The sequence below is a fragment of the Manacus vitellinus genome, unplaced genomic scaffold (assembly GCF_001715985.3).
Source record: "Manacus vitellinus isolate BGI_N305 unplaced genomic scaffold, ASM171598v3 scaffold_7_pilon, whole genome shotgun sequence".
NCBI classification, from domain to species: domain Eukaryota; kingdom Metazoa; phylum Chordata; class Aves; order Passeriformes; family Pipridae; genus Manacus; species Manacus vitellinus.
Window position 1 is genome coordinate 29977092 of NW_021940813.1, and position 138011 is coordinate 30115102.

The 138011-nt window shown below is 39.5% G+C and overlaps 4 protein-coding genes across 10 annotated transcripts; 3 read left to right on the top strand and 1 right to left on the bottom strand.

The window, feature by feature from the left end:
* The first annotated feature begins 33592 nt into the window (after window positions 1–33592).
* NIPA1 (NIPA magnesium transporter 1) lies at window positions 33593–45217 on the top strand. Its single transcript, XM_025896728.2, has 4 exons — window positions 33593–33661; window positions 37529–37619; window positions 38867–39027; window positions 40128–45217. Coding segments are annotated over exons 1-4 (765 nt in total). The 5' UTR covers window positions 33593–33660; the 3' UTR covers window positions 40640–45217.
* Window positions 45218–49022: 3805 nt separating this feature from the next.
* NIPA2 (NIPA magnesium transporter 2) lies at window positions 49023–61914 on the top strand. 5 transcript variants are annotated; one of them, XM_029964735.1, is made up of 8 exons: window positions 49373–49423; window positions 52418–52474; window positions 56208–56268; window positions 56630–56852; window positions 58507–58563; window positions 59329–59419; window positions 59955–60115; window positions 60961–61914. In XM_029964735.1, the coding sequence occupies exons 4-8, from the start codon at window positions 56714–56716 to the stop codon at window positions 61596–61598; spliced, it is 1086 nt and encodes a 361-aa protein (XP_029820595.1). In that variant the 5' UTR covers window positions 49373–49423; window positions 52418–52474; window positions 56208–56268; window positions 56630–56713; the 3' UTR covers window positions 61599–61914. The 5 variants fall into 5 exon arrangements, with proteins under 5 accessions (XP_017939722.1, XP_029820595.1, XP_017939720.1 ...); XM_018084231.2 differs by lacking the exon at window positions 49373–49423 and adding an exon at window positions 49696–49731; XM_018084230.2 differs by lacking the exon at window positions 49373–49423 and adding an exon at window positions 49772–49810.
* Window positions 61915–64696: 2782 nt separating this feature from the next.
* Window positions 64697–121656, bottom strand: CYFIP1 (cytoplasmic FMR1 interacting protein 1). 3 transcript variants are annotated; one of them, XM_018084188.2, is made up of 30 exons: window positions 121533–121656; window positions 120885–120974; window positions 119515–119592; window positions 118436–118537; window positions 116754–116935; window positions 115550–115646; window positions 115282–115410; window positions 113981–114085; window positions 113716–113807; window positions 112349–112466; window positions 111535–111657; window positions 108910–109035; window positions 108455–108621; window positions 107364–107511; window positions 105370–105523; window positions 103990–104146; window positions 103329–103425; window positions 102910–102986; window positions 102708–102816; window positions 102011–102130; window positions 99099–99298; window positions 92271–92358; window positions 80800–80943; window positions 79256–79346; window positions 71789–71919; window positions 69433–69505; window positions 68181–68275; window positions 66817–67055; window positions 65784–65931; window positions 64697–65313 (listed from the first exon to the last, which is right to left on the bottom strand). In XM_018084188.2, the coding sequence occupies exons 1-30, from the start codon at window positions 121647–121649 to the stop codon at window positions 65149–65151; spliced, it is 3762 nt and encodes a 1253-aa protein (XP_017939677.2). In that variant the 5' UTR covers window positions 121650–121656; the 3' UTR covers window positions 64697–65148. The 3 variants fall into 3 exon arrangements, with proteins under 3 accessions (XP_017939677.2, XP_017939678.2, XP_017939679.2); XM_018084189.2 differs by lacking the exon at window positions 105370–105523 and adding an exon at window positions 105825–105972 and having other exon boundaries at window positions 121533–121649; XM_018084190.2 differs by lacking the exons at window positions 107364–107511; window positions 108455–108621; window positions 108910–109035; ... (9 more) ...; window positions 120885–120974; window positions 121533–121656 and adding an exon at window positions 105825–105842.
* On the top strand, window positions 83005–86886 carry LOC103765007 (fibronectin type III domain-containing protein 9). Its single transcript, XM_008931962.3, has 2 exons — window positions 83005–83381; window positions 85662–86886. Exon 2 carries the CDS (start codon window positions 85791–85793, stop codon window positions 86460–86462), a length of 672 nt encoding a protein of 223 aa, XP_008930210.1. The 5' UTR covers window positions 83005–83381; window positions 85662–85790; the 3' UTR covers window positions 86463–86886.
* Window positions 121657–138011: the final 16355 nt, after the last annotated feature.

The window sequence follows — 138011 nt, forward strand, 5'->3', positions numbered from 1 at the left end:
TGTTAGACTTGAATCACTGGTCCAATTAGCAGGTACGCAGTCGCTCCAACAAAAATCATATTTGAGTGCTGTAACTATGGAAATTCAAAGTTAGAGATACTTGTGAAGAATTTATGGATTATTCTGTATTTCCAGATTTAGATTTCACTTCTGATGAATATTTTTTTTTTCCATTTGAAATGCACTGTAATAGCATGGTGCAATCTCAAATGGCATTCTCAATTATAAAAATATGTACCCAGCACATTTTCCCAAGAGAATGTATGTCTGGTCCAACAACATGAATAAGTACTTCGGTAACATTATTAAAAATAATTTTATTTTTACAAATAATCATAAAATTTGAAAGGTCAGGAACCTGAAGTTTGTCTTCATATACAGCATTTGCAGTATCCACCAATAGCTGTTATTCTGATGTTATTTAAATAACAATGGCATGTCACTTTAGACCAACCAAGGTAATAATGAAGGTGATGTATGGGTCTGACAGACTTCAGAAGGCAAGTTCAAGCCAAACAGTTGAAGAGTTACCACTGCAAGCCTTGTGCTCCACTCTTCTGATGATATTTCCATCTTAAAGCAGGGTTATATCATCCTGTGAATCACTTCTCCAACCTTTATCTTTTTTGCCCCAGCTTGCTCATGTAACCTACTTTACACCCAAGATAATCATTAAGTGGATCTGATGGATTTTCAAATGCACACCCTAATCAGATATTAGAAAGAAATTCTTTCCTGTGAGGGTGGTGAGGCACTGGAACAGGTTGCCCAGAGAAGCTGTGGCTGCCCCATCCCTGGAATTGTTCAAGGCCAGGTTGGACAGGGCCTGGAGCAACCTGTCTAGTAGAAGGTGTCTCTGCCCATGGCAGGGAGCTTGGAACAAGATGATCTTTAAGGTCCCTTCCAACCCAAATTATTCTATGATGGCCCTGTCTTAAAAACACCAACATCCTCAGGATCTGCAGGGCAGACTTCTAGTGACATGGAAGGAACTTCAGTTCTCTGCTTTCACTGCAAGTCTGCCAAAATCTGTGCACCTCTTTCTTACTTCCTCCAGAGAAATGGTTGGACATGAAAAATCTAGTTTCTGTGGTCAGACACAGTCACTCATTTACTTGTATACACTTCTAGGCGTGTTCTAGGTCTATTCACTCTATTAGATTAAATCAAAAAGTAAATACATCAGAATGAAAGGTACACTAAAACTAAGGGGTCACATTTTCTAGTTTACTTCTTAGAACACCTTCAAACAATACAGAGTACTTTAAAATGTCTGCTTCTGGGCAGGAGACCACTCTTTTGTTGTAAATGTGGCAGAGTCGTCACACTGGCTTCTACAAGAGGCAAGGCACTGTAAAGGTGCAGGATGCAGAGGAAAAGAAGGATGTCGATGCACATGGGAACTGTGTAAACCACAGAAGGCTGAAGAACATAGGGTTGGTGGCATGAATGGGACCTTCAACTCCATATAGTCAGTGCCAATTTATAGCACTGTCAGGCAGGCCTAAGGAGATGGGGAAGGACAGATACTAATTGAATAAAGTAAATCTTTTCACAGCAATCTAAAGCAGAACAGGCAGAAGAAAGAGAAGTATCTTTGGACAATCTGGGTAGTACCATATTTCTCTTTATTTCACTTGTGACAATGGGTTCATAAGTATTGCTAAGATCAGTCTCAAAAATTGAGGCAATTGCATTCTCAAGTAACTAAATGCAAAACCTTAAAAGTCAATGAACAAATGGTAAGAACAACTTTTTTTTTCATCAAAAAGAGCCAAAAATAAGCAAGTATATGTTTACATTAAAATAGTATGTAGTCCTACCTGCAGGTCTTCTCAGTGTCAGCATGAAATCTTTACTAATTAGTAATTATTTTAAATGTGTGTGCTCTAGGGAATCCATTCTAGTTATAACAGCAGTGGAATGTGGGGCATTTTTTTCTCTCATTAGTGAATATCAATAACTGTTATGCATGCAAATGGGAAACAAAACCATCTCTGTAAGAGCAGTGTGTAGCTGTTCCCTGCAAGACAATGCCTGTTTTGTTTGTAATTCTTTTTTCAAGAGCCATTTGTGTCCCATTGAGTTTGGAAGCCTTTGTGTATTATTATCCACAAAATGCAAAATCTAGTCCACTCTGGGCTTAAAACAAGTCTCAAAGAATTCCCTGGCTTAATCCTGAGGGATGAAGGCTGTCTCAATGAAAGTGAGAAATTTCTACAATTAGCCTTTATTAATTTAATACTCTCTGAACTGAACTGTTGGCCAAAATTTCAGTTTTATACAATTAAAAGCTCATGATAAGGCCCATTACTTCTTTATTGTATTATTTGCAAAGAATGCCATCAGTTCAAATTGGTTCAAATATGTATTATTATGCCACACCAGTGCTTTCTGCAGGGGGAAAACAGGACAGTAAGGATATAAAGGATTTTCCTCCTTTTCCATATACACTAGTATTTCTAAATAGTCACAATAGTACTTTCTACTAGCCATTTTCATTACTGAATAAATAATATTTACAGTAGGAGAAGAATAACCAAAACAAAGGAAGCAGCTTCCATGTTCAGAAACCCAAGCCTCTTGCAATCAGTATCCTAACTGTCTTTCCTCACACCTCTTCAGGACAATGAAAGATCCTCCATCTCTGTGCATGGCTTTCTGCTCCTTTCTTGTTTTCAGGGGTAACAGCCCTGCTCCTTCTCTTCTATTCCTCTGATAGATCTTCCTTGCAACCTATATCCTTCACATTCATCCACACTTCCAAGGTGATTTCACTCCTACCTTTACTGGGTAGTAATGCAAGTTCTACTGTGGAAACTGTATTGCTCCTCCATTAAACAGAATTAGGTTAACCCCTTTCCCTCTTTTTTCACTCTGATTTTAAATGATGAATATTGCTTACACCCCAAATTTCAACAAGTTCTCCTGTGACAATTTTTTTTGCAAAAACAGTCTTGTGTGAATCACAGTATATTGTACAGCTGATACAGCTCAATTGCAGAGGTGGTGTTGGAAAAGCAATTCAAAGTACAGAGGAGTGAAAAAAAAAAGAAAAACCCATCACAATAAAGCCACAGTTTCCACAGGTAGCTAATTAGAATTCATTGTTAATTACATTCTGCATAGTTAATTATTTTTAATATTACAGTGAATCCTGTCCTTGTTCAAGCAGTAACATTTTCATCAACTTCATTAACTTCAGAAATTCAGCCTCATATATCACTTATTTTACTCACCCAATGCCAACCATGCTAGCTTTTAGTCTTTCAGAAAAACACAAGCCCAGAAACTTGCTTTCCAGGTTATATCTTTCATTACAGAGAATAAAGGTTGTTTTGCTTCCCTTGGGCCAGGCCCAGTGTTTATATCTAGGGAGTCTCTTGCTTTACAGCCCAAACCCGTCTGATCTGATTTCATCTTACACCTCTGAACTCAGCAATAGTAATGAATTCTCTGTGCCTCTTCCTGTTATTTCTTTAAATTATCAATTCAAAATAATCACTTCATAAAATATTCAAGATGCATGTTGTTCTCTGACTGGCAAAGTAGCTTTGGAAATTCCAGCTTGAGTATGCCCACTAGACAGATCTTCATGAGCCTTTGTAAGTAAACACTACATATGTATTCAGATATCCATTACAGACCTGTTGAAATTAAAAGCATTTGGCATACAGTAATGGATATGTCAGCAATTTAGATGGAAAATATATGTAATTTCATATATTAAAAAATAGGAACCTCCACATACTAGGAAATAGCAACTTCCATAGGCTCTCTATCATTTTCTAATTGAATACAATTCTTAACTTAAAGCCAAGCAGAAAATGCTTGCATTTAAAAGGCCTTTTCAATTACAGGAACATTCTGTATAAGATTAGCTCATAATACCATCTAAAGATATATTACAGTACTAAACTATATTCATAAAACTGTTCACCTACAAATATTAGATTTGCAAAATGATTGAGATGTAATTTAAAAATCCACCAAAACATCAAGGCAATTCTAAGGGTGGTAAAAATTGACATGTATTACACTGAAAATTGAAATATACCATCACTGTTACATTAACCTATTTATTTGGGACAGAATGATTCTGTATTATTCTATTACCATGCAAATAGATTATCAGTATTTGAATAGCAGTATTTAAATTTACAAATTAACCCTTCAATGGACAGTGCAACCTGCTTCACAATCACTTAAAATGAGGGAGGGGTGTTCAGCAGGCACTTTCTGCAGCAAGAACATTTCAAATTTCGAGTTTAAGCACATAAACAAGAATGTTGCATTTTTTTTGATAAGTTAGTATGCAAAGCATAGGTCATTGCAGAAGACTTAAAAACAAAATGGAAGTGATTCACCAAAATGAGAAAAAACATTAAATTCATTAGATCTTAAAAATAAAAAATTCTCATGCCCTTTAGTTAGGGTAGGTGGATGCAGTAGGAGGAAACTTTACTAGATAGAGATGAGAACAGTATCCTTCAGCTAAGAATCAGAGCATAAGAAAAATCTCGTAATATATAAGAAGGAAGCATGATGCTAATTTTAATTCTTTCAATTTAAAACCTACTGAGTATTGAGTTTCTCCTAAAGCCTGAAAGGTGGCCAAAACCACTTTGGCTTTTATACATTGCTTACTATATAGGGAAACCCTTTATGAATGTTGGTAGGAGCTTTTATTCATTTAAGCAGGAAAGGAAGCAGTACTTCTATAAAGGATTTGTTAACCTAGAGCCATATGGTATCCTTTCATACAAAAATGCTTCATGGGGAAAAAAACCCAAACTTACTTTAAAACTAAAAAAAAATTAGAACACGTTGAGCTTATGCCATGGTTTGTCCTGGCTGCAGGGTGTTGGGAGGGGCATTAGCAGCGGAATAGAAAGGTCAAGGGCAGGTTGATGAAAGCACAAGCCCAGGAAAAATGGCCCGGGTGGGGGGAGGAGGAAAGGGAATCAAGACAAATTGGTAGGTCTGTCATTTAATATTTTAAATGAATACTAGCCCAAAATATTATCAGGCTACTTGTCTAAATGAATCAGGCAACTGTTCACAGCTCCCTTTCCACAGAGGTGCAAAAACTGTTGTGGAGAATCCCTGCTGGGTTTCTCCAACGTGCCCATTTATAAAGGGATTTTTTTGCAGCTCTTCTGTCTTGCCAACTCCCACCCTATTTAATACAATTTCAAGAACTGTTTTATCATCAAGGGAGAATCGTGTGGTATTTCAGACATGATGATGTGTATTGCGCTCTTAAAGTTTGGGGAGGGGACACCAACAACATTAGTGATCTAAAATTAATGAGTTCAAACAGGAAGGAAAACAATTTACTGGGACAATGTGTGCTTTGGCTTGCTCCAGCACTAGATCTTCTTTTGATTTCGTGTTGTGTTGGCTGCAAGCAAAATAAACTGTTGCAACCAACAGCATTCACACCTGTTATCTTTTCCGCTTTCAGTACAAGAGTACTAACACCACTAAACACTGCAGAGGACTTGGACCCATCTTCTAATGCTTTCTTCAGAGCCATAGTTTTGCATCACCTCTCAATCAGATCACAGATGTGTCTCTATCCACATAATTTCAACATGCCAGTTATCATCATTTTTGAAAAATCAGACCTTCGGTATCCTTTTCACCATATTCATATTCTTTTGAAGAAAATCGGAGCCTGGGAAATTGCTGCTATTAATCTTCTCTTCCGTATGAATTTCAAATTACTGCTTTATTTGCAGACAGTGTAGAAGATTTTAACAAACATTTATGAAACCTTTGCTATAAGATTGACTCAGTACTCCTCTGTGATAGAAAGCTGTAATGTCTGTGCTATGATGGTAGGACTCCAGCTTTGTCACTAAGTTCAGGGTCCTTCTTCTACAGGTTCCCTGCCTCTCACACAATGACCCGTAGTAATTGTGTGCACTTTTGGCTCTATATACACATGCATTTCAAAGCACCAAATACATATCTTCATTCCACCACCCGGAGAGTGATTTCTGCTTCTACTTCTTTTCCAGATGGACTCTAACTTTCAACATCATACATTTGAGACAATTATGATTTTTAGTTTTTAGTCTTTGTCACTCATATAATCAACCCTCTTAATTACTGATGGCATTTTAAGTTCTTTCCAGTTGCTTGATTTTTCTCTTTTCTCTTTGATACTATTATTTATTAACATAGCCTCAAGAGAACCTGAGAAAATCAAAACTGGCTTTGAAGGTCATATACTACATTTGAAAGCAGAGCCAAAAGGTAAATCTAGTTTTACAGCCTGTCACACTTATAATGAAATAGTTCTGAGTCTGCCATTAATGATGTTTTATTGTTATATTAATGAACAATACTTTATAGGTAAAAGGATCCCTTTACTGTTACGAGTTACTCAAATTGTAAACAGCTTCCTTCCTGTTTTGAGGACAAACAGCTGAAATCCCATTTGAAATGTGCAGTTGTATTTACTTCTTGTCTGAGAAATACAATTGCAGATACAAAGTTTGATGTAGAGTAAATCAGATATAACTGATTGACAGTGGTATAAACTAGATGTAACTGGAGGTGTGTCACCAGGATTATATATATAAAATACAAAAATATCAGATATAATCCTCTAGAAACATACTATTTTTATTATAATCAGTGATCTTCAATTCTTCTCCCACTTATACTGTAGTAAAATATGGGTAGGATTGATTTTAGCTAGTATTATTCACTCGAAGTTAGTTATTTGGATTACTTCTAGTGTCAGTGACAAGGGATAGACACAAATGCAACTAGTTCTACCCCAAAGCAGGATGGAGGAATTGCACTCAGAAGTACATTGACCTCTCTACTGATTATACAAAAAAGAAAGACAGTGAAGTGAATTCTAAAGCAAGATAATAAGGCTGAAAAAATGGACACACACAGATGGTGCTGAGAGTAAAATCTTGTCTTGGCTCCTTCAATGATCTTTAAAAAAAATATGCAATACCTTTTTTTTTAATTAGAAGGAAGATCACAGGACTCCCACCTCATTTCTAAATTCAATTCTGATAATAAGTTAACTGCAGTCACCCCACTTATGTCAGTCCTGTTACATTACATTAGAGCTGGTTAGCAATTTATGTGTTGATGGTAAAATTCTCTGTTCAGAAAATGCTAGTTCAAAATTGTCACTACAGCTTCCCTGAAGTATCAGAATACTTTTGCAGCAGAGAATTATGCTGCCCAAGTTTAAACAAATTTATTAACCTTAGTCACCTCAACAAAAATATCACTACAAATGCAATGCATCTTGTCACATTAACTTGTCATTGTTGAATAATAAATAACAAGCTAGGATAATGTATTTCATATGTACATAAAAAAATTAGGAGAAGAGTTTAATTCCAAAATATAAGATGACAGTATATTTAACAAAAGAGTTACTGAATCCACTTGGGAACTTGCTAGGCAAAAAGCACATCCCTTAAGCCTATAGAACCATAGAATATCAAGATATTCCATGTTATTTTAAAGTTGGAATGGACCCATAATCAAATCCAACTCCCTTCTCGCAGGACTACCTAAAACTAAGCCATATGACTAAGAGCATTGTCGAGATACTTCCTGAACTCTGACAGGCTTGGTGCCATGACCACTTCCCTGGGGAACCAGGAGTTCCAGTAGACAACCAGCCTCTCTGTTGTAAACCTCTCTGTGAAGAACATTTTCTTAATGTCTAATCTAAACTTCCCCTGACAGTGCTTCATTCCATTTCCTTCTGTGCTGTCACTGGTCACCAGAGAGAGATCATCACCTGCCCGTTGGCTGCCCCCCCATCATCTCTTTTCTCAGACCTTCAAGCCAACACGAGTTTCACTAGGATATACCTTTTACCTAAGACTGTTCTACAGTGGGATTTTTCTCCAACACTCCAGCCCTGAGGAGAAACTCCAGGAACCTCTGTTTTACAAATTATTTTAGAACATTCTGACCTTTAACCCTGGCATGAAACCATGCTGGATTGAGGCATTAGAGCAGATTGTTCTCTGGAGTCTTCCTGCTTGCTTACTTCATTCAGTCTTTGAATACAAAGGAGGCTGCATTGTCTGCTTTCATTATTAATTATCTGGTTAATTAATAGTAATTTGCTTCTATCTCTCCTTTTGAGTAGCAGATATGGGAGTTATCCAGATCACAGTTCAAAAAAGTTCAAGGAGTTCCTCCACCATTTAATGCAGTGATGTCACAAGAATAAACACAGATTAGATGAGAAAAACTTGACTATCATAGGGTGAAGGCAAACTGAATTGGAAACAAAAGAGAGGAGATAAAAGGGCTTGCCCATGCAAATCTTACTGCATATCAATCAACTTGTGCCCTAATTTTTCGCTTTTTACCTATTGTCCAGAGTATTAGAGACAATGCTGAGGTAACATCCTCACCACTATGTCAATCCCTTGCCTATAAGTACAGTAAGGTAGGCGATGGTGCATGTACATGGTTTTATGTATTCTGGAAGATTTTTCACATACTCAGAAATTAGTGTAAGCTATAATTGTCTTCAAAGTTTTGCATAAACATATGTTACATCTGATTTTAGCACCTTTTGCTGTTCTGTGGAAGAGTTCCACACTGTCTTAGCTGCAAGTTGGCTCCCCTAACAGAGGCCAACGGAGGCAAAATTAGCCAATGCATTAACTCTTTATAAAATGAGCAACAAATGGACTTCCAACTACTTTACATAACTGTCATAAGTGGCTTCACGTATGATACTTTGAGTGCTCAAAACTACTTACAGACAGAAGTTTTGCATTTATACAAACAGCTATCATTTCAGTAGCTAACACAGCACTAATTCCTCTGCATGTAACAAAAGCTTGCTGACTGCTGACTCTAGTCAAGTGACATTTCACTAGCAATGAGGGCATCAATATAACTTTAATATTTCACTGTCTAATTCAAAAACTAAATCATTTTAGTCCCAGTTCTTTTACAGCTGCTTGGTAAATTGGATGCTATTAAATCTACATGGCAGTCTTGTTAGATTAGTTTAGCTGGAAAGGGCTGCTACTGGACTAAATTAAGTTAGAATTTGAACCTTAAAGCATTAATGACCATCAAATGGACAATAAAAACTAATTCTAGTATGTCTAAAATATTACTACAACAAAGTAAAGAATGATAATAATGGGAAAAGTACAAAACAAGTAACTCTACCAATGAAAATTACTTTGCATGTATTAATTCAGCTTTGCTGTTTAGCTTTTCAGAGTTTTGTTTCAGAACTGTGCTGGTGATACAGAGTAAATATGATTTTTGCACTCTAAGACATTTTTGCCTTTTATACAAATATTACATTAAAATTTAACTCTCAGCAGCATCCCATGTATTTCCTTGACACATCCACCCTGGACATGAGAAGAAATAACCAATGGTGTACAGTTAGTCTTCCTTAACAACCCAATTGGTAAAAAAAGAAACAATCAATTTTTTCAGTGATCGGTGCCTTTTGTAATGAAAGTATCCTGCAGAGCCATCTTTAGTACTTAACAGAATTCATCATCTAAGTTAAAGATTACAACTCTTGGGTCCTGATTTTCCTCAAGACTATTAGAAATCCATACAGACCACACAGATTCTACTATTTTCATCACTTTAATGTATAGTAATTTGTTATGGACTTCAATAATAATATATCAACCAATTTTGCTTTATTTTTTTATTTCCCCTCTCTTCAAGTTGCAATTCTGAACTAATATTATATTCCCAGACTTCTCCAATGTGTTATGGACATTAATGTAAACATCTATTTTGAAACAGATTCAAAAGCCAATATATTACCAGAGAGCACCACAAGGCTAAGTAAAGTACAGAAAAGATTGTACAGAAGAGAAAGTGCTTAGATAAGATTTTATAGATTCTGCCTTCACAAGTCATATCATTCAAACTCTGCAAACATTTTCTGTCCTACTGTACTGCTATGTCATGGATAAGTCTGGAAAAATTTTATTTTTGCATCTTTTGATTAGAACCTCTCATAAATTACTTACTTTGCTAAAAATATTCACCAGGATTTACCGTATACTGCATCAGCAGATGAATGACCTCCAGAGTATTTTGTAAAAAAAAATTAAAATTTTCTGAGTTCCAGCAATCAAATGGCTGACATGGAGACCAATTCTGGACTACTAAAAGTTTTAAGCAAACCCTGTAATCTCAGTGTATAAAAATATTACAAGAAAAATCTCAGATTATCTCAATGAACTTGAAAATCTCCTCTCCAGTTTTATAATAGGTTCATAGTAGTACAGGAACAAAGCCTGGGAGAAAAGCCAGAGATTTATGCAACCGTTGCATTTGAAACTGTACAACAATTAGGGTTAACAGTTTTGCATCTTTTGGAACTCATCCATTTTACAATGGTGACATTGTGGAGATCAAGGACAGGAGAGGGTGATTTTTATCCACCCTTTCTTCTGTAATTGGACAGAAGAAAGATTTTAGGAGCTGTGGCACTGGCTGTGTGCCTTACTGATAATCAGATTTTTATTGTCAGTACTCTATCCTTATATTTAGAGGTGGCATTACACTGCATCAGTTTTTTTAAAAAAATGCACTAAATAAATATACATTGCAAAAGACCTGTTAATTTCTAGGATACTTAGAGATATCTCATCATGATGAAACCAGGATATTTCCTCTATAATTACCAAAACATTCCTTAGCTTCAAGAAGGTAAGAGGTATGGTGACTAGAACCCCATTTAAGTGGTTAATTAAATGTCTTTTTTGTACAAGAGGTCTTCTGCCTCTCCATGCAAAAAGAGCAGCTGAAGTGTTCATCTTATGTATTTTTATTAGAAAATAAGTTTCCTGGAATTCAAGTACGGCCACTTTTGCCTCTCTATCCAAGGCATGTTTATACAATTTAAGGGATGCTGGACTAGCCTAAGCCCTGGCTCAGAGGCTGTATCACGTAATGCACCTGAGTCTGTCACGAGCAAATTCCCACTGGCCTGGAGTACAGCCAGTGGGGTGAATAAATGTCACCTGAGAGCAGCCTGGAAGACACACACTCTGGGGGCCTGAGTGTTCATTCACACCCTAGGAGAGGTTTGAGGGCCAGTGAGCTTCTCTGCAGCAGAGGACGAAGGGAGACACTTGCCAGCATTTCAGGGAAGCTGTGAAGTGGCCACAATGCTGGGAGTTGAGATGGAGTGACGCAGGTGCTTTAATCCATGAGAACAAAGCTACTGAAAACAGTGGAGCAGGAAGGAATAACATAAACTAAGAAATGGCAATGAACTAGAGGCCTTAGAACCGGAAAAGTTCTAAGCAGAAAAGCCTAACATTGCTGGTTCTAAAAGGATATGAATAAAATACTTTAGTGCAATTACGGATTAAAAGGAAACTGGCTGTAATTACTGTACTACCCACTTGCATAGGTGAACAACAAAAAGCTAGCCAGATACAAGAGTTCTTCTTCACTAAATGTTTTCTGATCAGCTTCCAGAGTGTTACATTATTACTTTCCACATCTTAAACAAATATAACTTCTACAAGTTGATCATGTAGACCTTAGACCCTAATTTCCAAATTATTACATCATCCAGTCTATTTTTTCAGTATAGCATAAGCTGTAAAAATCTGTGCTTTGATATGGCAGAGCAAAAAAGACTTATGGAAATAGGCAATGTAACAAGAACAGGATTTCAGTATGAGGTACTCTTTACAGCATACTGAAACAGGAAGTGCAGCTCATGTTAAACTTTTAACATGTTTTAAAAGAATGTTAAAAAGCTAGTGATGTAGAAAAGAGCTTGTAAATTATTCGAGAGATAAAAGAATATGTCTGAGAGGTGAACAACTTTAAGATCGTGCTTTACATCTCAACAGGCAATCAAAAGGTGATTTGATCAAAAGATGTAATCCCTTCCTCATGGCAAGGGGGCATTGATGTTCTTCAGTTCAATGGGAAAAGCATCAAGAATAAGTAGGTACTAGTTAGAAAGGGATGTATTTCTTTGATTTTGTTTAGCAGTGGTGATGACCTGCTGGAGCATATTCCCAAGAGAAGTAATGAAAGATCTGGTCCAACCATGATCTGCCCAGCAAAGGGAGAGAGTTGTGCCAACAGGTCAGGTAGAGGCAGTGACCTCACTGACAAAGGGTGCATTCCCATAGTAGGGTGAGTGTAACCAGGTTCATTCAACAGTCCTCTCTGAGGACCAGCTGGAATACAAGGGGGTTTAAATTCTGCTAAATTCCTGTATCCTTAACACAACAGTGTGTCATCTACCAGGTTCATTATCTTCGTGTTTGGAATAGTGCAGAGCCCCACTGGATCATGTCTATTCAGTGACACAATGACATCTATATTATTGTATGTTCATGATCTTGGTATCAGTTACACCCCAACTATTTTGTCTGTTATGTACTTGTCTAATGCTGTACAAAACTAATTTGCGGTCAAAACAAAGTCTAATGTCTTAAGAAAATTATGTCTATTAAATAGATACAATTACTCTTATCAAATTTGTCATCTCAGCAAAGATGAAGAACCAATTCTAAAGGAAGCTTTCCAAATCTCCTCCCATCAACCTCTTCTCTTTTAACTCTTTTGTCTTGTAATGCTATACCAGTTTTTCCCCTATTATTTTGCCTAGGATCAATGTCAGTCCAACAAACCTTGTTATCCAAAAAGGGTAGATGAGATGTCCTAAGGCCAGACCAACATTAATGCCCCATCTTTCTTTACTTTCCAAAGTATTCCCAGATGTATTTGTATAATCAGTGCAGAGATCATCTCAAATAACTCTGTGAGAAGTTACTTAGACCTGCTGAATCTGAAGTGCCCATGAAAAGTTGATTGTGAAGGCAGCCTAATTTCACATTCTTTGACTCCTGAAAGAGAAGAACAGGGATTTTAATGATAACATGAGGTCAGAGGAGCACTGGAAAGGGCAACAGCACAATGGGACACACACTGCTATTGGATGGAACTGCTCACACAGGCTCAACATAGTTAACAGACTGGAATTTAAGTGTTCAGCCCCAAAGTGCTGACCTTTATGAAGCCTGTAAGGCAATTGCTTCACATAATCATTATGCTCCTCTGTCTGCACCACTAACAGGCTGACACCATGGGGCTTGGGCACAAAGTCTTCAAAAGCTATAGGCAGAAGACTGCCAGAAAATGTGCTCCGTTTCCTACATACATTTTGAACTTATTATACAAAGATAAATAGTTTGTGTAGTATATAAAGAGATCTCAGGGTAGCTCATAAGAGTTTCTTCTTCTTTGTGCCAGAGAAGATGGAAATGGTGCTGCTGCACTAGCTCCTCATCCATGGCATAGCAGGAAAATACTTTACTTACTGGATAGATAGCCCCTATAGGGCTAACAGAATTATCCACACCTGTTGCCCAATAGGACTTTGATTTCAGTCTCAATCATAATAAAAAATAGGTTTAAATTTTTCTTCATAATATCAGAAGCTCAGACTATTTCCCCCACCTTCTGGATCTTTCCAGAATCCCTTTAACTTTATCAAAACACCCACACATTTATGCTTCAGACTGGTTTATTCCTTAATTTTTCTTTCAGCCTCTTTAAGCTGCATTTCTGGATCAAAGCCAGTATTAGCTGTCTCTCTAAGGAAATTAATTTAAGTCGCATCATATCCTGTCCTGCTGCTTTTATTTCTCTATCATGCTTTTGAGAAATATATATTTGTTTATGACTCTTTTGGGAGCTCAGTGCTCTCTGATTTTAAATCTAGCTATTGTTTATCTTACCCTGATCTTGTAACTGTAGCTGTTCCTGCAACAGCCTTTAAGAGTTAATCAAAAAAGAACAGCCATTTATAATTGCAAAATTCATGTTGAACATTATCCTAATGTTTGTTAGCCTCAGCCTAAAATCATGTTTTATATAGTTGAAGTATTCTTAATTACTGCCAAAATTATCTTGAGTCCCTGAACAGGTGAAGGGCTGGATCCACTTTTGACATGAAAGGCAAAAAAATCAAAATCTTGCCTGCTGGTGCTCTGGTTATCTGGCTGTGTAAGATGACTCTAATAGTGGCAAACATTTGCCGCAAAACCACTCCGGAGCTGACTGGCCAACTTTATTCCCAGAAGAAGCCTGAGAGAGGGAAGGTACCCAGTCCTCTGACTTGAGGAAGCTATTGTGCTTTATCCTCACCTTTCATGAAGGGGCAGAGCAGAGAGCAGCACATGGCCAGTGTTAATCTCAGCCAAGCCGCTGCTCTGGGCACCTCTCCTGCACAGTTCATGCTCCTTCACTCAATAGTTGTTACTGTTCTGCAGTGCATTTTCAGCTGCATCAGATATTACTCCTGCTTCATCACAGTAGAGATTGAGCCAAGAAATGTAATTAATATATAAGATACCACCGTGAGCAAGAAAACAAATGATTCAGTGCCTCTGTCAGCATTAGTCTTACTAAAATTGTTGGATGAGTTCATTTTTTACCTCCAGACCTCTCAGAGACAACCGGCTCCTTTTTCTAGTACAAAAAAAAAAAAAAAAAAAAAAAAGAGATAATTATTCTAGTTGGAAAAAAAAATCAACTTCTGTTTGTACTTGAAATTTGAGATGGAAAAAGGGGGGAGGGGGGAAGGAATTATACAAACGGAAAGCATTTCTCCCTTTTTACCTACTGTTTTAGAGCCAACTAGGTCTCATTTCCATATCATCTACTCATACAATAATTTCACAGGAACTGTATTTTGGGGTGGAATAGGGAATAGGGAAAGGACTTTTGCCTGTGTTAATAGTAATTATCCTAAAGCTTTATTTTTCCAAGGGAGGAAGAGGCTATTAGAGACATGTGCTAACACCATCTACCAGTAAGAAGCTGCAAGTGCCGTAACTGGCTGCCCTTCTAGACACCATTGTTCTCCCACATTTTGCTCTCAGTGACTCACCTGCTTGTGCTGTTTTTAGCTTCTGCTATAGATAGCACTATCCACTCAAAGACACAACCGTTCTTCCCCAGCAGCATTCATTCACTTACTAAAAGCAAACCTCCTGCAAATCCTGCTCCTCAATAGGCAAGTAAGTGCTCCAGAAGAAAATTCAACCATGGACAGCAGAATCCTTGAGCAGCAAGGGGATGATTAACTGTCATCTAACCCTGCCTGCCTTAAGCCTCTAGTCTCCTTCCTGCTGCCTGTGCTTTGCCCTTCAGGGAAGGGCCTGAAGGGAACCTGGACAAATGGAAATTCCCATTTGACACTTCCTTTCCTTAAAACTTTTCCCCTTAGGCACATAGGTTAATACTACAAGGAATCATATATATTTGATTCTGTCTCAGTGTTTGATGCATTACTTTTTTAAGCCTTAGCTTCATAACCACACAGATCTTCTGTAAAGCTTTCTTTAAGGCAGAAATAGCATAACATGAATTATACAGTTAAATCCTCAGTACAGGAATCTGAATCAAAAAAATAAGCCCCTCTAACTTTAACTTAGTGTTCCTTGGGTTGAGACGTCATTCAAAGTCACAAGAAAGTGAAAACAACTGTATGAAAAATTGCATAGCTGATTAATTTTTTTTAAGCACAGACTAGACCAGAAACATCTTGCACACTAGTGAGCACTTACACTCAATATCAAAAAGTACCAGTTAAGAGAGACAGCCTACCCATCCTCTCCTTGAAACAGCAAAAGCCCCAAAGGCAGCAGGCACTGTAAAGCCCTGAAGGTCTTTCAGTAGAGGAACAAGTAAGTCCTTTGTTCTCCTCCAGATCTTTTTCTTCTCACAGATATAGCTAAAGGTTTATCCCACGTGAACTTCAACTATGTTTGCAATACTATAATTTCACCAGTGACAACTTACAGTGGAGCAATCCTGGAGTAAACGTACCAAACAGCTCCTGTGTGAATCTTGTGTGATCACCCAGCCTCAGATCTGCCAGGTGAACCACATTAAAAAGACTTGAAAACGTGTCCTTTGAACTGTGGGATCACCCCCACATCTCTGAAATCTAAAAGCACCTCACAGTCAAATTTTTTTCTAACCAAGTGCAGGGGGACCAGGGAAGAGTATATGGGAACTCACTTTCCCATGACCTCTGAAGCATGGTTATGGGACTACCTTTTGTGGAGACAGGCTCCCTGTTTCGACCAGAGTTTCTTGCCCCTCTCCATACTTCCTCCCCTCTTGTTGACTCCCTTTCTCCGCAGTTTGCCCATAAGTTCATTCTGCTGGTCCTTCCATAGGAACCATGGTCACTCCTGCCTCCCTGCCACAAGGACCAGCATGATTGAAACTCAGCAGCTGGGGAAGGGGTAAACAGGCAGCTTTTCTCCCTGCTGCCTACTGACATGACTTTCTCATAGGTATACAACATGCAATATCCCCACATTGAAGTACAGGCAAGTTAAAAATAATTCTGTCATGGGGATAGTACTTCACACTCATTGTGGCGTTCTCCATTTTTGTAGTCACATAGCACAAAGTTAAAATACATCAAGATTTGTACGACAGTCAAAAATGTTTCAGACATCTTTTCCCTCTTTCACCATAAAGGAGGAGAAGAAACCTACACACTGGTGTAATCAGTCTATACAGGTACAATAAACCATGTAGTGCAAATACAGCTGCTGGCCTAAGGAAGCTATTCTGAAGTGGCTTTAAATTCAGTTTGTCAGGGTTTGGGGTCAGCTGTTGCCTTTATATGAGTTTTAAGTGAATTATCTCTCTGAAAGGAACATAAAGTGTTTCTTTGAGATATGCATATTTTTTGCATATATTCACAAGAGCTATCTGTGTATTTGAATTTTCAAATATCTTGACCTTGAGTGAGCCACAATTTATAAAAATTCAGATCTGTGCTAAGCAAGAAAGGGAAGGGAACCCAGAGAACCAAGGGTTGCAACCCTGAGCGCTGGAAGTATTTGGGTGACAATTTGCAACACATCACTTATTTTAAACAATAGATTTCCTTCACTAAGTGTATAGAAATTAATTTAAGGCATTAGAACAAGATGTTAAATATAGCACTGATGCTCTCTTCTTTAATAACCCTCTTTCCCTCTAAAATGATGGCCTACCATTCAAGAATTTAGCATAGTGCTGCTCTTCAGTGGAAGTTTAGGATTTATCAACCCATCCTCCCATTTCCCTTGTGAGAGAGCTCCACAGTGTGGGAGGAACATGCACAGTGAGCAACAAAAATAAAGGATGCTGAAAAGAGAAAGCATTACACAGAATTTACTCTGCTATTTCACCAATCAGTTTTTCATGGTAGGATTGTCAGACAAAAACTCTAATCTCTCTTTTTTTCCAAAGCGTATAGAGTTATTATAACAACATTGCTTTACCATAGTCTTCCCAAGCATGTTAAATGCAGCAGAGAAGTGGAGAGAGTCATCCCAGTTCAACCAGGTATTTAAATACATACCCAGCTAAGATGATGGTTAGTTTAGAAGTCTCAGATTCATAGCCATAGAGCAGCATACAGAAACAATTTGAAGCTAGTAAATGTTTTCATCTTGCTGAAGCGATGATTTATTTAGAAAGTGCACTAGAATTTTCTATGCTGTCATTTCATACCTATTTAGTTTCTTAATCCGTTTTAGACTTTAAAATCTAAACTGCATGCTTACCCCTATTATTTTTAAGAAAAGATAAAAAAGGAAGCACTATTAGTTACCTAAAATGGAGGTTATGAGAATCAGAATGCCATGACCTTTAAAAATGAAGTTGCTCAGTACCATACAATTTTTTTTGTATGCCATAATTGGGTGACATTTTGTTGTGCAAATTTTGTACCTGCCAAAAACTTTAATTAAAAAAAAAATAAACTCTTCCACCCTGGTAGTGACAGTGATCAGCCTATTCCTTGTAATAATTTTTTTCTCTTGAGGCCAAATAATGCAACCCCTGGGTGGTATGCAATTTTTAATGTCAGAATCACCCCCTCCCAGTGCTGACCTACACATTTTCTTTCTGGTTTTGAGTCTTGCTTCTTTGCAGTTGCCAATCTAATGACCTTTTTCCTGCTCACAGTATTTTCCTTCCTCTACCACTGACAGCCAGCCATTATCTTTTTCACTACCTTTTAGTCTTTTATGTTTATTCTCCATTGAAATTGAGAGCAAGTGATAACCCTCTCCCTCCTTCCTACTCTGACACTGCAGCTTGGGCCCATCTCCTTGTCCCTTCATAGCATGTTTAGGTGCTGAAAAACAGAAACTGAGGCAGCATCTTACAAATAAGATGAAGCTTTAACTGCAGAAAAAGTTTGTATGAGGAAGGTTTGCCTCTTAGGCTGCTTAAACCAGAAATTCAGTATAATATTATACTGAATTATACTGTGTTTTCTCCCAAAACTCTTAAAGGATGAGAGCTTTAAAACTATCCACAAATCAGTTGACTTTCCCAGCTATTCAATTTAGCCTAGTACTATAGACGAGCAGCAATCTACACAGAGATGAAGACCCCATCCTTCCCACCCTTGCAATGGAGGGGTAGAGTTTCTACCAACACAGTGGCCTTTCTCACTCCTTCTTTCTGTGTGCATCCTGTCACTGGGATGAGGAGCGAAGTTGGGTGACACCTGCCTTTGTAGACTCCCTCTGTTGGGGATTAGCAAAGTAGGACATGGCAGAGGTCCTTCAGGGGTCCAAGTGCGTTCCTTTCTGGTGCAGCAACTGCCACTGTGAGCAGTGGTATCTGTTAAATGGGACCCTAGGCAGGCAGTAAAAATTAGCTGTATTTGACCAGTAAATTTCTGTATGCTTAGGTTTTGCACCAGGAGATGCCACTCCATGATGATATGAGTAAGAAAGTCACTCAGACTCTGGAAAGTGTCATATAAAATCTAACTCTATAATAGAGAATGGTATAGATAATCTTATGCCCCTTTAGATGCTGGAAACTCCAAGTCATGCAGCATCAAATGGAACACTGATCCACACACAGCATACTGTGCAGCCCCTGTCCATGGAAAAGGTTACACCATTTTGATCATTCAAGTTACTATGGGATTTCTTGACAAGAAAATAACTCTATTCATCATTTCTACTGTCAAACAGAAAGAATGCTCACACGAGAACTTGTTACACTACTAGATAAGGACAAGGACAAACAGATGGTATAGTCACCAGTACCGAGTGGGAGCTGTTGCAGTGAGGTGGTTGAGATTGTCCAGCAGCCAAGGGGCCATGTGCCACATGGCACAAGCCTGAAGGCCAACCTGTACATGCAGCAAAGCACAGACCTGGTCCTGTTCAGATTCACTGTTACATGGATCACTAACTCCTTGCTCTACAATGGTCTACTGCTTAGTACCAGTACATCTTGGCCAACTCCAGCTGAAGGATTCAAGGAGCTGGGGGCAAAGGTGGCTCTAGGTGTAGGAGATGTGAAGGAAACCTGTTAGGTTGCTGCTGTCTGCCTTTGCATGCTGACCACAGCTTCCTGCAGGCTTCAGAGGTCAGCCAGAAGCAGCAGGGGGAAACACAGGGGCAAGCCCCTGTGCGCAGCCTGGGAGCCAGTGGGCAAGCTGTTGGGGACAGAGAACCTGGGGGAACAGGCTCCATGGTACTCAGCTCCAGGCTCTGGAAGACCTGTGCTAACTGTCATGGAACAGCAGCAGCAGTAGCAGAAGCAGCAGCAGAAGCAGTAGCAGCAGCAGAGCTACTCTATAAGGGAAGGCAAGCTGAGGGTGACCACAGTGCAGGCAGTGACTTCACCAACAGGGCACAGTCCCTGAGCTGGGCAAGCAGGGCAGGGTGGTGACAAACAAAGGCAATGTGACAAGTCAGGTCTGAGGTGAGTCTTGGAGATACAAACAACAGTTCAGGCATGTCAGGGAGCTGCCTGGGAGTACATGCTGCTATGACATAAATTATACCTGGGCCTGAGCTGCACAGGAGCTCCTGCATCAACGGGCAGAGAGTGTGGGTGGGGGTCTCAGACAGTGGAGGCCAGTCAGGGAAAGTCATACCTACAGGGACCTTCATGGCCCTGACACAACACAGTCCAGCCACCCACACGATATTCTGATGTTGAAGAAAATTACAGTCCCATCCATCTGGACCCCTAAGTCACATGACATCTTTCAGCTTCTCCAAGAAGCAGAGGACTTCTGCCTCATAGTCTCCTTCCTGACTCCTACTGTTCTTGTGCGAGTTCAGTGACTCATACCTTTATGATACAATATTGCTATATCAGCATATACTTTCACTAGAGGGCCATATTAAAATTGCATGGGAAGGCTGAATTTGGGCATTTCTTGTCTGAACCACCATTTTAAACATAATTTATGTTTAACCCACATGGGCCATCTGAACTATCCAGGCTGCCAAACTAACTGACTATAAAAATACACATGCTACGGTTAAGTTGCTGGTTCAGTTTGCAAGTATTTCTTATACTGAAGAAAAATAGTTTAACAGCAAGAACTTTGTTAATTAAATTCTAGCATATAGGTAGGGGGTCAAAGATAATGATTACTGCTAAATAAAAGTTCAATAAACTGTCTTCATCTCCCATTTTTCCTACATTTCAGTGTAGGAGACCTATTGCAATAATATTTAAATGTCTGACTAGAAAGGAAATAGAAAGCAGAAAGTTTCATCCCTTCAAAAATTGGAACAAAGGTAAGCAACCAGAAAATACTTAAAAGAGTAGAACAGGAGAAGAGTTTGAAGTCTGAAAAAGAATCCAAGAACAAAAATCCATTAAAAACAGCAGAGAGCGAGCTTTGCAAAAGGAGAGGGACTTTGTCAACACTTGAATAACAAGTGAAGATCAGCAGCCAAAATGACAGTTTTCCCAGCTGTTAGGTTTTGTATGAATGATGCAGATTGTAGTCCCTGTCATGTGATGACAGGAGATAAACCTAAGGCTCCCTCTGATAGTGGGAGCACCTCTGAGCACCACACCAAAGGACAGTGGGAGCTTATCAATAACAGTGCAGTGCAATTTTTACACCTAAGCCACTGCTAGGCAAGTCTGACAGGCTGGACAACCGCCTAGAAGAGACAGAGAAGGTGGGTGGATGATAGCTGTAATTTCTTCAGAATGAACATCTGTTCCCACAGATTCCCTAGCTTTTTCCCTGGGAGCCATACAGGTACTAGCATGACTTGGCCCCTACAGAGCTATTTCCTGTAACAAAGGAGAAACCCTTGTCATATATGTGCACAGTGACATTTGGGCATTCACATGTTGTCATGCTATTTTGGAACACAGAGAAGTGCCACTTCCTCCTCGGCAGTGTGGGAGAAGATGCACTGAGCCAACAGTCCTCAGATTGCTTTTCTACATCCCCCTCATCATAAGTATGTTCTGGATTTTGGGTGCTCTTCCCACATAGGAGTTGCTTTTGGTCTGGATGGGTGCAGGATGAGTGCTGGCTGCAGTGTAGCAGGGGAGATGGTAAGCAGAGGGGGAAGGGGACAAAGTAGCTCCTGACAGCCAGGCTGAGAAAGGACTCAGGAGAAGGCTGTAACTGCTGCAAGACACAGAGCCAAAACAGTATCCCTGAGCAGCGACACCAGAACTAGAGACAATAGAAGATTTTTCCCTGCAGCTCTCAAAATCTACAGGTTGCCTCAGACATGCTTTTTTGTGCTGCCTGTCTCCTCACACAGAGGGAATCTTTTAAGCACTCTGCTTCCAGGCCATTTTCTTGTTTTATTCCCTCCCCTGCTCACCTCCCAGCAGCTCCCTAGGGCCAGGCCACCTTCCCTCACCAGGAGATGTATTCCCTAGACCCCTAATGCAGCAACCATTATCAGTTTGACAATAGCTGTGCTAAAATGCCATGTCCTCTCCAAATATCATAAACAGTAGCTCACAGCCCAGTGTCAAATTAATTAATTAAGATGTGTGGCTTTACTGAAGAAAATTGTTGTCAGGCAGTGAGAGAGCTAGGCAAGGTAAGAAAAGCATACATAAAACAAACAAAAAAACCACTAAAAAAGAAAAGTGAAAGTGTTGACTCATATTCCTCATTAACTCAAGGCCTCAGGAGAAAAGAGCTAGAAAACTGAGGAAAAAACTCAGAAAGTGGGTAGAAGACAGCAGCTCAGCAAGACAGAGGATCATCCTGTTCCAAGGAGCAACAAAGACTGATGCTTTCTCACTTGACTGACAACTTTGTGGCCAAGAAGAACATGTTGCCCTGGGAGGCTGAGGTTTGCATGCCAGGCATCTTAGACCTATTTATCCCCATGAGCTAGATCTAGCTATCTTCTTTCACCAATGAACAGTCACTGTGTACTCAAAAACATGTATACTCCTGCTTGCAATCTTCTGTGCATGGAAAAGGATGGCCAACTAGTGAACCAGCGGAAAAGAAGGCTCACGGTCCAGACACTCAGGTGGCATTTACATGTGCCAATTTCTTCTTACCATGCTGCTGTTAGTAGATCCACTTGCCCAACCTTAAATACTGAGAAGAGCTCAGTACTGAATCTCAGAGCCTAAGTGTAATGCATTCATTTCACAGTTCAGATCAGCAAGTGTTCGCATGTATTTGCTTTAAACACTACCGCAAATAGCAGGCTGTTTTCTTACTCAATAGAAAAAAATTTTCCATCCACTTTATCTCAGCACCTCAGCATGGGGGTCATTTCCTCAAGCTACTGCATGGCTGTAGCCTACCTTCTAGCAGCAAAGCAAGCCATGGCTTTGTTTCTGCTACTATTGTTTTTCTCATTTAGATCTTCTTATTTGATAAGAGTTTGTGTTTTATGATATAGGTGCCCAGGCTCTAAAGGGAAGAGAACCTTTACATCCCTCTATGTTGTCAGCAACAACTTGGCCACACTCATCACAAAGGCAGAAGCCAGAATGGGCTAATACTTGGTGCCCGCTGCCCCCACCATGACTTGTGCAGGACAGCTTATATGCTCCTCAGCCATTCCCACAGCAGAAGAATTAGCATGAGTATAGGAACCTGCACAAAGAAGCTGCTCAAAATGTGTCTCCCTCCTAAACCAGGTAGAAGTCCTGGGTGCGGTGCAGGATTAGTGAAGCATGCTTCTGGTTCCTGAGCTAAGATCTCTGTTTGCCTACTTGAAACTGCTGCTGCCATATTTCCTTCTCCATACACATCTGACTAATGACCATCTCAAAATCCAGCTGGCTTTTTGCTTTTTCAGGAGAGGAAACTCTAACAACTGTGGTTGAATGCCTTCCATGCTATAACCTGGCAGGTGTTTCTGCACCTGTTATTGTCCCTGAGTTCAGAGTGGGGCAAAAGACATTAAAAGGGAAAAAAGAAAATAACAAAATAAACAGACAAACCCATGATTTATTTAAGGTCCCAAAGAGGGAAGTCTCCCAAATATTAATTTTGGGGGTTGGGAAAATTGAAGTCAGGCAAACAGAGTCCAAAAGAAACATTAAGGTAGAGAATTATTCTGTTTCAGCTACTGTCTAAATCACAGACAGGAAGGAGCTTCAGGCACTCCTGCTGTTCTATTGCTGAAGTAGCAATTATCTTATCTCCTTTTCACAGTGCTATTATGTGGCAGCCTCATTTGAAGGAAAGATGTCCTGAAACAAAAGATTTAAAAATACTCTTTTGTTCGCAGGTTCCTTTTAAAAAGTGTTGTTTTGTTCAGTTTCCTTTTTTAAGTGACATTTATTGGACAAAGGAACCTCATAATTTCATTGAAGATTAGATTATTATACCTGAAACACTATTATTTGTTACAGTCATCTATGACTCTCTACCACAAGATCTCACTTCAGCAGTTGATATCATTAAAATCATCATTAAAATACTCTTAATCAGTAAAACCAGAGATAGTATGATGTACATCAAAGACCACTTTATCTCTCTGCAGTCTATACATAGGAAGATTTGCCCTGAAGACTGATGCTACCTACAATATTTGCTGGACATCTCACAGTAAAATATTTTTAAGCACTTCACATTTAGTGACAGCTAAGCACAGGGATTCCAGTTCTCAGATCTCATTCTGACAGTTAAGCACCTAATGCCTTTTGTGCACAAGTCAGTTGCTGTCAGGGTGCCAGTAATCATGATCTTCATATATCCAGGATAAACATAACACTGTGACAACTAGCAGTAGAACTGTGAGAGGGACCCAACCCTTTGGAGGAAGTATTTGAGGACAAAACAGTATCAAAGGAATCTTTAAGACAGATGTATGACAAAGAGACCCCCAAATACAAAAGTAGAATAGCTTATGAAATAAGAAGAAACTCAGTAATTTAGTCTAATAATTGTCCCGCATCCCCAGTACCTCATCTGCTAAGGACCAGAAACATGACTTCCAATTTCACCTAAGTTAGTTAGCATTCCTGTCAGCTGCTTTGCCTGAACTCAGACCAAATTCAACTCAAGCATTTTAGTTGTCACTAAATCCCCCTTTATGTTAGTGTCCATGATATACAACAGGGCATTAATATTGACGTAGCACCTAACAGGTCCTTTAACTATTCTGAAAAATGACTTTTCAGTGTAGACATTGCCAGCATTCAGAGAAGATAAATAAAATTCCCTAGAAGGTGACAATACCATTCTGACATTGCCTAAGATCTTAATGTCATATTTAATGCAAATATAGCCTTGTTTTATTAAAAGGTGCAGATCAGCATGTGCAATCATTGTGGTATAACACTGAACATCTGCTGAACAAAGTGAGACTAACCTCATGCCAACGAGTTTCCTTCCAGCAAAGATAAATAACTACCACCGATGCCTTTCATTGCAACTCTCAAAACAGCTGTTTGAAATATTAAACTCAGTTTTAAATATTAAATACTGTCCTGGTTTCAGCTGGGATAGAGTTAATTTTCTTCCTAGTAGCTGGTATAGTGTTGTGTTTTGGATTTAGTATAAGAATAATGTTGATAACACACAGGTTTTTTAGTTCTTGATAACTAATTTTTGACACTAACTCAAGGAATTTTCAGCTTCTCATGCACTGCAAGTGAGAAGGATGGAGGGGCACAAGAAGTTGGGTGGGGACATAGTTTGGGATAGCTGACCTAAACTGGCCAAAGAGATATCCCATACCATAAGGCATCATGCTCAGCATATAAATTGGTGGGGAAAGCTGGCCAGGGGTCACTGCTCAGAAACGTAGCTGGCTTTGCAGCTGCCCTGATCTGAAGCAGACAAACTTCATAGAAAGCCTCCTGTCATGCAGTGTCTGGTAGAATCTCCCTAGAAACAGTTTGCATCAGCCCATCACTTTTGCATCAGCCTACCATCATTTCTCCAGCTAGAACCCTGTATAAGCCCATTAGCTGGGAACACCAGCATCTCAGCATTGTTCTCTCAGAGCAGACAGATTGCTTCTTTGTGCTCTCAGGAGCAATGGTGAGGGAGGTTGGAGATGTAGCTTTGCTGCAGAAAAGGCACATATTTAGTAAACAGAACATATTACTATGGTGGCTTATTGTAAACACCTCAAACCGAATACCTGGGTCCCAGGAGCTCAGTGGCTTACAGTTTACAAATGTATGGTCAGCTGAAAGTGAAGCTTTGAGAGGAAAGAAGTTAAATATAGGCCATTCTCATGATGAAACTGGTACCCTATTGTTTAGTTAGAAGACAAAAAATTCCAGTTCAGATACACAGCAATGCATTTGCAGCCTTCCAACAATATTGCCTTGAAACCCCATATCAAAATAAACTTTATCATGAAATTTGGAGCTTTGGAGTACAGGAGGCACTCAAGTGTACAAAGATTGATCTCTGAGCAGGCAGCTGACTGCTATATTCTCTGAGGTGTCTGCTAGAAAAGATGTTTTGCTGAGGAACAATGCAGTAGAAAATCCATATATATATTGTTGGAACTACCCAGTGAGTCTTACAAGTCAGTTTACTGGATGAGTAGGAGTGCCTCCAATGTTCTTCACTTGAGAGAATTTTATTTGTCCAAGACTCCAAGGTATACCCTAAAACTTGGTCTTTTCTGATGGAATTCAGCAGCTGATCAGCTTCACAGGAAGAGACTTTCATCATAGGTGATGCAATGATTACTACACATTATTGTGATATGTAGCTTATGAAGTGATGTAGATCACCATGTCAAAGCTTACAATAGCATACAGATAACATCCATAAGTCTGAAACAAGGGCCAGAACTCCCTTTAGCTCAAACAGAACAGTAATGCCATTAACTAAGACAAGGTATGGGAAAGACAGGCAAACTCTTCTCATGCAAGATTGTGATAGAGGCCAGAGATTTTTTTAAGATGATAGTGATGATCCTACCTTGGAAGCCTAGTTCTAAAGGTTTGTGCTAAAACAGTTGCATGTGCTAGGCTTTTACCACACTCCTAATATAGAGGACAAGGAGCTGAATATGTATGTACTATATTCGTCACATTAAGATTGTGTATTCAACTTCCAGAAATCAACGTAGAAAAATATGTCCTGGTCAGAGTTTGCAACTTATGTAGGTGGACTATAGCATCTGCTACAAGATTAACTGGGAAATCTGTGCTTTTTCCTGTGTTCCCTAGTAACAGAGGATTCTAGAAGTGATTTCTGCAGAGCAAATGTGAATAGGTATGATGTTAATTAACAAGGATTCTCCACACTGTGATCATGAACATACATCAGAACTAGCTGTGTAGCTTCTGCCTGCTGTACGAGGGGCAGGTTCTCTCTGAAGAGATCTGTTTTCCTCACAGAAGAGCTGAAATGGTGTGGTCTGTCTGCAGTACACCTGCTGTGCTTTCTATGTTAGTAACCTAACATCAGTCTTGCGCCATCTCTTCAGGAAAGATGCCAAAATTCTCCCAAAATCCCAGAAATACTGACAGTGGCCACTGTCATTTAACAGAGAATTTGTTTCCCATGTGCAAAAGTGGCAGCAAGCCTCTATTACTCATTTAGACTAGACTTTAGGAATTGCACATCAATAACAAGCTCCAAAGACTCTACACTGTCTTCTCTGGCCCAGTTCAACAAAGTCCTTATTAATGGAATAGAGAGCCAAAGAGCTTACAGAACCCATCAGTGCAGAGCAGTTCCTTTGAGGTTTCCATACGTTCTCCCATCAACAGATACGGATGCCCATAGCAAATCAAGAGCTGGACTACAACCAAGATTCAAGTGACTTCCTTGACAAAGCAGGACCCACTCATACCAGTGATGGCCCACTTATACCAAGGTCACTTTTTATACTCCAGGTGTCTGATCAAGGCTCCTTAGAAAGGATTTTTAGGTCACCTTCAGGCCTAGGTTCAGTGGAACATTACAGAAGCCTTCATATAACTGCCCTTATTGTGGTCTTTGGTTCTCAAGAGCTGGAAAAAGTAGGATTGTCTCTGTCTTCTTGCTGTTTAGTTTACAGTCTCAGTTCATACTGCTTCAATTACTGCCACAGTGGATCTCTAGTTCTTCTGCCAAGGAGATTTACTGCTCTTGCCTCAGGGTCTGATACAGCTGTTGGTAAACTTCCACCTTGTTCTCCCAGCTACTTTGTAAGGAGTTTCATATTATCTTCTTGTCCATTACCCCTGCAAAAAAATGGTGTAACCTCTACCAATTTTGCTCACTTGCTTCAAACAGATGTACCTCAATCACATCCCTTCCTCTGGGTAGGAGCCCTACAAATGTCTTATAAATATGCTTCTACCTCTCAACTGATCCTGAACACCCATACTCTATCAGGGCAGTGTTAGCTACTTGGCTAAAGCAACCTGTACACTCTTTATACCAGCTCTTACATATTGCTTGAATTAGCAATAAGTGGCCAACAAGTATGGAACTAAAAGTACTATGAGTGCTTAGACTGGAGTTGGATAAGACTGATGGAGGGGAGCAGAGTTTGTTGGAGGAAATGCCACATAAATACGAGGTTCCTCCTATGCAATTTGTATGTTCACGAGACATCAGACTGCTGTGACCTCAGTAATACTGCAACATTGGAATGCACAAGCCAAACTAACTCAAGGCATTTTGTTCTGCTATATTACAAACATAATGACACAACTTGGGCAGGAGGAATGCTATCACAATGAAACTCAGTCTCAGAAGACCAGATAGACCTCAGGAGCTTATACATATATACAGGATTATATATGTAATAGTTTAAGAAAGGCTATCTAATTTCCATTCAACTAATGATAACAACTGTTTTCTTCAAGGTACCTTTATGGTTTGGTCCAAATTATTTGTAAGCTATATAATACAGATATTGTTAGTGAATTCAGGCTCTGTTTTTCAAGCTATTTTCAAATTTAATATTTACAGCACTGTGTTTATTATTTTAGCCTCTGGCTGATCCTTACAAACACTACACCTATTGTACGGCAAGTGTAATAGTAACTAATAGAATAAGGCAGATTAAGCATATTTAGAATAACCTATCCAAATACGTACTTTAGAAAGGCATATATAAATTTTACAAGTAGAATATTAAGATTACATGGCTAAAGAGAAATAAACTGTTTTCTTGGGATCTCTGGTACCGTTTTTTTCTTGGTTCAACCATACCAGAGAGACTTTTGAGTATAAAAACTGGTCAGTTTTGGGCTTTGTTTAGAAACTTGCCTGATAATTAGAAGCAAAGGCTGTTAAATATATATCATTTTTCCACTGTGCAAGCATAAATTATTTCCTGTAACAAATTTTCCTGTGCGTGTTACTAGGCTGTATATAGATCAGAAGCGGATATTTATAATTAGCCTGTATTTGTCTTCACCTCTATCTTTGTTTCCAAGGGTTGCTACGGATAACTGTTCTTCCACCTCCTGTGTTCTCATTTTGCAGGTCTTGTGCGTCTCACAAGGATGAATCCTTTGTTCCATAGCATGAAGTATAGATACAAAGACCTGATGAAGCAATCTAGGTGAAAATATGGGTACTACTGCAGTCAGTATTACTTATCTTGTCACTAAACCTTAACAAAAGCCCTCCTGTGCCTTCCTAGGAGAACTGCCTTGAGCAGTGTAGGCAAACTGAGAAATATGCTGACAAGAGCAACATTTTCAGGAGTTTGCCTCTTCTCTAAACTCGTATTTCCTGGGAATGCTAAAATGCATGCTAAGAACCATGCCCAATAGTTAAAAAAGACAAAAATGTCCACTTTCACTTACATTAAGCCAAGATACCATAACCCATTTCCCTAAATGGATGTTGCCGCAGAAATCCATTATGGATTGATTTATTTCAACATATATCTGGAAATTATAAGAACTGCAATGAGATACCTGCTACAAAATATTTCTGCTGAGCAAGGAAGATTGCTTTCAGCTCAGCACTTCATTTTTGAGAGACTAAGTTCTCTCAAAGAGAGATCCGTGGCCCCATGATGGCCCACCTGTATTGCTACCAGAGAGATCTCTGGCCTTTCTCCATTACAGCAGAATGGCTTATGTTCTGCCTTCCCAGAACCTGGAAGATACTGAATGATAGCTGAGAGGGGAGGTTCTTGATTTTGAGCATCTCACCTTGCCTGTGCCATTAGGAGAGAGTGAACTTTTTCCTGGAAATAAATGTAGATTCTGGGATTTACTGCTGGACAAAACTGGAGTGATTATGGATCCCATAGTTTTCAGGCAATGTGTATGACTCCTGCCAGTTGGCCGAGGTTTCTCAGTCCGTAGCCACACAGTCCCTCGCTGATCCCCCAGCTCTGCCCAGCACACCGACCTGGACGGCGGCAGAGCGGATCGAGCCGCAGCTCCGGCTCACAGCGGCGGCTGTAGCGGCGGCCCCCGCCTGGCCCTCGGCTCGCTGCCGCTCTGCCGCCGCAACACCTCGTGCTTTGGCCGGACCGGGGACCAGACATGAATTTTAAAAAACCCGAAGGAAAGCGAGAGCGCTGGAAAGCAGCGCTGCTCCCATACCGGCGGGACTCCTCTGTCCTGCAGACCACATCCCTCTGCTCATCTCGCATCTCTTCGTCTCCCCGCATCCTTTCGCTCTGCTGCCATCCCCCTCTCCTCCCACATCCCTCTGCACATCTTCCCACATCCTTCTCGTCTCCCGCATCCCCCTGCATATCCTCCCACAGCCCTCTGTCCACGGACGCTCGCGGCTCCGAGCTTCCTGCTCGGTCTGTCCCACGTCCGCCCCCCGCACACGCAGCAGCTGCAGCGGCGCCGGCCCGGCCCCGAGCTGGCATCTCCCATGCCCGCCGGTGCCAGCGCGGCGCGGCGCGAGCCTGATGTCAACCTGCCGTCGGTGGCCAGCACTGGCCCGAGCCATGACGTTCACCCTGTGACCTCCCCGCGCGGGACGGGCGCCAGGAGCCGCGCGCTTCCCCCCGGAGCGCCCCAGGACGCAAGCGCAGGGCAGGAGCGGGTCCCGGCGCAGAGCGCTGCCGGGAGCGCTGGGCCGGGTAGCCGCGTCGCGGCCTGCAGCTCCGGCGGGTGGCGTATGCGGATGGCGGTCGGTCAGCGGCGCGGGCGAGGGCGCAGCGCAGTAGCCCCGGCCCCGCGCCCGGTCGCTGGGCATGGCCCGTAGCCGTGTCTCCAGCTTGGTGACAGGCCTCACCTTTCGGTCCTGCAAAAGAAGGGGATTCGTGCAATACAGGGCCCGCGGAGAGGGTAGGGCCCGGCGACGCCTGTGGCGGCCTGGGCGGTCTGAGCGCCCCTTCTTCCGGCTCTCCAGCTCCCCTCGGCACCCCGTGACCCCCGGTGCGCCCGGACACCGCCCCCGGCCCTGCGGGACGGGCTCGTCCCCGCCCGGCAGCCCGGCCGCCCCGGGGGGCCGCTCCTCCCTAGCCCCGCGCAGCCCTTCCCGAGTCGCTGCGGCGGCGGCCTGGACCGGAGGGGAAGGGGGAGGATGCGGGAGGGCTACCGCGGGACACGGGCACCCCCGGGCCCTGACACGGCCTCTTCCGAGGGGGTGGCGGTGTCGCCTGGAGGGGGGGACATCTTTCTGGTGGCTGGACCGAAGGAGCCGGCCTCAGTTTGTCAACCTGAGCGTGTTTGACATCAGAGGTCCGTGACTGGATCGCGGCACTGGGGAGGTGATAAATGACCGGAGAGACGGCAGGTGGGGATCAGTCAGGATGTATTACGGGTGGAGAGCAATGAGAGTGGGTGAAGGTGGGCACCAGCAACAGTTTTCTGATGTATGGTCAGCTCTCTGGTCTTATGTCTCGCTGTAACACAACAGTGAGGACTTGTGTATTGTATGCACGCGCGTGCATACATAGGTTCCTCTTTTTCATGTACTTGTGGGATTTTCCAACCAGTTTCTGTGGCTTTGCTACTTTCTTGCCATGAACAGCATCCGCACATCTTGTCACTTGTTTATTCTAGCCCTTCCAAGTTGCATCGTTGCATCAGTCGTAGTGGTTTTCTCTTGTTGAGAAGAAAGATGCACCAGTAACATGAAATAATTTATTTCTTTTATTTTTCATATTGAAATCCCATGCCTCATTATTGTTGTCTGAGGTGAACGTATTCAGGAACTGACTGTGCTGTCTAGACAGTCTGGCCAAAACAAAACTATATATTCAGAGTGTGAAGATCTTCTGTATTTTATTTTGAAATTGGAGCTCCCCAAAGCATGCAGCTGAACAGCACTTGCTAGTTGCATCATCATGCTTTGAATATAGGAGAATGCAATGTATTTGTTCTTAGTATCATGCTTTTATGTAAGGGGAAAGTTATAAACACAGGTTGCATGAGCCCTTTGGATTCTATTACTGTAGTCAATAGCCATTTGTTTTTGTAGGTGATGGTGTCTATGTATGAGCAGGTGTCCATAGGTACTGGGAACTCTTTCTTATGAAATATCTTTTTTAGTGACCAGGAGAGGCAAGTTATTTTCTTTGTATGCATCTGTGTACATAAATATATATATATTTGTACTTGAGATGGTTCATATTAGAGCAGCAGTTTATTTCCCGTGCCTGCTGCATTTAGCATGTTAATAGTGGATGCAGTGGAGTAAAGCAGGGTTTGGAACTATGTCACTACCAGCTGACAGCGTGATCTAAAAAGTTTGTTTTGCGTTTTCTGCAATGACCTTACAGTTAAAGGCCTCAGACAAACTTTGATTTTGCAAGTACAGTCTCCCTTTCTCTCCAAGATGGCTGTAATACATTTTTGTTGTCCACAGAGAGATCACGTTTGCATCATAAATACAAATTATTTCTTTTTTGTGAAGAAAACAGTGAGAAGATACAAGAGAAAGGAATAACTTTTCATCCCAAGGCAACTGGAGAAAGTTTCCATTTTGCAGTATAGTCGGGTCTAATTACTCCTGAAGAGCTTTCAGTGGAGCAGAGTTAAGTGTGATGGGCATGTGCCTACTTTCTCAGGGCTAGCAGCTGTAAAACATCCTGTTTTGAAGATACTAGTGATGTTTATTTGTGTATCTTGCTGAGCAGTTTGTAGTACTTTCTATTACTGTGCTCAGTGTGGAGGCATACAGGAAAATACTTCAGGTTTCTCTCTATTTAATGTTATGAAGCAGTGGGGTTCTGCCTTGAATCTAGCAGTTGGAGCTGTGCGTCCGAGATCGTCCGTGTCAGATGATGTCTTTTTTCCACTGGCTTCAGCAGGTGTTATATAATTAACAAGGAGGCACCTCAAGTCTTTTCTGCCCTCTCTATTCAATCAATAATATAGTATCAATTCAATTAGTAATACTTGCCTGGTTAGAAACAGCAGTAAGTGACAAATATTTTTCAAAGTTACCTTACTTGAGTCAATATTTTCTATAATTTCTGCCTCCAACAGTGTTTTTATTTTATATGCAATAACAAAAGCCTAAAAACTTATTACACCCACTCAAAAGCTGGCCATTTCCATTAGTCATTTTTCATCTCATTTCAATTATATAGTTTGATTTCCAGAGTTATAGATTACTGTGTTTTTCTTTCATTTGGGATTTCAGGGTAGGTACAATATTGTCTACTGCTCCAGTGGCTTTTGAGAGAACACCTTCCCAAATAAATGCAGAGCTGTATTGCTAGAAAAAGGAGCAAAACGTAGAAGCATAACGTGATGTGAAGGTTGTGCTTGGAGGAGGCCATGCTTTAGTGTAGAAAGCCTTGATGTTCTACAGAAGCAGAACTTATAAAATGTGGTACACAGGCTCCACATGTGCATATCCCAAGGCCTATAATCTGACAGTGAAAAATAATCATCCTTAAACTTGGGACGTACTAAGGGACAATCCGGAGTTTTTACTCCTCTCTCTGAAACAGAGCAGGATATCAGGAATTCAGAGGCTTCAGTCATAATACTTCCCAGTGCTTAAATGCAGGAGGATTGGTCCACACTACAATCCTGCCAACCTGTGCACCAAAACAATTTCTCTGCTACAATTTTTCTGAAACAATTTCACTGAAGTTATATTAGCAAACTGATTGATCCAAATCATGTTCTGTTTCCACAGGTTTCCCATTCTCCTAGTAGAGGTTTTAATCTGTGTGTTTAAATGTCACCCTCAGAAGCATTTGGTGACATTTTGGATGCTTTTCTACACAATACTATGTTAGCATCAGATAGGTACTTCAAACTGGAAATCAGAACTTCTGACTAATACATTGTCTTAAGACGGTCTCACTTGGACACATAAGCCAAATCCGAGAACCTTCTCTCTTTTTTTCCCCCCTCACGCTCAGTTGCCTTGAAGAATTGGGTTGAGATGAAGGTCCTTAATAACTATATTTTCCTGTACTTCCTCTTCCAGGTACTTCATACTTAACAGATATAGTATGGTGGTCTGGCACTATTGCAAGTAAGTATCTTAGAAGGTTTGAATTTTTTTTTTTTAAGAGGACTTGGGCTTAGATGGTGATACAAGACATCAGGAAATCTGGGTTTTCATATTGAATCTCATACTCACTTGTCATGAAATTCCCATCACCAGAAATATCCCACCATTAGTAATCTCCCACTCTGGCTACCATGCCTGCTGGTGTTTGAGAAAGCAACACAAGTCACACATCTTTCACACTTCCAAACCACTGGGTACTCGCAGCCCTTGGCAGCCACACACTGCTCTGACTCTGGGTTCCTGCATAGTTTTGTCTCTGGATTGTGGTGGCCTGCTCAGTTTTTAATAAAAGTCAAAGATGAATTAAAAGTTGTCACTCTGCACAAAAGGGCTCATTGAGAACATGTTATTTTTTTAGATCAGAAAGCACTTAACCAGCCTCAATTAAAAAAAACTCCTTTTTGAGTTCTAGTTCAACAGATATAGTTTCAGTTTTGCTTTTAATCTGCAAGATTAATACGAAGCCTTGTGTGGTGCTGATATGAGATCAGTGTAATTTTACCCTTAATTTCTTTTTAAACTCTGCTCACACCAAGTTCATTCTCTGATGTGAATGTGGAGCATGGGGAGCAGCTGGCTTTCTCCTCTTGCAGGTCAGCCCTAGTTCTACCCACAAGCTTAAAATTATACCCACTTTTAGACTCTAATCCAGCCTTTTGTGAATTATTTGGAAATGTTCTGATGCTGTTTCCAAGAAGTATGAGTCCAGTTGTGCCTCTGGTTTTGTGGCAGCAAGGTAAGTCTCTGGTTTTTGTTTTTGTTGTCTTAAAGCTATGCAAAAGGAACAAAAACTGATAGATTCCCTTTGAAGGACGAAGTTCACAAGTGTAAAAGCCAACAGAGCTTCAGAAGGAAGTCTTCAGCTAATTTAACTTGAGTTTAAGTAGTTCTTTGTCAGCTTCCTCCTCTGCCAAGATCACTACTGCCTAAGTAGAAATAAATCTATGTATCAGTCTCATTGTTTATCACTCATGAGGCTCCCATCTGCAGTCTCTGAGCAGAAGGAGTTAAAATAAGAGAGGTTTTATTACAGGACTTATCCTGGTGAATTGGAGAAAACAATTTCATGCTTAAAAGAGCTGACTGAATTGAATGAAGGCAAAACAGCTGAAGGGAATGGTATCAGTTGGCTTTTTTCCCAGCAGCTAGATGCAGGTATTTCAAAACAAAGCCTTAGTAGCTTTACAGAGGAACTGAGAAGAACTGTTATCAATATTATGGACTCAGAATGGCAACAGAGTCACAAACAGCAATAGCAAGGGCCAGGTAGGCACCTATGGGATGCAGAGAAGGGTGATATTTGGGGAATTAGCAATATCCCCAGTTATCTTGATGAAATTATAGCAGCTGATATAATTTTATCAAGCAGAGAATTTGGAGTTTGGATGACTAACAAAACCCACATAAACTCTGTCAACTGGTTTTCATGGTGTTTGTTCAGACGGTGAACAAGCATTTCTGTGTTGGCATACTGACTCAGCATAACGCTACCTAACTGTTTTGGGGCCCTGGGATCCACTGGATTACTGAGGACTTCAAAGGAAGGGCTGCAGATTCTGCTAAGGGACTTTTTCTTTCACTGTAGTCAAAAGAGTGATTGCAGCATGTGTACAGGTATTTCAATGAGCATTAAATTAATTAATTGGCTAATTAATTACAGTGCAGATTTTGATAGCAGCATAGAGGCAGCTGGTTCTTATAGTGGATATGTCTGTGTTAGTATTTTATTGCAGATGGGGAATACACTTGTGAAGCGAATCTCCTGTTTGTCACCATGGATTGGCCTTTATTTCACATTTCATAGCAGAGTTGGAGCTCCTGAACTGGATGTTAAAATGAAACTGCTGGAAGATGCACTCTAGGAACATGCTTAATGCATACAAGCTGCAAATAGATTTCCAGTTCATGGGAGCAGGCCGAAGTTAGCCTGAAATAAAGCCCCTGACATGCCTAGAGCAGATACCTTTTTCTGTACTCCCAGTCTGCTCCTGGTCTCCTTGCTAATGTAGACAGGTCAGTGTGCATCGAGTTTTATGTTGCAATAACTTTGGGGATACTGGTACTTCTTTACCAAGGTTAAACCTTGTTGTGCCTTCAAGAGCTGAAGTCATGTTTTGACTTACAGCATTGATGTGTCTGGAGAGGAATTTTTGTCCAGAGAGAACTGGATAGGTTGGCAGCAAAGGTCCTCATCATCAGGTAGATGGTAACAATGAGATTCTTTTTTTATTTGGTCTTAATTAGTCCTGGTCTGTTATTCATGGTGGTAAGGGACTGTTAATATTACCCATGGTGATACGGAAAACCTCCAGTAAGTTCAGCTGCCTTACAATATGTTTGGTTTGACTGAAACTTCAGAGACCTAATTTGTGGATTGTTGTTGATGCCGTCTGTTAGGAGTTCTTCCAACAGAATGTTAAGACACCTGACCTCCAAAAAAGCAACCTTTTGTCAGAGTTATTTGGAAATGTCTGTAATCTGCAGAAACGCAGCATGCCAACTGTGCTCCATCCCCCATCCAAGATCTGCCCCAGTGCCTTCAGATGCCTTGAAGATAATGCCAGAAGTTGCCACATATATCTGAAAACTAAGCCTGAGGCTGATAGCAGAGTTACTCTGTTCCCAGGGGCAGGGAGACCACCACTGTCTCTTCTGCTTTAGAAATGCTGCTCATCAACTTCTCTGGCTCACTCCTGCATGTAGAGAAAACCTCAGTGAATTTAATTAGTGTAATTTTGCCACACTCTGCAGTTTTGCAAGTTTGTTTGTCTCCTTCATGTTTCCTGTAGGTTACACAGGTCTTCAGCTCTACTGATAATGTGAGCTAAATTGGTAAATTAATTAATGTTTGCACAATGCTTTGCAGGTGTAAAAACCAGGATGATGGTAATAATATTTGATAGTTGAGGGCAGTGCCAGCCTGAGCATAAAGACATCTTGGATTCTTGAAATGTTTTTAAATGCTGATAATGGCTTTTAAGAGCAGCTGGAAATTTGAGCTGTATGTAATTTGTGCTCAGTCTCAAGCTTCTTTCCAGTTACCACAGACCCTGTAACTATGCAAGTACGTTGATCTATTATAAACTTGCCAGCACTTGCAAAACCACCCAGCTTTTATTTTTTAACTGAAAGCTTGAACACATGGACTGTTATCACAGCTGTGATATGCAATAGCGTGGTACATCTTGGAATTTACTTGAATTGGAGGAAAGAAAAATAAGGTTTGAGGCTGTTTCTATGACTTGTCAGGGATCTCTTTACAGTGGTCAGGAATGACTTTTGATGCTCTATAGTGTTATTTGATGTAGTGTATTGAGGAGTCCTTATGCTTGTGCTTAGGATTTCTTCAGAAGATTCCTCAGTACTGTCCTCTTTCTCCCAAAAAAGTAGCACTACTGTCAGGAACTATAATCAAGTGCATTTTTTTATGTATGTGCACGTTCTAAAGATGAAAACATGGGTCATATGTACTTTTAGCCTTCCTTATATAAATATTTAAGTTTAATACTGAGATATTTGAATGTCATCTATGAGTGCTTCTAGTTTATAGTCTTGTCTTATGTTCAACTAAGAGAAGTTACAAAAGAGATTATTTACTGTGCCCACTTGGATACTCTTGTGTGGCAAATATAAATCCTATATTAAGAAATAATAAAGAAATATAAAAAACCCCCAGCCATTTTGTTTAAGTGCAAAATTAACAGAGCTAAGCAAATCTGCAACATCTGTTTTCCAGTTAGCTCAGTCTTTCCCGAACAATATTGGGTAAGTTTTGATTACTTCTTTTTACAAAGGGGTTTAAAGGCTTATTTCTGGTTCTTTTCTCAGTGGCTCTGGGTCAAATAGGGAATTTCTTGGCCTACACTGCAGTCCCAACTGTGCTAGTGACGCCCTTGGGAGCTCTTGGCGTTCCATTTGGGTAAGAGTTTGCTTTTCTTGTTCTTATCTGGATGTTGTCACTACTTAATAAAATGTCAGATGGACTCAGTGCTCACTGGAGGACCATGACTGTTAATGATGTGTTATAATGTCACTTATTCCTGTTTTCCCTGGCAAAGCTGGGGCTAGGGGAAGACAGTGGTGAAGAAGGGTTTTCCTGAGTATCTTTTGCTTTATCTATCACTATGATTCAGAACAGATAAACATTTTTTTTCTCCCTTCACTGTGGTTATTCTGGACTCTTCTGCCTATTCTCTTATTCACAGTTCCCTTACTAAGTAGATCTTTCCTTTTGTCTCACAGTCTTTCTCTGCCCTGCTATGCACAGCCCACATGTATTTATTAATGCTGATTTTCATTTCATTAGATTTAACCCCTGTCCTGAAGCAAGGGAGTTCTTTGCATATGCATGCCCTCAGCTTCTTAAATGTTGTGTTTGTGGGCGGCACAGAACAGGCAGTGAGTTTAAGGACTTTAATACGCAACTAAATGTTTTGTGAATAAGTAAACTACAGTCGTGGAACTAATGCAGTGAAAAAGCACAACTCTTTAAAAACAAAGCTGTACATTGCCTCAAGATTTTTCTGCTGACTGCACTGGCCATCTGCTTCAGAGTGTAGATGGCTTTGCATCAGCTTCATGGCTGACTTTAGTTTTATACACAATGAAGCACACTGATGGTGCTCTACTTACCACCTGTTATTTTATCCTAGGCCACATAATTTTGTGTACTTTGGTCAGCTACTTCTCTGAGCTGAGCCCTGTGATCTTTGTAACCAAAGGTCACTTTTATCTCCTGACTACTTAGCACCTATAAAATGGGGCTTAGTCATAGCTCACCAATTTAGAAATGGGTAGATAACTGCCTTTGGGGGCCAGATGTCTGATTTGGGGGGGTTGGGTTTTTGGGGATTTTTTTTTGATGGGGTGATGTGGTGTTGTTTTTTGAGGTGTTGTGGTTAGGAGTTTTGTTGGAGTTTGGGTTTTGTTTTGTTGTGTTGGTTTTTTTCCTGAGATGAGATGTCAAGGATTGAGTAAAACTGTGAATGGATGAATCTTTCCTAAGATAAGTCAGAAATACCTTCTGAGGATTCACCAACATTTGGTTGAAGATCCACTGACATTTGATAATAATCCTTTAAGAAGGAAATTCATGTGGCACAACACTGTTAGAACATTATTAACAGGATGTAGTCAAACTTTTATTTTTCTTCCTCTTTGTGAAAGGTCCATCTTAGCTTCTTACTTACTGAAAGAGAAACTGAACATTCTTGGCAAGCTGGGATGTTTGCTGAGCTGCGCCGGGTCTGTTGTTCTCATCATCCATTCCCCAAAGTCCGAGAGTGTAACGACTCAGGCTGAGCTTGAAGAGAAGCTTACAAATCCAGGTACTGTGGTTTCTTATGAACTCATAACAATTTTGTGACGTTGAGCAAGAGTACGCAGGAGGAAGAGGCTTAACACTTCTATCAGGTAGGAAAATTGACTTTTGAAGAAAACATGATGTGACAGAGAGAAACCAGTACAGGTTTTGTATAGGAAAACTATGCCTTACTGTACGTAGAACTTGTCATATTTATTGAGATATGTGTGCAGAAAGAAAACGTGGATACTTTTGAAAACACTGTCCTGCACAGCAAGCTCAGAACAATGACACAATAAAGCAAAAAATAGGCTGTTGTATAGAAATAGGCTGTTGAGACATATGTTGAAGTGCCTTTTCTTTCTCAATAGCTGCTGGAGGACACATACTGGTGCTAATATGTTCCAGGCCCAGTTTTATTTTTCTTGCTTAACAGCTAAACGAACAACTATTGTTTTTCCTTTATTTGCTTTAAGTGAAAGTCAACCCTAATAACATCAGCTATTCAAAAAATCTGCAAACAAAGAAAAGAAAACAAATACCCTGGTCTAAATTTACAGTTTAAGTCTGAACAAAATGAATTGGCAATATATTTCTTTAAAACTGTAAAGCATGAGATGTTTTTCACTGATCTAATCTGTGTACTGATGCTATAATGTTAGTGATATGGCTTCACGTTTCTTCCAACTGTCCCTACTCCACTTGCTCACCCTAATGGGATCTAACTTTATGTTTAAGCTCTTTGCTGGATCCACACACCATGCCCTATTGAACTGGTTATGAAGGAGATGTTGTCCCTGCTGTCTGTCATAGGAGGAGACTTTAAGGAGTATAGTCCTGATGGAAGAGAGAATAAAATAAAAATAGCAATCCAAAATCCATTTCAAATGCGCAACAGTGTCATTTACTACATGATGATTTGTTTTACCCAAAGAACATGACATCATCAGTTGCAGATGCCAACAACATCTCTAGAAGCTCAGTGGTTTGGATCTATATTGAATAGCAAATCTTAAGCATGATGTATACTGAAGTTCACTGGTATGACATGATTTGCCTGCTAAAATTTTTAGAAGACCAGGAGTTCTCACCTTGCTATTATCTTGTTTCCTTTTTGTTTTCCAGTTTTCGTGGGTTATCTCTGCATAGTGCTGCTAATGCTTCTCCTGCTTATCTTCTGGATAGCTCCAGCTCATGGACCTACTAATATCATGGTTTACATCAGTATTTGCTCTCTGTTGGGCAGTTTCACTGTTCCTAGTACAAAAGGCATTGGGCTGGCTGCTCAAGATATCTTTCACAATAATCCGTCGAGTCAAAGGGCTCTGTACCTCTGTCTGGTACTTCTGGCAGTATTAGGATGTAGCATTATCATTCAGTTCAGATACATCAATAAGGCACTGGAATGTTTTGACTCCTCTGTGTTTGGTGCCATCTACTACGTTGTGTTTACCACCCTAGTCTTGCTGGCTTCCGCCATCCTTTTCAGGGAATGGAGTAATGTAGGAGTGGTAGATTTTTTGGGAATGGCTTGCGGATTCACCACAGTATCTATTGGAATTGTTCTTATACAAGTCTTCAAGGAATTCAATTTCAATATTGGAGATCTAAATAAACCTAACATGAAAACAGATTAAAATATTTTTTGAGGGGAAACTGGATGGCTCAGGGAAGGATGCAGAGTCCTTAATTTCTAGGTCACTGATTCAAATAGGATTCAGGCAGGTAGCTACCCTCTGATGATTTGGTGGCCTATATGAAATGAATTGGAAGCCTCCATCCAGTTTCAAAGGAACAGTTGTCCATGTACCCCAGTCGACACAATAAATGAACTTAATTGCAACCACTGATTGAGTCAGCATAGAGACTGATGTCTTTCTTTACTGTAAAGGGTAGTCCCTCAGAAAAGGTCTGTGGATATTCTGACAGACCTGCATGTGAAAGCTTGTGTTGTGACTTCTGAGGTACCGTTTCTGTGGGCAGAGAACATCAGTTTCTAACTCACTCAATCTGATACCTTCCATCATGAGTGATGTGCACCTTTAAAATAAGGGGGAATAAAAGTGGAACAATTTGTTCATTTCAGTATAGCAATGTGTTCACTGTCAAGGCTCTGAATTCTTACATAAATGTTGGTTGAACCATGAACTGCAGATTTGTCCTTTTTAATGACTGTCTTGGCAACTTTGTCTGCCATGTGGTGAAGACACTGGGGAGTTTTAAATTGAATTCTTTATACAGAGCAGTGGACCCTTAAATTTCTTTCACTAATTACTTATCAGCTGATGGTTGTGTCCAGGTATGCATTTTTCTTTGTAACTTATGTGCATTAAGACATACTGCATTCATCTGAGAGTTTTTAATTGGGAGCAGACAAAAAGCCTGTGAAGGATATGGAAATGATGCACAGACTCATTGCCTACATGGTGGCTTATTTGTAAGCAGCTCAGAACTGTTTCAGTGCCTTTGCAATCCAAAAATACTGCATAGTTGTGAATGTATTTGTTTCAGCTGGCCTATACTGGTTTAATAATTCAATTTCACTGTCTACAATATTGGACTATATTCAGATTCTAAACACATAAAGCATCTAGAAGGACCCACGTATTTTTGGAAGAATTGACAAACCTGAACTGAAATCCCCAGATGCCTTGACAGCTTCTGAAAAACTCATAGGCCTAATGAGAAGAGGTAATCTACAGGAGTGTTGAAAACAGTCCAGCATACCTTTATTTTAGTTCAGTGACTAAATGCAGGAGACCATTTTGTGAAGCAGCTAATAAATAAAGACCATAAAAAAATTCAAGAGAGGGAAGAGCATGAGATTTCTCCTAGCTCCAAAAGATGGTCTGATTTCTCTTGTAATGTGGGCAAATGAGGTTAAAGACCGAAAAAGCTTAGGCATTCAAAGAGCTGAGTTTTAGATAACTGACAGGGACACACATTCAGCTCCAGTAATTTATAGACCTGTGTGAATGGTTCAGCCATAATATGTTGACAAGTAGTACAGATAGCTTAAGCTATGATGGGGATGACTCTGAACAGTTCAGTTTAAACCATTTAGAGGATATTGATTTGTCAAAGAAAGAAACAGTTAATGTTCATGTTCTACTTATATTTGGTAGCTAACATCATGAGTCAAAAACTTAAAAGCTTGCAAAGCAGTGAATGTTTGTTTCCATGTAAGTACAAAACTAGAAGAGTACCATGGAACTCAACACCTCTAGATCAGGACATCTTCTGAGAAAAACAAGAAAACCCAACGTGGTTACAAGACAGTATTTGAGAAAGTTCATGACACTTTATCCAGAAATCATGAATGTAGCTTTGTGGCTGCCTGACAAGAACATGGACTGTGATTAGCAGGGTGTAATACTGTCTGCTCTCGTGATCGTTTTTGTTGACCTGAACTAATGTTTTCTTAAAACTCAGCCTCCACTTCAGTTTAAAATGAATGCTATAAGCCCTACTAATGGCAGCAATAATTGTGAAAGTGAATCCTAAAGATTTAGTGTTCTGAGGGACTGTTCTGAGGGAGTAAGAGTCCTACTGTGTTATTTTCAAGCTTGTTTTATAACTCCAAATTGCAGGGGAGTGACTCTGAGTTGGCAAAAATGTATGTCGTTATAGGCCAGCGCCGTAACTGGGTATCTTAATGAAACAGAGTAGCACTAGCAGAGAAAAGACCATCTACATGGATTTTCAAATATTGTGCAACAACTTGAAGCAGTCAAGTTGTTTTCTCAAAATTCAGATTCAGAGTTCCTGAGTTGCATGTTGGTTTTGTATTAGCCTTTAATCTCTGATGACTTTGGTTAAAAATTTTTAGGTCAGAATTGAAATTATTGTGGTCTTATCTTATTCCTCCTTTGGCCATCTTTGTTTGTCTTGGTTTGTTTTAAAATTAATTATTTATAAAGTGCCTGTCCTATTATGTTAGGTGCATATGCAAATTATTAGTTAATATTAGATTTAAAATAACTTGACTGCCCTGTCTAAACTTTGCCACTTTCTGCTCCACACAAAGTTTACTTGATAAGTGCTCACTATGCAGAGGAAGAATAAAGTAGCAGCCGTGTTCTGTGGTTCTCTGACTATCCTTACAACTGATAAATGTCTGCATAGTTCCCTTCTCCCCAGATGCTCCTCATCTGTGATGATCTTTCTAGAAATGTCTAGTTACCCTTGATGTTTAAAATAGAGATGTCAAAAGCCAGCACATAAGGTGAAAGAAATTCTTGTGGCCTTGCACATCACTTGTATCTGCAGCCTTTTACATCTTGAATGCTAAGTAATGGAAACCTTTGTTTTTGCTATTTTGTTCAGTGTGTAGCAGTTTTCCTTTGAGTTCTGCTGTACCTGGATCTGATTCAGTTCTAACTTTAGAAATGTATTAGCATTTCCTGTTGTCACTGTTGATAAGGTTCTCCCCCACTCCATCCCACACCCTCCTCTTTCTAGGTGTCCTACCTTTTTTAGTCCCATTGCTTTTCTGATTTAAAAGAAGGCAATGTTGAAGTTGAATTTTAGCTGTTCACTCTTTTTGTTTTTATTTCACTCCTTTAATAAGTAAGCACTTTGAATAAGACAGATATCTGAGTTTCATCATCTCAGGGAGCAAATGTGCATAGTTGTCTCCTGAGCTTTGGTGTCCCTTATAGGTCTGCCCTTTTCCCGTTCTCTTGTGTTATGTCTGTTGATAGCTGGGAGCCAGATGACTTCAGTTCTGATTCCAAAGTAGAAGTGGGAGAGGCTATGCATACAAAAAGTGGACTTGTTGCAGTAGTGGAATGCATTTGAATTCAATTCAAATCCATGTGAAAGGCGCTTCACTCTGTATGTCTGACTTCTGTTATACTTGTCAAACATATTTACTTGGTACTCACTTGAGGATAGCTCTTTGATCATTATCCCTTCAGTGTATGGAGGATTTGCATATGTCAGTCACAATCCTTATTAGGTGTCAAACACAAAAATCCCTCAAATGTCCAATAGGAGAATAGAAACCTTTTTGATACAACCAAAAAAAAAATTTGTTACACCTTAAGTACTTCTGTAAAAAAGAAAAATGTCTAAACAAGTTATCTGCTGTACTGACTTTCCAGGACTCTGTATGTGTAAATAGAGCCTATTTATTAGTGAGCTGCAACTAACATAAGAACCTGTCATATCACAGTTTGACAAGTGAAGCTTCCTATTAATAATACTGATTTATATTGGAACATATGTATTTTTCTGAAGTAATTAGCACTGAAAAATGGAAACACTGGATTAATTTTTTTAATCAGTAGAAAGTGAGGTTTACCTTTCCTCTTTATTTAAAAAATAGAGGGTTTGTATTTGAAGAAGTTTAGGGTTAATAAATAGGGGGTGCTTTAAATGGGCAGTTGTTTGCATGTTATACCCCTCTCACATTCTTGTTTCACAAATATAAAACATCAAGGATTCTACAGATCTTCCTTCATTGTCTTGAGATGGTGTAACTGCTGAAGTTTTACTGTTAAATCAAGCATTATCAAATGTTTATCTATTACCTGTTATCTTTGTAATAATTTTTGGTGCTAATATGGCTTAAAGAATGCAGAATTTTGGTCTGTGTTAGGCACCAGTGTGGTCAACAGTTATTATTACTAGTGCCCAAGTGTTTCAGACAGCAGTGTTGAAATGTTATGGATTAAGAAATCTTTTTTAAAAGCTGAAAATAATTTTTGGGTTTTTTTATTATTTGTTCTTGTGTTGGGTCCTCCCATGTCCCCCCCCTTCCTGATAAAGTTGCTCTACAGAGTGGAAAATATTACGCAAAGTGGTATTTTTAAGTTAAATCCTTTTTCAACTGTGGAACTTTCTCTTCTTTTTTTTTTCCCCCTACTTTTTTTTTTTTTTCCGGAATGTAAAAAATAGTTCTATTGGGATATGGGGAAAAGGTGGATGGCAACAAACATACAGTGTCAGGTTTGGTTGCTTCAATGCTCTTGCAATATAGTTACTACAGATTACATAAAAATGGTTTATTTTATTAGCTTCCGAATAATGTATATATAGATTTGTTAACAGCTTACAAGTCAAGCTTACTCTCTTTGCTTTTTAAAAAATAGTTATAGGCATGTTGTATTTGCCTTGTGTAAATTATTAAAGGCTATTTATTAAGTTTTCTGATAACTAATCTATTTATTAACCTGTATTGTTTTAAAATAAATGATTTATTTCTAGCTCAATGTTTTGTTTTGTGATTCCTCTTTATCCCAGGGGGAGAAAAAAATCAAGTTTCCCACACACTTAGCTGCTTTACAGCCTAATCCCAATTCATAAGCCTAAACTATTTTCATTTACCTTTCATAAAACAGCCGTTTTGCGTTTACACAGAACAGCAGGTTCTTGTGTGGGTACAGATCTGTTGCCACACGAAGGGGTCAGTTGTCCTATACTGGAGTCTACCAGCAGGCTATAGTCTTAATGTCTTCCTTAGACTGAAGTTTGCTCACAGGTAGAATGAACACTTCTCTGGAGAAATGTTTGCTGAGGCCTGAGTCACTTTAAACTGTGTCTTTAGGGTTAACATGTGCTCTGTTCCTGCATTGCTGTACACTGGCTACTTGCTAGTGCTTTTATTTCAAGATCTACTGCTTCACAGTGGGTGTGCATGGAGTGGCAACAGCTGTAAGGAAGTCACCAGTCTTAATTTATTGTCTCTCACAAGAACTTCCTGTGGAATCACTTGGGAAATTACAGTGACTGCCCATCTAATTCTTCATCTGAAATTCCTAGCTACTTGTATCAGGTACTGGCAAATACATGGCTTACAATCTCTTTGTGTGTGTGTGTGTGTGTGTGTGTGTTAAGTTTTAGGTGGTTGGGTTTTTTTTTAATGGTGGGATTTATGATTAAGAATTGTTTCAGTCTGTGATTCAGGCATTTGTGGTTTAGGGGATGCATTAGTATTACTGCTGGTCAAAATTTAAAGTTATTTTTAAACAAATTATCTCCTCCAATATTAAACATATGCAGTGGAAAAGACTGGCATAGATTCTTTACTGTAATTTTATTTTTAGAGGTGCTGATGATATTAATGCAACATACAAAGATAGTCCAAAAAACTAGAGAGGCTTTTTCTTCTGCATGCAGCATATCTGATTTTTAAGTAGGTAGCATAGAGGAGTGTGTATTTTGAGAACATGTTTTATCAGGAGAATTCAACTTTTTATTTTCCTCTTGTTCATCTCTGGAGTTAGGCCTCTAAGGCAGCAGCATTGTGGTAAAGGCAAATATGCCATTTACGCCACTGGTATTGTTGAAAGTCTGGGACATAATCAATCCTGAGCATATTTATCTCACCAACACAGTTCATATAGGAAGAGTGTTAGAGACCAAAATCTGATAGTGCCAAAAGGAAAAACAGTTCCATTGATTTTTTTCATGAGGTTTGTTCTAAGAGTTTAAGTCTTAAGCTGAGTCCCTGAAGTTATTTGTATGTGACAGTGCACCTGTTGTATGAGTAGACTCACAGACATGACTTCATTGTTCTGCTCAGCTGTCTTCGTGAATGCAACATGATGTGGACATCAGAGTCCCTGTTAGAGCTTCCTGATTGCCTAATCAGTTTTCTGTCAGGTACCTGACTAGATTCACCATCCTGGTGGGATGCTTTAAAACTCTGCCAGCTGGCACCATTCTGCCCAGGGACCATGTATCAGAAAGCAGCTGGGTGTGGATGGCACACAGTGCCGTTCATCGCAACCCCTTTGCTGTGTCTACACCATCAGAAATCACTGCACAAGAGTCAGTCGGTACACAACACAAACTAGACTATCTGCTAACTTGGTCATGCTCCCCGAGGTTGTATGGGTGGTATTTTTGCTCTCTGTCCTTTTAATACGAGTTGTTTCTACACATAAGAGATACTAAGCCCTGAAAAACGACATTCATAGCACCTATGCTAGCTCACCTCCTTTGTGAAATCCATGGGGCACAAAGATGGCTTGTGTGGCTGAGCTTCCCTACAAGAATGGGTCAAGTTAGGCAGGTTACCAGCATTCTCATGTTTGGAGTTCTTTCCAGATACTCAGCAGACATGCCTGAAGTACCATGCTGTTGTAAATTACTCAGAGATGGTCTGAGTATTTTCTGTTACTGAGCACAACCCCTGGCTTTGGGGTAAATATTTAAAGATTTGTGCCAAATTGAGAGCACTTGAATTCATATTTTGTGTGAACAGATGACAGTATGTTAAGCAGAACTAGCAGTTGAAGAAACATGAGGAAGAGGATTAACAGAGAATGACTGAAGTTTCATAAGGGTCTATAATGCTTAGAGGAGTCCAGTTAATATTTTCAGGTGTTCACTCATTGCTTTAGGTTGGTTGAGAGGTGTTTTTGAAAAGAGGAGAGCAGGAGAGGAGACTGGAAAGGGAAGTTTAAATTGACTAGCTTCAGACATGACTGTTGTTTAACTCAGGAATATGTATGTGTATGCTTTACCAACATTTGGCATGATCACAGGCACATTAATTTCTTTAGCTCTTTTAAACTTTGAACTTAGCTATCAGTACTTAGATGCTTCTGTTTATACTGTACCAGTTTAGGTGGTACAGGTGTTCATTTTTTTTAATCCATTCGAGAAACCGTTTTCACCAGCTGTTGAACTTTTTTTCAAAGACTTCATAGTTTTGGTATCTTTGGCATCTGTAAAACACAGAAAAGCTAGCCTCCTACTGTGTAATTATGTAGGTAATGACTGCAAATTGCTTAGCAGTTTTATATGTTAAAATATATTTTTATATATACACACATATATATAATTGCAAAGTTCATGTCAAGAATACTAGATTAGTTTTACATTGGGGAATGGAATGTTGCCTTAGAGAACAGAATAGGCCTAAAATTTATCCATATGCTTTGACTGCTGTAGAAATTTAATTTTTGTGACAGACTGAGGGACCATTCTTAATGAGAAAAAACACAGCAGGTAATGTGACACAGAGTGGCTTTGTTATAGTATCCTGTGAAAGAAAGCCAAGATTGGTTCTCTGGTTTTGTTTCCAGGTTTTTCCAGGTTTAGCAAAAATAAAGCAGCTGTTTGTGCAGACTAGGATAATGTCAACACAAATCCTGAGAAGCCTTAAAAAGTAGGAACTGCTGTCACTAAGGGCTGTGACAAAACTGTCTCGTGTTGGAGAGGCAGAGCTGCATCTTCCATGTGGAGCTACCACAGGTATTTTGGCAGTGTTGTTTGTCCAGACTTAATGTTACAAGGCAGCTGCGTAAAGCCTACTCAGATAGTCCTGAAGAAACCCAACAGCCCTCTGAGCCTGAAGTCCAACTGTTTGAAAGACTCCATGCTGTAAGCCAAGGACAAATATTTGTCTAACTATATTTACCAATTTATTTAGTATGAGATTAAAGCAGTTGGGGTTGTAAAGCATGCAGCGAGAGTGTGGGACCTGAATTAAATTGATTACTTAACCATGCCCTTTACCCAACCCTGTAAAATGCCTCTCTCACTTCCTGCATGTGGCTTCTAAGTGTTTATTTCAGCCTGGAAAAGAGAAGGCTTCGGGGTGACCTAACTGCCCCTTCCAGTACCCGAAGGGAATTTACAGGAAAGATGGGGCAAGACTATTTACAAGAGCATGTACTGACAGGACAAGGGGGAATGGGTTCAAAGTGAAAGAGAGTAAGTTTAGACTGGATATTAGGAAGAAATTCTTTGTTGCCAGGGTGGTGAGGCACTGGAACAGGTTGCCCAGAGAAGTTGTGGATGCCCCATCTCTGGAGCTGTTTAAGGCCAGCTTGGACGGGGCTCTGAGCAACCCGGTCTAGTGGAAGGTGCCCCTGCCCATGGCAGGGGAGTTGGAAGGGGATGATCTTCAAGGTCCCCTGCCAACCCAAACCTTTCAGTGATCCTGTGCTTTTCCGTGAGTGTAAAAGCTGGGTAGCGCGGGTGCTGGCCGGAGCCCCCGGGGCGGGCGGCGGGAATGGCCGGTCGCGGCTGCAGGTGCACAGCGGCGCTGCGGGTCCGTCGCCGGGGGGTTCGCGGGCCGGAGCTGACGCTGGGTAAGGCACAGCTGTGCCCCCGAGCAGTCTATCGCCGCCTCGGGAGCGGCGGCGCTGCAGGGGAGGGCCGTGACCGCGGCAGGCGGGGCCGGGGGCGGGGCGCGCCCCTTCCGGGCGGGCCTGCCGGAAACCCGTGGAGCGGAGCGGAGCGGGCGGCCGGGGTTGGGACGCCGTTTCCGCCCCTCGCTTGCTGTTGCCGCCCGCGCTCCCGCTTGCCGGTCCCTCTTCCCTCCCGTCCCGTCCCCTCATGGCGGTGGAGCGCGCCGGGCCACGGGCCCCTCCCGCCGCCCGCTCCGGCCTCCCCCGCCCCCGTTCTTCCTCCTCTTCGTTCGCCGCCTGCCTGCGGGGGATGTGAGGGGCCGTCGACCGCAGGTACCGGCGGGGAGAGGCGTGCAGGGGGCCCGGCCGGCCCCGCTGGGAGGCGGGGGAGGCGGGGGAGGCAGGGCTCCCTTGCCCGCGGAGCGCTGCGGCGCAAGGCCCTGGGCGGGGCGCTGCGGCGTGCGGAGCGGCGGGCCCGGGGGCGGCGGTTGCGGGGCTCCGGCTCTTGGACCTGCCTGTAGCAGCCCAGGGGGGGTTTCTCCGTAGTGGGAAGCTTGCTGTGGTTTGGGCGGAGAAGGCTGGAATTAAAAACCCTAAATCTGGGTGTTTGCGGGGCTCTCCCGCCGGGCAGAAGTGGCCGGGTACGGTGTGCTGGGTCTGCCAGAGCTCTGGAGCCGCTGTGCCTCGTACTGGAGCGTTGCTAACCAGGGAGCTAAACCGGTTCGTCTTCAGGGTTGAGTTACCCGAGGTTGAGGGTTGAGCAGAGCAGCTTCGGTAGAACTTCAGAGCCCTGACGGTGCTTTAGTTTAACATAGAAAACAGTAATCTTAACTTTGCATTGTAGTTCATTGTAGGCTTAAGCAGCGCCAGGGGAGGTTTAGGCTGGACATGAGAAAAAATTTCTTCACAGAAAGGGTGACTGGACATTGGAATGGGCTGCCCAGGGAGGTGGTGGAGTCAGCATCCCTGCAAGTGTTCAAGGAAATAGAGGACGTTGCACTTAGTGCCATGATCTAGTTGACATGGTGGTCTTGGGCCATAGGTTGGACACTGATCTCGGAGGTCTTTTCCAACCTAATTGATTCTGTGATTCAGAATGATGATTTCTGTTTGTTCATACACTGTGAAGATGTTGCCTGGATCTGACTCTTTTGTCCCTGTTTTATTCCCCGATCTTTTCTGTTTTAAGCAGTCAACTTTCTCCACTTCACCTCAATGTCTTTAATGTTGTTTTTAATTAAAACATAATAAATGTAAGTCATCATAGCTCTTTCTTAATGCTTTTGACGTGCCTTGTATAGAGTTAGGGTTTTTCCCTGGAAGATGACAGCTTCATCAATAGGAAATTATTGCATAGGTATTTGTCAGTATCGATGTATTTAGAATTCAGTGTCACACTAGTTCTGCTTTTGTTAAAGTGGTTGATTCTTAGGATAAAATCCTGGCAAAAAGAAGGCAGGTTGTAACAGGTTATATCAGTCATGTCAAAGGAGTAGCAGTGACTAATGTCTAGATTTGACTTTAACATCCTGAGTTATCTTAAATTTGAAACTGCCCATCTGAAATACTAAAGGTGGAAGTTCAGTGGCCCTGTGCTGGTGACTCTTCTCACTGAGAATAGAGGTAACGTGTCAGGTACAGCAAAAGTGAAGCAACTCTTATCTTGAGTCTATTTTGATAGATTTCCCAGAAAACAGTTAATACCACATCATCTGTCTGTAGCACTGTCTGTAGTTTGCATTCAGTTAATAAATAACACTCTTTTAGTGAAGGTATTTGTAGCTTTATGTGAAAATGCTTTAATTAAAGGTCATTCTTTTCATAGAAGTGAATAACTACAAATAGAATATACAAAGAAGAAGTTTTTAGTGTGGCATTTTTTTTTATTTCCTCCTGGTTTCATAAAATGGAATAGTTGTTGCTTTTGTTTTATTAATGGAAATCTGCTGTAAAAAATAAATTTCACCATCGTTTAACTGAACCTTTTAAAATAGGCAACTTTAGAATGGTTAAGGTATGTTTTGCTTTCTGAGCACGTGCTAGTATATATGCAGATATATAACAATATAAACAAATATCTTTTTAGCTTGCCTACGAAATATGTAAATAATTATATGTATAAGTTTGAGCAGTTGTTTAACTTTAACAGAGCTGGAAAACTGTATCTGTATTGGGGCAGATTTACAAAGTTGCAAAATTGAATAAAGTGTTTCCTAAACAGTGTATACAGAATCTTTGGGTACTGTGTACATGCATCTTGACCTTTTAAAGATGCACTCAGTTTTGAACTGGCAGCTCTTTTATCCTAATGCTGTGTTACATCTGTCCCTTCAATGTTCTCTCTATACCTGTGCTTAAAGGATACGTTTATGAGTGGACAGAACACAACTGAGGAGGACTTGGATTAAAGAGTTAGGTATATTTGGGGGAATTTAGTAACTTTACTGAGACTATTTCTGTGTTCATAATCCCCACTGCTCCAGAGTTCTGTATATCCAAAGGAGAGCTACAAAGATGATGAAGGCCCTAGAGGGGAAGCCATACAAGGAGTAGCTGAGGTCACTTGCTTTGTTCAGCCTGGAGGAGACTGAGAGGAGACATCATTGCAATCTACAACTTGCTCACGAGGAGGGACAGACACTGATCTCTTCTTTCTGGTGATAAGTGACAGGACCCAAGGCATGAAGCTGTGTCAGGGGAGATTTAGGTTGAATGTTAGGAAAATGTTTTTTACCAAGAGAGTGGTTGGGCACTGGAACAAGCTCCCCAGGCAAGTGGTCAAAGCACCAAGCCTGACAGAGTTCAGTCCGGCGTGTGATTTTTTGGGCTGTCCTGTGCAGGGCCAGGAGATAGACTTGGCCCTTGGGCATCCCTTCCAACTCAGCATATTCTGTCATTTTTGAGTTATATAAACATCCTCTGAAAGCTCACCATACTGAAGTCAGTAATTAAAACTATATTAGTTATTTTGTAAGAAAAGTGCCTTACAGAAAAAAACGGAAAGGACTAGGATAGTATTTCAGTTCAACTTTAATGTGGTGCCTTCTAAGGAATAGCTTAGATCACAAGTTAGTTTCTTTGATTTGTGAAGTGAAAAGCAAAGGGATGAAATAATACTTGAGGCAAGACATACCTAAGGAAGATCAAATTTAAAATCACATTACTTTGTGTTTTTAAACAAAAATCCTGTCCCTTTTTAAAGCATAGATGAGACATTGTAAAGTCTTGTGTGTCATGCATGAAAATGAAATCAGCTTGAAATTATGGACAGTTTTTTTGCTGAATTCTTAAAATGCCACTTAATACTATTTAAAACTTCTGTTTTAGAAACCTAACCTCGAAATATTTAAGAAGTGAATGCCTCTGGATTTTGGAACAAAATTGGTATGTATAATGAGCCTTCTAAAGGCTCATCACCGAACATTTGGATTTTTATTTTGTTAGGGAGTGTTTCTTTCTGTTTCCTATAGTTTTATGCCTGTGGAAAGGAAGAAGTGAACACATAATAGCCAGTGTGACACATAATAGTCAATGTTTATTTATTAAAGCAACTTGTTGATTCAACCCCTTTTTCTTCCATGGAAAGCTTTATGACTAAAGGGCATTAAGTAGGTGCTTTATTCCAATGTTAGAAACATAAAACTTTTCATGGAGCTCTTGTAAAAGAGCAGAATTTACAATAAAATACCACAGAACAGCTCAAAAGATGCAGAATGGCTGTACCTGGAGTAACTGTTGTTTTGCCTGAACAGGCCTTTGTTTTAAAATCTTCTGTGTGAGTCATGTCTGAATGAATTACATCCAGGCAGGAATAATTTGCTGTACAAGTGCAGGAGGTTATACTAATAGAGAAGTTGAATATGAGTCAACAGTAAGTGACTTTCTCAGTAAGCCCTTTCTCAGTAGAAAGGGCTAGGAAAACCACCTGTTTTGAGTGTATAAGAAGAAATATAGTTTTCCACTGATTTGTGGAAGTAATAACTCAAGCTAAAGTACTGTATGCAGCTTTGGGAGTTGCATTTAAAAAAAGCTATTCGGAAGGAACCCAGAGGGTGACACAGCAGGAGGTGCCAAGCACCTAACTTACAGAGTAATCTTAATATGTGGGTGCAAAGATAAAGGGACTTGTGTCTTTTCCAAATCCAGAATGGCTTTAGTAGTGAAAGTGAAGATCTAGGTGAAGATCATTAGATAGTGAGAATCCCTAATGGCATCAAAGCATGGCTGCCGTGTTTGTGAAGTTTCTTTTTCAAGTATTTCTTGGGAGAAGCTTGGCTGACTTATTTGTGATGAGAAGCAGCAGTGAATGATGCAGTACGTGGCAAAAGGTTGAAGTAAATGGCCTGTTAAGGTCATTTTTTGCTTACTTACATCATCCTGTTCACAGTTTAAAAGATCAGGTTTTGATAAGAAAAATGTGAATTCTGGTATTTAAATAATTTAGCATATATTTAGATTACTTCCTGTAAGTCTTGTAAGACTGTCTACTGAACTCTAGAGGGACTATGGCCAAGTAAGTAAAGTTGGAACAATCTACCATGTCTTCCTTTCCCAAGTCTAATTCTTGCTTCTGTACAATGTACAGCTTGTGGAATTGATACTAATTTTCTTTGGCTGATATCTCCCACATACTTACTTAAGCTGACTTGATTTTGAATGTAAACTATTATTTCATCTCATTACACTTCTTTTAGTGTTTCTGCATATTTAGAGAACTTACTTGCTACAATAAATGTAACATCTTTAAGTGCTCTGTTTGTGCTGCTTTTTTGAGGCAAAGAAACATTACCTTGTATTTTAGACGAGAGAGTCTGTATCTTGCCAGCGTTTGTCATGCTTTTTGGTTACACCTTGAAAACAAGCAAACAAGCTTTGTGGCTAATCTGGACTTGCTTATGTTCCGCAGTTTCTTTTTTACATTCAAAGTTTCTCTGTCTCTCCCTGTCTGTTAACCTTCCAACCCTGTGTAATCTGCCATTGCCCTGTTGCATGCTGAGAGTTATGACTCAGGATACCGGCAGATCCACAGGTAGTTCATTAACGAGTGGGTTTTGGAGGCATTGTAAATGTTGTAGCTTCTGTGGATAGGAGAGTCTCATCCCCTCGTTACTCCTCTGAGATTAGAGCAGTCAACTAGTATTCCTCCATGACACTGCTGGTCTTGAGTGGATGAAATGTTCTTTGTGTTAAAATCAGCTGTGAACTTGATTACAGAACCTTTGCAGAACTCCACTACTGCTGGTTTTATTTAACTCCTACATTTTCTGGTTTCTCTCCTGTTTATAACCCAGTAGTGGCCCTGGCTGTTGAGATGCAGTGGCTTTGCATGTCCCAAAGCAGAAACATGAGAGGCATATTTCAGAAACTGCTTGTTTCATGGCATTTTCTTTTCTTATTTCCAAAGATAACTTTTCTTGATAATATTTTTGAGGACGCATTAGTTCTTCTTCTTTACTGAGTCTTAGGGTTAGAATTAAACTACTGATTTCCTGAAGTGGAAAGCTTCCAATGCCTGGTATTGCTTTGACCTTGCAGCTGTACGTATCAGTTCTACCTGTGCAAATTATATCTGTGCTGTATGCAAAGGGAACCAAATCTCTTCAGAGAGAACTTGGGTTCACCATGACTATGTGACATTTGACTGCAATTGTAGACATCTGTATAAACAGGGGAAAAGTATGGCAGTCCAGCCCAAGCAGAAATGGGACTGGCCACGTCTGTGAGGACAAATAAACTTGATGAGAAGAGTTAGCAGTAATTTACCTGAATTTATGTAATTTAAGTGATGAAGACGTGAGTTGTTTACAAGTTTAACAAAGTGGCTGACAGGGCATCAAAAACTCTTTAGTGTATTTGGGACATGGGGTAAAGTAGAATTACTAGTTTTGAAGTGTAGCATCCTTTTAAAGTATAAATTCATAAAATTACCTGTTAGCTCATAAGTTTCCTCATTCTTCTGCAATTAGATTCTTTTGCTGCTGCAAAGAAAAGCCGCCTGTGCTTCTCCCTTGTCTCTGAAATGCAGTGGGTGGAAGATGTCAGGATGGGACTAACTGATGCTCTTTCCCTCTGTTAGTGTAGGTGAAGATATACAAGCCAGGGAGAGAAGAAAAAGGAAAAAAAGTGGAGAATTCTCTTTTAGTAAAAAGCTATACTAGTAAAAATATTCCCTTTAGTAATATAACTAAAGTAGCAACTGTTGAAAAAAGTGGTAGAGTATAAAAGCTTACCAAAAGCAGCCCCTCCTCCCCCAGGTGATGCTATACCAGTGTCACATTTTGCACCAGCTGGAGCTGGAAGAACATTCATAGCTCGATTACCTGAACAGTGTGCCTTACACCTGCTAGAAAAGATGGCAGAGAGAACAGTTACAAAAGCCTGTTGATGTCTTTTCCTTGCATTAAAAAGTCCCTTTATTCTTCAGGGGACTGAAAGTCTTGTTGGAATTCAAAACCAGGGGAATGTTTTATGTGGTAGGTGAGGCTGCTGGGTCTGGTCTATCTCATGCATTGTGATTTGTTTTTCTTGGTTTTGTTCCATAGGCGATTTTGTATCATGCAAGAATCTAGTTTAGTTTTAAAAGTTGCTAGAAAATGAAAGCACTCTCATGTAGATCATTTACTTCATTTCTTCTACAAAATAAGATATTAAAAATTACTATGCAAGGATTAAGGGAAGAGGATTTGAGAATTTTCAACTGTGGCTCTTGCAGCATTTTGAATAGTGCCACGTTGAGTGCTTATTAAATGAGACTCTTTTCCTCTACTTCTTCACAGCCTCACTGGATGCAGGTAGGAGGATCTGTGTTCAGTTTTAACATTAACCTACTTGTAACTCTCTGCTAGGTTTTTCCTAGGGGTATAGAAAATTAATCAAAATTGGAAGCACAAAAATACAGGGAAAAGTAGTACTGAAAGAAGGCAGGTTTTGAAGAAACAGGTGCTTCATACAGGTATGGGAAACTGTAATATAAATCAACAAACAAATGCCTTATTTCTTGCCAGATTTCCCTGGTTGTTAAAGAATAATTGCATGTGCATGCATGTCAGGCTTGTTTGTGTTATGGAGATGACTATATGATTAAACACCCTTCTAATATTCTCTTTCATTTTTCTAGGGAGTTTATGTGGAAGAAATGCTGTGACTGTTCTCAAACTCTCTTACAGACTGATTTTAACGTAAGTAATTGTTTGGTCAGTATCATCAGTTACATGGTGTGCCAGCCACAGATCTGTGTACTCAATGAAAAGAAAAATAAATCCCATATTTGTAAGCTTTGCTTAACGTTTCTCAAAGAACTTTTATTTGTTTGGGTATCAGTTTTTATATGCCAGGTATAACCATTCCTTTGCTGTGTTCAGACTTGTTAGTTAGTCATCCATGGTGCAAGCTCTCACATGCTTCAAAGATTGCCTTTTTTTTTTTAAACACTGTTAGTAGAGACCATTTGTAGGAGAACCAGTCACATGAGCTGTTGAGGATTTTCCTGTGCAGCAGCTATTTCTACCAGTTTAATTCTGATGTGTTTATTTTGCTCAGGTTTCGGTGTTGCATCATTTTGTGTTGAGTAACAGAAGTTCTACTCCTCATTGATCAATGTGACAGCGTTTAGTAGTTTACGAAATGAGCCAAACTCGTGGGAGATATGACTTCTGTATTGGTCTGGTGTTGGCTATGAGTTCCAGCATTTTCATTGGAGGAAGTTTCATCCTGAAAAAGAAAGGTCTCCTCCGGTTAGCCAGGAAAGGCTCCATGAGAGCAGGTAAATAAATACATCTTGTAATAAATTGCTGATGTTTAGATTTTGCTGTTTAACAGATTACTAAACCAATGATCTTGGTTTGACTTTGAGGTTTTTTTGTTTGTTAAATGTATATGAAAACTAAAACATAGGGCTGATGTGTTTTTCCTCTGGTGTCAGATACCCCTAACTCTGTGTGTGATACGTGCTATTTGATTTGTATGTAATACCCTGTGGGGACACTTGTCAAAGGATTCCTTTACATGTCAGTTAAGTCTAAATTGTACTTGCAAATTGAACTTGGAAGCAGCACTCTTAACTACATCTGTGCTCCTGAATGAGTGAATTTAGGAGACTTAACAATGTTTGAGCGTCAGGAGATTGTTTTCTAAAGCTAAAAATCACATGTGGTAATTGAGTGTAACCAGCAGTGTCCCTTGAGGATTCATACTGAAAGAAATACTATTAAATATCTTCATCAGTGATATAGACAGTGGGATTGAGTGCTCTGCCACTGAGTTTGTGGATGACACCAAGCTGAGTGGGGCAGCTGATGCACTAGAGGGAAAGGATGGCATCCAGAGGGACCTGGATGGGCTTGAGGAGTGAGTCTGTGCAAACCTCATGAGGTTTAACAAGAACAAGCTCAAGGCGCTACGCTTGGGTTAGGGCAACCCACAGTATCAATAGCAGCTGGAGATGAACAGATGGAAAGCAGCCCTGCTGAGAAGGACTTGGGGGTGCTGCTGGATGAACAGCTGACAATGACCTGGCAATTTGTGCACTCAAAGCCAATCATATCCAAATGAGGTGTGGCCAGCGGGTGGAGGGAGGTGATTCTGCTCCTCTGCTCTGCTCTGCTCTGATAAGACCCCACCCGGAGTCCTGCATCCAGCTCTGGGGTCCTCAGCACAGGAAGGACATGGACCTGTTGGAGCAAGTCCAGAGAAGGGCCATGAAAATGATCAGAGGGATAGAACACTTTCCTATGCAGACAGGCTAACAGAGTTGTTCAAAGAGAAGGCTCTGGGGAGAACTTTCAGCACCTTCCAGTTCCTAAAGGGGGCTTATAAGAAAGACAGAGAGAATTTTTTTTTTTACCAGGGCCTGTAGTGACAGGACAAGGGGCAATGGTTTTAAACTGAAGAGGATAGATTTAAATAGAATAGTTGCAGCATCCTCAGATCATTCAGAAGGCTGACTCTGAATATTTTTGATTCAGTACCTGTTATCTTTGCTTCTAAAAGATGGTTGATCTTGATATACCATAGTTCATGCTCCCTGGTTTGGAACAAGAAAGTGTGATGTTTTCACATGTAATCAACCACATAAACCATGTATGATTTCCACAGAGTAGCACTCGTAGTAAGAGACACATAACTTGGCTTTTCATGTCATTACAGTGAATTGAAAGAACTGTTTCTCACAGTAATGCATATATGGTCATCAGCCATTTCTAACACAAAAGAAACAAGTGGTTTTCAAAGTAGGCTGTAGGAGGCAGATGCATGTCAGAAATTGAAGATGCTCTACCTAGAAAGCCTAAGTATCAAAAGGTTGCCCATGTTTTTAAAGGCAGGGGCTACAAAAATTATTTTATGTCATGGCAGCGTTACTAGTGATGGAGTGTTGATGTATGTTTTTAGTGGAGCAGCAAACATTCTTTCAATTTTAGGTCAAGGTGGTCATGCATACCTTAAGGAGTGGCTGTGGTGGGCTGGACTTCTTTCAAGTAAGTATCAAAAATATATTCATCTAAGTGTCGCAAATACAATCTGCATGATATACTTTTAATAAATAACTCTGCCACAGATGGCAGCAATGATTTCAAAAAAAGGAACGAGATTGGGATTCTACAATGTATGGTAATGCTATCTGGAGATTGATGGGTGCAGCTCTAAGGATTTTAATATAACTTCTCTCATACCAGAAGTTCTTCCTTTAATTTAACTGCCCTCTTTGTGCAATGGAGCTAGACAGGCATTGGTCTTCTTGTGTGTCTTTGCTACCATATGCATTCTGGTTTTTGTCTTAGCAGAGAAGTGCTTAGATATATTGGATTCCTTAGAGGGAAGCATATTTTGCAATTATGTCTATTTTCTGAACTTTTTTCATTGCTTAAGCTCTCAAATTACTGGCTGTATTCAGGTAACTGGCTTATTGTATGTGCTGTGCTGTATCCTGCTATTGCAGATTTCTCCATGGAGAAGCTCATGAGTCAAGTAGGCAGGCTGAGCAGCTAGAACACAGACGCTAGAGGAAAACACCTTGTGATTTGGTAGAATTAATTCTAATACCTGTTGCAGTTCCACAGCCTGTTTTTAAAATAGTGGGGCAGAGGGGCAAGGGTGTGCTCTGCTAGTACTGCTGGCTGAATGCTGTAATTAGAATTTCCATTGTTCCTTACTGCACTGTGGCTACACAAACACTTGCACTGAATCTCAGGTTTGTTGTGTGACAGTCTAACTCCTGGTTTTTAATTACTGTTCCTCTGCAGTGGGAGCTGGCGAAGTAGCTAACTTTGCTGCCTATGCTTTTGCACCAGCTACGTTAGTGACTCCCTTAGGAGCTCTCAGTGTTCTTGTAAGGTAAGAAACACTAATAGAAATCAGTGTGATTTGAGAGAGAGAAGTAAAACATTTCTTTAGAAATTTGTCACTGAACTATGCTGTAATAAATGGGGTTTGTTTTTAACAATAAAGAGTGCTTATAAACATCAGGAGTAACTTCTAAGTTTCTCCAAATACCCAGTGACTGTGATATGAAAGGGCTCTAGCAATGCATCTACACTTCCATGTCTGAAGAGTATTGTCTTCTGCATTTCAAGAACCTGGTATATACAACAGAGCAGTATTTTCATTCCTAAGTAAAGATTTTTGTCTTTCTAAAATTATTTTTGCAAGTTCTTAGAGCGTTTTTTTGCTGACAGCATAAAAAGGGGGTTCTGGGGAGAGATGCCAAATATTAACAGGTAGTTGTGTCTATAGCAAGTATCTTGAGATAGCTATTTTTAAGCTGCACTCTGTGTATGCAAGTGACCTTTACAGTCAAAGCAACCTGTAAGTTGATGAGAAAATGAATATTACTAATTCCATGTTTGTTGGTGCATTTTTTTCTTCTTAGTGCCATTCTGTCATCCTTCTTTTTAAATGAAAAACTTAATTTACATGGAAAAATAGGGTGTTTGCTAAGTATACTGGGATCAACTGTGATGGTAATTCATGCTCCACAAGAGGAGGAAGTAGAAACTTTGGATGAAATGTCCCACAAACTAGGTGATCCAGGTAAGAAAAATGCTGGCTTGATATGTACACAACCCATCATTTCTTTATTATAGTTTTATTACTGCTGCTCTCAAGTTTAGGGAAGATAGCCTGTGTCTGCTTCATTTTGTCTGAATGAATTAGAGATTTGAATTCTGTAACATTTGTCTGGCCTTGAACAGAGTCTTGCTGTGAAGCACTGAGATGACTGTTTATATAAATGCAGCAGCACAGGCGGATAAACAAAACTTCTATAAATGTTGATTGAAGTGTGTCAGTCTCCAAGCCCAACTTTGAGCCATGCTTTGAAATAAAAAAGTAGGTGTCATAAGTGTCTGCTGAGAAGTGAAATTCTGAAGATGAGCTGTTGTGCTTACATGGAAGATGAGGCACTCACAAATGCATATCTGCAAAATACTAATTATACAAAGGCAATCCCCATTTTAAACATGAGGGAATGGACAGCACAGATTAAAAAGCTGTTCTTAAAGAATGACTTGATTTTTGGAAATGTGCAATGAATGCAGCCGCCTGCCAAAACCTAACCTCCTAAAGAGTCAGTCCAGACTCAAGCCTGTATCCAGTGGCAACTACACCTCAGTGAGTCTGTGGGTAAGGCAATTTAGCAATCTAATCCTGGAGACGTCTTGCCAATAGACTGGTAAAGGTAATACAACATGCCTAGGGTTCATTGTTTTGGCTAGCTCGCTCTAAAATAATTTTAACTGTGACGTTGGAGGGCTAATGAGAAACATCCTGAACTCTTCTGTTTAAGCTGAGTCGGTCAAATTGTTAATGAGTATTTTCTCATTAAGATGCTTTTGGTAGTGTCCACAACTAACACGATTTTTTCCCCCCAACCACAGGTTTTGTGGTCTTCGCAACACTTGTTGTCATTGTGTCTTTAATTTTGATATGTGTGGTGGGACCTCGCCATGGACAGACCAACATTCTCGTGTACATAACAATTTGCTCTGTAATTGGAGCCTTATCAGTCTCCTGTGTAAAAGGTTTGGGCATCGCTATAAAGGAACTTTTTGCAGGAAAACCAGTGCTGAAACATCCCTTGTCTTGGATTCTGCTGCTAAGCCTTACTGTCTGTGTGAGCACGCAGATCAACTATTTAAACAGGGCTCTGGATATATTCAACACTTCGATAGTGACTCCGATATATTATGTAATCTTTACAACATCTGTTTTAACTTGTTCTGCCATCCTTTTCAAGGAATGGCAACACATGGCGGCCGATGACATTATTGGCACCTTCAGTGGCTTCCTGACTATTATTGTGGGGATCTTTTTATTGCATGCCTTCAAAGATGTTAATTTCACCCTAGCAAACCTGCCCCTCTCTTTGCGGAAGGATGATAGAGCAGCAAATGGCACTTTGCTGAGCACATACGACAGCTTTCACGATGACGAAGAAAGTTCTGCCTGTCTAGGTGAAATGCAGTCCACTGAGAGTCTCTCAGCCAGGAGAAATGGAAGTCTGTCAGCCTTCTGAAAATAGCTACGTGTTACTTAAGAAAAGAACAATTCTGTAACTCTGGAAATTTTTTTTCTGCTGTGAAATGTCTGATCTTGTCTGGAAATTCATGTACTTTTTAACAGTATGTGTAGACAATCGTTGATTTTTAAGTTTGATTAGTTTGGATAAGAACACTGAAACTGTTTTTATTTGCCTTATTTTTACTTTAAAAAATACTAAAATGACCTCAGACCAGAACTGGTTTTGTTGCTTAAGTTATGTGTAAATACTTTCATTTCATTCTTCTGTTTTTAAGATGTATTGCACTAATGACAATTTTATCAAAAATAAATGGCTTTATTTCTGCATTGGTGGTAAAAAGGTTGCAGTGAACCTGGATCCTTTGTACTTGTGCCTTGAGACCACAGACTGACTGTAACCATAATGAAACAGGAGCTGCAGCAACTACTTCCATCCTAGTTTGTGGAAGAGGAAAGGGAAAGCTACAACCAAGCACAACTGATCCTTTGAACGTACTGCTGTATGCTAAATTTGCTGCATTTGCATCAAAACCCCCCAAATTTACCAAATCAGATTAACTGGCAGCAACAAGAAGGCAGGAGCTTCTACTTTGCTTGGATAGGGAGGCCATGCCATTTTATGCAGGAAGAAGGATTTGAGTCATTAATAGTAGCCAAGAAAAGCAATTCCCCCTTCTGTAAAAGCAGGTTCTGTCTGTGCTGCACCATGCTGCCCTGGCTCTGCAGAGCTGCTCTGTGTTCTTGGTGTTGCAGCTTGAACTCAGAATTGCTTGAATAGAATTACTGTTTTGTTTGCAGTAACACAGTTACTGGCTGTAACACTGAGTTTTTCAAAAAGGGCCAGAAAAATTGGAACACAATGTCACTGCTTAAAAAAGGGTTAAGGCAGGTAGGTGGTAATTTAAGTTTGCAAAGGCAGAAAATAAAAATTAGTGATAGAGGTTTTATAAAAACATTTCTACCATGGATATGAAAGTTGGAAATACTTGGAACAGAGACTGCTAGTTACTGCTGGTTGTTGTCAGTTTTAGTGCTACTGTTTAAGAGTATTTAAGATTTTTCCCAGAACAGAAAAACCCCTCAGCAGTCCCCACCTGTGAAACAAATTCTGCTGCCTTCGATGCATGTCTTAACATACAGGAACAGCGACCGTGTCAAACAAGAAAAAGGTTCTTTCAGTTCTGGCTGAAGAACAGGATTTGAACTTGCACCTCAGTGTAAGGAACATCACGTCAGCAGCGCTCAGTCAGGGGGAAAAAGTCCCTCCAGTGCTGACACAAGGAAGAGCACAGAAACAGGGAGGGGCAGGGAGGACATCAAACACCAAGGAATTGCTGAACTTGGTTGCCACTTCTAGTATCAAAGCACCAGCCTACCTACTGCAAGAGCAGGTTATTTCACACAGTAGAGTCTGTTACTTTTGTGGTGATGGGCACTTTGGCCTCCACACCCACTGGTTTTGATGAGAACTAATGAAAAATGAAAAAGTTACACAGGTTACACCTTTTATGCACCTTCCTCCATTTTTCCTTTTAGGTAGGAGAAGAAGTTATACCAGGTGAAGAGGATTGAGTTGCTATCAAGTCTAATGCTGCTGAAAATTCCTAGGACTAATGTCTGAATTCTCTTGAACTTTTTAGTGATCAAAAAGTATGTAAAAAGTAGTTTTAAGATGTTAGAGACCAGTCCTCTTACTGATGAAAGTTAGTTGGTGAGAATTAGAACTTATTTTACTAATATCATGACTAGTTATTTTTATTTTAAATAGTTCTTAAACATACAGGCTTTATTAATTAACCATCTCTGCACCACAGTGCCAAGCCAAAGCCTCATGTGTGCAAGACATCCCTAAACCAATGATTATCTCAACAAATTAGGAAAGTTGTTTATATACATACGTAATTAAAGCCTGAAGCACACGGAAGAATCTGGTTGACCAGAATTCTTCTGAGAACTAAAAATGTTTCTTAAAGCAAACTGTCTGTTCAACACCTTGTACAAGAAATCCTGCAACAAGCTGGTGTAACAAAGCACAAGTGCTTCTTACTTGTGTCTCCCACGCAGTGGGCAGCCTTGTGTGTGCTCTCAAAACAGACACCGCTCCAGAATGGCAGCTCTCAAGCACAGATGTCCTGTGACCGTGGAAACTTGCTTATAGATTGCTTGGCAAATCTCCATCCTCTGTTTAGCTGAGGAAATCTAAGTTAATTTCATTCCTCAGAATCCAATTCCCTGCCACCCCAGTACCTACACACTACTCACCTCCTGCATACTTCCTCTGTCAGAGGCTCATTTCTACCCATTACTGGACTCAATCCCAGGGCTGTGAAGCATCTGGAAAGAGCTGAGCAGGAAAAAAGATGTGCTGTAACCTAATCATGAACTGGTAAAAGGGAAGGGGGAAGAACAGGTTCTCTAAGGGATGCATTCTTGGTCTCACACTATGGGTTAGAAACTAACCAAGTAACATCTCCAGATATCCATATCCTGGGTAAAACATGTAATTATCTGTCTGTGTCTGTTCTGGCCATCCTTTACTCATGTTTGGTTTGGGCTGATCCCAACAGCCAGCTGAGGAACTCTGCTAGGACCCTGGAGTAAGCAAGCAGGAGTTACTACTTTTGGCTGAATGAGTTGCTTTAAAATTCAACTTTTACAGTTGTAAAGTTTTACAAACAATTTTACCGATGCAATGTTTGCATAATACAGCAAGTGTAATTAAACAAATATTTTCCATAAGTAAATCATGATTAACATAATTAGAATTTATGTACTGGGAAAGATTACACCTGATTGCTGTAGTCAGCAATTCCTTATCACTTGTAAAGGTGTCTGAGTATACACTTATGTATCCAACCAAAATATAAACTCTGTTAGAAGCTCTCCTTAGGAAAAAGTAAACAGTCCCCATTCTAATCAATCAAACTACTGCCTTTTGGAAAGATCAGAATACTCTCGGTCACCCCCATGTCAAATAACTTTGAAACAAACACTTTAATTAGTCCATAATAACCTCAGAGAATAGTTTTGCCAACAGGAAAAATAATCAGTAACTGACTACAAAAATTATTCACAAAGCACCAGCAGAGTTTGTTTCGTTGTTTTTTAATTTTTTTTTTAATAAAGGCAAATTAAGCAGTTAAGGCTCTAATACAAACAATTATGCATTGATTTCTAAAAATTTTTTTCTACAGAACCCAGTTTTTTATCCTCCACAGACATTATTTTGATAACTTCAGGGAAAAATTATGCCAGTCCAGTCTAAAATGGCCACCTCAGGACAGGAATGCAAAGAGATTTCAAAAATCTTACAGGCTTTTAATCAAAGCGTATAAAATTTTAGTCTAGAAAAATAAGTATGGATTGTATACAGTTACTGTGCTTGGAGACTGGAGAGGACAGTGCACCACTCAGATGGCACAGACATACTGAAAAATGCAGATGAGAGTATTCCTTACAACTGTTGGTGTGGGTTTTGTTTCTTGGGGTTTTTTTCTTAAACTTTTAGCCTAAATAGGTGCAAAAAGTATCATCAGGTGGGAAGTCTAGTTGCTGGCAAGGGACTGATGGATAGGTGGCTGGAAGCAGCGCACGTGTTCCACAGGAGTGCTCTCTCCATCGCCGGACTTCAAATACTTATCCAAAATAGCAATTATTTCATCATTTAGAATCTGGAACTTGCGAATTCTCTCAACCATTTTCTTCAAAGGCTGCACACATCAAAAAAACAGACACACAGGAATTAGCTTTGGAGATAAAAAGCCTTAGACAGAAAAGCAGCAAATGCTGTTACCTCACTTCTCTGAGCAATGTTACCAATGTTTCCCTTTCACTGCTAAGCCAATGGAAATCCAAGGCTTGTTTTGGTTTTTGACAGTGCTGCTTTTGGTACAAAGAAGTTCAGTTTACAGCAGCCTTATCATTATCTGAATGCACACAGATGAGATGGAAGGCATTAAGAAAATCTCACATATGCGGGACATCAGAATTCTACTTGATCAGTCTTCACGCTCCAGTATTGATGCCTTAATCTTTTGTTTTGAAAGTTCTGGTGCCCTCATTTTCAGCAATTCATTCTAAAAGCGATTGCTACATATACACTGCATTTGACCACAAACAGCTCTGAGTTGTTGCTGTCTTTCTTACTGCAGCGAATACAGAACAGATGTTTTCAACTCACCACATTCTTTATAACCTCATCTTTGCCATCGTGCTTTTGGACTTTCAACAGGTGGTAGCAGAAATCCAATACATCGAAGCGACGCTGCTGCCCCAAAAGCACGATGATCATACAGCCAGCCCAGTGCAGGCCATCTCCAAAGCACTGCCTGAAAGAAGAAACACATCACACAGAGCAGGTTTCACCTAAATCTATTTACAGTAAACACTTGGTAATCAGCCATTACGCTGAATAATAAATATGCTAGACATTAATCTAGAAAGCAAAAGCTCTGGTATATTAATTTTCTTTGCAGATATCACAAGTGATTCAAATGGATGCTTAAAAAAAATACCAGAAGCCCCCCTCCACAAATTTTACATAATGTAGAATTACTCCAAAAACTTTTACTCCCCATTAGACTCCTGTGTCATTACATTTCATTTTCAATGGAAACAATGCCTTCCAAGAAAACAAAGTGGGAATTCAACACCACTCTGTTCCTTTAGGCTGGAGGCATGAAAGGAAGCAAATGTCCTATGCTGTTTTCTAATTGCTCAGTGAAAAGTACGTTACAGCTCAACAGTTTTTCAAAATAAGGATATTCTCAAATTCAACAAAACTAAGAACAAACAACAGTTCCTGGTTAACTCATGTTAATCATGTTAAATTCCAAGTGCTCATTCTTGCTTTTAATTCAGAGAATACTTGTTAGAAATAGATGCACAAATGTTCTGCTATTTTATTTAAGCTGAGCATCCATAGGGCTATGAGCCCTATTGAAAGACACGTGCTAGGGCCTGTTTGTCGTGGGATCACTCACTGTACACTGGCAATACTTAAAATAGAGGGCTATTTTCATTAAAGATACAATAGTATCTGTGTTCATGGATTATGAGCCCCTCCCAGTGATGGCAGCACTTTTCCCTGTTTTTGTGCTAAGCTCTTGCAGGCAGGCAGACAAACGCCTCTGTCCGGCCCCACTGCCGCTGACAGGGAGGACAAGCTAAGCACTGTTTCCGCAGGTGAACCGCGGGCAGCTGGCAGTACGTACTCCACAGTGAACTCGTGGGTTCCCACAGGGATGCAGTAGACGAACTGCATCGCGCTCCAGAGGCGATGGAATTCCACGCACTCATCCACGTGCATCACCCCATTGCTGGGCAGGGGCCCGCGCCAGATGGGATCATCCAGGAAGGAGCGGATCCTTGTCAGGATAACCTCAAACATGGACAGGCCGCAGCAGAGGCGTTCTTTGGTCAGGAGGTCCCCTTCCCTTGCAATGGCTATTTGCTAAGGTGGAGAGAAACAAAGAGCAAAATCCTTGTAAAAGCCACTTGACCACAAGATCTTAGTTTAAAAAATAAATACATTTTCCATTTTCACTTGGTTTATTCTAGGAGAAATATCTCCTGATCCGAGTGAAGTCAGCGACTGCTAACCTGGGGCTTAGATGAGTGGAAAAAACATTTCACAGAAAATTGTAAAAGCAGACAGGCTTGAAAGTAAGTGACACTAACTGCAGTAATACTAGTCCTGGACTTGTCTCGGGGAAGTTTAAAGAATCTGTGTCTGAATGGAAAGCAAAACCAAAGACTTCTGTGCTCTCCTGCTAGTATGAGCAGTACCTCTTGCCTGTGCTCTCCTACACATCTCCTTTACTGCTGCTGTTCAAGATGGGAAAGCTCAGAAGAGAGCACAAACAGGCTCAGACAAAATCCATAGGGAGGCAATGCTGTTTAGGGCTTGTCCCATCTTGTGCCATCGCACCAAGAACTCTCCTACTGCAACGGCACCTACTGAACTGCAGCACCTATGATGACCAAAGCAGTCTGAAGTTCGCTTCAGACCACTATGTGCTTAGTTTCTACTATTCACATCTCACCCACTTGGAAATTTCTACAGGGAATTAATGCAGCCCTCACACTGAGAGAAAGAGAAATAGCGCTGAAGCTGCAAAGGCACTTAAAAAATGTTCTCTTTGGTCATTGTTTCCAGGAGCACTCAACTCAAATGACAGCTCATTTTCCAAGAGTTTCTAAATGAGTGGCTGAAAGGGTAAAAGAATGTTTTAAAAATATATATACAGGTGCACAAGAAAATGGATTGTTTTTGCTGAAATTTGCACAAGTAGCTCCCAGGCTGGACTTTACACTGGGAGGGTATCACATAGCAACATACATGCCAATTAGCATTTTCCCCCAAACGTGTCACCTTCACCCCCATTTCAAATGTTTTAAACTTCTGAGTTTTATATCTGAGTTTTAACAGATTTACCAAATTCATGGATCTAAAAAAAAATCCTGTTGTATGAACAAGCTGGATGTGCAGGTTGAAGTTCTGACAGAGCTATCAGGACAGGCTTTCTGGTGCTCAGAGATTTCTTGAATTGCCTCTGACACAAATGAGAGAGATTACCTGGGGTGTGCCAAGTCTTTCAATGAGAGGAACCAAATGTAGTGAAGCATATTTTGATTCCAGTCTCTTCATTTTAGCATCAAGTCTTTCACCCTCTGAAAGAAAATAAAAAAAAAAAGAGCACTAATAAATTGCAGTTAATCAAGAAAATTCTTATTTTCACCCAATCTTTATTCAGTGAGGAAGAAAACTCTGTGTGTCATTTTTATAGGTAATTTCAGTTCTAAAGAGTGTGTTAATCTTCAACATGCTTTTAGAAAAATATACATTTATATTTTAAAATGTTACATTACTTGTGCATACAGAAAGGATTTGTAGTAAAATATATTTAATTAACTAAATTCAAGGAAGAATAGGAGGCTCTATTATGCTGCTGCTGACATATTTGACCCCTACTTGTACTAAGACAACTAAATTGTCCTTATGCATAAAATGCTTGTCTCTAGAAGGTAAAGTATAATGAGGATGGAATCTTGTGTATAGCAAGGCTGAAAAAGCAGCTGGCACCCCAACACTGGCAAATAGGAAATGTTCTCTGGCAAATGGGAAAATACCATTTACAATGGTCTGGTTAGTTTTATGCAGAAATGCAAGTAGCTGCTGTGAGCCTGGAAACATTCTCATAGATTTCTAGCTGATGGGATTTCTCCAAGCAGAACAAATCAGCTGCTCTGGCAGCAAGAAATGGAGAAGAAAGGAGACAGAGGAGCAACACAGAAAGAAGAAAAAGGGGGGGGGGCAGGGGGGGACAGCTCACTTTCTGTTTGTGAAAGAGGAGAACAGATACCAAAGGAAGTAATATTGCAAATATTCACTACTGCATACTCAGTTTAGTAAAAAGGATGTGAAAAATCTACTGGGACCAGGAACCATTGATATTTACTTACTTGCTGACAGATTTCCTACACCCCATGTGATCAACCCTACTCCATCTGACTGACAATCCTATAATCTGAACTGCAGCTTCAGAAGAGCCTCTCACTATATTCACAAAGCAGGATAATACTGCCCTGGGCATGCATCCTGCTTTTCCATATCATGGCATTCCTCTTCTTCCTCTTGTAATTTGCACAGAGCCTTGCCAAAAACCACTTGTTTTTTCAGCCAGGCAAACAGACCTCAATCTGTTACCTTTGTCCTGCAACTATCAGTGGTGTTGTAAAGGGTGTCTGGGGACAGTTACCAAAACTGCAGCAGCAGCAAGGGAAGTGGAAAACATTACCCAAAGAAAGTATTTTCACTTAACCCTTACCTTTGACGTGAACCCTGGGCAGGATATTTTGGAATGGTGCCGCGTGCAACAGGTCGCACACTTCCTCTAGGGACTGGAACAAAAAGAAAATGAGAAGCAATTAGGACCAAAGAATCAATCCCCAAACCACACCAGACCCCACAATAGAATTCCAAATGCAGGCCGATGCCATTGTAGAAACACAAGAGGGCAGCCGGCCTCCGTCACCACCACAGGGAGCCTGCTCCCTCCTCATGGATCACTCCAAAAGACGATTTGATTTCATCAGGTTACCCTGAATTCCCAAACAAACTCCAGCAACTCTCCTCCCACCCTCAGCTACCAGTTCATAAAGGGCAGGGTAATTATTAAATAAACTGATGCAGAATAAGTAATTTCATTGGGAAAGTGGCAGACAACTCCTGCGCAGACAAAGAGGGGAAGAAGATGACTCACTGCTTGGTTATTTTTACCAAAGCCACAACCCATTATCCTAGTGGGAGCTTATCATTGTGGGAGCATCTCCCTGCCAGGCAGGCTGAGACACATAGCAGCAGTGAACCATGTCTTAGGAAGTATTTTACATCTTTAGGGACAGAGGAAAAGGGAAGCAGATGTCTCCTGTTTCTTGGTTGCTGTATGTACGTGCAGAGAAAATGCAGAGATGACCAGAAGCAGATGCATGACTTTGCTAAGACACTCTCCTCATTTTTGAAGCAGAGGCCCTACTAATTTGTAATCCCTCAACACTAATATTAGAAGAGTTGTTCATCAGCTATACTCTTGGCAAGGCCAGGATAGTGGGGCTCATGTGCCTTTTCCAGGTCTAATTCCTTGATGTCAATATCAGGAAAATGCACGTGTTAGGCAGTCAAGATGAACAAGACCCACCCGCTAGCAGAGATGTACTCAGAATTACACTTTGCACTGCGGTAAAGTCTAGATTAGTTATGATGGATGACCAGAATGGAAAAAATATAGGATTTCATGACAGGACATTGGGGCATGACTGAGGGCAAAATCAAGAGGAGGCAGTGAATACAGGTGTATGACTAGCAAGTGTAACCTAGGCAGTGTCCCAAAGAAGGCACCTCCACGCTGGTGTCACTTTGGTACACCATCAAGCAATCCTCTCAGGAGGGAGTTAGGGCCCTTACCTGCCGGGCCTTTTACCACATACCCACTCAGACTGAATCCAAAGTAATACAGTTTCTCATTCTGTTTCAGTCATGCCATTACTGAATAGAGGTTTGCTGCTTGTCACCTAGCCCTCAAATTACTCTCCCCCATGAGGGAGGGATCCTTCTAACATCACGAGCTGGACTCTGAGGAACAGCATGTCTCCATTACATTATCTAACATCAACAGCTTTAACAGACCCTAGAGAAGTCATCTTCCATGAGGATCTATTTTTGTACAACGCCAGGCCCCCATCCAGCCTGCTGAGGAAATGATGTGGCTGGTTGGCAGTCAGCAAAGATCTCTTGTGTGATGTCCAACCTTGGCAGCACTGTGAACCTGCACAGCCTGGGCAGGGTGCCTGTATGCACAGCAGGAGGAGACTCCTCACCCAAGTCTCAACAGCACAAGGTAGATAAAGAAAGGGAAGGTAGCACACCTGTTGCCATTCTGGTCCATTATCAATGCCCACCTTTCTCTCTGTAAGCACCCAAAAGCATTGAAGACAAAGAAATTACAGGGGTGGCCATTTTGTTTGAACAGTAAAAAATAATAATGTGGAAGAAGAGTGGGAAAAGAAAACCAGAGGTAGGAATAAACAGCAACTGTAGCACTGTGCCTTCAGCAGTGGGCAGGTTTGCACAGTGTGAGGTAGAATCAAGATATATCGGAACCAGCTGAAAGACTGGACACATTTCACAGCTTCATTCGCACTGGCACAGATGAAAGTCTGCCAGAGGACACACTGTCAGCCATCAAAGCAACAAGGGGGATGTCCAAGGATGTCCACATTAACTTTGTGGTGACAACAGGAATGGCATGCAGGAAAGGAATATAACAGTACCAGACGCACAACTCACTGACATAAAGAGAGTGTGACTCTCTCTGTTGTGACTGAATGCAGCAGTACTATATGTGATTATAATTTATGGTGAAGATCACAATATTAGATCCTCAGGTACTATACAAGAGGCAATGTCTCTCACCCAGCAAGGTCAGGCATCACTGCTGTCTCACAGATATGAAAGCCCCTGCAAGATTGTAAGAGATTAGCACAGGGAACTGTTTCTACCCATCTGCACATCAGTAATAGCAAACTCGCAGATTTCAACCTTGTTATTGATGACGTCAGTAACAAAAATATGAGAGTACATTTCGAGAGACAGATGGATTTTAAACTAGCACAGCAGGCACCTACCAGACTCTGTTCAATGAGGAGGCAAAACAGGACAGCATTTCCCACTTCCCGCAAATTCTGGAAGCAAACAGTCTTCAGTTCTGCATATTCAACAATGTCCTTCAATTGATGGTGAAAAAACTCTAAGATACCTGAAATCAAAAGAGAAGCAAAAAAATAAATAAATCTCAGGAACTAGAATGAAATCTAGTGACAGACACACTTGTTACCTCAGGAAAGCAGACAAAGGATACCGGGCAGGTGGATAAGTCACAGGGACCAGGACTAATTTTTCTTTCTGCTTCAAAACCACTCTGATTTTCTAACCAATTTGCCTATTCAAAGGTTGCACAAATGTGTGTACACATACTGTATAGAGCAAAACTAACCAAGGGTGCAGGTTTAGAGTTCTATCTCCATGTATCAGCACATGAGATTTTATCTCCAGATGTGCAACCTAGAGGAAACTGAAAGAAGCAGCACTTAAATGCATTAAAAATCAGAGGTTATGAAGTGTCAAGCCAGTAGTGCACTGACCTTTTTAACTGCATACATCATGCAAAATGGAGCCAGTGTAAGAGGTAAGAAAAAAATACCCAGGAGCAGGAAGAGACTAGGCTCTTGTCTGCTATTAGTCCTGTTCTAGCCTCTGTTCCCCAACCTGCTGCACCACCTGACATGCTCAATTCACAGTTGCTATTTTCATGGATGACAGGGCCAGCAAGGAGCAGAGAGTTAAAGATACAGGGAATAGGAGTAGTGTCAGGGTATGACTGACAGTGCCACAGGGCCAGAGGTGATCTGCAACCTCACAAAGCAATTAAATACAGAGATCACAAGTAAAGCTCTGCTGGCTTAGATCCTACTGACAAGCATAATCAGAACAATTTCTGTCAAAGTTTTGCCAAAAGCTGATAAAAACCAACTAAAACTATGATTTTCAAAACCACTTAATTTCCACAAACATATATCTTTTCCACCAAACCTCTCCCAAACAACAGTGATACCTAACACATTGGTGGACTTCCAGCTCCTTACCCTCCAGCCCCAGAAAGGCTGTGCAGTCCCTTGGTTAGAGATAAGCCCAGGAAACCATGGGCTCAGCAGCTTCTGCAGAGACCCGACCTGGTTAGCACCACAGAGATTAAAGTGATGTGCAGGATGGGAGAGGAAGAGCAGAGAACTACAATAGGTCAGACAGCTCTTCAGTTTTTTACAAGTTAATTTTTATCAGCATTTGTCCATCTGTCTGCACAAGCCTGCCCCTTTTAAAAAGCCACCAAAACCCCTCAGCTGATAACAGAAGAAAATGCATCATACAAAGCTTTCCAGTTGAATGCTGCATATGGCAGTTCATTTCCATTACACTGAATTAAGTCAGATAAATCTCCACCCAATTGCATCTAAAGCAATTGAAAGAAGACAAGGAAAGAGAACACAGATGCCCATCACCACCTTCCCATGTGCTTCTTCAACACAAATGATGAACACTTCTCATGCAGGAGATTAGACTTTGATATCTACCCAGTAAGGCAACAGCTGAGCAGAGCACACAAATATAAAATACAGCCTGCATCCTATCTATTCCAAGGAAATCCCTCAAATTCAGCAGAGGAAATTGAAAACATACAGTGAGGGAGAGAACTATGTAGCTAACTCCCACACTTCTACAGAAAGTCTTATATGATCAAAATTAGTAACACGAAACATCAGTAAAGTACATGACGAGGTCATGCAGGGCTGGCTCTGTTACATCTCAAAGAAGTGTTTGTCAATAGAAAATTAGCAGTAAATGAGTGTTCCCACATATATTCAGTGAAGATAAATTTCAGACCTAACTTTAGTACTCTGGTGACTTGACAGAAAAACAGATCTGAAAAACTAATGGAGAAAGGTCAGATGTAGCAAGTGCTTGCTGAACTTAATTTATTCAAAAAAACCACATTTACATCTAGCTAAAAAGCAAACAAGTCATGCCAGCACATCACCAACTCCCTCCTCCCCATAACACAGGGAGGGACTGTGTAATGAAAAAGCTCTGGAAAAGGTTGTCAGTGTTCTTTCAACGCTGAGGAATACAGGCCAGTCACAATTGCCAGGTGTATGAGGAGCAGTGAACACTTGTGTTTGTCATTTAAATACACCTGCCCACCATGGCAATGGGATGCTAGAGTACTGAGTACCGGGACTCCTGTTTTAAAGATGAAGTTGAAAAGGCAGGAAACTTCTCACAGAAAATTTTTTGATGCCAGGAAAACCATGCAAAGTTAGGGAAGCTTTACCACAAGTGTACAGCGTGTTCTAGTTACACTAGTATTTCCTTTGTATTTGCTCATGAAAGGGTTTCCACAATTAGAAAGAAAGATCTTCTGAGGATCAACTGCAGAAGTCAAGTCAAATACTATCCTTATACCAAGATGTTTTGGAAACAAAAGTCTATTGTGCTATCCTGAACTTACGTCTGTGCCACAAAGAAAATCAAACTAGAACACCTACCAATGCTTCTGGTCTTAGTATTTGCGTCACGTACACAGAGATTGATGATGGATGAACAGAAGTGCTGGAAGACTCCCTGAAACACAGTGAGTAGACTTCTCCACAGGGTTACCATGGCAAGAAAGCACTATCTCAGCAAACAGGACATTGGTGACATGGACAGTCATGGAGATGTTTTTCCTTTTAGCTTGTATGGTGAGTGGAGAGCAACTTGGTGAGAAACAGAAGCTGAGCAGAACAGTGAGGACAATTCTGCTACCACAACATGGAAACAATCATTGGTCATGACAAGGATGGAAAAGGGTAGGGTTTTCAGATTCCACTCAATTCCCTGTCCAGCCTGTGGATTTTGTGGGGAGTTTCAGAAAAAGATTGATGTCTGGAAAGACGATGAGAAATTTTTTCGTGGGTAGTGAAATTCTGAGAATAACCCGTGTCACCTACAGCAAATAAAAAGAAGCAGGATGGCACAGAGAGAAACCAGGAACAGCAAAAAGAAACTCATATTGAAAGTGTGACTGACACCAAAGTGAGCCATTAAGTCCACCCAAAAGTAGCAAGATAGTAGAAGTCAGAGAGGTTTGAGGTTCATACCATAAAAATTACATATTCTCTTTTACAGCCAGTCCAGGTGGCAGAGCTCCTCTCAAAATCCTTAGCAAAGTTCCTTATTTCTTCACCCAAAGCCCTAGTCTCCATATACAGATATACAAATATGCACACCCACACAGATGCATTCATGAACAAATTGTGACATTATTTTGAAAAGCTGACAGCCAGTATTTAGCATGCATTTAGCATTGTTTCAAATGCTGCCATTATCTGAGTACTACTTCCCTTTAGATCAAGGGCTTGATTTACCAGCAAAACAGAAAAAAGTTTACAGAGCTACATAGGTTATTTTTGATGAAAGCACAATCTGCTCCCCAGTGGAGTCCTGTGGCAGAAATACGTCATCATGTCTTCATTAATGTTCAAGCAATGGCATTCCCAATTACACTTCTGTGTACAGTACACAGAATTGTATTTTTATGAAATACTATGCATGCCTACAGAAGCCCTGGAAAAAGAACAAGTGTCTTAGGAAAGTTAATTTCACTTAACTGCATGTAACCTTCCTCCTTCCCCTAAGGTGCAATCATAAGTTACTGAGTTATTTATATAGACACCGAATTTTGCAAAGCAAATGAATCAAGGTTTTTGCTTCTCCTCTCCAAGAAAGCAATTTTAATTAAATCCCTCTATTCCTACAGATGGGGTGACATTAGGTGTCATAATAATTGATCTTATAATCCCAGTTTCTGATTTACACAGATCTCAACAGAAGCAAAGACTGCTGATATAAAATAGATCCAGTAAAGTACAGAAGATTAGTAAAGGATTAGCTTCCTTCTCTGCTTCCAAAATCCTATCCAAACAGCACTCAAACTGCAGATGCCAAGTTTCAGCTGTGCTGTCTGTACACTAATTCATTTAGGAAGTTTGAGCAAATCAACACATGCAACACAAAGCTGGTTGGAGTCCTTCACTTTGGTCACCTTTCATTTCTCAGTTCACACCTACAGACTGAAATCAAACATGTTCCAGAGCTTGAACAATTCTGGTACCTAAAAGATTAGGACAAAAATGAGCTGCTAATTTCTGACTAATGACAAGTGAACTGAATTTCTGACTAAAAACAAACCGGATCTTTAATATAATTGTTGGTCTAGTGTGTTTTGGGTTATTTTCTGCAAAGAACTGACTTGACTATTATGAAATAAAATCTAATAATCTGCAATAGCAAAACTGCTCCCAAGAAATCAGGTGCTATAATGACCCTTAGTCTATGTTCACTTTCATACATTTCAATACACTCATACTTTTCAATACTAGCTCCAAATACTTCTTTGGTTCACAAGAGACATCATTAACTCTGCATATCACTGGTCCTGCCATTCCTTGGCATAGAAATATTCATAAGGTTTAAGCACTTCCATGTATCCAGGAATTGTGACCATGGAGCCTGTGCACTGTGTTTATTTTGCTAGAAAGAAATACCCCATTGTTCTGCATATTTAACCAGTCCTTACTGCCCTTTTGCAGTCAACCAGGTGATTTAGGTCTTTCAAATAGTTTGTGATGGTCTCACAAATCCTTCTCCAATGGACAGATTTCAGAAAGACCTATGAATACATTCCCTTCATCCAGTGAGCACTTAAGCCATTGTGCCTCAACTTATTCTCCTACTTGTCTGAGTTTGATCAAAAACCTGGGATAACAGGAAGCATTACTTAACCCTTCTGCTACGCCCCAAGTGATGCTTCCCCAGCAGCCTTCAACCACTACTGGTCTCCCCCATGCTTCCCAGTGCAGGCTTGTTCCAGTTCCTATTACAGTCTGACCTGAAATATTCTAGAAAAAGAAGCCATGGAAGACTGCTTTTTTGCCAGACTGCTGTGCTGAAGCAGCTCACAAGGTGTTGCCAGCTGTACAATCAGCCCAGGCGAGATGGGAACACAGCAGCCAGCAGCACAGGGCATTGGGAGACTTCCCCAAATTGTGGTGTTAACACATGGGATTTCAAGAGATCATGGTCTGGGGTAACAAGTGTTTTGTCCTGCACCAGCTTGAGTGTTTTGTTTCTTTGGTCTGGTTTTGTGTGGTTTTTTGGTTTGGTTTTGTTGGGGCTTTTTTGAAGAATACGGAAATGCTATACTTACGAAAAAATACACAATTAGGCTACTTTCTCTTCAAGTTTATGTCTTGCTAAACTCATCAGTTTTTAAAAAAACTTTCTTTTGGAGGGGTAGTATACCAGTGACAAAAGCCTCATCTCACAGCAGAGATGACAAATTACTTTCCTCATGGTATTCAACAACACTTCAGAGCGGCACGATACTCATTCATCAAAAGTAGGAATGCCATGTTCAAATACTCAAAAATAGCAGAAGAAAATGTTACCTCCAAGATGAAATTTCAAGTTTAAACTCTTATAAGGCAAATACTCCTTTAAGAGCTTCAGCAACTTTAAAAGGTCCCTTTAAAAATCTTTATGCTTAATGTATTTTTAGACAAATATTTTTATGACTACAAGATGAGCAAGTTCCCCACTGCTTTAGACTGTTCCTATGGAAACAAACCCATTGGCAAAGAGGAGTCCTGAACAACTCTGATGCCACTGTCTGTACTCTGCTCCTTTTAGCAGGAATAAACCATCATTTAGAAATCCACAAGTCTAGAAGGCTGATTATGTATGGCTCAAGGAACTGCAATCAGCAGAGACCAAACAAAGCTCTCCAAATAAAAAGTCCAAAGTGTATGAAAGAGCCAGAGGTTTATTTACTGAGCATACTTAAATCGCTTTGCTTGTGGAGAATGGACTCAGGAAATTAATCTGAATTGATAAATGCATGTTATATCAAGAGAGATGAGAATCTACATATTTAATCTAGGGATTGGAATCACAGTTCTGGTCTGTGTATGTAGGTAGTGCCAGTTAAGTGATTGAATGATTTGTTATAAAAAAACAGAAGCAGCACACAGATATATCCCATAGCACTCAGGCTTACTACTACAACCAGTAATTTCTGAGAAAGCTTCTGGAGGCAGAGGAGAGAACAGTCAACAGTTGGCATGTATTGGCTTGCATTTTCTGTGGCAAAACACATCAACAAGGTGTGGCAAAGACTGCTACAGAGGAGAATTTAGCACAGAAAGGTGAGGACAGTGACTGAAATCAAGCACACTTTGAGCCCCCCCTTCTACAATCTGGCAGTTCCTCTCCAGATATCAGATGAGGGCTAAAATTTACAGCACATCCTCATCACAGAGAACATTTTGCTTTATGAGTCAGAGCTGTTCCAAGGACAGACAGCTCCATGATGGGTAGGTGTCAGAGAGCACAATGAATGCAATGCTCCCGTGATGTGAGAGAGGGATAGAGGGGCCCTGAGCTTCCACAAGTCTTTTCTGTCTGGTGTCTTTGAGAGGAAAGGGAGAATTGGCAAGACAGTGTGATAAAGGTTTCTTTGAGGTAAGACTTTAATGAATTGATAAAAGCCTCAGATACATTATTTTTATATTGCTAACTACCATGATTCATCCATTTCTATGCTCTAGGGAGAAAAATAGGAAGGAAACACTTAGTAAGGCCTCAGTTTCATTTAATATTGGTAATGAACGTCAAGAAAACTGTGGGAAGCAGAAAAAACCCAACCTCATTCCAGTTGGAGTGGCATTTAATAAAACTAAGCAACTCTGGAAAAATAAACTCAGGAGGTGGGTGGCACATGGAAGGACTAATTTGTGTTAATTAGAAGTTGTGGAGGAGGAATATTTTGAAGGGGGGAAGCAGATTCAAAATTTCAGTGAACAATGTGATAAATACTAATTAGCCAATTATTTCTCCATAGTGGCAAGTGGCTTTCAAAGCCATTTCTTCTCCTGCAACTGTCACTCCTCCTGTTGAGCAGCTAAGATGCACCCCACACAAGCCTCAGACATAACTATTCTGGCAGGACCAGTTTGCCTCTCAGCAGTATCACTCCTTTTATCTGACATTTGATAAGGGCAAAGGAAGAGGGAATAGAGGCTGTTCCAGAGAATCAAGGTTATCTAAATCAGACATTTAAAAAGAAAAAATGTGAGAGGCTAACTTGCAGAGGAGAAGCTCAACACACTTATGAGAAAGACTAGAAATACAAACTATTGTGAACATCCCAGCTCAAGATCAATTATATCTTAAGACTGTCTATATACAGATTGCCATCCTTCTGCCCTATGCACAGAAGACTTTAAACTTTATTATGTAATTTCAGAAAGCCCAGCATTCAATGATTCATGTTGCGGGAATAAACAAAATAAAACAAAACACCAAAGTCTAACACAGACTAATTGCTGATTGTCAGGAGACAAAAGAGGAAGGGAAAGACAGATATATACAAGATCTAGAAGACAGTGGTTAGTATCATCTTATTAAGGTTGCTGTGATAACACCAAACATGAACTAACCTGGAGAGCCGTACTCATGTCTTGGTAACCTACAGATCTTAGGCATCACTTCCATTAGGGTCTTGACATACTGAAGAATTGTCCCTTGTAACTAAGAGAAAACAAATGTATGCAAACATGTCAGTGTTATTGAACGAAGAAACTTCACAAGGAATTGCATTCAAACTACACATGAATTAAAGCAGTTTTAAAAATCTTGCATTTAATTCCACCAGTCATCATATTCAAAAAGGCAAGATGAAAACATGCTCTTGTCTTGCACACTGTCTCTACTGTCCAACTAACTTTTAGGTTTTTGGTAAAAAGGTTACATTTGAATACTTTCAAAACTATTCAAAAAGCATTTGAATATTTTCAAAAGCAACAAGAGAGAAAAGCTGATGATCAGATATGACTGTAACTGCCCAAACTGGCTCTTCTGGACATACCAGTTGAGTTCCCAGCCTACAGTCAAGTCTGTCTTCCTCCCACTAGATACCTATCTCTTTTCTATCTCCCCACATCTGAGCATCTGCATCACGCATTGGCAGGATACCTTCCCCCAGGCCTTTTAACTTTCTTAGTAAATGACTAAGTGTTCAATGCCACCTTTAATGAATTGAGAAGATTTACCACTACGTTATTAAAAAAAAAATCCCCCACAAAACACAACAAACCAACACTCAACACCCAAACCCTAAAAAATATATGTGATTTCCTCTTTCCTTGAAGATTTGACTACAGCACTTCTTCAAGCATCCTACAGCCTTTCTAGAACACCAAAAATGTAATTAGAACATTTTGGGAATTACTGTAAACAAATTGCCAAATGTGTCAAGTGCCTGAAGTGTGATTATGAATGCCACAGTTTTCCCCAGCCAGATTTTTTGGCAGGAAGCTTCTTACAAGCAACAGGGACAGGGCAGAAAAGACAATTTCTTTGGCTTAAATTAACTGCAGTACATTATGGCTGTATATATAGATACTAATAATATAGCAAACAGTCAGTCCCTCAACCTCCTCCTAGTTACAGAAAAGGTCCTTTCCAATACAGGGTACCCAGGCTGTATGGGTAACATCTTCAACATCTGGTCCAAGCACCACTGCTAGATCAAACATGAAGATCAAACCTGGCTTGTTATTAAGGAGTCATCTACTAATGATGTCCTTAGTGACAGCCCTGAAGTTAGGCTCAAGGCAGAAAGCACACTCCAGCTGTTGTCAAAAACATATCAAGAAAGAAAATTTACAGTATGGTCTTTAAGTTGAAATCAACTAATTTGAAACATTCACACTTTTCCAGAGTCCACTTAGGCCCTAACATCATAGGTCTCCACAAATTAAATTAATGTCTAATGAAGAATCTCAGGTTTTCAAAACACTGCTCAGGGTACCAAGGTATATCTATTGCTTGCACAAGACTGTCAAGTCCAGTTTATATTGAACCTCAATGGAAGTTATTTTAATTATTTTTATCCAAGATCTTATTTTCACTTTGTTTTCCCTGAGACATTTCCTACCAGAAACCCTTTGGAATAGCAGAAAATTAAAGACAATTAGCATACCAGGCTCTTGACAACTTTCAGCAATTCCTCCATCACCACAGCAATGCCCTGATATCCAAGAAGTCTACAGATGACTTTAAAGTGAGGGGGGCCAACAAAATTCCTGTAGTTGCTGTAGATGCTGGAATATGCCAGATTCAATGCCTAAAATGAGAGAACACATATGATTAATGGAAACTTTGTCTGCTTGTATCTTTATACTAATATAATTTAAACAGTGTTTTAAAGCATAATAAAACTAAAATAACATTGTATCCCACTGTCACTCTGGAAAGTTTAATTACAGAGTTTCCCTTTTATAAGGCAGGAACTTCAACCAAAATCTCTGTATTAGCAAGACAAAGTTGTAAACACTTTTTTTTCCCACCAGATATCTTCCATTTACCATTTATAAAGCCACGAACATCTCCTCTTTTGTATTTTTTTATTTACATGAGTATAAAAGGTTTAAGAGTAGTCAAAGTCAACGTTCAGATCCCTGAATTTAAAGTACAGCTTTTATTCCTATATCATCCATTTTATGCACAAAACATCTTGAAAGAAGTCACTTCAATTTTCTGTTTTAAGTCACTGAGTACTCACCTCCAAGAAAAAGCCTTCTGCAGTTACTGCTCTCTGCAACTAATTAATAAGGATCTTTCTTCTTCAAACCCCTTAGCTGTACACAAGATCAAAGCAAATCTAAGTTTGGGATGTAACCTCATGGAAATTCTTCAAGAGCTGTATAAATAGGACAAGGTGCTTTGCCATATTATCATTTATTTCTATGAAAGTGAACACAACTGTACAGACTGGTGCTGTATGGGGATTTAAGAACTGTTTGCTGAAGCCACAGATCAGATAACTTGACATCTTCCATTTCTGCAACTGAGTTGTTCTCCTAATATCCTGAAATTCAATTTTAAGAGGGAATTCTGCTCTTTCTTTCTCCTTTCTTACAGAAGGCACTGTCATGTTTCCTTTTATTTTCTGCAGTTTCATTCTCTCTAATACATACATGGAAAACAGCATACTATTAGACTTTTAACTTCACACACAGCTGTTACAGAAAATTTTCCAGGGAGAACATTCCCTTCAATACAGATCCTGCCCTAATTACCTATGCAAGTCAACACCAGATACTGGAATTCAAGTAATGAAATTCTACCAAGCTCCTGAAGGATTTTAGTCTCATAACAGAAAAAGACTTAAAAACCATCTTTAGAAGCAATCAGGATCGAAAATGCATATTTTTATTTTTGTTATAAATCTCTATATAAACACTAGTTTCCAACTGTGGTCTTAGAAATTTAAAAATTGCATTCTAGATGCAAACTAAAACAGACACTTGAATAAGTATTAGAATCCTAATACATAGCAGAGTCCTGCTATTACATCAGAGCTGGCTAAAAGGCCAAACTCCAAACATGTCCCACCAGGGGGACAGTCTAAAGCAGCATCCCTCTAGTGCAACCTGTGCATTTCCAGAGCTTTCCGCAAATGGAAAAGGGCTCCGGGGCAAAGACGGTGGAGAGAACTGGGAAAACTTTAAGAACAGATGTGCAGATCAACGTCCTGGTACACTAAGCATTTACACAACTGCCCCTAAAAGATGAGATTTCCCCTTTTGCTTTTGATGTTTCCAATCAGGTAGGTCTCCACAACAAACACGTCCAAACTATCTATTTTGACTATAGCACAAGGAGAATTTTACTTCAGTAGGTTAAAGTCTTTTACTGCTGTGAGGTTAAGGGGAGGGAACTTCTCTTCAGACAGCAAAAATTTGTCATAGACAAGCAAGCCCTAAACCCATGATTTCAGTATTTAAAAAACTTCACAATAAGAAGCCAGCCAATCTAAAAATACATCTTTCTTTAATGTAAACCTCATAGGACAGTACCTAAAATGGTCCACTGTAAATGCTGGATTATTGAAGCTTTATGAACTGTGAGAAGGGATTTAGAAAACACCATTGCACACCACCACCACTTCCCCCCCATGATGCACAAAAGCATAAAATCCTCAGAGAAGAAGCCACTAACAAAAGGGGAGTGGGGGTGGAGAGGGAGGGAAGACAAGTTGTTGTTCATTATTTTTTAATCTATACTTGCTCCCTCCCCTACTTAAATTAAAAAAAAAAAAAAGAGTTGTTAGTTGCTGATGTCATCTAAGTGCTAACATTAATCACTCACAGCATCACTGGTCCACGCACAAGAGCATATAACAGGGATGCTCAAGCAGAACACTGTCCAAGGAGAGGCAAGCAAGAGGGGGGGGAAAAGACATTATTTTTTTTCTCCTGTATAGTCTTTGAAAAGCCAGGCAACAGCATCTTTAGACAAGATGTGCTCTTGCATGAATTTAAGTGGAAGAGACAAAGAAACCATGCCACTAGCAGCATCGGAGAAAAAAACTGAAATCACCAAGCAATGAGAATTCAATCCAGGGAATCTGAGGGGAAGAAAAAGCAAACTGGCAAACAGGGGATCAGTCAGGAAATAATTCATGTGGAAAGGGATACAGAAAACTTGGTATCTAAATCATTTTCACAGCAGCAGCATCATATGAAAATTCTGTTCTGAAATTTCCATCAGGAAGTGACGGTAAGTACTGACTTTACAATCCATAAAACATCAAATGGTTTTTCCAAACATTTACATGTCAGTAACTATGTGTCTTCTAATAACTGATGTTTTGTAATGTTAGAAACGTATCATTGTTTTTTAATTACAGTTCAAACATTCTACTTACAAAATGCTGTGAGGATTAAATTGGTGAAACTATTGTTTCTAGGTTGTGTTAGGAAGTGTTCTAAAAAAAAAAATTATAATTTTAAGTGCTAGGGATATACCAGCTAAAGAGAAGACAGTCGAGAAAGTAAAAGCTCTGATCTTACTAATGCACCCAATTTCAGTATCTGCAGTAGCTGGGTAGATGCCAAAATGTGTCTGTCTGATAAGTTTATTTGATAGCAAACTCAGTTCCTTTATATTGTTTCTGTATTAAAAGGGTGCACTTACCACATAATTAGAACAGTGGCATCTACTCAGATCATTCATATCCATGGCTTTACATCATAATGAAAATAAACATACATATTTTTCTTCTCACTTCCCAATAAGTATAATCCAAAAGCCTTGAGCAACAATTTTCATACATAAATAGGCATAGAATTCTTACTATTAATGTAATGTCACTATCAAAATCCCACTAAAATAATATATACTTTTCCAGTCTTCTATATAGTATAAAATATAAGTATTACAGAATAATTTCAGAACATGTTATGAGCAAATCTTACAAGATTTCTTCCTCAGAGAATTTTCAATACTTAATTGCTATTTAGCCAGGAGATGTAACATTTTAAATCTGATCATAACAAATTCATTTTTATAATTAAGTCATAAACAATTAAATACGGTGTTATTGTCATGGTCATTTATCTTCATTAAAAAAGTAAGAAACTTTCCAAGTGGAAGAAAAACTTTCACATGAGTGCCACTGGAAACAGACAATTAAACGAAGAGATAAGCTCTTTTTCAAAAGTTACACCCACAACAGTAAAAGCAAAACCAAATGAAAATACCCACTGGCTGTTATTATATATTCTTTCATAGATGTGTTTAGAAAATTGCACAAAATAGATGCTTTCCTTTCACTATTTACAGTGGTAACATATACTGAGAATCTCAAAATACTGGCAGGGTTTCTATTTTGAATTTTATTATGAGGAGGAGAAGTTCAGGGCAGACAGACTATGGGATTACATGAAATCATTTAGAACAGAAAAGACTATTAGTAATTTAAAAAAAAAACCCACTACTTTTCCAAGAGGTATGCTACAGTGAAAGCTGTATTTCACTAAGCTTAACTTGAGAAAGCTTTTCCAAGAGGCTGACTAGCATCAAGACTAGATATTGTGATACTGATACCACCAGTGTACAGTCGTCACAGCCACTGCCGCAGTGGAGCCGCAGTAGCTACAGATGTGCTAATCCACCAGCAAAAAATGGAGTGTATCACAGAACCACAGAATGGTTTGGGCTGGAATGGACCTTAAAGATCATCTAGTTCTAACACCCCTGTGATGGGCATAGACACCTTCCACAGTTTCTCTGGACAACCTGTTTCAGTGCCTTACTGCCCTCACAGTAAAGAATTTCTTCTTAATATCTAATTTAAATCTATCTTCTTTCAGCTTAAAGTCATTTCTCCTTGTCATAACACTATCTGCCCATGTAAAAAGTCTCTCTCCAGCTGTTCTGTCAGCCCCCCTTAGGTACTGGAAAGTGCTGTAAGGTCTCCCTGGAGCCTTCTCCTCTCCAGGCTGAACAGTACCAACTCTCTCACATGGTCTTTATAGGAGAGGTGCTCATATTCATATTCGTGAATAAGAAACTAATGTAAAATACTGGAGACAAAATAATATCTGGTGATGTTTCCAAATACTATTTTGTTCTTCAATTGAATGTGACTGGCAAAAATGAAGACTTGTGGATGGTAGAGGCATTTATCCCTCAATATCCACTCCTGCCAACACTCTTTTTCCACTTAACATAAAATGCAAGATACTCAGACTAGAGAAAAAACAACTGCTGCATTTTTCCATTATCACCTGGGAAAAAAAAATGTAAAAGGAAGTTATTCCCTGATTGCAAATTCTGCAAAAATTCACCCTCTCATGGAGAAAAGGTAAAACTGGTCCCTTGTACAGGCAGCAACTCTGATTGAATTTCTCTAAGTTTATGTTTATCCTTTCACTTGGAAGAGAAATACACATTTTAAAATACCCCAAACTCTATGAACTTTAATCTCACAGTTTTACATTGCAGTACCAAAGATGAGAGCATACTTTCCTAATAAACTCCATTCCTAAATTACAGAGCACTACGATTAAGATCCACACAACATCCTCAGTGCCACAGATTCTCAGTTACCTCCAAAGAAGGTCTTCCCTTTCCACAGAGAGATCAGCATCAAGAGAGAAAAAAAAACACACAAGCAACATACTGATGGGAATAACCATCCAAAACATCACAGGAAACACGGCAGTGGTAATTTGGCCAAAAATGGCCGGTTGTGTTGACAGCTTTTACAGCATCATGTACCACCCTAACTGGAACAACATGCTATCCAGTTACTCGAGAAAAAGCTTTCAGAAGGAAGAGAGGGTGCCCACCAGTCGCTCCTCCTTTGTTGTTGAAAACCTAACTCCACTAACCACGTACATCATGTGCGTGACCTGCCAGTCCGCAAACCCCTCCAGTGACCAGTGCAGAGTGTTTAACACACTGGAACGAGACCCGGCATCTGCGAGCAACACCAAGAAAGAGCTGGCACTGGGCATCTGGCTCACCAGCAGCATCCTGCTCCTCATCATTGCTGCAATCCTCCTCTACGGCTGCCTGCATCTCCTGTGCCGCAGGAGACACGAGCGCTTGCAAGAACAAAACAGGACCTCCAAACAAGACCACGAGGAGGCATGGACCAAAAGCGTGGCTTACACCTCAGAGGAGTTCAGCAGACAGAGACAACAGATGCAGGACACTGAAGAAAAGCATCCAGGTGGCATCCAGCTGGCCACAATCATAGAGAATCCCTCTGTGTGCAACGAGCCTGTCAAGTCGACTTCTCGAAGTCGGGAACAAGTCCCAATAACGGGACAGTGCTCTGCTATAAATTAGAAACCCTTTGTCAGGGAGAAGATTTTTACTACGTATGATATCCCAACTGCTTCCAACACATCACATGCATTGCCAGCGCTCACAACAGGGAGCTCTGACTTCTCACCCCAGCACTCTCAGTTGTACCTCTGGTGTCATATCCCTTTCCAACAATCTATACGCATCCAGAAGTACTCAGAAGCAAAGGTTCACATTCCCAAGAAGTGAGCACTTCAGTTACACTCCATTGTTTTAAAATGAAGCATGTAGCAAATAATTGGTTTACATTTCAAGGGGATTTTTTGGTTGCTTTTCTTTAGTCTAAAACAGCAAGCAAATAGAAAAATTAATCAAAAGTGACCATAAGAATTTTTGTAGGTTTTTGGGGTTTTGTGTGGGGTTTTTTTTTAACTAGAGTGAATAAGACTGAGTTCAAGTTTTCAGATGGCAAACCAGACTGCTACACTAGAGGCAACTGGAACATACACACAGAGTGCAGTGGTTTGACAGTGTGAGTTTTACTCATACAAATTTAACTGCTTCCCAAACCACACACTGCAAACTACTACATTCAGATCATATACTTCACTGTCCACGGTGCTCTCCATAGCTCCCACGTGCATTGAGGTCAGTCTCAGTATGTAAGCTAAACTCATCAGGATTTTTGTGGTATCCTTTCATCTGTCTTTGAAATTTTCCCTTGGTCTAAATACATGCAGCACAGTGACTTTGTAAGGACACTTCTAATTAAGGAAACATCCTGAGTTATCATATTTTGCACTCTTCTGCTCCCACCACAAGCTACCTTCTGCTCCACGGGCCAGTGACTCCCTGTAGAGGAAATGGAATTCAGAGAAGCAGCTCCCGGCCCTTCCTTATCTCTTTCCCTTTCAGTTTCAATGATAAAACTCACTAATCAGCTGCAAATTTCCTTCTGATTGCACAGTACATTTTGAGTAATGAAGGAGAGCAAGATAGTAAAAATACATTTTATTTTTGTAAGAAGAAAACCTGCCAATTATCTTACTCTGCCTCGAGCTTCATGGCAAAGTGCCAAGGTCCTTTAGACAGAAACCTGTTCACCCTCACAACATTACAACTCTTGTCTGACTTGCATGCATAAGTCACCCTGTTTTAAATCTCTTAAGTGCATTTGTGTTCCATAAAAACATAATAAATCTTAGTATTGCTATATAGTACATATAAAATACAGGATATTTTGCCTAGAAAACAAAGGTACACTGTGACTGCAGGCATTTTAAATTGTTATTGGTATGAATGTATGTGTGAATTCAGCTCTCACCGACACAGCTCAGTTGTACCAGTAAAGGCTGGAGAACTGTTAGCTGGGCAGATGCCATCCCTTTCCACCGTGCCCTGGAAGTTAGGGAAGCGTACAATTTTGGCAAGAGAGTGCCCAATTTCACAGCAGGTAGCAGATCTCTTCAGCTACTCTATTTTGACAACAATTCCCACGACTTGTGAAAGGCATCAACTCTCACAGTGGTAGGAAGACACAAGTTGGCATAAGTTTGATGCATCTTCTTTTTTTTTTTACTAGGATAAGCATGGCACACAGAAATGTATGCTGATGGGGGCAAGTATTACTTTTAGAAATCAGTTCAAAAGGCATCTGTATTGTGTGAAGTTAGCCATAACGTTTTGTCCACCTGTTACAGAGCATTTCCTCCAGCTGACATGTTTTTCTTTGTCTTGCACATCAGTCTCAAATAAACTTGAGAACGATAACAGTGTACCACTGTTTCAAATGATGGTCTTTCATGAAGTAGATGCTGAAAAACCCTCTTCAGACAATGAAGCCAACACTACAGGTTAACTTCCGAAAAGGGGTGGCTGGGTACTGGGGACAGAAAAAATGCTTTAATATCTTTCTGTAATCAAATTAACGGTAACACTCCTGTGATCGAGTTTTCATCAAGGAAAAGATGATTTTAATGTTAAAGGGATGGAGCCAAGACACATATTCTTATCTCTGCCAACATCTTGGGTCCTTGAAAACCTGTTTACTTCTCTGCATCTCTGTTTCTTTACGTGGGTTTTAAGGCAGTCCAATACACATATTTCCATACATTTATGTTACATACACATGTATATATCCTACTGATAACAAGAAGCAGTTCAGTCTTAAAGCAGTTAACAGGCAATTCACCTACTGAATTTTGTTATTTGTATATAAACACATATACCCAAAAAGACACGTCTGTATCAGACTGAGACAACAAAGTGGTACCATTGAAGCGCTCCCAAAGGGATTTACCTCATCTAAGTATAACACCATTCCACCCACAGAGTTTACTGTGCACTACTTAGATAAACATTTATATTATCTTACAATCAATGAACCATCTCACACCCACTGCAAATGAGCCATGTATACAGAGTGTCATCTGTGTTCTCCACTAGCTTTGAACAACTCATGTCATCACACGCTCATAAAACTACATGATTCTTCCTCTCTTGCTCAGAAAGTTTTATTACAGATTCATTCAGGTTCATTCTAGCAGTTCTGTGTTTTGGTAGTTCACTGTCCAGTTTTAACCGTCATCTAGTAAGGGGCAAACATTGTAAGTGATTACCAAACTCATAACAAGTTACAACATAGTGCAGATTGATGTTAATTACCAGCAGTAGATAAAAACCATTATATTCACATTGAAAAGTACCTTCCAAAAGGGGTGTTTTTCAGAAAACAAATGAGTTAGCACCTACAAAATGCAGGAGACATGCAAACATGAAACTCTTTGGAAAATACTGAAAAAGAAAGTAAGTTCTTAAATGCTGGTCTACACAACCTCTATAAAACCAGGTATTTCATCAACATGCCAAGTTAGTTCAAATCCCCAGAGGAGACTCTTTCTTATATGTACATTATTAAATATTTTATGCATCCACTCCTTGTTGCCAAATTCCAACCTGCTAACATTAATTTCATTAATCCTACACTCACCTTACCTGAGTAAAGGAATTTCAATGACCATGCTCAACAATCTTTTAAAACATTCCAGCTCACTTAAAAGCCTGAGGAGCTTTTGCAGGTCAGCCCCTTCTCACCTGACAGCTCTGCTTCCGTCTCAGCCAGGAGAAATAAGTTTTATCTGCGGGGTTTTGTTTTGCTAATTGGATGAAGATACCACTCAGGAAAGTTTAGATGCAAAAGAGAATGTTGCTACAACTGTCTGTGCTAAGCATCAATACACATTAGCATAGACCAAATGCTTTGATTAATTTAGAAATATATGAGAATATGTGAACACTTGGAGATCCAAACTAAAACCTTCTTTAATTACACTTATACAAGCATATTGCTCATGCAAAGCTTCTGCACAGAAAGTGTTTAGCCATTACAGTGCAATACATGCATGTATGAGTGTACATATGCACAAGAAATCAAAATACTCTTGACTTGACCTAAATAGACACATGCATTGCTAAAGAAACCTAAAAACTCCAAAATGCCAAAAAACTCCAAACCAACCAGCAACAAAAAAATCCAATATGGAAAAGACATTTCTTCACTATGAAGGCAAAATGATCAATGTGAAGCGCTCACCTGAATATCTTAAACAGTTCAAGAACTCAAAAAAGAGAAAATTAAAAAAAAAAAAAAACCAAACCCACAGCTACTCCATATTTCATTATTATCCAGTCAGGAGGCAATTGAACAACGTAATAGTTAAAGGACCCAAACAATGATGTGCTCTGTAACAAGCCTGGTATATACTACACAGAATAATATCATGCAGTCATATTCCACACTAGAACGTGCAGCCTCCATCCCGTAAGAATTCCTATCTGTTACTGGCTATATACAGTAGAAGTGTAAAAAATTCCATTCAGATATCCTCAATTTCGAACCACACTAGATTCAAGAATAAAAACATACCCCTGTAAAAATTTAAAATTACAGAGAGTCAGGAATATTTGCTAATATAGGCATATTTAGTTATGAAATTTGCTCCAGAAATGCAAGTAAGACCCTCCTCAATTGCTTCCGTTCATAGATAAAAATAATCAAGATTTCTGAAAATGTAGAGCTCTCAGAGTAAAGATTACTAAACTCATTTTAATAATGTAACCTGACTGATAAAAAAGTGTTCCTCAGTTAATCCTCTGTCACTCACCCCACTGTATCATCACTCAAATAAATTGAGTTAGCAATCTCTATGAAATTCAGTGGGTTTTTTGCTCTACGCTGCATCTGGTCAGCTCCTAAAATAGTAAGGAACACAATAACTCTAATGTAAGAAAATCCCACTTTCCTATAATTTACTGTTCCCTGTTGGCAAATAATTATATAAAACACTATCTACAGGACCAAACAATCAGCTGTTACATTCCACATTAAGACATGTGAATCATTTTCTACTTCCTTTACATTTTAAAAGTACGAAAGTTTTACAAATACAACAGATATTTTAGGACTGAAATCTGTAACTTCTGAGCTATCTCTTCAGCTCTCAAAAACTAGATTGCTGGGCAGAAATTGCACCACATAACTAGGATATGATGTACAGAAATAACAGTAATACACGGACTAATTATGTTCATGTTTAAGCAGAAGGTAGATAATGAAAGTAGCCTGACATGACACTTAGAGCACACCTGTATAAATTAAAAGTATAACTGAGTACATATTTTTAAATAATGTTAAATAATAATAAAAAATTTTAAAGCTTTTTTATTGTCAATTCTCTAATTTGATCCTTCTATTTTCATTTATCTTTTCCATACTTAAAATTTGCCTCCCTGGTATTCAGAAAAACAATGCAAAATATAGAACAACAGCTCGTTAAATATTCTCAAATGATTTGTTGAAGATATCACTGCTGGTTTTTACTGCTGTTGGAAGTAGGTTAATATTTCTGACTGGATATTAAAAATGTAGATATCTGTTAATGCATTATGCCTTTAATGGTCATTAAGACTCAGGTAATAATTCTGAAGCATAAGAAAATAGATCTGCAGTGATTAGGGAGAACAAATCTATTGTTATGAGCATAGCATTGGTCCTCTGAACACAGGTTAACTTTCCTCACTCGGGTAGCCTCACGAAAACCCACAACTATTCTCTTGTGTCAAGTGCTCTTTCAACTTGTCACCCACATAAGCTCCTTTCCAACCTTAGTGTCAGGGATGGCCTTAAGGCAGAGAGTAGGTGAGTGCATGTCATGTACACTTCTACTGAAAACTTGCATAAATCTTCCAGGCACTCCTAATCTGCAAAGCAAGAAACATGACGCTAATGCAGGAGATGAGATGACCTGAATTCCAATTTCATCCCAGTTACTTTGAGGTCCTTGGTTGGAATGCTACATTTAAAAAAAATAATTTAAGCAGTTTGGTATCTGGTAGTTTATGATGGTCAGAATCTATATTCCTTTGAAGTCAGATAACATCTGAAGCAATTTTTCCTATATTTTCTCTTTACTTCAGTCTTGCTCACTGTAACAAGGGAGCAGCTGCACCCAAGATGGGCTCTCATTCTCACTTCACCAGATGAGTAATTAATCTTTTCTTTAAGTCTGCTCTGCCACGATAAGCAACTGTGCAATGCAAGGTGGTTGAGAGAAGGAATTATTTTTAGCTATGTCAAATAAGACTAACCATCAGACTAATCACTTGCACTTTGGCTGAAACATATGGTGAGCTTCACAGCAAAGTCTGAAAAAAAGTGTACGTTCAATTTAAAATACACACAGAATGTATTTCAGGCTATTTAATAACTTTCATATACCACACTTTCTATAATTAAAAAGAGATACCTTTAAACATTAGCAAACCATAAATGTAACAGGAATTAAATCCAACCTTTGATCCATAGAGATACTGTGGTTGTGCATTAGGCTGCTTATCTCGCTGAAACTCCTGAGAAAATGGTAGCACGGTCCGAACAAATCTATAAAAAAAAGTAAAGAATTAATTAATTATACTTAGGTTAGTCAGTGTGCACCTGATTCACCTTCCCTGTATAATACTGCTTTCGTCTGCATATAAAATCAAAGCCGAACTGGTAGCCTTTCAGCCCTAGTAAAATGTGGGGAAGCACATAGCCTGCATTGCCCAAAAGCATGGACACAAATCATAATGCAGTTCAACTGTTCCTGTTCTTCCAGTGGTGTGCAGAGTCCCAAAATAGTCCTCACCTTTATTCTAGCCCAGCCCAGCAAATAAGGAAGCAATTAACAAAGTAGCAATAACCTCTCATGGGGAGTAAGGAAGCTCCTTGTGCTCACAAAATTCAACCCTTGAGAAAGAAGTACACCTTCAAAGAAGAACACGACATTTCTATTTAATGTTTTGGAGCTTTATTCCCCTCAAACTCACAGCAGGAGAAGTATGTTAGATTGTTACCTTTAAAAAAAGTCATGAGGAAGGGTATAATCCTTGTAGCAAAATTAATGCTTCCAAAGTTTGATCAGACTTTAGTGTGAGCAAATACCAATAACAAACCACGTTTAGCTTTATCTTTGTATACTGTTAAGAGGACTGCAAGAGAACTACAGAGATATGGAGCAGTGCAAATGATAGGATCAAACAGTCAACTGAGTGCCCAACTGAGGACACCAAAGTCAGAAGGATTACTGACAAGTCCTCTTGTGAACAAGCAGCACAGACTTTCCCCCCATGTTCCCTGTTAATAGTGTAATGAACATTTGGTAGCACTACAGTTTTAGTGCAGAAAGAAGCTAATCAATATCCACAGCAATTCTGATTCTGCTTAACTTCACTAAACAGAGGAAAATTATTGGGGGGGTTGTTTATGAGTTGGATGGTCACTTTATTTTTTAACTTGATTAAAAAGGATTTCTTGTTAAGTGGTGCAAAGCTGTATATGCACGGTGAAAAGCGAAAACAGCTATTTAAGGAGTGTACATCAAATGATTGTATCAAATCAGGCTGATCTGAGTGATAACCAAGCAAAATAAATGCATCTAGGACAAGGTTTCAGGAAAGGAAGTTTGCAATATGCTACAATATCATAAGGTAGAATTTTATCTTGATCTGGTTTTGTTTAAAATGTATTTTAATTTAAACCAGCATACAAAATCAATTTTTCATTAATAATTTTTCCTAGAAATAACAGACATTCTATTTTTAATACACCCATTTTCTAGCTGAAAACAAAAACAGCTATGCTAACCCAAAACTGTTTCATCCAGGCAAGTATAAATTGCACCATGTTGCTTTCAATTATTTCCACTACGTTTTATTTCTGAGAAATCTGAATCATTTTTGTGAGACTGTAACTTCAGGACAATGTTTTCTAATTTTTTTATCCTGATCAAAAATAGGTACAGCTACTTGTTCAGACATAGTTTATCCCATCTTCCCAAAAATACTTGTATTTGCTGCAGTCCAGAAAGTGTTTGCATTTAGAACTTTTGAGGAAAAATACATCCTTTATGTGTATTATTTTTGATACTATATATATTATTGAAATCTCTTTATATTTATATTTCCTCAGTTTACAAGTTTCCCCCCTTCTCTCTCACTTATATAGAAATTGAAAACTCTCCTTTGAGATCACTGTTTTCTGCAGATACTTCACTAATGAGTTTATCAGAGATGATATAAACATTTGATGGAATTCAAAGTAATCTGCAACATACGACAGTCCTGGAGATTATTCCCCTTTATCTCTCCAAATCCCATTCCTTTTGAAATTGACACAACTTTGAAGCCCTAAGAAAATTTCTAAAATGAAAGAAATCATAAGAGATATGTCATTTGATAAAAGACTGGGTTTCAGTGTGTGGGCACATTGGGCAAGAGCTGATTTCTTATCACTAAACTCACAAGGAAAAGAGTATTTCAAAATATAAGTGGGGGCACCCCATAACTTCTGAAGTTGCAACTGTAATTCTTAAACTTTTCAAAAGGTTTTGTGAATATATCTCAATGACAACGTCATTAAGAGTCTGGGAGCAAACCAGTTACTACAAGCACAAGTAACTCTTGTGTGTTTCCCAGTGTTCCTCTGCATTCTTGGGGGTTTCTCCAACTCTAATGCTTCAGAGCAGTAGCAAAACAGTCTTAAAGCTGTCTTGAAGACTTGAAGCAAGCACTCATTTTATACTTTCTTGGGTGAAAGAGGTCAAGAGAGGAAGAAAAAGAGTAAGGAAGTAGCAGTAAGAGATACAGTCACATGTAATGGAGAGGCAATGTCTAAGGCTAAGGATACAACAGACTAAAGAGACTGCATCATTCTAGGAGGCATGTGACTAATCCCAGTATATCATTCAGATAAGTATTAGAAATTTCTTCCCTCAAAACTAAGGGCTACATAGAAACCTTTACAGTTCAGCATCATCTACTGTTCCTCAAACTTTTTCTCTGTGTGTGTATGTGTTTTCTTTCTGACGTTCTGCTGGTTGGCTTCCTCCTGCTCCTCCTCAAACACCTCTTTGAAGGACTGAAACTCTTTGAGTGTCAATTCTAAAGCTAAGTAAATTTTTACTTCCCCTTGGATACTTTCCCTTGGATACTGACTGGATGCAGGTTTCAGCATACTCCAAGCATACTTTCATTTTTAATCAGTGTTGATGATCTCATAGCAATTTATCCATTTTAATCAGTACAGGCTGTAAGCAGTCCAAGTAGATTAAGCAGATGAAAAGCCTTCTGGCTTACCAAAGCTTTGCAACAGTGATTGCTAAAGGAAAACATGAGCCTCTAAAGTAAGTATTTTAGGGATCACATCATTTAATATTGGTGTTTGTGTGATACCTGCCAGGAAGCAGTTCATAGTGAGCACTTCACAAACTAATCTAAATGATTCTATGATTCTAATTACCATAATATATTTAAGGAGATATCTGAAAGAGACCACTTTTGGTCAATGAACCTGCTGCCTTGCTACTGCAGGCACCAGGTCAGACAATCTTATTCACAAAATTCCTGAGCTTCATCTCAGAAGTAGTAAGATATCACTATCCTCCCTCCCTGCTTCTACAGAAACTGTCCCTTTGCACTCCCCTGTCTAATTGGTATGAACACTTTTAACTTCCAGCCTTCTCAAGTTAGTTTGTCCCATCTACCAGATCTAAGAGTAGCCCTACACCTTCTCTCTAAGTGAATGTTAGATCCAACTCATCCTTCTTGAACATAGATGTCAAGATGGAGACAACAGAGGAAACAGCAGGCAAAACACCACGTGAAAGAGTAATAGATATCAACCAATCCATTGCTATCACTTTTCCTTTTGGTAGAAACACTTTTTGTTTGCTTGGTTGCTTTCTTAGGTTGGGAAAGGTAGTTGACTACAGTCACCTCAACTTTGCATGAGTCTGTATCTCTGCACCATTTGGCTCTTCATAGCAGAAACTAGGTAATTTTCACTGTCAGTGCTTCTTTTCAGGTTTGCCCCAGCAGTGTCTGAAAGGGCTGAACATTTTTCTGAAGAGTGACTGTCAGAGTATATGCAACACAAGAAGACACAGCTGTTCTCTTGTGAATGCTAGTCTCAAAAGTAGCATGAGAGACAGAGAGCTTGCAAAAGGAACAGGGAGAGGCAGGCAGGCAGGAAGAGTGAAAAATAAAAAGCTGGTCTTTTTGTTCATTCTGTGACAAATCTGTATCCTTGGAAGAAACACGTCACACTGCATTTGGAAGACTGCTATACAAGTGAATTTATACCAGAGAACACAGATTTGGGTAATGTGTTGAGAGGAGATGGAGCTACTAGTCTGACTACTGTGTCCAAAAGCTTGTATCATTTGTGTCAAGAAAGCACAGAAAATCTTCTATTTAAATAAATATAAGACTGTCTCACACTTGCTCCTCTGTTAGTCCTTAACACAAAACAAGCTGTCATGGAAGGAAAAGACAAGCTTAGAATTAGTAAAGAACATAAGGCAAGAAAAGGGACACTACAGATAGTGGAAAAGGAACAAAGAACAAAAATGTGTATGTTGTCTTTGTGTCATTTGAATCTGCTAGACCTCCTAATTGCACAAAGGGAGCTACAGGGGAATGAAAAAGTACAAATGCAGACATAAGCATGACAAAGATTCCTGGTGTGGAAAGACCTCTGGCTTGGGAAGACATGTGACTGAGGGTCAACATGAGAGCAAACAAGAAGAGAGATTTGCAGCACACAGCTTCACTGCAGCACATCATGAGTGCCAAAATCTCACGTAGCTTTATAAAAAGGACAGGACAAAGCAATGGGGGGAAAAAATTATACCTGTAAAGGGCCAGAAATACACTAACATCCCAACATTTTTATTTTACAGAAACACCTAATCACTGCTAGAGGCTGGCATGTTTCCTGGGAAGAAAAATCACCTTAAGCCTCCCTTGTTTTCACACTTGGCCCCTTTGTGGCTGCTAACAGCAGCAGGACACTGGACTAGACACAGTTTTGACCTCACCTGCCTTTGACCATGGCACTGAACCTGCAATTCATATGTTTGTGCATTATCCCAAGGTTTGTTATCTTTCTTTCATGATCATCAACTGCTGGATTGAAAAAACCCTTGAATTTTACCGCTAAGGCCCATCCACAGAGGCCCCCTCACTCATCTCCCCACTGCTTCTCCACAAACTGCTGTCCCTGAATCTGGCCACAGCTGTACAGCTGGCCAGCATTAATAAGACTAAATTTCAGATAAATGGCAACTGCAATTACTAAATTATTAAATCTTTTAATAGCAGCCTCACTGCTTAATCTCAGTACGTTATCAGATATAAAAGAATTCCTAAGTCCCAAATAATTAAACATGCAACATGTTTCAGCACTTCCGCATGAAAAGCCTTAGCTTTTAACTAATATGCAGGTTTCTAAATGCTTGAACTCTTCTACAGATATCTGAAATTGTAACATTCCAGCATTCTTGGGAAAAGAGCTTCAAAAGGTACTGGATACAAAAAACCACCAACTTTAAAAGAAGGACCCTTACACTGAAGCTGCAGACAAATTAATATAAGGCAAGCCATAGGTATTACACATTTCCTGGGAACTCTGTCTCCAACCCCTCACACCACCCAATAACCTCTCTGCTTTTCATCATGATTATTTCTCTTTCTTCCAACCTTTCATTATTACTTTTCTTCCCTTGTTTACATGTAGCCCTCATAAAAGACATTACGTATCAGGAGTCAAGAATTAGACCAGCAGCTCTCACACAGCTCCTCACTGTATCCTCCTGTATTTACACACAATAACCTGTACAGTTCAATGCAGAGAGCTCACCAATTGAAAATTCATACTAACAGTAAGGCACCAACAGACATCATGAACGTGCTTAAGAACTATAAAACCACTAAAAACTTTCTGTTCCCTCTCTCACCAAAAATATCAAAGGGCACCGTATAGCACGTGCAACACACACATTAATTCTCTCCACACTGCTGCTTTTGACCGAAATCAAAGCAATTTTGCGATGAAATCAGACAACACAGTACACAGATTGCCTAAGATCTGGCTCCCTTTATCATCTCTTAAATTAATTACCCTGAATTAATTACCCAACAAGCTTGAGGATCAGCTTAACTCAATTCTTGTGTAGAGTTTTTAAACAGACAAGCAACTACAAGACTCTGCTGGTGTCCTTTGGCACTTCACTTTGGCTTTCCAAGCGCTGTGGTCTGCAGTACGTCAGTCCTTACAGCCAGGATGAACACAGACTAAACCTAGGACACAGACTAAACACATAGGACCTATCAAATATCTTTCAATGAATCTGACAGGTAAAGCAGCAGCATTTCATCAGCATTTTCTTTTAATATTATCCTTATATGATTCTTAATGCAGCGCACTGAATATTCCAATATTGATCTCCAGATACATCAACTGCACAGCAGCTCCCTCGGAAATATATTCAACTTCCCTATGCAAACAGATTCACTTAACAGAAGTTAGCCACAAAAAAAACACTCCTCTTTTTTTTTTCTTTGCAGACAGAATCTTGGATCTAAAATACAACATAACCACCACAGAACATGTCAGACAGGAAAAGCTTTTGAAGGAGACAGTGAAAGATGAGAACAGGCTTCCTCCTCTTCCTACATCTCAATATTCAATATCACTTTACTGTCACTTCACGAGGCTTTAACTAAAACCTGAGTAAAGACTAAAAGCAACACAGATCCTAAAAACAGCACACAAGCAGGAAGCCCATAAATGAAAAAATCTTTAACATTGCACCTTCCCCCTCATTCAAACCTTAGATCCCACCTTCCTCTTCCTATTTCCATTACTCACTCAAGGCTGCAACTGTAGTTGCAGTGAACACTGAACTCTTCCGTTCTCCAGTAAGCAATCCTTTTCTTCACATTAACACAGAACCAGGAATATAATTTTATTTCCATTGTCTCACAGTTGAAGATCACGTTTACCAAAATATCTTCCTGATACGCACTTCGCAGTGGTTTTGGACATACTTTAGTTTTCAGCATATCATAACTAAGTCATTAAAATGATGAATTTGGATGCTGTGGTTACATTTGACTTCTACTGTGGACAAATAAGAGGCTGTCATACATTTAACAGTAATGAGTAAAATGACTCATGTCACTTCATTTGAAATGGAAAATACTAAATGAATGGAGATGGACTTGTCAGCACTTGCTAAGAAGGACGTTGCAGGAGGATGGTAGAATAACAGCTGCAAACAAAAAAGCTGCCTTGCTAACCTGTTAGTGGATCCATTGTAGCAGTAGTTTGGCAGGAAATCATAATTGAGTTCCCAAAAGACATGAAGAGTGATTCTCCCATAAGGGGCTGAAACATTGTGATTGGCTTCTCTGAACATGGCATCAAAGCTGTCCAAGGTCATATATCTACTCAGAAGCTTGTGAGTCATTTTGTTTATCTCTATCAATCCATCCAGCTCCTACAAAAAAACAGGAGGACAGAGAGTGACGCATTTAGTAAAGTGGAGAAACTGCACAAAGTATATCAATAACCTTGACCAAACAGAAGATTAGAAAGAAGTCAAAACGAACAACTCTTTCCTAGTCTCTTACTTTAACAATAACAGCTGGAAAGAAACAATGCTCTTAGGACTGTTTCGTAACCAAAAAACACCAAAGCCCTCAGAGAACTTCAGATTATTCAACAAAATCATCCACGCTGCAGATGTGTCTCATATACAGATCTGTGCCAACTCTTCCTCCACTGAGCAAAAGTTAAAACTCCAACATTTAAATGGGGTCAGACACAAGCCAAAAGCATTTTTGTGATACCTTATGAAGTAGGAAATACAGAAAGTAATTTCTGCTAAGTAGGGTAACTGGTAAATTAGCTGTTGTAGTGCTACTGGTAGGAATAACATCACATTTACCACAAATCCTTCTCATCGTTTACTCCAGTGAAGGAGGTTACTAAGATGCAATGAAAGACCAGATCAGATATTTACAAATGGTGTGAAGATATCCACAGAATCACTAGTTGCAGGCTACATAACTATGTATAAGCACTGCCTTTCATAATGCTTTCCCTCTTGATAAGAAATTCCTAGTATAATTTCTGACACTTTCTTTAAATTAAACTAACCCCATATCTGACATCAGACACTGCAAACACCAAACAGAAAGAACACCACCTCTTCTTCCAAAAAATCCAAGCACTGTTTTTAAAGATTGTTGTACAATGACCTATTGAAGAAATGTCCAGTGGTTTTGTTTAGCTGTGTATCAAACTACTGGTCATCTTCCCATACATTGTTCTCTCATTTAAGTGCTCCATATTTCAAAGGATTTTTAAACATGTGAATAACAGCTACTTCAAGGAAAAAAAACCATTATGATTGTTATTACAGTATTAAGTCCAATTTGAGGGGAAAAAATAACTCAGTCTTGTAAATACCTTAAATCAATTTATTTAATTTGAAAAACAGTAGAAATTATAGATTACTTAAGTTAATAGTATCAGTTTCTCACTGAGGAAACCAAGCAGTTTTCAGTGGAAATTATTTTGCATCAAACAAACAAATAAAAAAAACAAAACACATTTCCCCCCCCAAAAAAAAGAAAGAAAGAAAAAAAAAAAGAAAAACAAAAGAGGAGCATGGTGAAGGGACAACACCTTAGTTTTGTCACTTTCTAACTCAAAGAATGAGAACCTGTGACCTAAGAAACACATCATCAACAGTTTCTGTTCACCTAGCCACTAAGAAAATTCTGCACATAAAGAAGAAAAACTACATTTCAATAATTCAAAGGTTATAAAACCAAGCACTGAAAAGTCAAGAAGCTCTATGGCCTCACTATTTGATTTCTCTTCAGTAAAGAATGAAATTAAATCAAGGTAGTTAACTCCATGACAAGATGTCACTGGTAAAAAACTTATTACAGAATGACCAACTGTAAACTTCCTTGTGTAACTTCTAACTTATTTTTCATTGCAGCAGAACTGAATGTGCCTGATACATTTCTTGCTGACTGCATATTTACTTGTCAAATTCATGCCGTCTGGAAATAAAATTTGTTTTTTAGCATTTTAATCAGGAAACTAACTCAAAAAGACACCTTAATATTGCACAGATGCTCTTCTTCCCCAGGCACAAGTCAGATCTCGTTCTTCCACAAAGAAATTATTTTTGTCATGCTACAAAACCAAGCTGCCTGGATAAATAAACTAATTTTGATTCTACCAGGCACAAGGCTGTTCTGTTTTGATTTGCAATTTATCTACAAGCATGAACAGAAGTGAGTGTTTACAGAAGTTTAAATCAGAAGAACGCTGTTTTCTTTGTTTCCTCATGGTTCCTAGTATACTTCTCCTCTATACTTTACTGCTAGGGTCCTCAGTTGCAGTAGGTTTGGGTTTTTTTCTGGGCAAGGAAAGAACAAAATTCTCTATCTCAACAGGACTGAGACTTGCACAGTCCCATGTACAGCAGCACGCTTCAGAGGACTGCATCAGCTCAGGCCAAAGCACTGTTTGAACACAGATGCAGGGTAAGGCATGGTGAGATAAAAATCATGGCACATCAGAATTAATGAAGTCCACAATACACATACTACAATGGTAACAGAGTGTTTGCCAGTATAATTTATGACATAGATGGAGGTAACTAAGAAAATGCCTTTTGTATGACCAAGCTGCTTCTCTGGCAAGAGGTTTTGTTGACCTAGACTTAGTAAACCAGACAAACCTCAACCATTGCATTGTATGATCTCACACTTATAGGACAATGAAAACAAAACATCAGAATGAAGAGTTTTGTTATTCTTCTAATGACACTGCTTAAATTATTTCCCATTTATATATATGTAATTAAGGTTTAGGATAAACAAATTTGCCTGTTTGTCATTCAGCCTCTTCTTATTTCAGGAGCGACTGTCCAGCTATTTGCTTAGTGTACACTTAGAGGATTTCCAGCAAAAGCCAGAAGTCCTAATGCTTCTGCCATTAAAATACAAATACCAATCCATAATGAAGAAAAAAATATTTTAAAAAGCACTCAATATTTATGATTCTCAATGCAAATAAAAGAAATAAACATTTAATTAAAATCAATTACATTAAAACAAAACAAAACTAGCACCTAGACCACAACTGACGTGTCAGTGAGCTGGCAAAACTGCAACACGACACTTACCACTATAGAAGTCAAATCCTCACTTTCAAATCTGCCAATTGCCAGTTCCATTGACCTGTACATGGCTGCTGAAATGCGCTGAGTGATCAGTCGATTCAGGTCGATCGATCTACCAAGAAGCTAAAGAAAAACATGCTGTGAAGTTTTCAACTGAAAGTCAGACTATGAGACAAACTCTGCAAGGACTGTGAGACTCTACAGATTAACAGACTCTCATGTTGTGAACTTGCATTACAAAACACATTGAAACAAAGCAGATGGACAAAATTTATAAACTCGTGAACAAATGAAGTACTAAAATTTACATCCCAACTCTCACAAAAGGCAGCAAAATTACATGTTGCATTTACACTTAAGTATTTATATCCGCATTTTATGCTTCCATGACATTGTGCCAACAACATATTGAAAACCGGTGAAAGACATTACTAGGAAGACAATGCTACCACCTGTGACATTCCTATTTGGCTTGTGTTTGCTTAACTGCAACAGACATCTGCATTAAAACAGGATCTTTTACGGTTTTTTTTTTCTTAACTTACTCCTTCATATGACAAAAAAGCAGATCTCAAATGTTCAGTTATGCCACTCAGATGACAGAACATAAAGCACATAATGAATTTGGTTTACCTACATAAATCAACACCATTGGAAAAGTGCCAAGCAACTCCAGTACAAATAGTAGGAGTTAACTCACTTGAACATGTCTCTGTTTCAGCAGTGTCTCGTAGCGGTTGGACTGCAGCAGCTGAATGGTTGCTCCCTGACTCTTGCATTCTGAACGCAATCGCTTATCCAGAAGCAGGCTATTGAGAAAGGAAGAAAATGCTTAAAGTACACTAAACAGCAAAGCAGAGCCGAAACGTGTGAAGAAAAGTTCTCATTTCTGGAATAGCTACCTGCCAGCCATTGCCTTGTAGTATGCAAATATCTGGTCTGCCAGCTTGTAGACGAATTGGTCAAAACATAAGTTTACCTTGAGGGGAAAAAAATGTGCATTTAGAGGTACTTAAAATTAAAAGAAGGGAGCTTATCCAAGACCTCCCACTGTTTATCAAACAGAATCAAGAAAGTTAATACATCCAAATTTCCCAGTACAAGAGAATATGACATTCAGCTTTCGGCATTAATGTGAGGCACTTTGCACAGGTCTGCAGTTTTCTCACAACATATCATCCAACCAGTTACCCATCTTCTGGTCGGTTTTCTCAGGTTTTTTGTTATCTCCAACTGAATCTCTTAAATAGATCTCCGCCTTTACCATCATTTTCACATTCAGGTACAGGTTACTTTTGTCTAGTAGGTAAGGTTACTTTACCTCTGCCTCAATTTCATCATAGAGGAACTGCTTCTTAAATTTAGTAAGTGCATAATGAGCACTGTCATTATAAAGGTCCAAAGAATACAGAACATACCTGTATGAAAAAGAATAAAAAAACCAGAGTTACACGTGCATAAAAGTTATGATTCTTTAGGATGGAGTAGTCAAGATGTTGCAAGCCAGTCAATACTGCAATCTACATGTGGTTCATGCAAACAGGATATTTTTCTTTTTTAGTTTATATAAAAAAAGTATCACAATTTTTCCTTTAAGAAAGTATTCAAGAAAAGGTGTAGATAAGTTTTTGCTGTCTAAAACTTGATTTCTAGATGTAGCTTTCCATCAAAATGGAACTAGGCTTTTACCACTATACATTATATTTGATATCTTTGAAAGGTAAGTAAGGAGAACTCACTCAGGGAACAAAATGTGTGGCTAGTGCAATGATACTTATATGAAACGTTCAGCATTTCAATTACTTCAAGAAGAAAACTTAAGAGAATCTGGAAATGGGAAAATGTAAGTGGAAAATTTTACAAACGTGTAGAATACCTTCTCAATGGCCACTTGTTAAAACCACTGAAAGTAGTAACATTATAATAAGGAATGGCAATCGTTAAGAATAAACATTCAGTGGAAGAGCACAAGTGGGTCTTACTCCATCATCGATGCCTCTTTTGTCTCCAAAATATGATCTGTCAAAATCCAAGGCATGGACATCTCAATGGGAAACTGGATTCTTCTGCCCATGGTCAGCTCTAAGAAGAATTCCCTGAACCACAGCTGGGACAGATCACAGCATTGCTGCAGGGTTTCTTTCAGAGTAAATAAGGGAGAATTACACTTCTTATAAAAATACATCAGGCACAATACAACTGCGATTCTGATGATGCAATGTGAAACAAAAAAAGCAGGTGTGAGTCACTAGAGCTATACAGAGGCCAAATATGTAAACCAAATTCAGAACATAAAGCCTATGACTTTTTAAAAGAGTTTTGAGCTCCACATTGGCCCCCAAAATGGTGCTTTATTACAGAAAAAAAAGAGTGGAAGTGGACCAGACTATCAGTTAAACAGAAAAAACTATGTACACCAGTAAAGGGGGATTTCTAGTTCAATTTCTCAGCTGGGGGCTGAGAAAGCCATACACTGAACTTGGGAAGCAGCAGGCGAAGGAGACAAAATTGCACTGGATCCGCCAGTACCATCTCTGCCTATGGAGGACTGAATCACTCCACATGTTCCTGTTGATTAGATGGGCAGGAAGTGACAGATAGACACATGAAGGAGGGATTAAACCAACAGGTTCCTAAGGACACTGTCAAGGGCAAAGAGGTGTGCTTCCCATCTCTGCAGCAAATACTTGACACAATCCTTCTTTTGCAGAAGGCTTGAAAACTAAAACAGGAATGAAGTTTTTACACTAAGACCTTCTGAAGACCTTTTGCAGTGCTGTTCCCCAGTAGCATTATGACTGACATTAACAGGCTCCCCCTTCTCTGAAGGTAAAGGAGACCAGTAGCAAAACAAAAATAAAAGACAACACAGCATGGTGATGACAAAGACTAGATACACTCAATGTCAGTAGGTGAATTCTTTAGGACAGCATGTTTCCGATTACAATTAACTGAATAGTAAGAGTAGTGAAATGACATCAAATTTACCACAACAGAGAATTTTTCCCTCTGTACTTGAAACAAAAACAAAAACCTTCCGAAACACAAAAACTACTTCCTTTTAAAAATTTCCATGTGTATAGGCTTATCTGTCCCTTATTTAAATAAATACATACATAAAGAAAATAGAAAAAGGAGTAACAATACAAAATTTGACACATTATAAACAAACGTATAACAAGTCAAAAATAAAAACCCCACCACAATACTAAATACCATGTCTCAGAAAAAGTTTGGACAGACCAAGGCTTTTGATAAACAACCCAAAGGTAAGTTGACTTAGGCAATCGGAAACATTTTCCAGGTCGTGTTAGAGGTGTTAGGACATGCTAAGCTGGACACTGATCATCTACGTATCTTACCACTGAAATTTATCAAATGAGTGTAGAAGAAAGACTCGCGATGGAATTTTTCTATGTCCAATATGGTGGGCCCCTCAAGGCTACTTCTCAAGGTTTTCTTGGAACCACTTTTGTCAGCAATGAGGGACTCTAACATAGTTCTCACCATGTAAAGCTGTATCATTAAAGGAAACAATTACGGTGGAAAGGGGGGGGAAAAAAGGAAAATACACATGGTACATTAGTTGAGCAACACTGAGAATTACTATCAGTAAGCGACTGCTCCACTTCAAATTGAAAACTGACACAGTGTGGATAAAAGCCTTTCAGGCAAGAGGAACTGATGCAACACTAGCCTAATGCACCAGCACAAATGCCTACCCATGCGAAGGGGACCTCCACTGACACTCAGCAGCAGGACCATTTGCAGTGGAACAGTTCACCACAAAAAGTAAAAGTAATAAGTAATGTCTTACCACCAAAGTTTAAAAGAGGCGGATAGATGTAGGACTGCCTCAGAAACTTGTGTGTCACATGCAATAGCTTTTCCAATCCCAGAGACTTGAGCTGCTTCAACAGCTCAGCAGAGTTTAAGGACTCTGTCATAGTGCGAACCATGAAGAGCTAAAAACCAACAGAGGGCAGGCAGGGGAAAGAGAATCCGTTAATAAAAACACATGGGTAAATAAGGAAGGGGAAACAGAAGCAGAGAAAACCTGTTAGTTTGTTAATAATGAAAAACAGCACAGTAAGCATGCAGAGGAGGTCATACAGAAAGGTTGTTCAGAATAATCACTGCAATATGGTGCTCCCTCGAGCAAAGGGAAAAATTCCCGTTCACTTCAGAGGACGCTCAGAGAGCCATCATCTTATCAAATGATTTCACAAAGATTTCCAGTTATTACCAATTACCAATTCATACACAACCATTTTAGAACTGCATGAAAAAGAGAAAAAAACCTATCTAAAAATCAATATATTTGACCTCTCTTCCTCCTGTCAGCCAAAACAGACAAGTGTGCCAGCCCAAGAGCAGAAAAAGCAGATAGAACCACACACTCTAAGCAGTCTATTGCAGCAGGTGAAGCAAAGCCCTTAAAGCACCAGAAAGCACACTGGTGGTAATATTTAACTCTTTTTTTCCCCAGGAAATTAGAAATCAAAACAATTTTTTCCAATTATCAAAACAAAATCTTCATTAAACCCATCTTATCACAAATTAAGCAACTTTTTATTACCCAAGATTATTCTCCATACATGCTCTCCTTCCCACAGATTTTAGGTATTAAAAGATTGTCTGCACAAACCACAGTTGCCTTTAATTTGTCACCCAAAGTGCTCACTTTCTCAGATGAGCTCTGAATATCAGACCATACACTTTCCAAACAAATCCATAAATAAACCAAAAAAGAGAATTATATAGAGGTAACAAGAACAAGCATCTAGTATGGGATTTCAATGACTACCATAGATAACACTTGAAATACCTCTTGTTTTAGCGGCAGCAGCAGACTAGATAGATTTTAGGGACCAGCTTTATCATTCATTACTGAACACTAAGAGAGATCTTGTCAGAAGTCGAATACTCTCCCATATTTTCGAGGCATTCATTTATATTTTAAACATATTTTAAAACTACTAGACATCTACTGAATAATAGGATTTAAAGAAAAAAAGTTCATCAGCCATAGCAGAGATGGCAGTCAGTCAATAAATAATTCCAGTAGTTAAAAAATATTATTTAAAAAACACTAGGAGCTCAATGAGAAAATATTTTTTCCCAGGAAATCAAATCAAAGAAATTGAACACTTGGAAAAATCATGCATCAGAGCAGAAAATTACAGTAAACCAGAGGATCATGGATATATAATTTTGTAAATATAAATCAGAGTAGATTTTTAGCATTTATAAAAAGCACAGTAAAACCTGTAATTTTAAAATAGTTCAGGACAGAGAGAAAACATCTCATGCAATAATTGTTGACGGATATCACAACCACCAGACAGGAAAATACCTGAGTGCTGGAGGGTCCCACTGCACGTCTCGGGACTTTGATGTCAAAACCACTTTTGGGGTCCTTCTCTCCCCTAAGAGCTGGGTCATTGAATGGCTCATGACCCGCTTCCCAGTCACAGACTGTCTTCCTTATGGCCTGCAAAACACTGAACACAATTCACACGACTTTAGACCAGTGTGCATCCAAGTGCGCTGATGGGAACACTTTACTTTTTTTAATCACTCTTCCACAAGCACAGAAAGTTTGCAACAAGTTTAGGAGCTCAAGGTAACTCAAAGCAATAACAAACGATTTCACTAACAACTTCAAGAATGACACATCCACAAAATAATCCCTCCATGCTGTTTATCAAAAAAGGGATAGTCCAGAGCCCTTAAAGACCATCTAATTCCAACCTCCATGCCATGGGCAGAGACACCTTCCACTAGATCAGGTTGCTCAGACACCCATCCAACCTGGCCTTGAACACTTCCTGGGATGGGCCATCCACAACTTCACTGGACAACTTGTTCCAGTGTCTCACCACTCTCAGAGGAAACAATTAGGGACAAAAAAATAAGACTGGGAAATGTCACCAATCAGTGTTGGCAGATGGAGCACTGGAAGAGAGGTGTAAGGCAAAAGCAGCAGAAGCTGAGAAACGAGGCAGAATGCTAAGAGAGGCAGGGAATAGATCGAGTGGGATAAACATGAGACACAAGGAGAGGAAACACTGGAATTATAAAGTGGACAGTGAAACCTTTCTTCAAAATAAAAACACTAATCTTGCTTTCAGAATCACTATATTCATATTTTAAAATAAAAAGAAACAACAGGGAACACAAGACTTTCAGAAGTAGTCCTAAGAGGCTCAAGACAGCCTGGATGCTTATTTTAGCCATGCTGGCAGCCATTCATTTTTAACTTCAGGCTTCTTCAACTTTCAATATGTATCCAACCGAGCTAATTACAAATGCCAAACAGACTAGTAGGGGGATACAGATTAAACAGGTAGAATTTAACAGCTGTGCAATTCTGCAACAAATTTACTAAGGCTTGGGGGAAAGAATATAGAAGGAGAATATAGGAGATGAAAACAAGAATGCTACCTCTGAATGACATTTTTCTTCTTTTTAATGGCTTGTCTTAACGGCTCCCTAAGTGTGACCTGGGCAAAGTCCTGAAGAGCTGCATAAATAGTATGACGAATGGCATGATTGAAAACACTTTCCATCCGTCCCATCAGCACCTGAAGACCTTTGATCATGGCAATCACCTGCAAAAAAAAAAACCCAAACAACTGTATTTTTCTTATTTTTTTTAAATTGTTCAAAAATCCCTTTTTTAAATACAGAAAATTAGAAAAAAGGAATTAAGTTACAAAAGATAAAGGATAGTTTTGCTGTGCTCGTATATATTGAATGGAGGAACACATGGTGTTTCAGAGTCAGCACAGGGCAGGCTGTCTTTTTGCACTGGGTAAAGAAAATGCTTAGAGAGAATGTTCTCCTTTGTATAGAATTAATCTTTGGAAAATCCCTAAAAAAAAAGACATTTATCTTACCTCAACCAAAGCAAACTTCTCCTCACTAGTATAATTGTATCTTGTTGCTCTTTCATACTCTTCTGCATTGTCAGGACAATCTTTATTAGAGTATTTGTCAGTTGGGTGTACCAGCTTCCATGAATACTGCAGTTTGCAGAGCAGAAGGGGGAGAAAAAAAAGATGGTGGAACAAAAAATTTTTAAAAATGCCTGAGAAATACAAAAAAGCCAGCTGGACACAAATAACATGCTTTGAGAAATACTGTAATGTTTTCATGAATATCTGAAAAACAGTATCAAACTCTGCATAAATTCTGAAACTACTATCTAGCAGAAGTACAAAACAATAATTTCCCTAAACAATTTTCCTGAAAACCAGTGATTCTATATTAGCTTAAAAAATGCAATTCAAACTCATCAGGTAATGCACTTCAGGGTATTTTTTTCTGAGCAAATGTTGGCATAGGCAGAAGTTTCTTTTCTGTTTCAAGCACAAGAAACACAGAAACACCTCAGAGCATAAGAAAAAAAAGAAATCCATCACACCTACACACAGAGTAGCTTCCTACTTGGCCAAATAGTCACACTTGGATTTCAAAAAACAACTAGAAAACTACAGGGTTTTTTTTTTGGGGGGGGGGGGGTTTTAAGCTTAATAGACTGAAATGTGTGGAAATACCAGTATTATCTGGGACAATATGATCTGCACAGCATGCATTTCTCTTAAATACTGCCTTTTCAGTTACTGCAAACACAGTCCAAAATATCCCTGAGCATTGTTAGGCTGGTCTAATATCCATTGGGGTACATGAAGTGTAAAATCCTAGTCACATTTAAATACAATTTTTCACAGTTTGAGTTCAGGGAATAGTAAAATCTGGTTGACATCATCTTTGCATAAGTGTTAGATTACGCAGTAATATAAATTTGCATACTATAAAGGATTAATAGTACCAATTTACCTATGGCAAAAGAGACCATCACACCCTGCAACCTAAGTGCTGAAAAGAGGACACTGAGGAAATGATTAAACAAAGATGAAGCATTTTGGGAGGCATTAAGTTAAGATGGACAACAAACATAAGCTGAAACTTTTTATCTGAATATGATGCATGTAACTAGGTTCATGGATACTGAGTGAATGTGAAGACAGATAAATAATTAGGATACTCCATATCAGAATGAATTCTCAGTAGGAGGATAGGAAGAAGGTGAACACAAATTTGAATTTACATAAGAAGTGCTTATGGGAATCCATACAAATTAGAAAGACAAAGAAAAGTAGAAAGAATACTCAAAAAAACCCTCCTGTGATGCTCGGAGAAAGTCTGTTCTGGAATGAGGGGAATAAAAACAGAGCTAAGAATGAGAGACTTTCTTCAGTGATAAAATAGGAAGATTGTCACTTTGAAGAGACCCTGGATGCAGCAATTTTTGATGACAGAAATAAAGGGAGCAAGTCTGGGAGTTGCAGAGGTCAGGAATAGGTGACAGCAACCTCTCTTAAGAGGAGAAAAGGAGAACAAAATTTTCAACATAAAATACACTGTTGATTTAAATAGGAATAGAATAATACAGGAAAAAGCATGAGTCCTACTATCTTTTAAAAGAGGCAGTTAAAAATACAGAAGAGAAAGAAAACTGGGTCTCTAGCTATGCCCACTGTGACTGCACTGCATAAATTCACATAGTGCAAATTACTTGATGCCCCCTGAGACATCAGAGGCAGAAGTGGAGCAAGTCTGGCTTCTCTCATATAGTAAATCATGTTTCAACCCTTCCTAGCACATATTTTGGTGCAGCTAAGGCATGCAACTTTTATCTAAGTCTGCAGCATAAAAAGGACTCCTGCATCTTCCTCTTCAATTTCTGCCTTAAGCAGTTTCTTATTGGAAAAAAAAAAAAAAACAAAAAAACCAGTCACTTTTCTAACTGGTATCTGTTTTTAAAATAAACTATTACAATATAGAGAAATAACTCTGCAGGTTCTTTATTTCCCCTCCTTCATCTCCTCTCAAATTTTCCTTTCCCTGCATTTACTTTCCTTCTGACTAAAAGCCTAATCTAAAGCCAATGGGAGCCTTTCCATCCATTTTTGTGTTTTAAGACTGTACATGCTTCAATTTACTAAGTGGTGATGTCTAAACATAGCCAGTTGGAGCCATTCTACCACCTCCTGGGTGACTGCCTGTCAGTGTGGATAGTTCTCACAATATAATTTTAAACAATGTTTAGAAGAAAATGATGAAGTCTTAGTCTACAAAATGTACATATCAAGAGCAACATTAAAACGCCTGCTGAAGGTTCACAGGTGACAGCCTATCCTTTGAATATAACAAGTTGAATGTACTATATGAGATTGTACAAGCTACTGGATCTTCCAAGTAGCAATATTACTCCTAAACTCTGAGAACTTCATGTGCCTTCCTCTAAGAGTGGAGTTTGGAGCAGAAGGAGAAAAGTAGTGAAGGAAGAGGGGAATTAAGGGAACAAGATTCTTGTGGGTCCTTACCACTCAGAATATTATGTGATTCTGTAAAAACACAACATGAATTTTTCATTCCAATAAAGAAAAGCTGTTTTATTCTGTCTAACCTCACCAAGTCACCTCTTTGTCATCTGGTTATATTTCCAGATAACATACCACTTCCATGACATGTGCACTCCACTGAGAGAGAAGCTGCAGGCCTTGGAGAGAGAGATCAAAGAGTTTCCGATACTCCGCATCCGTTTTTTGAGCTTCCTGCCGACCAGACCCAGTCACCACCTAGAATGTTATTAAACAGAAAAAAGCCCAACAAACCCACATCAGAACATGCTGTATCCAGTATCAACAGCCAAATTTCCACCTAGGTTTCTTTTAAGCATTAAAATAACATCACATATACCAACATCTGCATTAATATCAGCTTTTGCTTCCAGAGATTTACGTAGCTAAACTTCACAGATTTTGGTCAAGAGATGGAAATCACTGGTATCCCCAGTGACCAAAATACTACTGCAGATGAACTCAAGACATCAATTATATACAATACACATAGTTATATGTTCTATATAGATTATATATACAATTAGATTATATATATGTGGACTTCAGTTTTCCTTTACTAATCCCTAAACTTTTAGTTTCATTTAAATTGTTACAAGCACCTGTTTGGAGTAAGGGCTAGACAGTATATTCTAAAAAAGACATAGCAAAAGTTTTAGGGTATTTATCCTAGAACTATAGAGGGAAAGAGACAGAAGGAGATTGCACTTGGTATGATGTGTCATTATCACTTTAAATTTAAATAGTGCAAATTTAATGTAGAGAATGGATATTAGCCCTGCAGCCAGCTCCTGGTTCAGGTGATCAAGTTTTGTCATTTTCCTAGCATGTTTTCCTGCTCTTCAGATATTCAACAATAACTTCCAGTGAGTGATGTGAAATATGCACACGTAGCTGTAAACCCACACACCTCACTGTTGCTGTAACGAGCCAGTTCTGATATAAAACGCATGTGGTCTTCTCTGATCTGGATCATCTGCTCACATATATTGTACTGGGGACTGCTGCTGGAAGAAGTGCATGTCCATCTGTTTCAGAAGACAAAAAAACCACCACATAAATCAGTTTTGGCAACAAACAGCACAACTGATACCGCAAAGAAAGATCCACAATGCATTACTTTTTGGTTTGTTTTTTTTTACATCTTCCTTCTCTGCTATTTGAGGCCTTTGCTCTCTTCACACCTCTACCTCTAACCCTGCACAATCCACCAGTGATGAACGGCCCTGCTGAGTTCAAATAGCATTTCTTCCAAGTCTTAAAAAAAAGACCCCAAAATTTTTCTTTTCTGTTTTGGGGGTTTTTCTTTTTGTTCTTTAAAGGCTGTTGCTATGAAATACAAACCAGCATCTCTCTTCAGGTGCATACACTTAGGAACAAGACCTAAAAGGTTTGAAAGATCGGGCAGAAGTATAGGTATAGGCTGTAAGACATATCTAGCTACCTTTGGATGTTTTTTCTTGTTTAACTATGAAGAGAGTACAGTATGCTCCCAACTATAAAAAAGGCATTATTAAATACTATTAACATGTTATCAAGAGGTAAGAAAACATGCTACCAAGAACATCATGTTAAGTAGCCTCATATTTTTAGTAGCTCAGTAGGCCCATTGCTGTTGATTTTCTCTTAGCAATTACATGCAGGTTATATATTTTTTCTGCAGGAATTAAAATGCAAAGCACAGCATTCTGAATTCATGTAACTGCATGGAGGAAAGGTCTTGGAGAAGCATAGAAACGTTCACTAAAACAAAGCAATAACCATAAACCATGGAACCATTTATGCAAAAACTGGCTGCATTTTCCAAACATTTTGCTGTGCTGCACACCTAGCCAAAAAAAAAAAAAATCAAAAAGAGTGGGGAGACAAGCTAAGTTGCTGCTCCATGTACAATGTACACATGCCTATTTACCCATGCACTACTACTGCTCACCTTGCTTAGTAAAATCCTTCATTTCTTTTAAAGAAAGTTTCATATTTAAGGAAAAAATAAAAATTAAATTAGTACAAGATAAAATTAATTTCTTCCAACTCAGGCGATAAGAAATGTCACAGATACAAGAATAAGCTCAGCAGCAGAGAAATGCTTTTAAACAATCTGTTTCTTCAGTTGTATCTATTACATGAATTACATTAATAGCGAAATACCCACACCAAAAAAATGACCAGGTGAAAATCCCATTAATTACTACAGACTACAAGGTGATTATGGAAATAATCAAGGGTTATGACTTTCCCCAGCCCAGATGCTCCACTCTGCCTCCTTCTCCCTCTTACCTGGATTTATTTTCCTCATAATGGGCACTGGTCTTAATGTATCTTGCAAGTTCAATCTGCATGTCACCAAACAGCGGGACAACCTGCAACTGCTGTACACAGGGAATAAATCAGATTAGATAAATTATTAACACAAATCTGAGTGAAAGGAAACCATTATTTACCCATAGTATAATCCAAACTGATCTTTATTCTATTTAATTATATTTAAAATGCAAGCAGAATTACCTTTAAAATCACATACTAAGATCACATCTTAACCAACCTTAAAGTACTTGTCTATCTTGGCTAAATTTATCCTTTTCTTTGCATCCAATTTATAGATGTTACTGACACTTCCATCCATCAGGTATAATCCAAAACCCATCACCTGAAAAAGAAAAAAATCAATCCTTTTTACAAAAGGACTTCCAGAGGTAAAAACCTGCTGGTAACATTTTAAAAACAATCTTGAAACACCCAACCTCCTTCAAACAGAATATATTTTCAAAGACATACATTTATAAGTATTCTTTTATTATATGTATATTAGTAGTTTTTACATTAACATTAGCCTGATCAGTTATCCTTAGAAGTTGCTATTCATTTGTATAAAGGTTTAGCATACAAAAAACCCCACCTCACTGAAACTAGAGGCTGGCTAATTTCAGACAGTTTTTTTTTTCATTTGTATTTACTATAACTCTGTATGTGCAAACTGATCTGTAACAGAAATTTAGATCTAACATCTCTGAGTGATTGCTTTTTCTGGCTTTCAGCGCAACTCTGAAGTATACACATAAGAGCTCCAATGCATCTAAAAAAGATCTAATTACATTTCATCCAAGTTATTCATTAACACAGAGTTATAATCTGGTATTTACAGGAGCCAAGCATAGCCACTTACTGTTTTCTAAGCAAGCATTTACCAGACAAAAGGCCTAAATATGAAAGTCACACTGGACATTCCTGCAGACAGAAAGCAAATGCTCTAGAGTTTGTGTATGGTTTCAGGATGCTTTCATTTGGTCCTAACAAACAGAGCTCTTCAGAAGTTAAATGCTGAAGTGACTCAAATATTTGAGGCATATTTTACGTTCTTACTCTCTATCTTTTCTTCCACAGTCAGACATGGAGCTAAGATCAACCACACTTCATATTGCTTACCACCCTCTTACTCATGTACATATTCAAGCTAACAAAATTTACTTATTAATCCTAATTTTAAACTACTTGTTCCCTGAAACATTTCATATGCAGCCTCACTTCCAAAAGCTTTTTATACAAACTTGCCACATATCTAAACTAAAATGTAGCAGTTCCTTCATAGAAACACAATTCCATAGAACTGGATGTAGGTTCAATTGGGTCAACTTCAATTTATGAAAAAGAAAAATGGATTAGAAGCTTTATAAATACATTTAGCATGTAATATAATAAAGACAGTGTGTGGGGGAAAGGAGTAATTTGAGTTATTTGGTTAATCTGGTTTCTTAAAAAAAACCCAAAACACAAACAATCGGGAATTCAAACATCTGTGTCCTGTCTCAACATTCCTTTTTAATTTTGTACCAAAAAGAAACCTACTTTCAAAAGCATATGTTTCTCACTGGGTGTTAGATACATTTTGTTTTCATAGTAGTCCACACACAAATTCACAATATCTGCAAGCAGCTCTTCATAGCCAACAATCACCTCCAACTGCTGCTGCAAAGACTGGAAAAAAAAGAAGAAAGGATATTAGTCAACTAGTTATACTTCTTGGTGAACAATAATTACTACCAAACTGGAAGAGTTTTATTTTAATAGTTTGGTAAAGCACTAGGTAATTTGCAAAAAGACAGTAAAAGCTTACTTGTGTTATCTTGTTGTGGTTGGCAAGGAACATGGAGAGATTCTGGGATTCTTGAATGGACTGAGGATCTGCCATTTTCCGCAAGAACTGAGCAGCTCTTTGAAACAGAAGAAAAACAGTATTTCCCCTAGCCAGGACTGTTTGTAAGCAAATCCATCCCCACTCAACAGAAACACATCCATTCCCAAATACGTCAGTGTAAGTCATCAGCACACCTTTAAGTGCCAGTACAATAGCGTTATCATTCACTGATCCTAAAGGATTGTCAACTTCAGTGTATTTCCACCTCCAAACTCTTGAATGAAGCAGAAAGAAAACTGGACAGACACAACCAGTACTTCTTTTGCCACGGCTTTATAACAGTGAGTTATTCAAACACAGGCTACGGACTCAAAACTGTCAAGACCCTATTTCATAAAGGAGAAGGTTTTTTAAGAAAATGGTAAAAAAAAAAAAGGACTTAATTTATCCAAAATATACTGGTTTGCCATCCCAAATCCCCCACTACACCCTAGTTAAAAGGTCCAATAAAACCCAAACCAAAAAACATTGGGTATATCCTTCAACTGATGCATGCAGCTGTGGCTCTATAGATCCAAGCCACACAACAACCCAGGAAAAGTCAGCCTTCCAGAAAACAAGAGTTTGGCCTCTAGAAGCACACCTCTAAACAAAAAGAAAGGCAAACCAGGTAAGTTTAGGAGCTCTCCAGGCACAGCAACAACTACAACAGGTGGAGGTAGAAACTAAGTCTCATGTAAGTAGAAGCAGCATAGGCAAAATTGGCTAGTCATTGCCTGAATAGTTTTCTTTATGAAAGGCCACAGATGCTACAGCTGGCATAAAGGCTGTCTTCCCCTACTGCTCTGACCACTGTGCTCAACAGAAAATATCTGATACCATCTGGTAGCTCAAGTACAAAACTTGGCTACTGATATCCACACCCTACCCTCCCTGCTACACCCATGCTCACAATGCTCTTAAACAGCAAAGCTGAAATGTCTTAAGAACAAGTGTAACAACTCTCAGCTACAAATGTCAAAAGTGGATGCCAAGAATAAAATAGAACAGAATAAGAGTAGCACAAGTGACCAGAAAAAAAGTTGAAGAAAAAACTGTCAGAAAAAGAGCAACTGCTGCCATCTCGTGGGAGGCCTGTATCCTGACAGCAGAAACCCAGGTCCTGCTGCTCCTTTCCACTTACCTCTTGTAGGCTGAATGGTCGTTCTTCACACTGCACTTCATATTCTTCAACTCATCCAGTACCGCAAACATATTGATGAATTTGCCCAGTGTGATCAGATATGCTTCGGACACAAAGTCCTTCCTTCTCTCCGCATGGCACAAGCGCCTCACCTCCCCACAAAATCTTTCAATTGCGTTTCTCTATTGGGGGGAAAAGAGAGAAGAAACAGGGAGTAAAAGCCATGACGTTTCCAGGGAAAAAGTTTCATCATGTACCTAGAGCTGGTCCAGTGAAAAGCTCCACTGAAGCGGAAAAATGTTTAAAGCATGCAGAACCAGCAAGGCATCAGCACAGGCCTTCCAACTCCATCTGTGAACTTGATGTGTGCTACAAGTGGTACCAGTAAGTAATTTTTGCCACAGAGCTTGCTTGACACAAGAGTCAAGGTTCTTCTTTGCAGATAAAGGTAATAAAAGTATAAATAAAAAATAGGACAAGGGACAATGGTTTAAAATTGAAAGAGGGTCAATTTAGATTGGGTATAAGGACGAAATTTTTTACAATGCGAGTGGTGAGGCACTGGTTGATCAGAGGTCATGCATATCCCATCCCTGGAATTGTTCAAGACAAGGTTAGATGATGCTCTGAGCAACCTGGTCTGGTTAAAAATACCCCTAATCACTGCAGGGAGGTTGGACTAAATGATCTTTCAAGATTCCTTCCAATCCAAACTGTTCTGCAATTCTACAAAGTACAAAATCCCTTCGAGACAAGTAATTTGATGCTCTTTAGTGAGGAAGTGTATATACATTACAAGGCAGATTATAGGTATGTTCCCTTCAAACAAACAAACAAAAAAATCCACAGCACACCGTACATGCTAACTCTCAAAGTCATCCTGGCACATGTTTATTTGAGAGCTTATTTCCAAGCACACAGCAGAGCCATTTCAGATGAAAATTACAAATACAAAAGAGACAACAACTTCAAATGTAAAGAAGAATCTGTTCTGACTTTAGAGTACTAATCTGCTTGAATGAAAGGAGATTGATTGTACTCAGTAAGACCCCTCTGGTTGGGGAAGACGACAGGAAATATTACATTTTATTCAGTCTCCTCTTCCTGTGTGCTCTGACCCTCACAGGCTCTAGCTGCTCCAGCTCTGAATAATGCCTGGAAACATCCTCAGTCCATTGAAATAAATGGCAAGCTGCCAGGAGGGAGGAGAAAGCAAGACAGACTGCTATTCTCCAGCTCGGGTGGCTGGCAGGTCACAGCAACTGGGTTCGCTTGCCCCAATTATAAATTGCCATAGCCAAGTTGCACCTGCTGCTCTGTTGTCCAGTCTTGTGGATCCCTCATTCTCCAGCAAATGGTTTCTGTGCTGAGATGTTTTTATGTGTACATGTGAAATGCATTATATTTCTATTTCCTTTCTTCCTAAAGTGCCAGATCTCTGTCCTCATGTGCTGCACAGGGACTATACACAATTACCTTTGATTTTATGTTGAAAGTCTTACAGGAGATTGCCTAGTGTTTAGGATAGGCACTAGAAATTCTCCCCTTCTGGGAGAGTATATGGTGGGTTTTTTCTGAAGTATAATGACTAGGTTCAGTGTCTGGGCACACAATATCAAGTATACAAAATATGAATATAGAATTACGAGCCTACTGACAAATTTTGTTTCCATTTCTTTTACCTGAAAATACATAAAATTCATCAGTTTTGTGACTTCTGGCTCCAGAACTTCCACAGTTTTCTCATAAATTTCTACTCTGTTAGGCTGCTCATTGCACTTGACCTGAGGATAATTAAAGACATCATTACACTTGGAACTTTCCATGCACTATCATCCTAAAGAGACAAACTTAAGACAAAAATTTCCAGGTTTGGTAATCTTATGCTTAAGCCTTCTAAGCTTAATTGTGTTTAAAAAAACCCAAAATTTTAAGATTTTTCTATTACTTCACAGCAAGTAATTTAGTTGTCAAACACCTCTGCATGGTTAGAACAACATTCTTTCCACATTAAGCCACTTGCTCAAAATCATGCACTAAAATAGGGTCAGCACTAGAAATTAAAACAGATTACCTGACTTCCGCTTTAAATTTTTAAACTACAGGATATGTCTTCCTTGTATTTCATAACAAAAATGATTGCATTACAAACTCCTTGTAAAGGAAGGAGTCAGCTCATGAATAATTTTGTTTAGTTTTCTAATATATCTTAATATTCTTCCTACCCCCTGCCCATACAACCATTCCCAGACACTTCAAGTTGATTTATCACCTATTCTCAGTGTTTTATTTTTGTATACAGATCAAGAAAACACTACATAGCTCTGACATTTAGAAAGTGACTATCTAAGTTGTCTAGAAACTTTAATGTTTAATCTGAATGTTAACTGTTACATGCTATGCTAGTTGTTAAACCTAAGTATTAAGCTGGGGAGTGGGAAGGGTCCATTCTCTTGAACGAAATTTTGACCCCAAACAGATCCCACAATCAAAATTTCCCTTCTAAAGCATATTACCCCTATACTACTCTTGAACAAAGATTGACACAAAACCCATGAGGCATTACTATAGGCATCTTATTAAAAAAAAAATAAAAATCCAACTGGTCCCCAGGTGCTAAAAGACTCCATGCTATAGCATGCCCAGTTTCATGATTCAGGAATCAAAGTAGACTCCATTTTGGAGCTCACTGACAAAGCTCTATCTGTGCAGCTCCACGCTAAAACAAGACATGCATGACAGTACAATTTTCATCCTTTACCTGAGGAATGGCTCTTGAGCAGCTTCTCCATGTGTATAACATGACTGCATATTCCTGACCTTCTTCTAGCATTTCATTCTGTAGGAAAGAATATAATTAGGGATTGTAATAAAAAAGGGTCAAATCCATGTGTCTTCTGTCATTCCAAATCCTTGTCCAAACAAACCTATTTCTCTTGTCAGACTGTTTATGTACAAACACACATATATTGCAAGCAGAATGACACATCATAATGTATGTATGTAAAACAGTATTACCATAATTCATAGGCTCATCTGACATATTAAGTGTATAAGAGCTGATCCGCTATGGATGTGCAGCTTGCCTATAATCCAGCAGCTAAAAAAATTCCATTTATTCTCAGTCATCTGTTTTAGCATCCACCTAATTCTGAGAGAATTCACATCATCATCATCATCATCCCACTTAAACAACAAGTATTTATCAGATCACTAATCAACAACTGAAACAATTGTGCTTATCTAATGACAAAAATTATCATCTCCCCAGATGAGATTGGTTTTTGTGTTGTTCCTTCTTCCCAAAAATAAAGACACTGTGGTCTATAAGTATAAACAAAAAGGCCAATCTGAGGGGAGAGGGTGATGGGATGGTGTTTATTTTTCTTTTTAAATTTAGGGACTCCAGATGGAATGGTCAAGGATAAAAGAGTCCACGCATGCAGAGCAATATCCTTTATTACATGGCAAAGGAGAGATACAATATCCATGCAATCAAAACAGGCTAAGGAGTCACCAAATAATTTTATAAGTAGGTTGGTGTAAACACACATAATTTGCAGTAGCATGTAACCAGATGCTTTATCTGTCCACTTCACCGTTTGTAAACTGGCCTCTAGAATCACAAGACATATTATTCCTCATTTTCCAAGAATGCCATGAAAAGAGAACAAGTTCAGTACAGACCAGCAGTGGCAGCCTGTAAGTTTTTTTGTATCCCAAAAAAGTTACACCGTCAGCAGAGATGGAATTACTAGTATGAATTCTTACTGTCTATTGTGGAACTGTTAAAACCACAGAATACCTTACACAAAAGAATGCCAATAAACCACTAACATACATAATACTCCTCAGTGAGGAAGCCAACAAAAACCTTTCAACACCATTAAACTGACAGAAATAGTGGAAATTTGGGTGAGATGGAAGGTAATTTTTCACTCAAGTTACAGCAGCTAGCTGTCAATAGAACTAACTAACCTCAGAATACTGGGAAAATGCACAATGAAAGCAGGGAGCCTTTGAACACCATCAGTTGATTAAGAAGAAAGGTAATTTAAAAAAATTTTAAATACATTGGGGAAAAAAAGGAAAAGCTGCACACTTCTTCATCTTACCAGAACATCTACTCACCATGCTAGAATGGACTGTAGCTTGCTCAATGTATCTTGCAATGCCCGTGACAAATGCATTTCTGTCTTCAAAATTAGTGTTGAAGTTTGGCTGCAGCGAAAGGAAAATACAGAATTAAATCTTTGGTAGCAGCATCATTCCTGTGAAGAAAACCTGAGAGACCCGACATTGTTGAGCCTGGAGAAGAGGAGGCTCCGGGAGACCTTATAGCACCTCCCTGAACCTAAAGGGGGCCTGCAAGAGAGTTGGAGAGGGACTTTTTACAAGGATATGTAGTAATAGAACAAGGGGGAATGGATTCAAACTCAAAGAGAGCAGGTTTAGATTAGATATTAGCAAGAATAGATATTAGCAAGAAATTCTTGACTGTGAGGGTGGCGAGGCACTGGAACAGGTTTCCCAGAAAGGTTGTGCAAGTCCCATCCCTAGAATTGTTCAAGGCCAGGCTGGAAGGGGCTTTGAGCAACCTGGTCTAGTCGAAGGTGTCTCTGCCCATTCTATGATTCTATGAAAAGAATTTATATATATATATATATATATTCAATATTAAGACACTTTGGGTTTGGGCAGTTGTTTTTTGTTTTTTTTTTGAAAAGCAGGTACTCTTTCCTAACAATGGAGAAACTTTTTCCTGCAGTGACAATATACCTGGTAAAGAAGAGATGATGGTGGGGGTTCAATACACGGTTGCTGATCTGGCAATGGTAATTCTTCCAAGAGATCCACATTGGACAAGGCATCCTCCAGTGTTACTTGAGCAGTCATTTTGCACCTGGTTAGAAAATACATACATACATACAGATATGTATATGCACATACACAGAACTTTGTGTGTGTTACTACATACACAGTAAACATATGAGTAATATGAATAGCAGGGAACTACTTATACTGTGGGAAATGGGAAGTTTCCCTTCAACCACAATGGCAGAGAAACAGTCAAACAGAAACTCAGTCAGTTTTAGTATACAAGTTTAAAAAAGACTTTTGGAACTAACAGTCTCGTCCTTACTTTTAGGAGTTGAGAAATGTTTCTCTTCCCCCACTGCTGCACACCAGAAACACACCAAAAATAGAGGAAAGGATGACCTCTAATACTCAGTTTGAGCCAATGTGCTATCAAAATCTTATGCACAACTACTACACCCAGACCATCTTCAGGAGACTAGCCTGTCAAAAGGTGCCAGCAGTCTCCAGTGTTTCATTTCCTAGGACATCTGGATCTGCTTTGGGTAGTTAGTGATAGAGAAGTCCAAAACCCCTCAGGGTCATGGCAATCTCCATACACCTTCAACTGCTGTCACTGCATGGGGTTTTGAACCAAGAACAGCAATGGGAAGAAATCTGGGCAATCTGTGACCAGTGACCATGCACCGGAACAGACTGCCCAGAGGGGCTGTGGAGTCGCCTTCAACAGAGATGTTCAAGAACCATCTGGATGCAATCCTGTGCAATGTGCTCTAGGATGACCCGCTTGAGCAAGGAGGTTGGATCAGATGACCCACTGTGGTCCCTTCCAACCTTATCCACTCTGTGATTCTGTGAAATTCTAGGAAGAAAGTGTGGGGTGGAACAATTTAATCACCCACTTTTGTATAATGATCTACCCATTCTCCTCAGTGGAGTAAAAAAGTTTAAGGTAACACCTCTAATCAAGCTGTTTCTCTTTTTCTGTAGGGCTTTGCAAGTTATTTTCCTTCACTTACCACAGCAAAACCAAGCACTTTGGGTAAAAGGATCAGCTGAGCACTGCCCCTGGCTCTAACCAGGAGGGAAGGAACACTGAAGCACCCATATCCCAGAGGAGCAGGACCCTGCTTGGCATATGTCACCCCCGTGGAACCATGACGTCCCCACATACAGGGAGGGTGCAAGCAGATCCCAGCGCAGATTTAACAAAAGCTCACTGCAAGACAGTTAGCATGGGCTGGCAATGCCACCACTCACTGCACTTTTATTGGCCTGGTAGAAATATCTCCTCACTTTCTCTTGCCTAATTTTAGATTCCTGGGGGAAGGCTCCACTGAAACACCATCTTTACCTTCAAAGAAGGGCTCAGCTGACAAAAAACCAGAACCAAAACCCAAACTAAAGGAAAGGAAACAACCAGAAGTGATTACCTACCTACCTCCAGAGACCAATCCTGTGTCCCAAGCGACTGCTGCAAAGCTAATGTACTCCAGATGGAGAGAGCTCACCAACAGCTTTACAAACAATGAACAGAAAGATCCAGGGGCCTGTTTCTTGAAGCCCTGGTCCAAACCTTGCTTCCAGCCTGAGCATATGAGTTTTTGTTAAAATAACTAAACAAACACCCATATTGTGCAATTCGTGATCCTTGCCAAAAAAAGGATGAAGAACTGGACTGACAGGAGTGCTGGCTGGCATTCCAGCACTAGGATGCTTGCACAACACCTGCCTACACTCAGATCAAGCTCCAATACAGGAGCCACAATTATTCTCAAATTAGAGACCAGCAAAAAACATGGCATCCTCCCTTCCATGAATGAGCACATGCCAAAAAAAATTCCATGGTTGGGCAAAAGTTCAGTGAGGAGGTCAGACTGAATAGTTTTACCCCAGAGGAAACAGGGAGAAGAAGCCAGAACATCTACAGATGAGTCTGAGTACCTATACCTACTCTATATATGAGTCTGAGTATCCATAAATTCAAACTTTCGCTAAAAAAAGAAAAGAGCACAACACTTCACATAGGTTACTTTAACTGAGAGGCTCCTTCCAACTTGAAACTTTCCTCCTCTTAGCCTCTCTGTCAAAGCAGAAACACCCAATTGTGCAGCTGCTCCGGGATGTGCCGGTGGTGGGACCAATAGGCACAAAGCCCTCTCTCCCACTGGACAGGCAAATGGCCACAAAGCATTGGTTCCAAGAAAGCACAACATGCTCCAAAACCCATAGCAAAAAATGTCTGACCAATCTACACCAAAAATTACTGCACTTATCTGTGTAAAGGGGAACTGTCATTGAAACCAAGGCAAGTATCAACACCCTTTCCTCAATCCACACATCTTCCTTCTCCTCCTAAAACGTGGTCCATCAAAGACTCAGGCCCCTGCTGCAGAACAGCGTCAGGCATTCACAAACACCAGGCTCCTGACTTATGTTTCCTCAGCACTACAAGCAAATATTCTGAAGATGTGGCCCTTAATCCCCATACATCCTATTTCAGAAAGCATACCTGCACACTTTTGGCCTCAATATTTACAATTGTAATCCTCCAGCATCAGCTTTCTATGTTCAGACTACCTGTGGAATTTTTTTTAAATACTTGAAAAATAATTTAAAAATGGAAATTAAAGTCCCAGCTGACTTACACTGCCATGTAATTAACAGCACAACTCTGGGAATGAATCACTATCAGACCAGAGGCCCAACCAAGAAACAAAAGCTTCCTGCTGTCCTCTGGGTTGTGAAAAGAAATACGGGAAGGTACATTTTTCCAAGCCCTTCAGCATGATTTCCCAAAGACAGACCAGCATTTTTCAAACCAGGAACACATAAACCATTGGACACAAATGTTACAATGCAGTTACAAACATCTTCTTGTTTTGAGGTTGCTTGTTGACAGCTCCACTTCCCAATTTTGCCAAAGGTATCCACACATCTGGTGTTTCCTTGGCCAAGTGCAATGCTCCTGTTCTTCTAGCCCTTGTACTCTGTACCTAGCAAGACATCAAAGAGGAAGCAGCTCTTTCCCATCCATCTTTGACACTTTTGCAAACTTTTGGTATCTTTGTACTATGACCCATCATTACAACAATAAAGTCAAAATGCACTCCAAGAACACAATTTCTTGGTCGTACACAACTTAATTAAAAAACATTCAATATCTGAAATCCTCCCTTCAGGAGAGAGAATCACACAGATCAGCAACCTGTCTTGCTAAATTTTGGTGTTAGATGAGCAGAGTCAGCTTTCTAAGCAGGAGAGAGCAACATCTGTGCTTTTTCTCAGTTCCTTTTTCTGGATTTCAAAGCAAAAAAATCCCTGTTCTGAATAAGCTTCAGCCTTACAGTGCCAAGTCCCACCATGTCTAAGGATCAGAGGTATCAGTCTCAGGGTGTTTGGGAAAACTTTAAGTATGTTAGTGGAAGTATGCTAAATTCAGATATCCTTCTTTTTCTTCAGTTCTGAAGGAGATAAGCACCAGGTGGGCCTGACCTGCTCAGAAGACCTTGTGAAGAAGCTCACTGAGCTGCCTCTGTCACACTTTGAGAAAAATCCAGCCAAAAAAAGGCAACTGATCTTCAAGCTGGAGAAAAATCCAGCCAAAAAAAGGCAACTGATCTTGAAGCTCCTCCAGCATTATTTACATTTTAATTTAACTTTCAGAACTGGATTATTATTGAAACATATTCACAAAAAAAGAGTTGCCAATCTTTTTTAAATGTCCTAATTCTGTACTGTTGCTCTCAGCCATGCAACTGTGTGGTAAGCAGCGCCCTGCTCACAACATTGCTTTGGTATTTAGAGGAGATGATTGTCAGTAGAGACACCATTTCCACATCTCCATCCTTACAGAATGTCAAAGCCTTTGCAGAAGATCTATATTCTTAATTCCAAGTATATCAGAAAACAGACAGCATGCATCTCCCAGCCCTGCTCTTTTGGGTTTCTTGAAGTTTCAGATTATCTGGAAGAAAATATGAACAGGAACAAATTAAGGAGAAAAGTGTTTTGGACCAAAAAAAAATACAGAACTAACCAGAAGAAATAATAAAAAATGCAGAAGGTAAGGACTGACAAAGGAGAGAATAGAGAAGAGAGCATTAAATTCAAAATCACTGGGAGAGAGAGGACTACTGTAACACTATTCTGCTCTCGAGCTTAAAGGTAAAAAAAAATCCCCCGAATTCTAGAGAGTTAGGTAGCTATATGAAGAAGGTTTTAAGTTTTCTTTCAGTGAAAGAGTTAAGCAGGACAGATTATTTACTAAAGAAATGATCAAAACACAAGTCAGGCACTCAGCCTATAAATAGCTAAAACAGGAAAAAATACGCTTATGATACGAGATAGTTCTTACACATGTTCAGCAACGGTGCACACAGTCCAACAGATGTAACTTGTAGCCAGCAACCAAATTAAAAAATAAATAAATATGGGTAAAGCAAATGAACTTAAGTAACTGTAGCCTTATTGAGACCTTGTTATAAGTGCAGAAATCACCACACAGTTGTGTGTAAAGTTCCTCTTTAGCCTTTGGCCAAGACTTCTCCAGAAATGTCCTCTAATCATCTTAAGAATCTATCCAGCTGAGCTTTAAAAGGACATTGATTCCCAGTATAAAAGTTCAACGTCAGATAACTGGGTTTGATGATATCTACTTACTGGTGAAAAATAAAGCCCTTCACCACAAAAATTATCAGAAGCAACTTTATGGCTGTGTTAGACAAGATCGGGAGATGATGAGGATGCTATAATGTTATCACAAAACATTTTAAAGAAAGCAAAAGATATAAAGCAATAGGTATATTGAGTATCTTGAAAACATACAGGGAAAGAATGGGAAATAAGTCCTTGGAGAGTACACATACATGTGTATTAAGATTGTCAAGTGAACATTCCCACAGAAATCAGAAAAACAGTATAATTCAGTCCTTTAGTTATAAAAAAAAAGGTAGAGAATATCAAACTACAGTGAAAGTAACTTTTCTTCAGAAGATAAAGACACAGCAAGCAGAGGCATTTACTTCATAGCAATCCTTGCTTTACTTTTTGGAAATAGGACTAATAAAGTTAAACTTCCCTCAAATAAACAAAAATAATTAAAATCTAAATCCCATTGCTGACAGGCATTCTTTTCCTTTGCATCACTCACTCAACGGTTTGACACCCCGAGATCACCTAAGCACCCTCACCCTGAAATCTTTAAGGATTTATCCTCACATGACCATCAGAGTGGTAAGACAGTAGTCTTCCCACTTGAAACATGGTGGATTGCAGCAGGGAACAATCTGGAGACAGATTTCCAGGTGGTTTTTGCTGTCAGCTTCTTACAGCACATCTTTTGCCATACTGCTGCATACTGGAAAGATCTAGAGATGGACGCAACTGCATCTATTCCTATCACATGCTCATCTGATGCTCTGAAAGTTGAACTTCCCTGGGAAATGAAAGAAGGGTTTTGCTGATTCAAGATCTGAGGAGTGAGCAGTCAATGCTATGGATGATACCTCTCCCCAACACCAATATCACACACGGATGTGCAGCACCCAGGGCTGATAAGGTTCATCTCATTTAGGTAACAGCTCAGCTGTTCAGGGACAATGATTTTCTTCTATCATTAACCTCCAACAAAAATAAAAGTATAAAAGAGACAATGTCATAGAGCAGTACACTTTCTTCAACTTAACTTCAGCTGAATTACCAGAATGTCCCTAACAGTCTGAGAGCAAAATAAGCATCTTTGTTCAGCTGGGTCCTTTCGCTGCCCTGGCATGAAGTGCTGCAGCAAGCTAGTAGGGAGAGATGAAAAAAGCAATGGATGAAATAACTTTCCTTGAATCATTCATCCCAATTTTCTCATTGACTGAAAAAGGGTGTTGAAAACCGAGGCATGTCCCATCTGCTCCTGAATGAATATCCCCACGGCAGTGAGAGCACAGCACACACCTCAGAAAAAAGAAAAACAACAAACCAAAACAAAAATAAAAACAAAAATAAGAAATTCTCCAAAGCTTTTTCTTTCCGTCATTTAACCACAAGCTCCAAGAAAACTCAGACTTTAAATGAAGCATGAATCCATTCAAAATGCAGATAGTTACACTTCAAACAGCTTGAAACAGTTCAGGAAAAACACATCATATCACCATCACAACTGTAGGGCAAGTTCCCACCACTCGAGAGGAGAGTTTGGGGCCTCCAGTCCCAAAGGGCTGAATCAGCAGTTCTGGCCCACAGCTGGCAGCCAGGGGCCACACACCACACTCTGAGCTGGGATCAGCAAAGCCTGGCCTGCTCCAGCACAGTCTCTCTCTCTTTCCCCATTGTGGAAGAAGTTACCACAGCACGTTCAGCCACGTGTTCCTGCAATTGCCCAAGTGGGGAAGCAAATGTGCTGCAGCACACCCCACCTCCCGCTGCACCCAGTAAAATGTGAGCTCTAGAAACCAGCCTACATCCAAACACCAATATAACACATGCAAATATTAGCTTGAGAACACAGCCCAAGAAAGCAGAGGGTTTGGGGACATTTGAGGAATTGGTTTTGGTAGGAGTATGCTCTACGTAATCCAAAAGGATCTTGAATGCTGAAATTTTAAGTGGAAAAAATTATTTAATATAAAAAAATGGGGAAGGATCATGCCAAAGAGTGAGATAATTAAGGTGGAGTTTCAATGACTAACAAAAAATTGCTGGATTACAGAAATTTTAGAATATTTTCTGACTTTGCAGATGAGAACAGTGTTTCGTTTGACTGAAAAATTATGTTGGGAAGGGATGCCCTATACCTATTTGCAAACCGCTGGTCACATTTTGCTTTTAAATAGACACATTTTATCTACAACTGCTTGTACATGTTCCCAGGTTCAAAATAAGACAAAGGGGAAGCATGTCTGCACTTCAAACAGCACTTCCTTTGACATTGCCTCTCTTCTTTCCTAAGTCTGAGAAAGCATCTTTGAATTTTAAATTAAAACACAGTCTCAAGACTGGCATGGATACTGAAGAGTGCAATTGTTGTGCAATCCATTAACTGAAATATGTATCCATATGATTTGTTCTGCCTTTTAAAAACAGGCATAAATAAATAAATAAATAAATAAATAAATAAATAAACAAATAAATAAATCTTACCCTACTTAAGAGGACAGAATTCTATGAAGAAAATCAGGAAAATTTTATGCACAGCAGTTAAAGAGGAAGAAGAGAAGAATATAATTTTAAAAAGGAGAAACAAAGGTATTCCACAGTCCATGCATTGAAGGAAAGAAATTCAAATGGAGATATATTTAAAAAGATGATTGAATGGCCTGCTGAATTGGGGTTTATGAGACCAACCCCAGTAAACTCCATGGAAACTAATGACAACATTCCCACAAGAATAGAATTGGTTTGCATGGCAGCACAATTTAAGTTTTATCCCTATAGCAACACAACATTTTCAGGTTTCTTCTGTCCCATTATCTCATTCTCCTATGTTACTGGCTTGCAGAAAACCAATTAAATCATTTTTCTATTAAGAAAATTTGATTCAATATTCTGTGTAATGTTTCTGCTCAAGTTAAACCATGAGACTCCAGTCACAAAGGGCCCTTGTAAAGGGAAGAACTAACAAAAGGATCAGATTTCTTCTTCCAAGAACAGCATAGTTATTACTCTAATATTAAATTTTATTTCAAACCTCCAAGATGTCCCTCAAAAATTCCCTTTTAGTTCTATTTTAATTAAATTTCAAACACCTTGGCTGTTCAACTGCTTACCTATCAATTCAGAGTGAGCAGAAAACATTTTAACAGCATGATAACTGAAGTGCTTCAGAGAACACCAACACACTGGACCTCTGTTTAAATGCTCTTTTTCTGTGCTCTGGACAGCACAATCTGCCTTTTTGCCAAATGGATCGGCCTAAGATGTTCCTTTTGGGACTGGAGCTCCTTTTCGTTCCTAAGCAACAGATTTGCATAAGCTGAAGGAGCAAAGAAAAATGCTTTCCACATCATTTATTGGCCTGCCTGATTAAAGTAAAAGACAGAAGAAAGCAAACAGCAGCTGACAGTCCTTTGTGCAACAGCTTTGACATACTGTTAAGCTTTCAGAAATACGTCTGTGATTGGAAATAAAAAAAAAGGCTCAATAGGTGAAACAGGGAAAACAAAAATTCCAGCACTGAATTATCGCAACTCAACATCACAGTCCCAGAAGAATGGCCACATAATGGAATCAATTAATTTAGTATTAGACTCCTACAGGGTGGTGTGGCTCACGTCAACTGTTTTGCCTTGCCATTGGATGGGTGCAGGGAAGAAAGTAGGCTTCAAAAGCGGGCACAGACTGGAGGGAAAGCATGAGGCTAATACTGAGGAAGTTTTCCTTTTTTTTTTTTGTAGAAAATCTCAACTTCCCAAAAAGCTGTTTGTGTTCAGTCATGTGTGAATTTTTCATGTGACCCACATTACTACCTGTCCAGCTTCTGTCCCCTGCAGGGAAAGATCACAACAAGCAATCCCATCTCTTTGCACAAGCAATACCTTCACTATGACTGTGCAAACAAGGTCCAAGCACTCAGTGATACACCAGTCTTGTCACCTGGAAAAGTGAATTCTGAGCAGTGTCAGTGACCAACAGCAGCACCATTTATGCAACCTAAAAGCCATGCTTTAATGAGTCAGTACTGTTCCTCCCTCCCACCCACATGATAACCAAGGTCAGGAGGACACTGCTGTAACAATGCTGTCACATAGCTGAAAGGGCTTGCAGACACATTGACCACCAGGACTCAGATGAAAATCCGGTTACGCTTGTCAAGTAACTACAGCCATTCCCTTCTAACGTCCTGGATGAATCCAAGCACCTTTCCAATAACAGGAAGGTCTGACACTCTACTATCATCTCAATAGGTTATGAATGGGGAGCCTCAGGCTCTTCAGACAAAGCCTGTATCAAGACTAGTGAGTCATGTAAGGACAGAATTGCCTTTTCTGATGCTTATCACCAGGTGTAGGTCTGCTAGCTCCTCCTTTTTACAGCATCAATAAGACAACTCTCCCACAAGCAGAGAAAATAATGCAACCCTAGCACTCCCGTATCATAGCACAAGGCTGGAGTCACTGTGTCTTTGCTAGCAAGTCATCACAAGGCTGAGTTTATTTTTCCCTGCTGTTTTAGCAGCCAGCAGGAGCACACAGATGAGCATATATTAATTCTACAGCAGCAGCATCTGCACAATGCAGCAAGTAATGACCAGGTATGTTGAAGGGCAGCCAGGCCAGTACTGTGCACCTGCAGCATCATTCCACATCCTGAAGCTTTGGAGGAAAGATGAAACTTGCTGATGTTAAAATATAGGGTCAAATGCCATCCCTATGTAGGAATCTCAAGCACAAAATGTACACACCAAAAATGAGAACCTACTCGAGAATCCATTATGATGGTATGGGAGAGGTCCAAGTCTCTAAAATTTGCTCCAAAGGTATCCCACTCACATGAATAAGGAGGCAGGGCCTGTCACTGCAGTTTACTCTGCAGCATGCAACCCCCTCTGCAGCAGCACTTGTGCTACAAGAATTCAGAGGTGTTTTGCTTGGTTTGCTTTATCTGTGTACCTAAGTCTGACGTTTAAGATAAAAGTCACAAATAAAAAAATAAAATTCTAATGTTGGTGGGGCTAGATGGATGAGGGGATTTCTGCTGATTTACTAATTAATTCTTACAGAGCTGAGTTAGTTCTGAGTGAACTAATTAAACTTATGGACAAAATGAACCTCCTTCTGCAATATTTGGTCTCTCTTCAGGCTGAAATGAAGTTAAAGATTTAAGCACTGTCATTATAGATTAGGTGTGCTGAGATCCATTTTGCTACACTTACTTGCTTCACCCTCTTAATATTGATATTAAATCTTTGAGTTGCACCATTTCATCTTATTTCTTCTTGACTAACTCACTCTCCTTCTCTTTTTTGTGTTCTTTTCCTCTCACCCAGTTCACTCCTCCCCTCCCCTGTTTAATCTCTTCTCTTGGCTTCCAGTTTTGCTGTGCTGCTATCTCCTGCAGCTGTCCTCAATGAGCATTTCTTCCATACTTCTGTTCCTGGTTGTTCCTGCTGCTGCATGGGTGTGTTAGGAAGCAATGCTGCACAGCAGTGCTTTGGGGAAGGCTGAAGTTTAGCACAGAAGCCAAGCACTGAAGCACAGCCCTTACAGCATGTTCAGCAGTTGTGAAAAGCTCTCTCATTTCTTAGCAAAGATAACACTGCCCATGTAAACAGCCTGCAAAGAACGAGAAAGGAAGTGACAAGAGCAATAACCACCCCATAAAAGAGAGAAGAAGCACGTGCACATGGAATTAGGCTGGCATGGCTCAGACACAGCACCTTTCATCCTGCAGGAAGACTTCTGTCACAGATTGTGGGTTTGGTTGGTTGCTCTTTGTATGTTGTGTAAAGGGAGTGCTGTTACTTTAATCAAAAAGGGCACAGCTGTGAATGGTGGCTGTCATGTTAGGTAAGAGAGATGAGCCACAAAGATAGGAAGGCAAAGGTCTGCAGTCTTTAGATTTCAATCTAAGCAACATCACAGCCCCTCAGCCTTAGACAAACTGTTTATTTAAAATCATAGAATGGCTTCAGTTGGAAGAGACTCTCTTCCTTAGCTCATTTACAGAGAGGGTTGTAAGTTAGTCTTACAGCTTCTCAGACGAGTCTGTTTGGCAACACCCCCACCTTTGGGAAGGACACCCACTGCATCACTGCTGAGGGCAGCTGTCCATGCAGGGGCAGCTCCATAAGTCTCCCATTCCACAGTGCCTCCACATTATGCATCCAGCTCCGTCTTACAGCACGTGCCCCCCAATGACACGGCAGGCATAATTATATCCAGTGGGGTTTTTTTTTAAATGCAAGCCTGCAGCTGAAGCTCTGGCTTCAGCATTGCCTTATTTTGACTTTAAAAAGTGAACAAAGGCCGAAATAAAAATTACTGTTTAAAACATGGGCTGTCTGCTGTCATTCTCACTCCTTTCCTCTGCCTGTAAGTACTTGGTAAATACAACTCTTTCCACTTTCAGTTAAAAAAAATTACATGGCTTTATCTGAAAAATAAGCTGGAAGATATTTTAGGTGAATTTGTATTCTCTATGCTTAAAAGTAGCTTTTCTTTAACATCCAAATCACTAAAAGTATAATGTAGAATTTTCCAAAAGTGTAGTATTAAAAAAAAAGAAAAAAAAAAAGAAAAACACAACAGGCTTCAGAAACTGTTTTAAAAAATGTATCACTGTGTGCATTTCTGTGAGGCGAGTTTGAATCAGACAAGAAGCAAATAATGATTTAATAATTTCCTTAAAAAAATAAAGGAAATATTGCAGGAGAGGGAAGAAGGAAAAACAGAAATAAGTAAATAGCTTTTAGTTCTTAAGCTCTCTTTTTTCTCCAAAAGAGCATATAATCTGTAACATTTTATACAAGAAAATAAGCTGTTTCAGTGAAAATTAATCCAAAGCTTTACTTCTGATATCACCTGATAGGCATCCACATCTATCTTGAGCTATGTGTCATGACAGTTTGCCTGAACTTCACATTCAGAACATATAATTCAGTGTACTCCCCTTATTGACTTTATGTCACTGAACCCACTCAAAACAGTTAGAGTTATACTGAAAGAAAACTATAAATAAGTTCAGGTCAACAGCATTTTTAGTTCCTGCCAATACTGTCCACATCTGTATCAGAATTAAAGTTTTTTAAAGTGATGTACAGCACTACTGTATTTTTATCTAAATCCCAGAAATCTCTTCTACACCTGCAGTACATAAAGCAAGCATCTCCAAAAATATCTTGTACCATTTGCACACCTGGAATCACTACTTAGCATGTCAGTTCTTAAGATTTGTGCCCTAACATAAACCCACAGTACTAGTTTTTAAATCTGATTATTTGTTTCTAAGACTAAAAACACCATTTCATTTTTTTCTTTTACTTAGTAATATATTCTATATTAATTCATAAGAATATTACTGAGACTCAACTCTGTTAATCATTTGTAGAGAGTGTAATCTAGTAAGCAGAAGTCTATAAACTGCCTGAATACTAAGATGCTTTTCAGTGCAAAGGAAGGGGAATGGCATTTGTTTTCTCTAAATGAGCAACTATTGTCTCTAAAAAGTTTCTTGGTCATCCTACTACCTCCTAACCAACATTCCTTGAAAGCAGACCTGCAGAAACCAGCCATGTGAGAGGCTTGGTGAGACTCGCCCTGTTAAACTGAGAAAATCTCCCAACATCTGGTTCAAGCAAGGAGAAATCATACAACTTTACTCCATGAGTAACTGCTTGGTAAACCAGGAGCACTCACGAACCAGGGAAAGGACAGCACCACAGACTGTTGCCCTGGCATTTACCTCTAGTGAAAGCAAGAACAGCAGTGCCAATTCCTCACATGCTACCCGATTATTTGAAATAAGAAAAGCTTTATTAAAGTCAACAGGTAGAATGTTCCCTCTTGTGGAGAACACTCACTTTCAGTTGTGCCTATGCCAGAGCAGCTGTCCCAGCAACGCACACACACAGAATCACAGACTAACCACACAACTGAAGGACCTCCATATTTGCCTTTACTTCTCTCTCGTCATTGAGTTTCATGGGAACCTCACAGCATAACTCAGAGGGTTGCAAATCCACATTTGGCAGACCACAGCTGGATACGTCCCACACAGGAGGTGCCCAGAAAGCAGGCCATTTAGTTGTGAAGGGATTCCCAGCCCAAGAGCCCTCTCTGAGCTCATCATGCCATTAGATTGATGCCCTGCTGCGGTCCCTGCCAGCAGGAGCAGAGGTCTGGCAGAATGAAACAGCTACAGAAGATGTGGAGAAGCGATATGGCAGCAGGGCATAAGTGCTGCTCCTAGCTATCCTTGGGAGCAGGGACCACCACCATCTATCAGCTAGGAAGGACTGGAGAGATGGGCTCTGTTTCCAACACGCCCAGTCAGATCTGCTCTCAACCTTAAATCACCTCTCCCACCATGGTCTTTATGTAGAAAGGCTACATAGCTATAAATTCATGTGCCATCTTGCTGACAGTCAGCTTGAGGGAAGGGGCATTTCTGCTGAAATGGCAAATGCCTGACAATTATTTGTGCCATACTTTACCACAAGTCTGCTTTTTACAGTTAAAAGTCTAAGACTGTCACTTTTCTCACAAAACTGAACTGTGTGAAGACAGGAATTTCCCCCCAAATGCACACATTTATGAGTGCACATATATTTATAGACATAACAGAGGTAAAGATGAAACAGTGCATATTGAAAGAGAAAATCTTCTAAGTCTTATGAAGAAAACAAGCTTCAGGATTTTTGTCAGTGTGTTTACAAAAGATAAGGAGCTACCCAAAAGATCTTACATTTTTGGTGCCAAGAGATAGAAAGATTATCTGCTATTTTGCACCCTCTGTATTACTATAGCAAGTCTCATCAATGCATCATACATTAATTTTATCACTAGAAAGGCAGTGATGTGGATTAATGGAATTACACTTAAACAAAGCAGATCAATACGCACTCTGTTATCAGTATTACACAGCAAAGCGTGCCCCCAAGCCCTACAAACACAAGCTTCTAAGGGCAGATGTGCAGTAGAGAATCCTGATGTCTGTAGCTTAAAACATAAAGCACTAAGTTCCCAGGTTTTGTAGGTATAAAGTCATATTTCACAATGTTGAAATGTCCTTCTTTCATGTTACTGTCTCAGTTCTGCCCACATGCACAAGACCGACAAATACAGGGGGCTTTGATTTGTTGTGTATTCAAATAACAATGTAGTCAAAAAGTAACAAAACGTCCTTTAAGAATAAGGTCTGTCAGAGGCCACTCGTAACATGTTCTAAATATCAATTGTTTCCAAATCTGTTACATTTACTACTCTCTGTCTTCATCCCTGAGAACATGTTCACAGGGAAGCCCTGTTTAAATGAATTACATTCCCAGGCACAGGGATGGATCCACCCGAACCACTTCACTGGTCATTCACGCTTGGGTTGTGCCAAGCTCCCGAAGCATCCCTAGGTAAACAAGCACTTAATTTGGTTCAAGCATAATTGCTTATTAAGTTGGGGCTTGCCATAGTAACTGCAGCTATTTAAAAATATATAAACAATAGAAATTTAGAAACTCACAGAGTCACTGTTTCAAGAGCAGCAAAGTCAATCACACAGATGACTTCCAATTCACCAGGGTAAAACCTGCTGCCCAACATTCAAGTTTACTTTACAGCAAAGGAACCACTTCAAGGACTTGCCCTGAGAACACAGAGTAACAACTGTAAAATGAAACCCTCTTGATGTGCACATAAATAGGTGTGGAAATTATACTAAAATTAAATTTCTCTTCTATAGCATTGCAAGAAATGCAAGCAGCTTTCAGACCAGAGGATGAATAAAATCAAATCCACAAAAAAGAACTTTGTGGGGATTTTTTGTTCCATCTTTTTGTTACAACCTTGCAGCTCAATTCCAACCACCCTGAATTTTCCACCTCACCTCGAATATCTTGGAAATCTTTGAGAAACAAAATTAAAAATAAAACAATCAGATGATTCTGACAAGAGTTATGATAAAATTTTAAAATCTACTCATGGGAACAAGCCACCTTCCAAGACAACTCTCTCACATCATGAATAAACAAGGTACTAGCCAAAACTTAAGGAGTATATCAGACAACATCTAACGTAAAACATGTAGCTGGAACAGATATCTCTTAATTATTTAATTACACTATAAAGTCTGTATAACCAATCAAGAGAATTTGTTGGTTTAAGCACAATGGACAATTTCCATCTACGGCAAGCTGAAGAAACAAGAGTTTTGTTAATGAATGTGTTGGATATTACAGGTACATCACTAAGGGTCTACCAGCTTTTTTTGCAAGTCACACATTCAGGAGTTAAGAACTGAAAAGTCTGGATTGTTTGGGGAACACTCCCTTTCTTGTAACAGAGATTTTTTTTTTTTTTAAACAACTTTGGTAATTCAGCTCCAGTTTAAATATTGTGGCACCTATTAAGGTAGAAATTTTAAGCTAACAGAGCTGACCACATTCCAAACACCACTCCGCTCTCCCCATCAGAACCCTCAAGAGAAACTGATAAACCCAAGACCTGTAAGGAAAACAAAGCCTTACCCATCTTCAGCAGGGCAGCTGGGGGGGAGGGCAAAGCTGGGAGTATTTTTGTAAGATTCTGAGAGGTTTATTCTCAAAATAAATAAATTAGGTGTGACAATCTGAAAACCAAAGCATATTAGAGATATTTCACCAATTGCATAGTCCCTATTAAAAAAACCCCGTAAAATTCTAAACTGCTGCAAAGAAAAACTGCTGTACATTTTCTAGAGAGCAAGCTTAGATGATATTGGGACTAAGTCTTCCTGCTATACCCCAATGCTGTACAGACTGCTTCCTCCTCCTCCTTCCTGGCTGCTACAGAGACAACTGGCTGCCTGCACCAGCCAGACTTCACAGACCCGGTTGCCTGGGAAAGCTTAAAGAGCCTTTTACACTAGATCAAGAGAAACTGTGTGTTTACAAATGTAAAAAAAAAAAAAAAGATTTTTCAAGGTAAAAAGTGGAATTTAAATGAAGTCAAGAATCAGAACTTTAGTAAGGACTAGCAAAACATTTTCTAGCATATAGTTCAGATATTCTCTGTCTGAGCAAAAAACAGTTTAAGTACAAGTAATATAAACATAATTCAGAGATTGCAGAATTGCAGTATAGTATTATTAGAAATTCCACTTTGAAAAACACACTAACCAACAACACTGCATGTGTATGTGTTCAGTAAGCTTATTAAAATAAAGTTATGCCAAATAAGTAACTGGAATGTAATAAGGACTGGAGTCACTCATTAGCCTAGGCTTTCCATTTCCCACAGTTTACAGCAAAGCCTGGCATGACCTTCTAATTAAGAAGAAATTCCTCCAGCTAGCTTTCCTTCCCCTTCAATAACGCGCACTCTCCAGCCAGCACTTCAGGCAGACTGGCTACATCCCACAAAGACTACTTCCTCCCAACAGCCTTCCCGGCACAAACACCTATTTACATGTCTGAATGCTACTCCAACCTGTCATCAAACGGCGCGGGAATAAAAATCAAGGCAATAAGAGCCTACTGAAAGGCAAGAACTATTAGCAGAGATGTTGATGAACTACAGGAATGCTCACGCAGATGAAGTGCGTGTCTGTCTTTGCTCATCAGAGGGGAGAGATGAAGTACCAGACCATCCATCTGGGGATTTTCCAGCTTACATTGCTGCTTTCACTACAGCATAGTTACTTTAACTCGATAAATTTCAACTTCCTCACGAGGAAGTTATTCCATGTCCTTAGACAGGCACTATAGATCACCTCCTTCCTCTGAAGAGCGGGATGAACTCGCACAGGGCTTTCTACTTTTAT

What these genes read in the sequence shown, in the direction of transcription:
- NIPA1 (XM_025896728.2), top strand. An exon ending in GCTCTTGGCGTTCCATTTGG is followed by an intron (nt 37,620 to 38,866) that starts GTAAGAGTTTGC and finishes TCTTTGTGAAAG; the next exon opens with GTCCATCTTAGCTTCTTACT. An exon ending in AGAGAAGCTTACAAATCCAG is followed by an intron (nt 39,028 to 40,127) that starts GTACTGTGGTTT and finishes TTTGTTTTCCAG; the next exon opens with TTTTCGTGGGTTATCTCTGC.
- NIPA2 (XM_018084233.2), top strand. Translation starts at nt 56,714, where the DNA reads ATGAGCCAAACTCGTGGGAGATATGACTTCTGTATTGGTCTGGTGTTG. An exon ending in GAAAGGCTCCATGAGAGCAG is followed by an intron (nt 56,853 to 58,506) that starts GTAAATAAATAC and finishes TTTCAATTTTAG; the next exon opens with GTCAAGGTGGTCATGCATAC. An exon ending in CCACAAACTAGGTGATCCAG is followed by an intron (nt 60,116 to 60,960) that starts GTAAGAAAAATG and finishes CCCCAACCACAG; the next exon opens with GTTTTGTGGTCTTCGCAACA.
- LOC103765007 (XM_008931962.3), top strand. Translation starts at nt 85,791, where the DNA reads ATGGGAATAACCATCCAAAACATCACAGGAAACACGGCAGTGGTAATT.
- CYFIP1 (XM_018084188.2), bottom strand. Translation starts at nt 121,649, where the DNA reads ATGACTGCTCAAGTAACACTGGAGGATGCCTTGTCCAATGTGGATCTC. An exon ending in AGTATCTCTATGGATCAAAG is followed by an intron (nt 80,944 to 92,270) that starts GTTGGATTTAAT and finishes CTCTCATTTTAG; the next exon opens with GCATTGAATCTGGCATATTC. An exon ending in ACCCACGAGTTCACTGTGGA is followed by an intron (nt 65,932 to 66,816) that starts GTACGTACTGCC and finishes TTCTTCTTTCAG; the next exon opens with GCAGTGCTTTGGAGATGGCC.